The following is a 144179-nucleotide window of genomic DNA, read 5'->3' as shown; positions in this document are numbered from 1 at the left end:
AGCACAAGTTGGTTAACACATATTTTGTATTTTATGTGTATTATATGCTGTATTATTACAATAAAGTAAGCTATAAAAAAGAAAATATTATTAAGAACATTATAAGGAAGAGAAAACACAGCTGATAGATAGGTAAATACTGTAGTGTATTTATTGGGAAAATCTGTGTATAAGTGGACCCACACAGTTCAAGTCTGTCTTGCTCAAGAGTCAACTGTATATGAAACAAGGCCATTTAATATAGTTTGAAAATGTTTTAATAAGAGGATTTTAAGATGCTAAATTAAGATCGTGTGGAAAGGGCCTCCAAATCAGATGTGAGAGGTGATGCAAGGTTTAAGCTGAAGCCCACAGCTTTGCGTTGGAGTTCACCTGGTAGAGTACAGGTTGGGGGAAGTGAAGGTGCATGGAAAAGGCAATGGAAATGTGAACGGTCTTCACAAATACTGGAAGGCAAGAATGCCATGGGGTCAGAGAACCTGTAAGAAACGAAAGAAATCAATGCCTGGTTGGATTTGGAGGTAAGGGTGAGACTGAGGGAAGCCTGTTTAGTGATAGTGCTGAGCTTCTGGTTTGGGTAAGTTGGTGACAGTTTGATGATAAGGATGACAGATTTGATTTTATGGAAATTGATTTTGGAATACATGTTTGACATCCAAGTAGAGACGTTCAATAAATTCTTGGCTATATAGTTCTTAATTTGGGGGAAAAGATGAAGGCTAAGTCGAATCCATAGATATGGGAGTGATAACTGCCAACATGATAGTTGGAGGCCGTGCTTGGATGGCACTGTGTAGAGCAAGAAGGGGAAAAGACAGGTGAGAACTCAGGCTGATAGCAGCATGAAAAGAAAAGGGAGAGGACATAAAGGAGGTAGAAGGATTGCTGTTCCCCAGAACTTCAGGTTTCTGAGCAAAGACAACTTCTGATATAGTGAGGGTGATTCAAAATTATCTGCAGTTGCATGAAGTGTTTTCCTTTCATTGCCATCGTCGGTCCTGCATCTGTCTCCTCTCTCGTCTCTGTTTTCCCTTGACCTCCTTTCTGCTCTCCCTTCTTTTCTCTTTCCATAATCTCTTCATATATATTTAGTATTTGTCTCTTAAATTAGATTTGAAGTGTGGATGGAGCTTGGTAAAGAGAACAGCTGTGAAGTGTGTCATGTTATATGAATATGTTTATTCTAAAAACAAGATCTTATAATTGGCTTTCTTACCATCTCTGATTTTATAAATTCATGGATATTAGTATATGCTCTCTGAAAAGAAAATCTATCATGGAGAGATGGATCAATTAATTTGATTATATATAAATAATTATTTCAGTTCTTCTCTAAAGCAAATCTGATGATAAGGTCTTATTGCCAGTTATGTCTGTATTCTGGATGTTTTCTATTTGTCCCTCATTCACTCTGCATTTTCTTGTTAATACTCTTTGTTTTGGGAGGCCCACTTTTATGAACTGTATCAACCAAACTCCCTTGCCCTTTGCTTCCAGTTGGGTTTGGACAATTGGAGGTGCAGACAAGAGATGGAAGGGTAGGATGAAGTGAAATAGATAATTCATCATGTCTCTTCTTGCTGGCCACAAGTTTTCAGTGGCTGTATTTCTCAACCTAAGATTATAACTGCTGCCACTTTTCTGTAGCCATACGTCTCTCACGTACAGTGCATACAGAGCCCATGTTCCTCTGTCTTAGCAAATGGTAATGGATTTTTTATCTTAGCTATGAGGTGTTATCATACCCTTTTGCTTTCCATTAATTCTTTTTAAGTAGTGTCTTCATTAAACTCTTCTGTTATCCCTTTTAAATGCTCCATCTGTTTGCTTCTGGTATCCTGATGGAAAGAATCTATGCTGGGCTGCAGGCTATTTAAGGATAAGATCTCTACTTGATATATTTTACCTTTATTTACTTAATGACGTAAAAAGGACTAGTGCCTTAAAAGAGTCCATAGGAAGTATTTAAAAAACATTTATTGGAAGAATGAACATATGAACGAATGCTACTTCTAGAATGAGTTGAGCAGAAATAGCACAAAGTAAGAGGCAAAACAACTTATAAAATACACCTTGAAAATATCTGGTCTTATCCCAATGTATGTGGCATTTAGATTAAAAAAAAAAAGTGATGGCTATTTCTCCTTTTAAAGAAAATTCAAATAAATAATCTAGATTACAATAGCACCAACTTGAAAACGAGGCTGTACAAATTGAAGTACACACAGAAAAGTTAGATGAAAAAGCATGGAAATTCAGGAGGCCATGTTTGAAAGGAATGTAAGCCACAGGGCTCCTTCCTTGAGAAGTTAACTCCCCGATTTGAGATTAGCTCCTGTGGTTTGGCTGGCTACATGGTAGATGTTTAGCAAGCAATAACAGACATTTCCCTTTTTTCCCCAGGCAATACAGTGCCCAAACCAAAAAAGCATTGTTCTATCTATAAAACAAAATAAAACACAACAAAATGGCACAAGCCCACAATGGAGCATGTTGAAGCAGTATTTTCCAGTGAGAGTGTTAAGGATTAAGCAGCAGTATGGCCAGATTAGTGTTTCCTTTTCGTGACCTTCTTGCTGTACACAGAGTGAAATGTCAACACAGAATGAGCTGGTTGGCTGAGGAGGTTTCTGTGCAATATGGGGGTGGGGGTGGGGGGTGGACGGGAGAGCTGGATTGAGATGCCAGCCAGACTGACCTTTTCCATTTGTGTTGTGAGAAAAGCTGCAGAGAGTGGCCGGGTTACTGTCTAAAAGCCAAGGGCAATGCTGAATGGGCAAAGGCCTTCAGGAAATAGAGGGTATGTATGTAAGTATTTTTGTGGTGGTCTGCCGCCTTTTTATAATACCTTCACTGTTCCCAGCCTGGCTACTGCTGCTATTGCCACTGTTCGTGGCACTGCCGGTGTCACTGCCGCCGTCAACGATGCTTTCATGACCACCACCACAATCAAAACCAACAGTAATGACAAATACCCTGGCGATGTTCCGCTGTGCTCCTTCACTAGGAAGTACACAGTGTAACGGTGGATTCCTCCTTCAGACTACAATGCATGCTGCAAGCCACACTCTCGCACTGTGTGACCAGAGTTCAGGAGGTTCTGCGTTCACCAACAGTCACAAATGTCAACTTGTCCCCCTCAGTTCTCCACTAGTACATTGTATGATTTTGAGCTACTTATGAAGGAACAAATTACTAAGAAAGTAATTTGTAAGTCAGCTATTTATCAGGATAAGCAAAAGTTCAGAGATTTTGAAGTGGATTAAAACAGTATTTGGTATTAATTGATAATAAAGTATTACTTTACATTAATGAAATAAAGTATTACAAAGAAGAAATGAAAGCCATGAAAACATATCTATATACATACACACACACACACATGCACACATACATGTGTAATATGTACCAGAGACCTTCAGATATAATTATAATTCAGTCTACTTTCTTCTTTGTCACCTTATTGAGTATAATTTTTATAACATAAAATCCATCCACTTTAAGTATATAATTCTATGTTTTAATGGATACATCCAGTTATGAAACCAGCACCAAAACCAAGTTTTTGAACACTTCTGTCCATTCCCAGCAATTCCCTCCTTTGCCTTTCAGCGTTTGATTGTGATATGTTGTTGGTTTCCTTTATGTTTTCCTGGTTAGTTTTGTCAAGCTTGGATGTGAAGGATCATACTTTTCACCAAATTTGGGAAGATTTTCTCAGTCATTATTTCTTTCAGTATCTTTTCTTCCCCCTTATGCCACCTTCAGTTGCATATGTATATTGAAATAACTGACATTGTTTCATACATTTGTAAGGTCTGTACAGATTGCTTTGAGTTTTTGTCTCTGTTCTACAAATTTGATAATTTCTGTTGACCTGTTTTCCAAGTTAACAGATTCTTTCTTTCTCATCTCCTATATGCTGTTTAGCCTGTCTAGTTACTTTTAAAATTTCAGCTATTGCATTTTTAAGCTCTAGAATTGCCATTTGATCATTTTTTTTTAAAAAATTGAGTAGAATTGACACACGAAGTTATACTAATTTCAGGTGTACAACAGGTGACTTGAAAATCACTGCAAGTGTAGCTAGCTACCCTCTGTCACCGTACAATGCTATCACAGTATCATAACTGTATTCCTCGTACTAGGGCTTTTATTCCTGTGACTTAACTCCTTCCATAATTGAAAGCCTGTACCTCCCAGTCCCCTTCACCCGTTTTGCACATCACCCCCACCCCCGTCCTTTGTGGCAAGGATTGGTTTGTTCTCTATTTATAGGTCTGATTCTGCTCTTTGTTTATTCAGTTGGTTTTTTGAATTCCACATTTGAGTAAAATCATATGGTATTTGTCTTTCTCAGTCTGACTTACTTCACTTAACATAACAACTTCTAGGTCTGTCCATGTTGTTGCAAGTGGCGTGACCTCATCTTTTTTTACGTCTGTATAATATTCTTTCTCCATATATGTGTATAAATATATGTATATTCTATATATTATANGCACACATCTACACACATTACATATATATTACATATATATGTAATACCTATATTGCATATATATGTAATACCTATATTGCATATATATGTAATACCTATATTACACATATATGTAATACATATATATTACATATATTACATATATAGGTATTACATATATACATACACACATCTATACACATTACATATATATATAAATATATATAAATATATATAAATAAAATAACATCTTCTTTATCCATTCATCTGTCAATGGACACTTAGGTTACTTCCATTCCTTGGCTATTGTAAATGCTGCAGTAAACATAGGGGTGCATATATTTTTTCAAATTAATACTTGTGGGATTTCTTGGGTACATACCTAGGAGTAGAATTACTGGATCATATTATATTGATATTTTTAATTTTTTGAGGAAACGCCATACTGTTTTCCACAGTGGCTGCACCAATTTACATTCCCACCAAGTGCACAAGGGTTCCTTTTTCTCCACATCCTTGCCAACACTTGTTATTTCTTGTCTTTCTGATTTTGGGCATTCTTACATGTATAAAATGATGATATCTCATTGTGGTTTTGATTTGCATTCCCCTGATGATTAGTGATATACAGCATCTTTTCAAGTGTCAGTTGGCCATCTGTATGTCTTTAGAAAAATGTCTATTTAGTTCCTCTGCTCATTTTTTAATCAGATTTTTTTTTTTGGTGTTGAGTTGTGTAAATTCCTTATATAGTTTGGAAATTAACCTGCTATTGGATATATCACTTGCAAATATCTTCTCCCATTCAGTTGGCTGCTTTTTTGTTTTGTTAGTGGTTTCCTTCACTGTGGAAAAGCTTTTTATTTTGATATAGTCCCAATAGTTTATTTTTGATTCTGTTTCCCTTGCCTTAGGATACATATCTAGAAAACCGTTGCTATGGCCAATGTCAGAGAAATTATTGCCTGTGTTTTCTTCCGAGATTTTTATGGATCCTTTTCTTTAAAAGCTCACTTCTCTATTAGGAGTTCCTACTGTTCACCTTTTCTTAGTATATTTTTGGTTTAATTATGTGAACATATTTATAATAGCTGCTTTGAACTTTTCACTAAATCCAGCATCTGGGCCATTAGGCCTAAGTTTCAATTATCTTTTTTTTTTTTTTTTTTTTTTTTTTTTGAAATTTTTTTTTTTTTTTTTTTTTTTTTTTTTTTGTGAGAACTTTTAAGTTCTACTCTTTTAGCATATTTCAAATATACAATACAGTTTTATCAACTACAGTCATGCTGTGTTTTCCATGATATCCTCAGGCCTTCCTCATTAAAAAAATATTTTTTAACCTTATTTGTTTATTTTGAGAGACAGAGAGAGGCAGAGAGAAGGAGAGAAACAGAATCCCAAGCTGGTTCTGCACTGGCAACGCAGAGCCCAATGTGGAGCTCGAACTCTCGAACCGTGAGATCATAACCTGAGCCAAAACCAAGAGTCTGTCGCTTAACCAACTGAGCCACCCAGACGTCCCAGGCCTTCTTCATCTTATAGATAAATTTTATACCCTTTTATGAAAAACTCTTCTGATTTTTCCACCTCTCAGCCCTGGCAACCACTTTACCACTCTCTGTTTCTGTGAGTTTGACTTTTTATGTAGATTCTACATACACATGATACCATGCAATATTTGTCTTTCTCTGTCTGGCTTCTTTCATGTAGCATAATGCCTTCAAGTTCCATCCGTGTTTTTGCAAATGGCAAGGCTTTCCTCTTTGTCATGGCTAAATAATATTCCCTTATATATATTGTGTATGTATATACATATGTTATATACATACCCGTGTACATATACATGTATACACACACACACATATACATACACACCCTATCTTCTTTATTCACTCAGTTGTTGCCAGATACTTAGGTTGTTTCCATGTCTCGGCCATTGTGAATAATGCAGTGAACATGGGGGTGCATATATCTCTTTGATACCTTATTTTAATTTCCTTTGAATATAAACCCAGAAGTGAAATTATTAGATCATACAGTAGTTCTGTTTTAATTTTTTAAGCAGCTTCCATACAGTTTTCCATAGGGGCTGTACCAATTTACATAACCACTAACAGTACACAGACATTTTTTTCCCCTCCATTCCTCACCAAAGGTGTGGGTCTAGTAATTTTTGCTTTAAAAGTAGGCATTTTAGATGATGCATTATAGTGATTCTGGGTTCTATTTTTTTCTTATAAACATTAGTTTTTATGTTTTAATAGGCTGTTAATATACATGGATACAAGGTAGATAATCTGTCTTTCTTGTGGTGTACAACTGCTGAAGTCTATGCAGTTTGGTTTTTGTTTTTATGCTTAATTCTCTAAGAGTCTCCACTACATCTGTTCACTCGAGTGGTCAGCCAATAGTTTGTGCAGAGACTATACTGAAACTCCTGAAGTGCCAAGATTTCCACCTCTGCCACCCAAGCTGTGTGTGGGGGTTGAGGAACACATTCAAAGGCATAACAAGTTTACAAGTCTCCCTAGGCTTTTGATTTTTGCCAGATTCTCTAGTGTCTTCCACATGCATATGCAGTGTAGCAGTCAGCCAGAGAGTGAATTATATCAGCCTTTCCTTGGTTCTCTTGCTTCCAAAATCTCCTCATTAAATTTCTACTTGCTTTACCACCTACCCAAAACCAAGTTCATCACCTCTGGCCAGTAGAATTTTACTGCTGGAACTTGGGAGCAGAGAAATCCTCTAGGCAAGAAGCCCAAAAGCTCATTGTTTTTTCTCACAATGCAGTAGTAGTTTTTCATGAACAAGTACTCCTCAAGTTCTTGCTTGCCTTTGGAGGTTTTCCAGTGCTCTGAAAGGTTGATTTTTAATATTTTAACCTAATCTCATTATTAGTATTATTATTATTATTGGTTTTTCTGCATGGGGAAATTAAATAACCCCATGCATCTATTAATAAATGGAGAATGACCTATTTTGCTTAAATTTTCTATGAACACACTCCATTATCTGAATTCATTGATATTTTTATGACTCACATATGCCAGTATTGAAAACACTCACACACTCAAGCAAGTCCAGTGAGCCTTTGGAACTTTCATGGTGCAATGGACTGAATGGTGTCCCTGTCAAATTCATATGTTGAAGCTCTAACCCCTAATGTGAGTATAATTGAAGATAGGGCTTTTGGGAGATTATTAAAGTTAAATGATAATTAAGGGCAGAGTGATAAAACAATAGGATGGTTGGCCTTATGAAAAGAAGAGATTTCCCCAACCATACCTACCAAGGAAAGGCCAAGTGAGTGCCCAGAAAGAAGGTGGCCATCTGTAAAACAGGAAGAGAGCTCTCACCAGAACCAGCCATAAAGGCACCTTGGGCTCAGGCTTACAGCCTCTAGAACTATGAGAAAATAAATTTCTGTTCAAACTACTCAGGCTCTGGCATTTTGTAATGCAGCCTGAGCTGACTAATATACATGGAGTTCTCATTCAGGTAACTACCGCAATTCTATGAGGTTTCAGAAGTTTTCCTATACCCCTACTTTTTTTTTAATTAATAAAAATATTGAGATTTAGGGAAATGATGTATTCATCTAAATACAAATAATTTATCAATAAATTAAGCCAGTGGCCTAACGCCTGACTTTATCACTAACGAAAAAGCTATGAGCATATTTTATAGCTGTCAAACCTTCGATCAGATATTACACATCGAGTGGTTCATCGTTCCTTCCAGAATCAGGTCCATCACACTGATCCTGCAGTCCTGCACGGTAGCAGCGACTGAGGGATGCTAGCCTGTCAACAGGGCATGGCTTCACCTGTGGCCCATAGTCTGCAGCATTCTTGTCCCTGACCATCTTCACTCATTGAAATAATGTTTTGCTTCATTAGATACTTGAGACTGTAGTACCTGGATTGTATCCCTTCTCATAGTAAGCCAGCATTTGTTTTTTGTCCTCATTCTGGACATCAGGCTATCCTCAGCTGGAAAGAATGAATTTCCACAGAAGTCCTCAGTCATTTCTTTGCTTCTATTGACAGTTGAGGTAGCTGTATTAAGGAGTGAAAACGTAAGTTTATTGAACTTACTCAAAATTTTTAGAGTGCTGAAGATTTCTGCTCTTAGTACTATCCATTTTCAGCCAAACCCCAAATCTAAAAAGTCTAAGGAGAAGATAAATGGAGGCACCCAGGAGAAATCAAGACACTTTCCAATTTATAATGCTTTTTTGCTGTCAGTTGTACTGCACTAATTTCTCTTTGTGCCTGCTCACCTTAGACTTTCATTTGCCTGTATCAATTCAGTTAATCTCTTTAATGTACTAAACTTTTCTCTATTCCTGGAATGATTCTCAAGTCCAAAGCTTTCCTATAGCACAGGTACTATTATGTAACATCAGGGAAATTGAGTCATGGATGTGTTTTCAAGATAAATTGACAGTCTCCACTTCTAAATCAGGCCTGTTTCACTTCCTGGAGCATTTAATCTTAAAAAGCTGTGGAGTGGGATTTTTCCCTGTGATCTAGATGATGCTATCATATTATATTCTAAAAATATACTGAGTACATTTTATATATATATAAAATATATATATATGTTCTCTGATTCTGCCCTGGAAGAGCATTTAAACCAAAAGATTAGCATAACAAGATTATCATCTTCTGGGTCATTTTCTCAACTAGTATTCCTCACTTTCCCACAGGACAGGTCTGTCAGTGTTCTTACCCCCAAGTTCCTCAGCATGAGTCAATCCTGTGGTAAAATGTTCCCATTGTTACTGTAACTTCAGGCATTGGAGGGAAAGCCCATCTTCAAGGGTTATTTCCAGGATAACAGATTATTACAAACTCCCAATTACATTGATGAATGTACATTGCCTGACACATAGCAGTCAATGTTCAAATATTTGTTAAATAAGTAAATAGATGTCTTATCCACAATGCTCTTTACAACAGTAAAAAATACAAAGCAACTTGAATTTCTAACATGAGGATCTTTTAAATTAAGTGAATTACAGTGGATTCATTCAGTGAAATGATACTCGAAAGTTAAACATGATGATTCATCTAGATGTTAATTTATAATATATTGCTCCCTGATTCTCCCTCTGTCTTTCACAGCTCTCTCTTTTTTTTTTTTTTTTTTTTTGTCTCTTACACTGTTCCCTTCCTATCCTCAAACTATAATTAACTTCCAAAATTCTGCCACTGGCTCTTTTTTTTCCTCAAAAATTTCCCTGTGATTTTCCCCTGTATACACATACTTTTAGCTCTTAACTTTAGACCACACAAAGGAGTACATCAAGAGTAGTTGATAAGGAAGTGAAGACCTTGAGTTACAGACAGAATTTGGACAAGTAAAAATAGAGAGAAAACCATCCTAAGCAGAAGAGAAAGTATAAGAAGAGTTGCAAGAAGGAGCAGGGCTATTTGAAGGACAGTGGTCATCGTCAAGTATCAGGGGTGAGGCATGAAACTAGGTTGGGACTTTATTCTGCAGAGACTTTAAAACTTAGTTTTCTAGATAACAGGCTCACAGATGGGTTTTATCAAGGGAACACAGGCAAGTTACACTTAAAGAAGATTCCTATGGCAACACAAGGAAGCTTTGGCTAGGGAGAGGCAGGAAACAAAAGTATGTAAAAGAGCAGAGTAACATAGGTGAGGATATAACAACAGGTATGGGACAAGATGAACACATGCTTTTGCTCAGTACTTGGCAAAGTATGGTTCCTTGGACCAAGTGTGCCTATTGCCTGATTTTATAAATAAAGTTTTGTTGGAACATAGTCCCACTTGTTCATTTACATATTGTCTGTGGCTACTTTTGTGCTACAGTAGCAGAGTTGAGTGTTGTGACAGAGATTGTATGCCCCACAAAAATTAAATTATTTACTATCTGGTACTTTACCAAAAAATGTTTGCCAATACTTGTTCTAACTCAGAGATGCTAGCATTAACATACCTCCAAATTTGACAAAACGTAGAGGATGGGACAGAGGAAGAGTCCAAAACAAGTGGGAAGCTTCATTTCTGTATGAAGTTCTGTATGACTGGACGGACAGTGTTTTCAGATGATGTCAGAGGACATCATGAAGTCAGGAAGAGAAAGACTTTAAACAATAAGTAGATGTATGCATGTTTGGCTATACGTTCCCAGAAAATAATGGAGAATTAAAAATCTTACTATCGCATCTCTAAGTATAAGCACTTCTTTTCAATATTTTAAGCATCAAAGAGAATTCTAGTGTTAAGTAGGGGCCTTTTCGGGATGGTCCAAACATCTCCAAGACTGTCCTGATTATCTTCCATGCTTCACTGACAACTTTTTCCTAAAGTTTGGTTCTCCATTTAGGATAACTTAATTTTTTGGCCATGCCTGGAAATGTCATCACTGTGAATCACCTCAGCAATTGGATAGTCAATCCTTGATGCTTGGAGTAATTTTAAACAAGAAGATTTTAGACCAGGGGTGCTTGGGTGGCTTACTGGGTTAAGCTTCTGACCTCAGCTCAGGTCATGATCTCATGGTTCTTGGGTTGGAGCCCTGTGTTGGGCTCTCTGCTGTCAGTGCAGAGCCTACTTAGGATCCTCTGTCCCCATCTCCCTCTGCCCTTCCCCCATGCTCTCTCTCTCTCTCAAAAATAACATCAAAAAATATTTTAGACCATATTGTTAGTCAAAACAGATTACTGCAGATTGTTCTCTTAATTCATAAAGGTTTTCAGAACCACTGTCAATCTATTAGCCTTGTGCTCTGCAGTTTTCATCATAGAGCAACATTGTCAGCTCAACAATTTTTATTATTACTTCCAAATTCATATTGGAGATGATGTCCAAACTACAGAGGAAAATTTAATTTTTCTTGACTATCTTAGCTTTAAAAATGCTTTTATTAAGCATTTTTAATTTAGCTTCACTGTTTAAAATACATTATCCTATTGAATGATGAGTTATTAATTATATTTTAAATATATATAAACCTAAGTAATATGACCATTTTTTTATAGCCTGCTTTGGATGAAGATGGAAGTGACATAAACTTAACATAAAGACTAAGTGGGCATATGTGCAGTGTAGTCAGTCCACAGCATCTTCCATTTTCCTCATTTGAATATTCAAGAATATTTGTTTCTGTATAAAATAATTCATATTGGCACATCTTGTTCTGTACAATTCTACCCAGAAGTTGCTTTAATCTCAAAAACATGCATAGAATTCTTTAAAACATTAGACAGTAAAAGGAGAAGAAGAGGAAACAGAGAAAAGAGGGGAGGAAGAGGAAGAAGAAGAGGAGGAGGAGGAGGAGGTGGAGGTGGAGGAGGAGGAGGAAGAGAGACATAGGCTGCACATGGGATGAGGGCCCTTCTCTGTCCCCGCCTTTGGGGGTAGCTTTCAGCCCCTGGAAAGGGACAGAGCCAGAGGCTACAATCGCTGGTAGGGCTGGCCATCGCCCACCTTCAGCTTCTGGAAGTTCAGCTGGAGGTGGATAAGCCTCACTACTGTGTCCTTCTGCTTCCTTGAGTGCTCAGCCAGCTCCAGAATCACGTGCTGGCACTTCTTGATCACCTGCTGTGGCTGCTGGATGTCAGAGGCCAGTAACAGACCCTTCCCAGAGCTTCCTCTTGGATGAAAGCTGGGAAATGATATTTGCCTGTCATGAAGGAAAGGAAGTGGCCTTCAGCTTAAGCACCAAACCCAGAGATACCCCAGGCACCCACCCACCTGTATGTAGCCCTACCACCTCACCAGGACCCCAGGCCAGGATTCAACAAAGCCCCTAGACTCAGGACTCAGGTCCCACTGAGGGAAGAAGACAGGCTCAGGTCTGAGCTGGGGAGCTGAGGCTGATCTCACCCCAGGGGCCCTCAGGAGCCGTCCTCTTCCTCCAGGAGACCAGGCAAAGTGAGGTGACACCCATACTCTTGGAGCTCAGTGTGTGGCCCATAAAAGGAATTAAAAAAAAAAAAAAAATGTTAGTGAAGATACAAAACACAAATGAAATATGTCTGTACCAGCCAAGCTTAAAGACCATATGCAAAATAAAGAGTTTGGGAAAAATCTTCTATTTAAGTGACATTTGAATGTTACTATGTTTCTCTCAAATAAAAGTTAAAAATACTATGCCTAAAAAAAAAAAAAAAAACAAAAACAAGGAAGAGGGGGGCTAGGGCAGCTCAGTAGGTTGAATCTGACTCTTGATTTTGGCTCAGGTCATGATCCCAGGATCCTGTGATCAAGCCCCACAGTGGGTTCTGTACTGAGGATGAGCCTGCTTGATTCTCTCTCTCTCTCTCTCTCAAAAAAATTTTTTTAAAAGGAGGAGGAGGAATATTGATTGATTGATGAGTGTGTGTGTGTGTGTGTGTGTGTGTGTGTGTGTGTGTGTGGCTTTCAATAGAAAGGGAAGAAAAAAACAGAGAAAAAATAATGTGGATACTTAGTGTCCTTCATGGCCATGGCGGGTTCCCTTTCTAGGGCTCTTTCTGAGCTACTAGGTATGAATTATTTCCTAACTCTTGTGGAAGAAGAGATGCAGAAAACTTACAAATGTAGATCCAGAACACTGCATGGAGTTGGGAAAATTTGGTGATTTCTGAACTTGCATTTATACCCCTCTCTTACTACAGACAGATTCTTGTGTATTGGAGCATTATTTAAACTACCAAAAAATATTAGCTCTACCCAGCAGGTAGACACCTCTGCCAGAATAATGTTAAATTAAATAAACAGCGTCTAATGAGATCTGTTATTACCTGCTCTTTTGTCGTGCTTGGGCACGCAGTCTGAAGGCTTGTGTTTCTAAGTGCGATCATAAATCTTTCAGTCTGTTTTGCTCCTTACAATTCTAACTAACATCTCTCCTCTAATGTTGAAGTCTATAGCCTCATTTAAATCTTTAAATATCATTTAAATCTCCAGTGTTGATATCTTATGTCTTTATTAAATGTTATCTCTGAAAAGATAACAAAGACTGCATTGCAACAGATCATTTTTAAAAGAGAAAATCCACTTGCTTGGAAATGAGAGAGTATTAAGAATCGAATTCTGCCAGAGGAATACAAACTTGTATATGATGAATCCTTCTGTTTTCCCTGATTTTTATTAACATCATTCTCATCAGTATGACCCTCGGGGGTCCTGTCCAGAGCTTCATGCACTCAGCTCTGTGCTGGGTAAAGGAAAGAGAAGACAGAATTCCAACACATGGCTAAGAGTCTAAATTAATCTGCCTTGATTACACATTGTAAAGATGTAACCTCACAGGTAGCTATTTCTGTAATATGAAAGAAAGTCTCTTACAGGAAAAAAATATATATAAATCAATAGATAATACCTTGCCTCCATGAATATATTGAATAAACTCTTGCCTCCACACAGATCTCATACTTGTTTTATAATAACTTACTACACAGTTTTATTTCCTAGTTACCTCTTAGGAAGATACAAGATGTATAAGAAGGGCATAGACTAGAGTCCAGTAGCACTAAGATTGAATTCAGTTTTTGATTTATTAGATGTGCAATATCTGAGCTTAGGTGCCCATAAGAAACTTACTGTATTCAAATCTGAACACAGATCTGTTTTTCCTTAGGATCTATTCCTTCTCTCATATATCTTATCTCCAGCAGTCCCTGACTCAAGTAAGAAGCCTGCAAATCATGATAGGCTTTCCCTTTCTTAGTCCACCATGATTTTTCTGCACGTGTAACCTGCCAAGTTTCCTAGCGGCTGTGCTTTTCCACCTCTCTGTCTTAGTTTAGACCCTGTTCAGTGCTCCGTAGACTGCCTTCTCACTGGCCGGTTGCTGTGACTCCAGCCTAACCATTGATCTATCTTTGTGTAATGTTGCACTTGGGACCTCCCTAAAATACCAATCTGACCATGCTGTGCTCCTAAGTCAACTACTCAGTGCCTCCTCGCTGCAAACAGGACAGAGGCCAGCTTCTCAGCATGGCCCTCACGTCTCTCCGGTATGGCTCTGGTGCCTTTGGCCCCGTGCAGTACGTTCCAGCCTCCAGCCACTTGTGTTTTGTGAATGGGCTGAGATCTTTTGTGCCTGAACCTTTCTCACACTTCTTCTTCCACTGTGAATAACTCTCCTCTGCAGTTTCTTTTTAGAAATAAACAAGAAGCCCACAAACAAAAATGAAGCAAACAACAACACGACTTTGAATATTTAGATTTAGTATTGAGTTTTTAGGAAGATTTTCTTACCTTCTTTGCAATAACCCTCTCTGTACTGTGTGTGTGTGTGGGGGGGAGGTGGTAAGAATTAATTACCATTGAAAGCAGTGGTCTCCCACATTTTCCTAAAATCCTTATTCTTTGGTTTAAATGACATTTATTTTTATTTATCAGGAGGCTTCTTGGTGCCTACACTTACTTGCTACATATTGTTCAGTCCTGGATTTCCCTTATACCTTGATCATATCTCACAGACTCTGTAATACAGCTACCATGATTTTAGTTCTGAAAGTAATCACTCTAATAAATGCCACTCTAAAAAGAAAAAGTCAGCTCCTTTATTAAGTATAGGCCACATTTGCTCCTTATTTACATGTAGTTGATTAAGGTATAACAATATTTAAATTCTTGAATGTCATTGTTTCTGTATTTTAACAGCACACCCTACCACTCCTAATTATCTTTTACTGGGGAAAATAAGCACTGTAGACTTGTTTTATATAAGAATTTTGCAAAACAAACTCCTTTATGAATTGTGGTAATTATGTGACAAGGTTTAGCACCACAGTGGAATTTCTGTATCCTATCTCACTACAGATATGGACATTAGACTTGTGATCATGTGTTACCTCTGTGAGAACGATGCTGCTGATTCACAAAGTGTTTTGAGTAGGTTATGCATTGGGAGGAGATAAGTCGCACCAACTATACGTGCTTGCTTGCTCATAATTTAATGGCAGTCAAGTGTATGCCAGCTGAGTGGGACTAGGGTTGTGGAATGTGATCATTGAACATGAATCATGCTGCTTTGAAGGGGAGGCAGTCAGGACTCTTACCGAAATTAAAACCCATTCCTAGTCTACTCTTTCCCAAGTGACACATTACTAAGAAACCCTTGGTGTACTGGGGTGTAATATTGATTCTCTTATCCCTATTCATTTTTGACCTTGGACAAAAGGGGGAAAGATGGTGGCCATTGTGGTGCAGAACAGGATGCTGTCTGTGGTATAAAAGAGGACCAAGAAGTGTTTGGATCACTTCTTGTTAGATAAGAGTAGGATACATCTCTGGGGATACTACTCATCTCTTCCATCCTGTGTTATCCTGGTGGGTTTCATAAACTGTCATAGACTAGAAATTATTTGACAGTGCAACTTAAAGCAATGATTCTAGCAGGTTTTTAAAAACATGAGCATACAGGAGCACCTGGGTGGCTCCACTGGTTAAGTGTCTGACTTTGGTTCAGGGCATGATCTTGCAGTTCTGTAAGTTTGAGCCCCACATCGGACTCTCTGCTGTCAGCGTGGAGCCCACTTCAGATCCTCTGTCTCTGTCTCTCTGCCCTATGCATATGCTCTTTCTCTCTTGCAACAATAAATAAAAATTTAAAAAAATTAAGCATGCTATTATATAATGCTGTTTTATGGAATCAATATTGCCAGACGGAAATGGGATCAATATTGCCAGACAGAAGAGGCAGGCCATTACTGCTTACAGACTTCCAAGAGCTTCTGAATGATCTACATAGAATTGACATGCAACAGAAAAGCACACATTGGAATAAAAATTGTCTTGTCAGTTTTAAGTCAACAAATCTCTCTGGCCCTGTTACACTTTTCATACACCTGAAGCTGTGTTGTGCTGGCTCAATAATCAATGAGCCTTCACTGCCCCTAGGTATATTGGCTAATTTTTCTTCTTGAGAATCAGGAATAACAGATTATCCCTAGGACAAGAACTTGGGTATACTGTTATCATTGTCACCATCAGGATTAGAAATAGCAGTGACAAGAATGCTCACAGGCAGTAAGTGTTATGCACTGAGCTAAAAATGCAGCTAATCACTGGGTCTCAAATATAATTGTAATATGTCACCAGATCTCCTACGGTGACATATGTGACAACGCTTTTCCTTTTGGCTTGTCAGAGTGGAGTTTGTGGTGAAGTCTTCCATCATCTTTCCCAAAAAAGAAGGAGGTATACCATCACGAAGATGACTGCTGTGTTTGAGAGCAATTCCATTGACTCTAAAGTATGTTTTCCTAGTTCTTGATATCACCCTGTGTTCCACTGAGTGTCACTGGCTTGTGCTTATAAAAGAGTCTGGCGTTCTGAGCTTTGTTAGGAAGTGAAACCCCATGTCTTGTCTTAAGCAGAGAGCTCTCTCTACATGACTCCTGCCCTCTGCCCAGCCTGTGAAGCATTCCATCTGCCTATGTCTGTGAGGAGGCACACAGCCTCTGGGGCTGAACCGGTGGGGTCAAATAATGTTCTCACCATTTAGTGTAATTAACTCCAACCACCCGTCTGTTGCAAGCCCCGGTGCAGCCAACACAAGCAAGAGTAGGCCAAGAAGAAATTTCTCCTCATTATTAAACCTAAATCTAAGCACTTGTCTGTCTGTAAAAACAGAGCAAAGGGAGGAAAACTGAAACCAGCGCACAGGGTCTGAGGTTTCAATAAATGTCAGGGAGCGTCAAGTCTGTTTAGATTGCAAATTATTGCTGGCTGACGGTCTTACCATTTTACAGCTAGAGATTGCTGTCATGGGGGTGACGTGGTGGAGGGGAGCCTCTCACATCACAGCCAGAGGGGAACAGAAGTTACCAAATACTATAACAATCATAAAACATTACAAGAGGGACTTTAGCGTTCGCTAAATTTAGTCTTTCCTTAATGCACATCTCAGGAAACAACAGCCCACAACACTTCACCCTTCCCATTGGGTTTGATGAAGTGTTGGATTTGCCAAAGATTGTGACCTCATTTCTCTGGTTTAACCATCCTAAACTTCACTTCATCCCTCTCCTCTGCTCAGACACTTTGAACATCTGAGAATGATAAAGGCACCTAAATGTTTCAAGGTGAATTAATACCTTACTCCATATCCTGGAGAAACACACCAATAATTTGAGTGGTGGTTAAGACTGTTTTTCAAATGGATTAAATGAGTGGGCAATTACTGATTAAAATAAACCCAAGGCCTGAGCCTTCTAGCCCTATATACGGATGAACACTGGTCAGCTGCTTCCCATTGGTGGAAAGGCTTTTCTCCTGCCCTAAAATATACATGCTTCTTGATGTGTCTGCTGAAGTTTACTAATATTTGTTATTCGATTTTTTTCTGACTGACACTTAATGAAGATCTGCTGTGTGCCAAGTACTGTGTTAGATACACTGTGGATCAAAAAGAAGTGATGGTCTCCCTTCTCCCTGAGCTCGGAGTCAAGTGTGCTTGTTTTAACCAAAGTTCTTTTGGTTTCAAATAACTGGAAAATCCCTCAAGTTAACTTAAGGCCAAAGAGAGAACATTGTTGTAAGATGCAGTGGGATCTGTAGCTCCAGGAGAAAAAAAAATATTGTAGGACCACATCAAAGCTTAGAAGTAGGCACTAAGAAGCTGTTAGAAAAAAGATTACTTTCTCTAAACCTCTAGTTGCATCATCTCCACTTTCTCTTGCAGGTAGGCTTTATTCTTCTCATTCTCAGTCTCCTAGGATTTATCTTTCTTTTCTTAACTATGCATATAATTAAAAAAGGTTTTCCCAGGCGAGCTTCCCATTTCATGAACTAGGTTTTGTAAGTCCCAACTCAGAATGTATAGGGGAGAGAATTGGGTTTGTCCAGCTTGGGTCTAGTGTTCGTCCTTGGCAGTTAATGTTGATTATAAGATTCAAGGTCTGAAGTGTGTGGCTCAGTTCCGAGCATATGAGAGGAAGGCAGAGCCTGTCGATACAGTTGATTGATCTGCTTTCTATACTGATACATTTAACGTGCCATAAGGATGAGGTTACAGGTGAGGGATGTCATACAATTCTTTTGTGAGATTTTGAGGAAGGTAGAATCTATGAACTAGTTAATGTCTGAAAAAGAATCTAAGAAAGGAAAAATAATTATGGTTTCTGTCTTATAGAATTTAGGTAATACGCCAGGAGCAGCCAGAAAGCGACTGGCACGAAATTGCAGCCCAGTTCACAGGTGGGCTTGAAGAGGAGGGAGGAGAGGAGGGAATTCCTGCCAGTGAAATCAGGAGCCTTCTATCTGCTCTCTTCTTGTCCACATTTTCTGGGAGGGTTGTTCATCTGAAGCAAAAATCTACTCTGTGTCCTGGGGAAAAGCCAACAGTATGACCAAATGATAAGTGCCAGGCTGCTTGAGTTTGGGCTCCCCAGAAGCTGAACTTATGTCAAAGATTTGAGTGAAAGCATTTTATGTGGGGGATGGCAGAAAATGCCCATAGGAAATTGAAGAAGATAGGCAAAGAAGGGAATGCAACCCATGAAGACTGTGTTACTGAGCCAGTTACAGCCATGGATAAATGGGGATTAACTCACGGAGGGAATTTAGGAATCAGTGTAGAGCATATGAGTTAGAGAGTTATTCTATAAAAAGAGTGAGGTCACTGGGCAAAGGTAGACAGATTCCAGTCAATCGGACTGATAGAGGGCTATTCCCAGGGTTTTGTTTTAAATACTTTGACAATTCCAGTTTGCCATGTTGGCAGCAAAGCAACCTCCAGGAGCAACAGGGAGCCTTTGGGTGGAGGAGGCAGGTACTGACAGTGGCACTAAAGTAGAAAGTGTGAGATGGGGGGGGGGGCACCAAAATAGCCTACTAGAGTCTGACCCATGCACCACTCCTGTCCCTGGTGCACTGTGTCAGTTTCATTCTGTCCTATGTTGATGCTTCAAAGTGGTGGCCAGGTGCAACTTATTAATTAAATAAAATACTTAAAGCAGGAAGGGTCATGGGATAAGCCACAGTTGGCTTCAGTTGGTCTCAAGGCTGCACTTGATATTCCTTGTCTTCCTTTTCTTCTACACATTTCATGTATTCCTCGTTCTTGCCTGACATTTCTGCTGATTTCTCACCCAGTAGAGCCTCAGAACTTCTTCCTTAGCTATCAGAACCCTTGGTTACCATGCCCTTGCCAGGCTTCAAGCTCTGAAACTTTTTTTTTTTTTTTAAATTTCTGAGAGAGAGAGAGACAACGTGAACAGGGGAGGGTCAGAGAGAGAGGGAGACACAGAATCCGAAACAGGCTCCAGGCTCTGAGCTGGCTGTCAGCACAGAGCCTGACGCGGGGCTCGAACCCACGAACCACGAGATCATGACCTGGCCAAAGTCGGACGCTCAACCGACTGAGCCACCCAGGCGCGCCTCCGAAACTCTTGCAGTCACACATTTAGTCTCATCCCCAGGCATAGAAGCACCAAGAAACATTCAGTGAATTCCCTGAGTTCAACACATATATTTGGCCCCATTCTGTAATGAGTTCTTTATGATAATTAAGGTCAAATCTGCCATCCAGTTGGGGGACGAAGCATACTCCAGCTGCAAGAGAAAGCCCTTAAGGAAGGAAAAGAAAGCAGGATTCGGTAATTGGAAGTTGATGGTGTGCACTGAGATAATACGGACACCAGGATGTGAGCCCGGCATGGCCAGGATCTGCTATGTAGGGGCAGAGAGAAACACTCTGTGATATTTGGCTCAATGAACAAATATATAGACTTTAGAGATTCATGACAAGGAGTTTTGGGAAAAAATGTAGACGACTTCTCAGTAATTACCCAATATTTAAAATTATATTGAATATGGATACTCACCAGAAGATCCCAAGAAAGGGACCCTTATTTAAACACAATAATTACTCATGCTGCTATGGATAAAGAACTCAGGAAGGGACAACATTGTAAGCCAAAATGATTTAGTGGCTGTCAAGGGATAATGTGGTTGGCACTTGAGAGCCTAGGGTGAGTCCTTGTACCACTAAGGGAGGCCACAGAACATTGGGATTAGGAACACTGGCTCAGGCACAAGGCTTTTGATGCCCAAGTCCCACTCTTGTGCGAGTCAGGACAAGCTAGACTATGCTGAAGTTTCAACCCCACAATGCCAGCCTTTAAAACAATATATTTCTCAATATGTCACAGTCCATGCAGATCTTTAGATTTTTAATTATGATATTAGAATTTTTTTGGAACAGCTGTCTCTTTCCTTCACTTTAGTTGCACTTCCATCCATCAAAATTCTACTTAACATCCAAATTCCTAATTAAATTTCACTCTTAATAGAACATTCTGCTCCCCGTAATTCCATTACAAAAAAAATAATCACTACCTTGTCTTAACTCTGTGAAATTTATTTTGTATGTATTACCTCTTATGTCTTTTGCAGTTGATTTCTTCTCTGACATCTTATCATAGAGAAAGAACACATAATAGATACTAAGTATTTGTTGTCTAATGAGTAGTTTTAGTGACAATCTTATATAACTTTTGCCTAAGGAATCTACTTTTTTATTAAAAAATTTTAATGTGTATTTATTTATTTGTTTGTTTATTTATTTGAAAGAGAGAGAGGGGGAGATAGAGAGCAAGCAGGGGAGGGACAGAGATAGAGGGAGACAGAATCCCAAGCAGGCTCCGGGCTGTCAGCACAGAACCTGATGTGGGGCTTGAACACACGAATGGTGAGATTATGACCTGAGCCGAAAGCAAGAGTCAGACACTTAATCTACTGAGACACCCAGGCGCCCCAAGAATCCTTACTTTTAATGTGTAGAGTAGATAATTTTTATTCTACAATAGCTTGTATAAATCTTAGACTAAATATAGTGGTAAGGGGTAAGGAACACGTGTGTGTATGTGTGTGCGCATGTGTATAGAACACACTGGCACCTTTTTCAGAGTAATGTTGGCACGTGTCTATCAAAATAAATGAATATTTTAATTTCAGTTGCTTCATTTGTCAACAACCCTACATGTCAGAGCATGTGTTAATCCATATGACTTGTCCCTTAGCCTGTACATCTGTTTTTTATGCCTATCAGAATTAAATATGGCAAACCTCAATTTTCTTTACTTGTTTTTCATGGTACTGGTTTTTTGTTCTGGGATGCTATGCATGTGTATGTTTCAGTAATGGCTACTTTTCTTTTTCCAGACAAGCAGAGAATATGGTAGAGACAATTTATAGTTTATCAAGATACCACAGTACCACAGACTAATTTTTTCAACAAAAATACTAGACAGTTAAATAATAAGGACATTTCGGATTTATGTATTTATCCATTCATTTAAAAATCATTACTTTTAGACTTCATGGAAACAAAGGTGCCCAAATGCCATCATGGAACTTATGTTTGGTGACAGAAACCCTCAAATGATCACCCAAAGGCAATATTAATGATGGCAGCGATAGCAGTGTGTTACATACATGCTGTACTTTGGTGTGAAGCAGGGAGCTGGATCATGGTCAGGGGAGTTTGGAAGGCTTTCCTGAGAGAATTAGTGGATGGGCATGGAAGGCTCAGTGATATCACAACATGGTTGCTGCCTTCACGTGGCTCATAGTTTGATTAAATAGAGTAGCATAAATTGGTGAGTGCCATAAAGAGTCGGACAGGGTCTGTGAATAAGCCTGTATGGGTGTTAATTCTCCCCGAGGTCTGGAGTTGGTGTCATGAAGATGTTGACGTGCTGACTCTTGCAGTGTGAGTGTTTGGCGACGATAGCCCACGATTAAAGACAGCACCAGCATGGAGTCAGCATGGCAAACATTTCTGTAGGACCCAAGGGAAGGTTGAGATTTGGGATGTTCTCATTTTCTGGTTATGTTTTGTTTTGTGGTGTTTTGCAAGGGATTAAACTATTTCATTGTTGTCCCCATGGCCTTCAGGTTCACAGCTGGTTTTTTTGCTCTACAGTCATGCCAGCTTCATTAAGCAGCTACAGAGATACAGCGATCAATATCTGTGTATATTTATTTATCCCCAAGTTTTTTTCAAGAATTCATACAAAATATTTCCGGTAAATGAGTTTTTTAACATTAATTAATTTATTTTGAGAGAGAGAGAGAAAGTGAGAGAGAGAGAGAGAGACAGAGAAAGTGAGAGAGAGAGAGATAATAAATGGGCGGTGTTGGGGAAGAGATAGAGGGAGAGAGAGAACCCCAGTTGAGCTCCGTGCTGTCTGCCCAAAGCCCAATGCAGAGCTTGGAACTCACGAAACTGTGAGATCATGACCTGAGCAGAAACCAAGAGTCAGACACTTAACCAACTGAGCCACCAAGGTGCCCTATTAGTAAATGAGTTTTAATCCTTATCTTCCTTCTCTTCCTTGTCCTAATTAATCTGGAAGTAATGCAACTTGTGACCTTCTTTACTGTTAGCAACGACGCGCAACCAATCATGTTGATTTTTCTTCACGTATTTTTTGGTGAGAAACTTCAAATGCCTTTTGGAGAAAGGCACTTCAGAAGTTACAGTAATCTTGCTTTTGCTTCTTTCAGTGGTTATAATCCCTCTGTGGAGATTACCAGCTTTGTCGTCTACTCGGATTCTCTCTTGCAGAAACTGCTCAAAATTGGCAGCATCCATGATTCCATCTTCTACAGCGTGCGTGCAGTCAAGTGTAAACTTCAGAAATTGATTCTTTCATTTTGCTCCCATCTTTGGCACAAGTATCCCTCCCCAGGTGCCATGATGGCAACGGAGGCAGAAAAGGTAGTCATCCCATTATAATTTGTTGGATGAGTCCCATTTCTCTAGCACAAAAGGGGTACAGGAGCACAAGAAAATCAACACAGCATTCACATGCGCGGGGTCATTGGGATGCTGTCGCCTATGAGTGGGCTTACAGGATATGTATGTATTTAAACACAGCATTTTCTTTGCAAGTGTATTCAGTTCTCTTATTCCATCCTGTAGTGTGTTAAGTTTTTTGGAAGCAAAACCGCTAATGTTCTCCTACGTTTGCAGCATGCTCTTTGCTTATAAACAAAAAAGACAAGGGGGAAGTTATATGTTGGAGTGGAAATACATCTGTATGTCCTAACAGGCACATAAAGTGGTAAATTTTAAAGCTATAACTAAGGATTTCACACCAATAATCTTCCAAGAAGGCCCCTCTGTTTTCCCCTATGGCAAAGAAAAGCAGCCAAGTTTCTCTTGTTCAATATCTTGAAATGGGCTCAATTTTGATCCAGTGGTATGTAACTGTACTGTTGTGGAATATTGCTTAACTTGCCAAGCAATCAAGCGTAGCAAGTTGCTTGTACCGCACGGGGCAGACCTTTCTGGTCTTATGTCAGGAGGGTGACTATTCAGCCTCTTCACAGGCTCCCTGTCTTTTTTCTTGTTAAATTCTTGTACCTGGATGTCTGAATGTCCACCAGGTAATAAATTCCTTCTTTTTCCTCACCAGAAACATTACCGTACAGATTTTTTTAATCAGAGAATTTAAAGGTTTCAGCAGAATTAAATCTCTCTGATCCGATTTTATTTGAGGCAGTGCCATAAGGAGACAGGCAACAAAAGAGAGAAATGAAACCAGAAAGAAAAGGAGGAGAAACTAGCATTTATTGAGCAAATACTGTGTCACACATTGTGATAAGCCATTTACACAAGTCCTATCTTTACATTTATAACATCTCCGTGAAGTTTCTGTTACATTTGTAGGTGAGCAGGTCAAGCAAATTAGTCAAACAGTGAATTGGAATTCAACAGTTATTTAATCGCCTCTCACCCTCTGCCAGCGCACTCTGCGAGCATTATGATCTGTTTCAAACAGTGTCATTTTATCCGCACAAACATGTTCAGGTGACATACAAAAGAACTAGGCGAAATGATTGGCATAATGAAGAAAAGTAGCTTGTGGATTGGCTTCCTTACTCCTCAACCAGTGGCTCTTGCATTACGTGTACACATTCAGGGCTTGGCTGGATGTTCCAGGGGTATCTCCCCACCGCTGACATGTAGGCTTCTCTCCTCTAGTGTCTCTCCAGTGGCAGTTCCAGTGCCAAAGCCAATCCATCAACTTTTCAAGGGATGCCAAGACTTTTCCTCCGTTCAACAGTCTTTCAACAAGTGTTTATTGAGTTCTTTATCAGGCAGAGGCCTGGCAAGAAAGAGAGCTCATCACAGATGGTACAAATGAAAAGATTTTAATGAAGGGTCCACTTAATGATATGTGGGCACAGTTACAAGTAAAAATTGAGAAAGGATATAGTACCCAGAGATTAGGAGCAGCAGGAAGCCATTACACCCTCACAGTGGAAGGAATTAGGAGAGATTGCTTTCACAGGAGGAACGGAGCACTGGCAGGCACTCTGTAGTTGCGGGGGGACGCAGCTCCTGCTGGGGATGAAGGACTGAAGCAGTGATAGGGCAGGGAGGAGTGCCACAGTCCCTCTCTCCTCCCTCCCCACACGTCTTCCTAGGGCCTCCCATTGGCTGAAGCACCCAGAAGCCATCCATCTAATGATGGATGCGGCTCACAGGGGTTTACCTCCAAGGTACACAGGGCAGAGCAGGGCACAGAGGGCTGAAAATTGATCTGGGGCAAGTAGGGGATGAAGAATTACTTGTCCAAGTGCCCCCAAGTGTCTGGCTCTAGCCTAAGCTAGGGATGGAGCAGTGAACACATCAGACAAGATTCTGCACTCAGGCGGCTAATGTTCTAGTGCAAGATGGAGAGAAAATAGAAAAAAAAACGATGGATGCAAAGGAAAGCCGTAATATGTCCCACAGTGATAAGCACCAAGGGGAAAATAATGAAGCCAGGAAAGGGTTTTTGAAATGTGTGGAGGGTAGAATATTAGGTATGGGTGTCCAGAAATGCCCCCTTTCACCCCAAAAAGATGGCATGGTCAGAGGACCTAATAAAAAGGGGGGCATGAGCCGTACTGGGAAAGAAGCACCACAGGCAGTGGGAACAGCAAGTGCAGAGTCCCCGAGGAAGGCAGATGCCTGGCCTGGTAACATGCAGTTGCAGACAGGTGAGGGAGGAAAGGCATGTGAGATGAAGTCAGAGCTTGACTCAGAGGGTCTCTTTGACTCATGGCTTCTCTGTCCATCTCATGGCTTCACCTTTGCGTTTCGTCTCTGGCCAGACGCTGTACAGAGGAGGCAAAATGCTGATAGCAGAGAAAAAGAAGCTGAGAGATGCAAGGTGATTCATCTCTCACCATCTCGTATGGGCCAGTTCTCTTGTGCTCGGCCAATTAATAGCACGTCTTCCATTCACGGGTTGGTTTTACTGGGTGTGATGCATATTCCTGTGACAATCAGCTGTGGCCAGTGTATTAGAACACATGATAGACCATAGCGACCAATGCATAAGACACAGTTTAGAAGAGACTGTGGCATTATTTAAGCTCTCCAGGAGAAGCCATGAAATCAGAGAGTACTTAACTTTACTTAACCTGTACCTTGGGCCTTTTAGGTTTTCTCTACCCTCTAAAAGAGAGTTTTAACTGCAGATTATAAATACATTAAATGTATGAGCTTCTCATGACTAGTCACCATCACCTCTCACTTAAATAGTATATTCATGCATGTATGTATGGTATATATGTGCATATCTGCATCTCTTTCTATTTATAGTTCTATATATCGATGCATTGTCTATTGTACACATATAGATAGATATCTCCTTAGCTTTTTATATATAAACATTCTTCCCAACCTTGTTTTTCCTGAAAGATTCCTTTCAACCATCAAGATTTGACAGTTCAGGTGTCACCTCCTTCTCTGAAACTTTCTGAGATAAATCCAAGACATCTTGACCAAGACATCTTCATGATGTCATGGCATTTAGTTCAGACATATGTTAGAGACCTACTGATGGTTTATGGTTTATATCTTCACAGATCAATTATCCCATCTAGACTGTGATCTTCCGATGGCCAAAGATCCCTTATACTCTTTTTGTGTTCCTGTCTTTAAAAAAGTTTTTTTTAAATGTTTATTTATTTCTGAGAGAGAGAGAGACAGAGACAGAGCATGAACAGGGGAGGGGCAGAGAGACCGGGAGACACAGAATCTGAAGCTGGCTCTAGGCTCTAAGCTGTCAGCACAGAGCCTGACAGGGGGCTCGAACCCACAACCACAAGATCATGACCTGAGTCAGTCACCTGATGCTCAGTCACCTGAGATACCCAGGCTCTCCTTTTGTGATCATGCCTTAACAAGGCATATGGTTCCTTGAAGTTGCTTAGAGCAGACTGTTTTATTATGATTAATTTTTTGGTTTTTTAAATTTATTTATATGTACGTTAACATAGAGTGTAATATTGGTTTCAGAAATAGAATTCAGTGATTCATCACTTACAACACCCAGTGCTCATCACCAGTGATCTTACTACCCATCACCTATCTTGCCCACCCCCACCCACTTCCCTCCATCGCAGAGCAGACTGTTTTTAAAGACAGGTGATAGATAGATAGATAGATAGATAGATAGATAGATAGATAGATAGATGATAATTAGGTAAAATGAGTAAGCCATATATACATATATATGTATCATTACATGTATATATTAAATACATAGGGCTTATCTTAAATGTGAGTTTGCAGGGACTGATATCTTCATAGTTCAGTATTAAGAAGATATGCCAATTAGATCATGGATAGTGCTGTGAAACTGACTGTAGGTTTTAATTTACTAAAAATTCCAAAAACAGATACTTTGAACACAGATAATCTGTTGTTGGCCATGAAGCAACCACAGAATACCCCAGCTTCCCTCATATCCAGTGGCCTTGCTGAACCTGTCATCTGGGAGGTCTCTGTGATTTTATCTTATCTCTATTTGAGAGTCATAAAGATGAGTAACTAAAATGTGGTTAATAAACCCCAGCTGGGCATTTTCTAGGTGAATAAACACACCATTTTTTCTACTGTTTTTTCATGTGGAAATGATGAATAGGACTCACAACTCTTGTTTTCATTATAAGTAGAAAAGTAGAAATAATATCAAGTTATGATACTTGAGGTTGTTATAAAGTGCTTTAGAGACACCCTGAAAGTTTCAAATAATTATAGCTCCAGTAAAATTTTTATGGCTGCCTGTGGATTTCCATGATCAAAGAAAAAGTAAACAGAGAACACTTTTAGCCTGAAAGATATTCAGGCCCTTATGACTTTTTTTTTGGTTGGCCCTCCCTCTATTCCTAAAAGAGTGATTAATAGTTTCACAGTGTAAAAGCACCCATATTTGAGATTAAGTAATTGGATGAAATTGATTCTTGAATCTAATCTTCATGCACCCCAAGCATGCTGCATAATAAATATATTATTTTGGTGATTAAAAATTCAATGAGCTGGATATGAAGAAAGTTTTTAAAAAACTTCTAGTTGGCAGTTCCATTCCAGTCCACTCTATAGATTTCAGCTCCGTGTTTTTTCTTTTGCTAAAAAAGTACATTATTATTATAAGTAGTGGAACTTGAAAACAGTTATAGATTAGATTATATACCATTAATATTAATATCCTGATTTTAATAATTGTGCTGTAGTAGATACAATACAATGTCTTTGGTTTTAGGAAACAACAAACTGTTTATATGAGTCAGGAGGCAGCACGTCTTTTCAAATGGTCCAGAAAAAAAGATTATGTGTATATGTACATATGCATACATATACATGTGCATATGATGTGTGTATGTGCATGTACATGTATATACGTGTGCTGAATTACACACACATCCATATACATATATGTGAATAGATGCACACACATCTTCATCCATGCATACATATATGGGTTTATGGAACACATACATATTGAATATACATACACGAAAAAATATACATCCCATGCATATATAGACAGTATACATGTGTGTACATGAATGTACATGCATAAGCATATTTTACCTATCCGTTTTATCACTAAAACATTTTTTACATTTTTTATGTTTTACATAAACATGTTTACATAACTAATGTACAAGAATCCTTTGCCCTGTTTTGAAACCTTGATATACCTGAAATCACTTTAAAATTAAAAAAATCAAAGCATTTTCAACCATGCTGGAAGTGCGTCATTCTACCGTGTGTTCTGGAAGCAGGTGGAAGATTGAATCCACATAGGAGGATTTATCTTTGTGTTGAGGAAAATTGTGTTTTTGAGACTCCAATTTCATTTCTAGTTCCAGTCAGCAATTCTATGAAAAGTATGTAAAGAACAAGAGTGAAAGAAGCTTTTATAACTCAAAGTGAGGAAAATATATATATCATACATACATAATTCTGCTCTAGTGTGGGTCCACTCATATTTTTTTAATGGAAATAAATTCACATAACCATTTTAAAGTATAGAATGCAATGGTGTATAGTACATTCACCAAGTTGTGTGAACATAGCGCATACCAAGCTCAAAAACATTTTCATTCCCTCCCAATACCCCCACCAAAACAAACAAACAAACAAACAAACAAACAGACAAAAAAACCCAACAACCTAGTTTCTGTTAAACAGTAACTTCTCTTCTCTTTGCTACCACCAATCTGCTTTCTGTCTCTATGCATTAACCTATTCTGGATATTTCACATAAATGGACTCATATTCTGTTGCTTTTGCATCTGGCTTCTTTCACTTAGTATAATGTTTTTGAGATTCATCCGTGTTGCAGCATATGTGAATATTCCATTCCTTTGTTTGACTGGGCAATATTCTGTTGCATGTGATAACCACATTTGGCTTATTAATTTATCCATTGGTGGATATCTGGTTTGTTTATACTTTGATTATTGTGAATTGTGCTGCTATGAACTTTTGTGTTCAAGTATGTGTTTGAGAACAAGTTTTCCATTCTTTGCTGTGTATACCTAGGAATGGAGTTGCTAGGTCATATGGAAATTCTATGTTTAACTTTTTGAGGAACTGACAAACTGTTTTCCCTCTAATATTTGATGTTAGGGGAAGACACGTGAACTCATGTTCCAGAGATAATCTCTACGTTTAAGCAATTGTTTTGTACATCTAGTAGTTGTTTAAGGGCATGTCCCATACAAACACCACGAGCAGTACCTGGACTTTTCACTTAAACCTGTAGTAAGCCCCCAAGGAATTCTCATTTTAGAATCAGAATTTAGAACAAGGAAAATGAGTGATCAGGTGTAGAGTATGAGGGTTTTGTATGTAATCTGCCATGTTTCCCAGATTTGCAAACCTGCTTGCTTTCTGGGTCATTTTCAGAACCCTATAGGGAAATCAATGGAGACATCTTTTTAAAAGAATATATTTATAGAAGTATCATTAACACACAGTGTTATAAATTGTGTCATACATATAATTTCAGGTGTACAATATAATGATTCAGTAACTCTGTATATTACTCTGGGCTCATCATGATAAGTATACTCTTATTCCTCTCTATTTCATCCATCCCTTCACTTCCCTTCTGGCAACCACCAATTTGTTTTCTGTATTTAAGAGTCTATTTTGTTGTTGCTGTTGTTTATCTCTTTGTTCCTTTTTTTTTTTTCTCACATAGGAGTTAAATCACATGGTATTTGTCATCGTCTTATTTATTTCATGTAGCATTATACCCCTAGGTTCATCTATGTTGTTGCAAATGGCAAAATCTCATCCTTTTAATGGCTGAGTAATACCCAATTGTATACACATACCACATATTCTTTATTCAGTCTTCTATTGCTAGATGCTGGGGGTTGCTTCCATATCTTGTCTACCGTAAATAATTCTGCCAAAAACATAGGGGTGCATATATCTTTTTGAATTAGTGTTTTTCATTTATTTGGGTAAATATTCAGTAGCAAAATTCCTGGATCATATGGTAATTCTTTTGTTTTTTTTTTCTAAAGAAGAAAATGGCCAACAGACAGATGAAAAGTAGCTCAACATCACTAATCAGGGAAACGCAAATCAAAACTGCACTGAGATATTATCTCACACCTGTCAGAATGGCTAGAATCAAAAAGACAAAAAGTAACATGTCTTGGTGAGGATGTGGAGAAAAAAGAACACTTGTGCACTGTTGGTGGGAATGCAAATTGGTGTAGCCACTGTGGAAAGCAGTATGGAGGTTCCTCAGTACACACATTTAAAAAAAATTTATTTAAATTCAAGTTAATGAATATATAGTGTAATAATGGTCTCAGGAGTAGAATTTAGTGATTCATCACTTACATAGAATTTAGTGATTCATCACTTACTTGAATACCCAGTGCTCAACAGGTGCCCTCCCTTTTTTTTAGTTTATTGTCAAGTTGGTTTCCGTATAACACCCAGCGCTCATCCCCACAAGTGCCCTCCTCCATGCCCATCACCCTCCTTCCCCTCTCCCCACTCCCATAAGCCCTCAGTTTGTTCTGTTTTTAAACTCTCATGGTTTGCCTCCCTCCCTCTCCCCAACTATTTTCCTCCTTCCGCTCCCCCATGGTCCTCCGTTAAGTTCCTCCTAATCCACCTATACGTGCAAACATATGGTATCTGTCCTTCTCTGCCTGACTTATTTCACTCAGCATAACACCCTCAAGGTCCATCCATGTTGCTACACCTGGCCAGATTTCATTCTTTCTCACTGCCATGCAGTATTCCACAAGTTACAAACAGAGAGGGAGGGAGGCAAACCATGAGAGTTTAAAAACAGAACAAACTGAGGGGGATGGAGGGTGGGGGAGAAGGGAAAAATGGGTGATGGGCATTGAGGAGGGCATTTGTTAGGATGAGCACTGGGTGTTGTATGTAAGCCAATTTGACAATAAATTATATTAGAAAAAAAGAATCTCTTATGGTTTGCCTCCCTCTCTGTTTTTATCTTGTTTTTGCTTCCCTCCCCCATGTTCATCTGTTTTTTTCTCTTAAATTTCACATATGAGTGAAATCATATGATATTTGCCTTTCTCGTACTGACTTATTTTGGTTAGCATATTGCATTCTAGTTCCATCCATGTTGCATATGACAAGATTTCATTGTCATATGATCACCATTGTTTTTGATCACCAAGTGATACTCTATTGTGTATGTATATGCCACATCTTCTTTATCCATTCATTAGTAGATAGACATTTGGGCTCTTTCCATTATTTGGTTATTGCTGATAGTGCTGCTATAAACACCGGGGTGCATGTGCTCCTTTGAATGAGCATTTTTGTATCCTTTGGATCAATACGTCATAGTGCAATTACTGGGTTGTAGGGTCCTTAACTTTTTGAGGAACCTCCATACTATTCTCCAGAGTGGCTGCACCTGTTTGCATTCCCATCAACAGTGCAGAAATGTTTCCCTTTCTCTGCTTCCTTGCCCATATCTGTTGTTTCCTGAGTTGTTAATTTTAGCCATTCAATAGGTGTGAGGTGGTAGCTCATTGTGGTTTTGATTTGTGTTATCCTGATGATGAGTGATGTTGAGTATCTTTTCATGTGTCTGTTAGACATCTGGATGTCTTCTATGGATAAAGTGTCTATTCATGTCTTTTGCCCATTTCTTAACTGGATTATTTGTTTTTTGGGTGTTGAGCTTGGTAAGTTCTTTATGGATTTTGGATACTAACCCTTTATCTGATATGTCATTTGCAAATATCTTCTCTCATTGCATCAGTTGCATTTAGTTTTGTTGTTTCCTTTGCTGTGCAGAAGATTTTGTCTTGATGAGGTACCAATACATCATTTTTGGTTTTGTTTCCTAGGAGACATGTCTAGTAAGAAGTTACTGTGGATGAGGTCAAAGAGGTTGTTGCCTGTTTTCTCTTCTAGAATTTTGGTAGTTTCCTGTCATATATTTAGATCTTTCATCGATTTTGAGTTTATTTTTGTATATGGTGTAAGAAAGTGGTCCAGGTTCATTCTTCTGCATGTAACGGTCCAGTTTTCCCAACACCACTTGCTGAAGAGACTATCTTTTTATGGTTGGATATTCTTTCCTGTTTTGTCAAAGATTAGTTGGCCATACATTTATGGGTCCATTTCTGGGTTCCCTGTTCTGTTCCATTGATCTATTGTGCCAGTACCACACAGTCTTGAGGATAATAGCTTTGTAATACAGCTTGAAGTCTGGAATTATGATGCCTTCAGCTTTGGTTTTCTTTTCAACATTACTTTGACTTTTCTGGTTCTGTGCAAATTTTAGAATTGTTCATTCTGGCCCTGTGAAAAAAGCTGGTGTTATTTTGATAGGGATGCATTGATGGTGTTGATTGCTTTGGGTAGTATAGACATTTTAACTATATTTGTTCTTCCAACTCATGAGCATGGGATATTTTTCCATTTCTTTGTGTCTTCTTCAATTTCTTTCATAAGCTTTCTATGGTTTTCAGTGTACAGATCTTTTACCTCTTTGGTTAGGTTTATTCCTAGGATTTTTATGGGTTTTGGGGCAATTGTAAATGGGACTGATTCCTTGAATTCTCTTCCTGCTACTTCATTGTTGGTATATGGAAATGCAACCAATTTCTGTACATTGATTTTATATCCTGTGACTTTGCTGAATTCACATATCAATGATAGCAGCTTTTTGGTGGAATCTTTTGGCTTTTCCATGTAGAGTATCATGTCATCTATGAAGAGTGAAAGTTTGATGTCTTCCTTGCTGATTTGGATGTCATTTATGTCTTTGTGTTGTCTAGTTGCTGAGGCCAGGACTTCCAATACTATGTTGAAAAACAGTTGTGATAGTGGATATCCCTGTTGTGTTCTTGACCTTAGGGTGAAAGCTCTGAGGTTTTCCTCATTGAGGCTGATATTAGCTGTGGGTCTTTCATATATGGCCTTTATAATCTTGAGGTATGTTCCTTCTATCCCTTCTTTCCTGAGGGTTTTTATCAAGAAAGAGTGCTGTATTTTGTCAAATGCTTTTTCTGCACTCTGGACTTAATCATACTTTACATGTTTTTCAGGTTGGTCTGTTTCTCTTGCTTTAGAGTTGGGCCCAAATGGTATTTGGCTATTCTGTCAAAGTTGCCCCCCACCTCAGTCCATCTCACCTTCTCCAGACCTCTAAACGAATAGAAGATAAATCTTTTCTCCCCAAGAAGATACAAATTATGTCCTACATGTTTGAGCAGTAGCCTTCTCAATCTTCGTTTTAGTCTCTTACCGGTCACACTGGTCTCCCCAACTTCTAACGACAGGGCCTTGGCTGAGCCTTGTCTCTATCCACTCACACTTCCTAGGAGTCATTAAGAGTCATGGCTTTAAATGCATCCCATACACAGACAACTCTCAAGTCTTTATCTCCAGCCAGGTGTTCTCCTCTAAACTCCAGAGTTATTTGCCTGCACGTAAGACTGTTCTACTTGGGTGTCCAACTGACACCTCAGACTTAACGTGTTTAACACTATGAACACCTGATTTACTTTCCATAACCTGCTTCTGCCTCTGTCTTTACTACCTCAGTTAGTGGACACTCACCTGTTAGAGTCTAAGTCAAGTATTATGTCTTCTTCTTTTACCAGCATTTAATCTGTTAGCAAATCCTGTTGGCTCTTTCCTCCAAATATGTTCAGATTCCAGCACTTCTCACCCTCTACTGTCCCTGCCTTTGTCCAAGATGTCATCGTTTCTCACCCAGATTAGTGCAATACTCTTCTAACAGGTTTCCCTGCTTTTTTTTTTTTTTTAAGGTTTCTGATTCCTCCTTTGATCTTATCTGTGGGGGTCTTTGCAAACAATTCTATTTAAAGTAATATCCCAGTAATCCATAAATTCATTCCCCACTTATTCTTCTATAAACTTTACCATTAGATAGGTATTACAGAATGCTTCTTTGTATGTTTCATCTCTCCCTTCCTAGAACATGAGCTTTAAAAGAGCAAAGATTTTTGTCTGTTTCTCTCTCTCTCTCTTTTTTTTTTTTTTTTTTTACTGCTTTATCTAGAGCTGAGAGTGTGCCCAGCACATGATAAAGGCTTATTTATTTTTAGATGTGTGCATGAATGGCGATATGTCTAGAATACTTGCAAAGTGTTCTTTGTGGCAAACAATATACATTCTAAATTAAATTAATTAAATTAGTGTGGTTAAGAAATCAGTCATATTTTGTGTATTTAAAAATATTTTCAGAGTTTGAAGAGCCTTAAAAAATAGGGGACCCCTGTATATGACACATTTTCAGAGCCAAAAGACACCTCTCTAGGAGGTTTGATTAAAGGGCGCCTGTTCAAGTTGACCCGTGGCCTTCAGCAGTATGATTATACATGCACTTCTAAACCTCTAGTGAAATATCCCCAGACTTGGTGTCTGTAGTTGAGCAATGCCATTTTGCTTTTGTGACACAAAAGCTGGTCTGACAGCTGGGCAAGTTGCTTAGTCCATTTTGAGCTTAAGCTGTAAATTGATGATGGCAGTACTAATAAGGAGTTCATGAGGTATTGGTGAGTGTCAGCTAAGATTTTGGACATGTTTTATAAAATCTTCAAATATAAGAAACCTGAGAAAATGTTACAAATATAAGGCCGAGGACCCTCAGGCTAAGAAAAGACATATGAAAATTAATAAGTTCAGTTCCATAATTCCCTTACCACAGAATTTTTCTTTACGATCAGATGTATTTAAACTTGATTGAAGGAATTGTTCTTCCTGTTTGAGAGAATCCTTTAAGCAGCCTGAAAATAATCTGAGGATGTTCAAATCCCAAACCATATTCCAAGTTCTCTAAATGAGTGTGGTTTTCCAGCAACCAGTCAGATCAAGGCTACTGCTCCTCCTCTTTTGACCAGGTTTATTCTTCCACTATTTTAAGAAATAAATCTTCCACATGTAATTCCATGTGTAATCTTCCACACCAACAGGTAGCTAAAGCAAAACACATATAAGATGGAATGAAAGTTTTCAGGATATTGATACTGATCTAGGCCTCAAATCTGCTTTGGGACTTGAGTGTGAATGTCTGTACTGACCAAGTGGGTGGTATTTCCTTCTCTGTTGTCATTGTCACTCACCTACCCATCACTGATTATCATCTTAGTGCTAAGAATTCTAGCCAGCAATTGATGTATGCTATTCTTTTTATACTTTATCAAATCTGTGTGTGGTAAGTATTATTATCCTCATTTTATATAGGAAGAGGTTTGAACTCAGGGGGTAGCATTAATTTTCTAAACAAGGAGATGACAGAATCAGACTGTATTCAGACACAGAATCAGACTAGATTCAAATCTAGTTTCAAAGCTCATGGTTTTTCTTATCATACAAGTCTCTTTTCTGATAGTGAAACTCCAACTTCATTTTGTAAGTCCATGTTGGTAATAGAGTTCCCCTGAAGGTGGAGAGTCTCAAAAAAGGGTGGAGGGTGGGCAAAGGAAAATAAAACAAACAAACAAACAATAGAAATGAACCTAATACAAAGATTAAGACTTGGAAGAAGAGGGAGTTCTTCTAGTCTTATCACAAAATTTTATTTGGACATAGGCTTACTCTTAACCTGGTCTTGCCTAATTTTGTTAAGACTTTCACAGATGAGTGTGATCATTGCCCTGGCCTCCTGTGGGTTAGAGTTTAGTTGGAATATCACTTATAAGTTCTTGTTACTGTTGACTCTTAAAGTATCTAACAAATGTATTATCTAATAATAAAAATATTCTCAGATCCCTATATACTCAATAAAAAATTTGATGGATATATCCTTCTTTGTGTTTCTTTCAGACTCTTGGTAAAACCCTACTGGGCTATTTGCTTCTTTTACACATACAGTTCAGCACCGAATTAAAAGAATGTGAAGCCTATATATATCATGGCCCAGCTTCTAGCTCGCCTCTGGCCTTGCTGGTTCTTATTAATGATTCATTTCTTTTGACAGGAGCGGCAACATTTCAGGACTTCTTGGGTGGAAGAAAGTTGGCAGAGAGAAAGTCCACAGTGAGTAGTTAAACATTATATGAATTAATAACCCCCATCAATAATTTAATGGATGAAATGCATTGATTGCTTTGAGAATTATGCTGAGGTCTACAGTAATAAGCAGAAATGTCTGATTTGACATCTTTTTTTTTTTTTTATATGTCTGCAACGTAATCTACTACCAATTACACAACAACCCCACCGAAGGAGTGCTGAGTGGTCCCACTACAGTAGTAACATGTTATAAAAGCTCGGGTTTCAGGACAATTAGCTTCTGGCTGCAGTTTATTACCCCATTTGAGATTTAAAACATTTTTTTTCCATTGCATTCCAACAATGCTTATGTGTCTGGGGCTAACACTTTAAAACAATAATGGAATGGCAAATATCTGTCTGGCTGGAGTTTGTTCAAGAAGAAGGGTGTATTAGCATTAAAAAAAAAAATCAAGCAAGGCAGAGTGGACGAAACAAAAGCAACTTCCTTAATTTGTCAAAGTGACCAGGATTATAATGTTTACAAAGAAAAAAAATGCCTTTCATTGGCATTTTGTAGCAAATTTAAGAAATACTTTGGAAAATATGATCATTCCTGTTTATTTAAAGGCAATTTCCACATAATAAAAAAGTGGTCCATTGATAATTCTCATATTCATCTGTATGTTTGGTGGTCATCACCAGATTCCCGGCCCAAGATATATGAATCTCTTTGAATTGGCTAGTACTACAAAAAACTGGCCATTAGGAATGGTGGTGATGATGATGATGATGATTGATGACGATGACAACAGTGGACTTTATTGAGAGTTTGTTCTGTGGCCAGGTACTGTGCTAAAACTTTATTAGGATGATCTCATTAAGCATCCTAAATATCTCTTGAGTTAGGTACTATTGTCTCCCCCATTTTATAGACGAGGAAATTGAGGCTTCCAGAGTCTAATAATTGGATGGTTTCAGGGCTAATAGTAAGTCTGAAAACTGGTGGTTTTGAAACAGTATGCAGTACTGCCTGGTGATGGTGGCAGTGGAGGTGGCTGTGATGAAGATGATGAAGGCAGTAATAGGAGACCTGGGGAACCTTCTGTTAAATAATCCTTTTCTCCAGGATTCTGAGCCATTTTCCTGCCTGTTTCCCTTGTCCCAGTGTCTATTTTGAATTATTTTATGCTAATCTTCTGTTTTTGCCTCCTGTTTTCACATTGTGTGATCTGGTACTTCTTGTGGTTATTAAGGAGCTGAGCTGAGTGGATGAAATGGGGAGGTGAGCCCTATCTCAGTAATTTCTCATTAAGACAGCTCACTTACAGGCCCCAAATTTTAGTGAAAGGTGAGGGTGTCATGGAGTTTGGATTCCAAGAGCTCACTTACCTATAGTCAATATACAATATTCCTTCTTTGATGCCTTTCTCACCTCAGATTTTTAAACTTCTAACTTTGGAAGAAATCTAGTCTAGAGAGTAACCCACTTGAGTGTGATGTTTCTCCATCTAAGGCTGTGTGGTAAAATCTGAATTTTGATATGAGGTATGTATGTATATCATTAAAATCAAATCTTTTTTTAAATGTTTTATTTATTTCTGAGAGAGAGAGAGAGAGATAGACAGACAGACAGTGTGAGCAGGGGAGGGTCAGAGAGAGAGGGAGACACAGAATCTGAAGCAGGCTCCAGGCTCTGAGCTAGCTGTCAGCACGGAGCCCAACGCGGGGCTTGAATCCATGAACTGTGAGATCATGACCTGAGCCGAAGTTGGACTCTCAACCGACTGAGCCACCCAGGTGCCCCAAAATCAAACCTTTTTTATCCCTTGGAATAAACAATGTTTTCTGTGAGTTGAAATATTAATATTTAGAAAATTACGAAGAGAACCTATGCAAAAATGTATCAAGTGCAGTAAATAAAGTAAGTGAATTAGCAAGTAATCGATAATATTGTGTTGACCGAGAGCATATAGTACATTACTGACTTTCTCCTGATATCGGCTCAGGTCAGGATATTTCTCACCAAGATGTGTTGGCATGTAACGTTCGTTTTTAGGCACAGGAAGGGCGCATCTCCTTTGAACAGATGGCTTTTCTTTGTTCTTATTCTCCTAAGGCTCTTCATAGCACCTGCATGTTGATTTCCCACTCTGGAATGGCTAGAGGAGGAACTAAATGTTTTTCTCCATTTATGTGGTACTATTGCTCTCTGCTGAGGTCAGCTTTGGTTCTGTCCTTGGAGTATTTTTTCATATGGATCCAATCTCCATGATGTCACATGACCGGGCATTTGTGTCTTCTGCCTAGAATGCCATTCCTCATTTTGTCTGTTTGGAAAATGCCTACTTATTCTTTGAGAGGCTGCTTCAACTTCATCTATTCCTTGTAGCTTCCCCTCCTCTCCTCTCTTTTCCTTTCCCTAGGTAGAATTGTTTTCTCATGTGTGTTTCCCTTGCGGTATATCACCTTGCAGTGTAAATATTTGTTTTGTCTTCCTCTACCATGAGACTGTAGGGTCTTTTAGGGGGGACTCTGGCTTATTCACTCCTTTGTTGTATCTGCAGCACATAGCAAAATATAAGGTCCAGATTAGGTTTGTGATAAATGTCTCTTGTCCTGCATTGAGGTTCTGTGCCTCTGATTGTGTGCTCCACCATCCAAAATTATTGTATGTTATAATATTTATAATTCACATACAACATAGTAGACACTGATCCAGGAGCCATAATGTTGGATTATCTGTCATTGTTTTGTAACTACTTGGCTATCAATTGTATCCTCTGTAAACTCAGAGGAATTGATCAAATTCATTTGCTTTTTATTCATTCATCAGTTCATTCATTAATTCATTCAAGATAAATCGATTACATACTTACTTTGATGGAGATATTTTACAAGGTAAGTTCTTCAACATAAAACGCCACATTTTTTTGTTTAAAATACTATATATATTTTAGTTAGAACACAAAAAGGTTTGGATCTGTGTAGACAATAGAGTTAATTTAACAACGCTGCTTCTATAAGCTGTTAGATAGACAGTTTTGAATATAATTCAAACCAAGATAACAGCATTTAGTTTCTGAATCTCATTAATGCTTCAAACCATATTATTTGTATCAACTAATCTTAAAATATCAGTTCTCCCAGTGATCACAGAGTAGGATTTCTAGGTTCCATGGTAGTGTTTGTTTTACCTTCTTAAATAAGCCAGAATATTGACTCAATGTGTATTTTATAAATTTAAGCAGATGTGGAAAGTCTTCAGACTTAAGAAAACCTGTACATTTGTTCAACAGATACTTACCAAGTGCCTAATATGTGCCCAGTGTTATTTACTGAGTGCCTAATATGTGCCTAGTGTTAAAATATATGCCCAGGATAAAGAAGGTCAACAAAATGGATCTCTGTCTTTGAAAAGTTTATAGATTTGTGGGAAGAAACATGGATGTAAACATAGCATGCTGGAAGAATATACAGATTTTAGCAGAGAGGAAGAAATGTGCTCAGGTTTGGCTGAGGGTAGGTGGGAGCAACAGAGTTGTCAGCAAAAAGTCTTCGTAAACTTTCCTGGCTTCTAGTCTTGGTTCTTCATATCAGTAGATGGTACTTGAGGTGAATGTCAAGAAATGTGTATGCCTCCACGCTGACATCACTGGGAGGAAGGAGAACATTCCAGGAAAAGGAAGAAGGATGAACAGTAGCAGATGAATGTGAAATAACACATCATATTTAGGCAACTAGATAATATGTTATCATGGTTAGAGAGAAAGGGACACGCTTTGTTTCAGGGATATCTAAGGCTATATAAAGGAAACATGGGCAGGACTTTGTAGTCTCTTGGCTAAGATGCAAGAATACCAACCGTACCTGGTACATAGAGGCACATCCAGGACAGTCTTATGCAGTAGAGTAAGGGGATCATTTTTCCAAAGCTACTAGAGACATAAATGTGATAGAAAAATACTTGCTAAATCTTAAAATCTGAATTTGGAAACTTAGACATACTTGTGTTTTCTTCTGTAAACATTTTTGCTAAGTTATTTTTTTCAATGAATAGGAATTATAATACTCAAATGAGATAACACTATGGAGATGAAATTGGGAATGGGGTCTTTCATTTTATCAAAATCTCCTTTCCATACCTAGCATTAGACCTTTATTAAATTACTAAATTCTTTTTTTTTTTTTTAATCTCTGAAGAAATAGCAATCCAGTATTCAGAAATCACATCTTAATGGAGGTTAAAATGAAGGCTTGGAGTTTGCGCCTCAGACTTCAGTTTATGGATCTGAGGAAGAAAAAAAAGGCAGAGAAATGAACCACATAGATTTAGACATTTTTAGTGAGGGAAATCGATACTGATTGGCTATATTAGCTTCGAGTGAAAAGATATCAATTGCTGGTTTTTTAAATGCCAAACCACAGCAGTTGATCTAGTACCAATTAGTTTTTGCCTAATAATTATTCAAGGGTTATTGATAAATCAGTAATAAATAGGAAACGCCAAAATTGAGGCCTTCTGAACTAATAATGTCAACTCCGTTAACCATCTTTTGAGAGATTGTATCACAAAAATGCTTGGAAAATTTTTTAATCTTTCTTCAAGAGAAAAAATAAAAATAAAATTTCATCATATTGTTTTTCATTGGAAGAATGTAGTGACTTCCTAATGGTTTGTGACCTCAAATCTTTCTCCATTCTAATCTATCTGTGCTGTGTTAGCTACAGAGTTCATCAACAGGAAATCACACAAATCTCGTTTTTAACTTTGGTTCTGTAAGTTTCTCACTCTATGAGTCCTTGTTTTGCTATCTATAAGACTGAAATAACAATACTTATTTGAAAAGAATGGGAGGCATTGTAAGGATTAAATGGAAACTCTTAGGTATAGGGTCTTGTGCTCTGTAGGTCTGGAACACATATTTATTGAGTAAAACAATGGCGCACTTTGGGTAATGTTTAACTTTTCAACTTAGTTTATTATTTGTAGTTCTAAGCTAATTGCACACAATAAGGTAGATCCAGGCATAAAAATGATTTCATTTCTAATAGCTGGATTCTGAAAATCCTCAAACTGTTGTATATGGAACACTATGAATGGAAATATTTTCAGGACATCCTGAAGCTCTTAAAGCTTAATATTTACACATGATTACTTGTGGACAATTTGCTTCCAAAGAGGAAAGCCAAGACCTATTCAGAAATAGAAGAAAGCACTCCAAACAAATGATCACCTCAGTAACTGTCAAGGTAAACTGGCCTTGTTTTTGATGGATTGCAATGAATATCTGCCTTTTAGAAAACAATATGCAATTGTTATTAAGAAACCAAATGAGTAAAGAAGAAGGGATTATAGACCGTAGGGAATTGGGGAAATCAATTAAAACAAGATCTGGAGGGGTGCTCCGGGCTGGCCTTCCACTTAACTCCCTGTGTGAACATAGGCAACTCTCCAGAGAGAAGAGCTCTTTAACTCTAAGTGAGAAGAAGTGCAACTCCTCATAGAAAGCAGAGGACAAGCATGAGATAGCAGGCCATGGGGCAGACTCCAGTCCAACTGGCTTAGGAGAAATACTCCAAGTATCACCACAGAGATGTTTTCCATGTTCTCAGGAGGTAGCTGTTCACATGCTTACAAAACAGTGCTTGCCAATGGCTGCCTTCAGAGGGAAGTCCAAGGACTACAAAATAAATTAACTCCCACTGCTAGCTAGTTAGCCAAATCAGAACTGTAGAAAATTCAGACTGGTAGGGTGAATTAGCATATACTTGTTCTATGAACACATGGAAAACTGAAGTTTCCAGGGAGGTGCTTTTGGCACCTTAAATGAAAGCCACATTAACTCAGGGAAAAGCTGATAGTGACTAACAATTCCTACAAAAGACTATTTTTAGAAGCAAACCTGGTGAAATCATAATGGTCAGTCAAGAGAAGGACTGGCCCAATGACCTAATTACCACTCAGTGGGAAAACTAAAACCAGCCCTGGAAAATTGCGTCAATATTATGGCCTTTAATGGGCACCATTTTTAAAAATACCCATGGCTATCCTAAAAATTTTCCCTTTCTTTATGAGTAACCACATACTGAGAGCCAGTTTTATTTTGAAAAAGAAAAAAAAAATAATGAAGCTCTTCAAATTTCATGACAATCCTACCAAAAGCTCTGGTCCTAAAAGGTTAATTAGGTAATTAATCAAATGAGCAATTGTGCTCCTCTTTGTGACACATCACTTGGGCCTAGATGCCTGTGAACATCCCATTAATTAACTAATGCCAAATAGGTGAGCACCTTCATATTTTAACATCAGAACTTTCTTAGAAATACACTTTTGTACATGCCGTATCTAAATGTACCAGTAATTGCCTCTGCCCTTGATAGATGCCTTTAATTTTGTTTTTCTTTTGCAACAAACATGCTACTGAAAAAGAGTAAGAAATTACCAAATGGACTTGCCTCAATTTTAGTGTGCATCTGTGGCCGTAGTTCCGGAGCTCAAATCGAAAGTCATCTAATTAAAGGAGATGTAAATCTGAAAAGCACATGAATTGGCAATGAAAACTAATTAATCCATTTATTCATTCAATCAACAGGTCTACAGTAAATGCCTACTACATTGTACATATTGCAAGGATATGCAGTGCATAGCCAGAGAAGGCTTCAGCTCTCCAAGAGTTTGGGACTAGAGTCATTCAAGAAATTCTTGTTAATTTGATTTGACTAATTCAGTATATCCCAGGTGTGAAGTATTTGGCTGAAAAATACAGGTAACAGAGCAAATGTTTTAAGAAAGTTTTAATTACAAGAACAGTAGTCTAAATTCAGTCCTTTAGCCAACATCTGTGTTGTTGGATCTGAAATGGCAGTGGTAAATAAATCATTCAACTGAAATTTGAACTTTGAATCTTCAAACAAGTTTTCCTGGCTTCTCTTCATCTTGTGTCCAAAGCCCCTCACTGAGGCACAGCTTTCATCAAGACTTGAGCCTTTATTCACACTGAGAAAGTGCAATGTTTTTGCCTCCCTCTCTCCCTGATTAGAAAACATGGGAGCTTCTCAGACACCCTTACACTCCCTACCAGCTGTTTGTTTTAAACTGGGTCCATTTCAATTCTACACCATCATTCTGATAATACTTCTCTTTTCACCGACTATCTTACTCTCCCACAAGCCCCAGAATCCCTTTTGTTCGAAGATACATTTGTCTGGGCATAAGGGCTATGTGCGCGATTTCAGAGCATATAGTTTGAAGTATAAAGATTCTTTGAGTTTTTATCAAAGTCCTTATTGTTGTGGTCTGTTTGCACAAGCCATCATGGCCTTCTAATTCCTTAGCTATCTGCCTGCAATTGCAACAAACTTGTCTGTGGGCCTTTTTGAATCGTGGAGGCCCAGCTGAAGGTTCTGTTTATAGTCGTATCTTTTCACTAGCAGCACTTTTGGAAGGTTAGAGATAAGGCAGATAATTTCTATGAATTAAGTACCTCTAGATCCAGCCTTTTCATATTTAATATCTAAGCTTCAAAACTGTTATAATTTTACCACAGCTGTTTTATTCCCTTTCATCTCTTAAATAGGTCACACTCCAGATTTTGCCTCGCTATCCTTTGTGATGAAAATGAAGAGAAGTTACTTGTTAAATCCTATTTTCCCCTCCTGATATAGGTTACACAAATCCTTATGATGGTGGGTCAGAGCTGATTGGAGCTTGGGCCCCAACTGCCCACTTTGTTTGTAGAAAATTGAAAACTTTTCATTGTTTACCAAACTCGTGGGTAATGTTAATGTTGCCTTTGGGTGAGGCTCACCAGGGACTGAGAAAATCCTGAAAACATTTCTGTTAGTCAAGACTAGAATTGTTTGATCTGAAACACTTTACTCCTCATATAATATTTGTTCCTTGTTACTCCAGATAAGAGTTTAATACAATAATAAAGATAAGAGATCCTCACCCCTCTCCACACTAGATACCATTAGACTTTAGTCATAATTTTCTGAAAGATATTATTTTTAATTCCTTTTAAGGGTCAAAACAGATGCACCAAGAACAATTCTGAATGACCAATGAGGTCAATCAAATCCTGACTCCCTAGAGAACACGCTCTAGTAGAGTTCAGCAATAAGTCAAATAGTTATTAAGGTAATTTCAGATGGTGATTACTTTTAGGAGAATAGTAAAAAAAAAAAACAGGTAATAGAGTTGAGAGTGAACAATAGAGAATATGGATATGGGTAGGTGAAAATTTGAGCTAGAAGGGCAAGATGAGAAAGCTGCTTTGAGGGGGGTAACATTTGAGCTGAAAGGGCAACAAATGCTAAGTGGGTGCCAGATATGAAAAATTGGAGGGAGGAGCACTCTAGGGAGAAAGACGGCAAAGTGTTGAAGCTAGAAGAGAAGTGTGGCTGAAAGCAGTGAAAGAAGTGGAAAGCTTTGGGGGCAAGAGGTGGGGGAGGGCATGTAAGTTTTCTAGACGGTGGTAAAGATGTGGGTGTTTTAGCAGTTGCAGTGGGCAACCATTGATTCTTGAAGCGCACATGAAATTTCTCTCTGGGCAGTCTCAGTGTGTGGCTTGTAAATTACCTTCTCTTGGTAACTGAATCTCAGAAGTAGCTCCAGGTCCACATTGTATCTGCTGGTTATGAGTCATGCTGTTTCTCCTCAGTTCTCAGTGTCTAGCTTGGGTTCCTGGCAGCTACTGGGCTAGTCTAGTAATGCCAGCATACAACCCATATGTTCCATTTTTAATATTACATAAACCAACATGAAATGACTGAAACTCTTAGCAAACTTAGAAGCTAGCTTATAACATAACAGGTCCTATGAATTTGCCTTTTTGTTTTCTCATTTTCATAGCACACAGAAATGTTTAGTGAATATTTTTCACTTAAGAAATTTGAGGGTAGGGGCGCCTGGGTGGCTTAGTCGGTTAAGCGTCCGACTTTCGCTTAGGTCATGATCTCACGGTTCGTGGGTTCGAGCCCTGCGTCGGGCTCTGTGCTGACTGCCAGCTCAGAGCCTGGAGCCTGTTTCAGTCTGTGACTCCCTCTCTCTCTGACCTTCCCTGCTCACGCTGTCTGTCTCTCTCTCCTGGAAATAAATAAAACATTTAAAAAAAAAAAAAAAGAAATTTGAGGGTAAACTTTCATAATATCCCATTGCTGCAGATTCGGGGGTATATTCTCCCTGAAGAAAAGTATGAGAAGGAGAGCCCCTTATATCTTTTGGTAATGAAGAGATTGTATTGAATATCAGTGATACATAGCTTTGGCAAAAAGCTACTTTCTTGACTGTAATGGATATTATACTTGCTGTCTAGGACTCTTGAGATGAGAAATCATGAGATTCCTAGCTGGGTTCTCCTGTTTACCATAATCATCAAACATTATTGAGCACCGGGTTCTATGTAGAACACTGCTGGGCATATTTGGACCAGAAAGATGATCACATTCATTTGCAATAGCATTTAATTCCAAAAATGTAATTGAGATGTCAAGAATACAAGGAGAGGCACCTGAGTGGCGTCCGACTTTGGCTCAGGTCATGATTTCACAGTTCCTGAGTTTGAGTCCCTTACTGAGCTCTGTGCGGACAGCTCAGAGTCTGGAACCTGCTTCAGATCTGTGTTTCCCTCCCCTCCCGACTTGCGTTTTCCTTCTCTCTCTCTCTTTGTCTCTGTCTCTCTCAGCTCAGAGCCTGGAGCCTGCTTCAGATCTGTGTTTCCCTTCACTCCCGACTTGCGTTTTCATTCTCTCTCTCTCTCTCTCTCTCTCCCTCTCCCTCTCTCTCCCTCTCTCTCTTTCTCTCTCTCTCACACACACACACACACACACACACACACACACACACATACACACACATAAATGAATTTAAAAAATATTTAAAATTCAATTTAAAAAAAGAACACAAGGAGAGAATGAGTTACTCTCCTCCAGCCTTCGATTTACTTACCTCTTGGTAAGCAGGTACAAAATAGCAAAGCCTCTTCTCCACTCTCTTCTACAATGCTTTGCTAAGTTCCATGATGCTATAAGCCATCTCTCAGAATCTATGAATAATCACAGTAGGATTTTTGTTTATCTGTTTTGTTTTGTTTTATTTTGCTCTTATCTGAATTCTGCTTCTTTACTCTTAAAACTTGTTTGGATAAAAAGGGAGCACCCCTTGGGGACCATGAGGTCTGCTGTCAAAACCAGCATTTTGATTTTGATTTTTGCAATTCACATTTCTTGCTAAATATGAAGAGACCTTTAAGGAGGTTGTCCTACCATGTATCTGTCCTCAGCCAGTGTTTTCTCCCTCTATTTGGTACTAATGTCCCCAAGTGAAAAACACAATACCCAGTGCCATCTATGCCTTCCTCTATAACCTTGGGAAGATGGCTCTCATAAACTTTCTTAGATGCAATCGTAATCTCCAAATTTAAAGACTTTGAGAACAAAAAAAAAACCCAAGTCACTTCTGTTTTGCATTATATTAAATCAGTGGTTCTCAACTGCAAAGCGATTTTGCTCCCTAGAGGATAGTTTACAACTAGAGACATTTTTGGTTGTCACGGCTTGGAGTGGAAAAAGGGGAGGCACTACTTGCACCTAGTGGGTAGAGACTAGAGTGGCTGCTCATGTTTTACAACATGCATGACAGTCCTCTACAACAGAATTATCCAGCTCACAATGTTAGTGCCGCTCAGGTTGAGAAACCTTAAATGGGACTCATTCTTGGGAAACTCTCAACCAATTTGCCTTTTGTTTATCAGTGGTCACAAGGCTTTTATGTAGAATATGTATTTGTCATTTGCCGAAATACTGAAATTTTGCTAATGGATTTGTCAAATATTTGTTAAGATTTTAAGTATAATATTTTTAAAGACTGAAGTCATGTTCCATAATATTGCTGGTTGCATTTCCAGTGATATAATTTTGTTATGCAATAAAAATCATAGTGTTTATTCCAAGACTGCTAAAAATCCTTTGCCAAGTTAATGAAGAAGGCTAGCCTGTATATGTTTGGAAGGTTTAAAGATGCGTTCTAACTACAACTAAGTTGTGTGTAAACATACACTCGTATTCACACACACATATATGCAGTGGTCATGTGTCCATTGATCATCTTGCATAAAAAGGGTTTTGCAACCTGTATGTTTGATGGCAGAGGAAGCAGATCAATTAATGAGGTCTGCAGGATGAACCACAAAACTATGTAATACTTAAGTTCAATATTGTCCTAACTTTATTTTCGTTTTAAAGCCCATAAACTAATAAAAAATTTCTCATAACTTACAGCTTTATCCCAAGCTCATTTGTAATGATCATCATGAGAGAAAGAGGAGGAATCATCCACTTGAAACCTATTTTCCCAGGCTTTGCTAATTTCATTCTTTTTTCATTGTTCGTTTTCAGTAAATAAATCAATTTTCAACATAAACTATCAAGAAGGATTTACATATCAGAATGTTTATTATATGAATGAGTTTGGGGAGGCTGGCTTTTCAGAAGGGTTGGTTTACTTTAAATGCTATAGTTTCACTTTACATGTAGCTCTACAATAACCAAAGAGACCAAAAGAACTCTGACGGGGTGCAAACTTCTTGAGAAATTAACCAGAATTCCACCGATGATGTTGATGATTTCTACCTTAGCACAGCACCACTTACATCCTATGAACAAACTCTGTAGCCAGTAATGTTTCAGGACTATGGTTAGGCCACTAGAAATAGAGCATAATGGTACCGATACGGTGACATTCAGACTTGGTATTTATAATAAGCCATTTTCCCGGAGGCAGCTTCCAACCCCCCTATGTGGATTTATTTTCCCAGTGATTATCTTTCCTTCCCTCAATGTATTCTTTGTGCTTGCTGGACTGGTTTGAAGTGTGAAGGTTAATGCACTGGGTGTGTATGTGGGAAGAAGTCCACACCACTACCTAGAGGCAGTTAATCATTCCCATTGTTATTTTAACATTGAGAATATACTTTATCTCTGGGACCAGAATCTGCACACAGGAGCCAGGTAACTGGACTACACAGCATTATATTCTATCTAATCAGTTAGCCTTTCTCATGTCTTAAGAGGCTACACGATCAGCTTTTTGAATTCTGTGGAATTTCTATATGTGACATAGATTTGTATAACAAGTCTTTAACAAATTGGTTACCTGAATTGATTAAATTAACCCCTTGTGTTAAGATGCACGTTTACTACCAGCAGAAACCTGCCTTGATCTTTTGACCTCAATAATGCTGAAGGGAATAACAAATAATTCTGGTATTTAGGCTGTTAGGTTTTTTCTTTTTATTTCCATATCTCTCATCCAAAGAGGTATATATGTGTTTTTGGTGGAGTATCTGAAATATGTTTTATTCCTTTGATACTAAAAGTTATTTCAGTGTAAACAACACAAGTTATGTCACTGTTTTCCTGACTCCCCATGAGGTAGAGGGCTGGACTTGGTTGCCAGGTCTCAGTGCATGGTTACATGTGCTTTGTACATATGATATGTGCGTATTCTTTTCAGAATAAATTTACTTTTATTTTCAGTCTGTTTCTAGGAGAAGAGATACCTTCTTGTTTCTTAGGTCCAAATACCTTAACTACTGTTTTCTTTGATCCTATTCAATACTAAATACTGCTTCCTTAAGTAAGGGAGAGCTTGCTTACTAATACATGGTGGCTTCTTGGCTAAGTTATTTTTGCTAGAATTATTAGATACTTTACTTTAGAAAGATGGAATTTTATTACTAAAGAAACCATTGAAAAGGTATAGATAAAGATAAAATCTGGACAAATTATAATCTTCATATCATAAAAATTATAAACAGAAAATACCTGCTGTGATACCATGAGCCCAGAAAATAGGTCTTTATCCCATTTCTCAATGCTGTTGGCTAGACTCATTCAGGGACAAGACCATTACTCTGATATACCAAGCCCGCTGACCAACACCTGCATTAGTGTTAGACAAAGTTAAAATATTTGTAAACGAAAATTGAAAATTTACAGTGGAGTGCTAAAACAATGTTTTTAGGTGTTCATGAACGTTTACCACTCCTGGTAAGGAAAAGTTATTATGTATGACAAAAAGGAAAATACTGGAGAAAATTCACTGTTTATCACTGTGTGTGTGTGTGTGTGTGTGTGTGTGTGTGCATGTCTTTAGGTTGCTTCTTACACATCCTCCTAAGACATATATATCTTGACTTTAACCACAGTTGGGCTTATTAACAAAATAATTTAGTGGAGCTTTAGCATGTTTTTCTTCTTCTTACTATTACTCAAGGAAGGACACTTTCTGAATCCTGAAGATAAAGGATATTTGACAGAATGTACTAAGTGCTACTGAATTGGGTCCAGAGTCTTTCAACAGGGATAGAGTTTATGGAGGTGTCATTGTAACTGTGGCTAGGGCCTTCAAGGAGGCATTTTGTGGTCTATGGAAAAAGTAACTGATGAGCCGTTTAGGGTTGTTTGTAGACATAACTTATAAAGGGAAGCATGCCATTCTAATGGTACCACTGAGCAGTGGCAGGAGACAGAAGGATGAACCAGCTGCTCTTTATAGGGAGAACATGGTGTCATAGGCCTTTTGGAAGAGTGATCAAAGCTAAGGAAATTTTCTGCCTCCTGGTGGGAACCTGGATATGGTCTGAAAGTTTGACCTTCCGTACTCCCCTTTCAAATACTAGCTATAAAAGTGCAGCAAGTAACTTGTTATCTACTTTAGAATGACACACAAATCACTGGAAGGAATGGACAGATAGATTGGAAGCATTGATGGGCCCATGCATAAAAGACATGGCAAGCCCCTTTTGTTTGGTAGCTTTCAAACATCCAAACACAAATGTGAGCACCAAATTCCTAGTGGCTGTATTTTCCAAGTCCTTTATAGGACAGAGGCCACAAGACCACATTTTACCATCTACTTAAGAACAATATTAGCTTCAGTTTGGCAAATCAACCTCAGCTGTAGTATTGAAGAATGAGTTTTCCTGGACCATAAAATTACACTTGTTTTGCTAACAAGAGGAGAAAATAAATGTCTATTCAAGCTAATTTCTGTCCAACTTGTGATTTTTGTTGTTGTTGTTTAGTATGTAATAAACCCAACTTTGGAATTGGAATGGGATGTAAAATAGCCCCTCTATAATATTATAAATCCTGCAAAGAATTAGGCATCTGCACTTTTGTTCCCCTGGCAATGTGCACTTTAACTCAAAATGTGTGTAGTCAGTGATGAAAATTAAATACATTGGGAAAATGAAAGTCCTCCAGTTCAACACACATTTAACTTTGGGATTTTAGTAATATTTAGAGTATAGATTTCCAGTTGACAATGAAAATTACGGACCTTGGGAGATGAAATAACATATTCCCTGGACTAGAAACCCACTATTGAAAGGGCTGAAACAGTAGGGTTAACTGGAAAGTGATGAGAGGGTGGCACCAGTCCATTAGAGCAACTTTTTGCTGAATTCCTCCTAGTGCTCACTTCGATCAGATCAGTCTGTCATGGCCTTGGAGGGTGAAGAGCTCATCCCAGGGTGCCTAGGACTTTCCCAGTTTTAATACTGAAGGTCCTGTGACTCAACAACCCCCTCAATCCTGGATAATCCAGAACATTGTTCACATCAGCCCTGGGGAGAACAGCCAGCTTCTCAGGAAGCAAAATGCTTTAGAGGAACACTTGCCTTTCTTCATCAGAGACTGAAGCCAGGTGTGCAGGATACCCTCCTCACTTTCAGGACACCAGAATCTCCTTGGCACCTGGACTTTGTTATTTTGGTGCAGCATACTCCTGAAAGAGTTTCTTTGCCTCTCAAAGATTCTTCCCTTGGTCCCGAAGACTATCTACTCATCTCAGGTCAAGTTAAGGTTTTGACCTACATATTTAAAGTATCCTACATAAGTTACTTTGTGTGTTAGGCTTAAGTGGGGCAAGATTCTGTGTTACCTAGTCATCCCACTGACAAAGGGCACCTTTGTATTCAGTAGATGACATGGATACCCTCACACCTTTCAGAGCCTCTCTCTGCTTTGATACAGCGATGCCCAGGAGGGGTAGGGAACTGACAAGAGATGATCTGCAGGATAATAGTTTTTGTTACAGGTATAGCACATAACTTTTATTATGTAAGTGTATTACATGTGCTGAAACACAGTCTCCTGTCAAGCACCTGGACAGCCCTCAACCCCTGAGCATCTTACCTAGAAGGGAGACTCAGGGAGGTTACTGGAGGCAAAGTGCAACGTGCTGTTCCTAAGTCACCTCACTGTTGAGGTATCCATGCGATCTGGGTTTACAGCATGATCCACTGCGTACCAATTATGCCATTCATATGCTTCATTTACTATACACACACATCAGAACTAGAGTTTATCTCAGGGGCAAAACCCAAATCAGGCCACCAAAGCCACAAATCACGTAAGCCTGCATGCACTAAATACCCACAGAGATCAGTGCAGCAGACACTATATGCCTATGGATATATATTTGTACATCAAAAGCTAAAACGAACAGCACAGATTGAAGGTAAGGGAAGACCCCAAACTGTCAGCATCCATGGCACAACCTTTGACAGACACAATTAGAAACTAGAAATGCAGCTCACCCATTCACCTAGGAGTTTTTTTTGGCAACACTTGAAAGAAACTGGTATTATGACCTCATGATGTCAGCTTTGAGTTCTGGATCTTTTTAATGAACAATTTCACTCTGGTCCTTCTATCAGAGCACCAGTGATTTCAACTGGCTTGCCCTATTAGGCTTTTACTGGTAAGTCACCAGTTTCTTCATTGTGTTAAGTTTAAAATGACTAAAGACAGCATAAGGTTAGATTCCTCACACATACCAACACCTGCAAGAAAAGGAAAGAGTTTGGTAAAGTGGGGTTTCAAACATCAGTTAGATGAGGCAAGATTTATTAGGTCCTGGAGATCTCCAGCACTGAAAATCAAATCCCTGAGTCAGTGCTTTATCCATACATTGTCACATTCTGAGAAAGGCACTCCATGTGAGGAAGCTGTTGAAATGCTTCTAAGAGTGTCCCTTTTAAATTGAATCTGATATACTTTTATTTTCTAACCGAGTGAAGGAGATGTACATAAAGTATTGATTACAATTATTTTTATATGATGCCAACAATGTCTCAGAGACAAATTTGATTCTGTGAACGAAAGGTGGAATTGAGGCAGGACACAGGGAAATATCAATGTTAGCCATAATGATTTGATCTTTCTTTTATAAGTGAGCACTCTGGATTCAATAACAAAATTGCCTAGATTATATATGTGTATATATATATTTATTTATTTTTGAACTATATATATGTATATATACATATGTATGTATATATATAGTTACTATATATATACATATATATAGTTCAAAAATTTAACAAGTTGTACATAAATGGTTGGCACTGGTATCACTAAGATGTAGTAAATTCTTGGGGTGCCTGGGTGGTTCAGTCGGTTAAGCATCCGACTTCAGCTCAGGTCATGATCTCGCAGTTTGTGAGTTCGAGCCCTGTGTCAGGCTCTATGCTAACAGCTCAGAGCCTGGAGCCTGCTTCAGATTCTGTGTCTCTCCCTCTTTCTGTCCCTCCCCTGCTCATGCTCTCTCTCTCTCTGTCTCTGAATAATAAATAAACATTAAAAAAATTTAAGATGTAATAAATTCTATACAATTTCCTAATTCCAAGTAATTGATTGACATAACTCAGATTGGCTAGGGGAAATTTGTGTGTGTATGTACATGGTGTGTGCGTGTGTTTTCCTAATGGCAACCTCTCTTATTTCTCTGATCAATTCTTATGTGTATATTAGACCTCCATAATATGTATGTAGTCAATAAGTGACACCCAAAAGATGAGAATAATGAGAACCAGATATCTCTTTGTAATAAAGCTCTGCCTTGTCATAGTTTTTTTCTTTTAATTTTATTTATTTTTGACAGAGAGATAGGAGAGAGAGAGAGAGAGAAAGCAGGGGAGGGGCAGAGAGAGAGAGAGAGAGAGAGACAATCCCAAGCAGGCTCCACACTGTCAGCTCAGAGACCAATGTGGGACTCGAACTCACTAATTGTGAGATGATGACCTGAATTGAGATCAAGAGTTGGATGCTTAACTGAGCCACCCAGGCACTGGAATTCATTGAGTGCTTACTATATGATAGGCATTGTGATAAGTGCTTCACATAAATGGTCTTATTTTATTCTTAAAAAAAGCTGTATTAAATATGTGCCAGTATCCTTTTTTTATATAAATAATAAAACTGAGACTTAGAAAGGACATTTTCTCAAGTTCTTATTATATTAGTTTTAGTAATTATAAATATTTAATGACTAAAGTAATGTCTATATTTCTAATGAATGCCTGACTTTAAAAAAAAGGAAAAAAAAAACAGATGAGGTTTTTAATCTGTATTTGAGGCAGTCATATTAAAACTGAATTCTGCCCAGAAAATTAGGACACTCTGCATTAAAACTAAAATTAAAAAATGTAGTAGTAACCAAATAGGGACACAGTTTTTAACATTATTTTATGGGTGAGACAAAGCACACTTGTTTAAAGTAAAATAACAGGTTTTTAAATTACTCTTCCAGTTGACCTAAGAGTATAGAGGTCAGCTTGTGACCATTGAAGAATGACGGTCTATTTAATGTCCATCATGTCTAATTGCAAAATTGTGCCAATAGAAAGATGCATACACATAGTAGGCATTTTATAAGTATTAGGCAATGAGGCTAATCAGTTGGTAAATGTGTCTAAATTGTTTACAACTAAATTTTAAACGACTTGAGTTTGGGCAGTTGCATAGAACAGATCAACTCTCCAACTTTACCTATGCCTCTGGCGGATAGCTGAGAACCAAGAGGAAGAGAGTTATAGCGCCCTCTAGGGGTACCTTGTAGAAACACCTCCCAAACTACAAGTCTACTGTTCATTCCTAGCCTAGCGTGAAGGGATACCAGGGAATGCCTAAGCTTGAAAGATGCAGTGGAGTTCACCTGTATCTAGTGTGTTCTTCCACTGGCTCACTCTTGGGACTGTTCCATCAGACCTTACAGGCATTCTCATTATTTTATCATTTAAAGGGGAAGTTTACAACATGGTGTCAATTTCAATTGCAGTTATTTCTTTAGCCTTCACATTCCAAAATAACTGTTAGTGGATAAATTTCTGCCTTGGAGAGGAGGATCTATACAGCCTCCCATTTTCTGCTTTTGAATACTGTGTGATGCCTGCAGTGGCCCTTCAAAAAAAGTTACATGTTTCTTTGTAAAGAGCTTGACTCCTTGAGAATCGTGCTATCTTTTGAAGATAAATAAGTCTTTAGGGAGAGATAGAGTGTAGGAAAAACTCATGATTCCAGCAACATCAGTCTAAAAACAGTTACTAATTGCTGAAAATAAAGCAAAGAGCCAGGTACTGAGAATAAATGGATGCATGAGAGAGTTAACACTTACTGCACAGCATACCCATCAAGCAAATTTATATAGTGACTTGTTTAGTTACCCTCTATGCCCCTAAGAAATGGTTGTTATTATCCTTAATTTTAAAAATTTTTATAAAATGTTTTATTTATTTCTGAGAGAGAGAGTGTGTGAGCAGGGAAGGGTCAGAGAGAGAGGGAGACACAGAATCCGAAGCAGCCTCCAGGCTCCAAGCTATCAGCACAGAGCCCAACACAGGGCTCGAACTCACGAACCGTGAGATCATGACTTGAGCCGAAGTCGGACGCTTGAGTGACTGAGCCACCCAGGCACCCCTATTATCCTTATTTTTTAAGGAATATGAAAGCAATTTTGAAAAGACAACATGTTCAGGGTCTCACAGTCAGAAATTGGTAGAGAAGAATTAGACCTTTGGTCTTCCACTTCTTATGCTCTCTCCAACTATCAGAACTACTGTCTTCTAAGAATGTACACTTTAATTTGTTGTATCTGGGGAGAACAGAATGATGTTAAAGAAAAGAGAGCTCATCATAAAGTGGATAGTGCCATGTAATTAAAGCCATGAAGGAGTGAAATGTAGAAGGGAGTGAAAGCTCTCTGCACCCTGGGGCTCAGAGGGGGGTTCAGAGAGGGCTTCAGGGAGAAGAGAGAAGTACAATTGCCATCAAAGATCTCTAGAGAAACCAGGAAGGGATAGCAGAAGTTGACAATTTCAGGGCAAAGAAGAAATGAAACAGCATGAGCTAATGGACGTGTTAGCACTTTTCATGTGATATTGTGAATGAGACTGCGGTTCCACCTCTATGCTGTAAGGTAATTTGAAATATGATTAGAGGGGAAAGGTCAGAAGAGCAAAACCAGTAGCAAGAAAGACTTTTGAACTTCAGTGATTTTAAAAGAAAGCAGCTTAGACAAGGCACTGCAGTTATGAAGTCTAATAACTAAATAAAGTCACAAGGAATCTGGGAAATGGGAGAAATTCGGTGTCAAAAGAAAGAGTAGCTGAAGCACAAAAATTATTGAGGGAGCTTGTGTCAAATTTGGCTCATCCCCCACTTTTACTTAAGAATATGTTTTCTTGAATGTGTAATTTCACATTTATCCTTATGATAATTTTTCAACTCCCAGGAATGATGAGACAAGTATAAATTAGGGAAGAACATCTTACAAGGTTTTGGGTTGGTGGCATAGTGTGTCATGATGACAAATTAAAGGACAGGAGGCAGACCTCTAAGCCATGCATGTTAATAGATGGTATACATTGGGCTTGTTTAGTTATGTCCTGTCCAAGCCACACACATGTATGGTTTAAAGGGATCTATGGAATATAGATCTATAGTTTGAAATTATCCACCTCCAACTAGAAAATATTAAAAAGCTCACTTGTACATTCTTGCCAAATTTTAGCTGTCCTTCATGCATGCATGTAAAACCAATATTGTCAGTTGCATATGATAAACTTGAGGGGAAAAAAGTAAATATGGAGCATAATATACAGCAATAATTAATCTGTCAAATAGTTTCATCCCTAGAAATGGTGGGAAAACAGTCTTGGGTTAATATCTGTGTAAGTAGATGGGCAAAACCTCCAACTCCAGATAAGCAAATTTCTACTAGTCCCATAGGAAGAAGAAAAGTGTCCTTTCTAAGCTAAGTACATGACATGAAAGGAACATAAAGACTGGGTTGATTTTTTTGGAGGATAGTGACACAACTCCTTTGACCTTGGAATTTACATGTTTAGATGTCTGAAAGCTTACATGATTAAATTCCTCTCTCCATTCTTCAAAACTTAGTTTTCTTTAATTATCAGTTTTGGAGTGATTCCTTCAAATGATGGTCTGAATTCTCCTCTTTGTATTGTCCATAACGACATTGCCTAACAGAAAAATCAAGTTTCAGGCTTGGTACACATTTAAGAATTCACTTTCAACATCTTGATGTGAGCCAGAGGTCTGCCTAACAGCAATAAAGATGAATGCAGAAGGAAATTTAGGCTGACAAATACCAGTCCCACCTGTGTTGGTTAATAAGCAAGACTCCAGCCCAGCCAGTAATCCTCTGGTAACTGTCATTTCCATGTATCCAATCAGTTGCCTGGGAATTATCCCAATAAAAAGAATACAGTGTGTCATTTATCAGGCAGCCAATTAAAGGGCCTCTACAGCTCTCGGAGAGCTGGAAGCCAGTTCTCACAAAGGAAGCAGGATGGGGCCAAGTCAGTATGGCCTTGAGGGAATTCAAGAAAGTACGTTGTGGCTGATTCATAGAAGGACCAGATTTACAAAATATTAGAAGAAGTTGATAGTATTTCACTATGTCTCTTTTATAAGAATTTATGGAGGACACCAGGGTGTGGAATGACAACATATGAACTTGGCTGATCATACTAAAATGGGACTCCTAGTTTTTGTGACTATGAGATAATTTTCAGAACATTTCCCTTGATCTCTGAGGCCCATGTAGCATTAAAAGTCTTGAATATGTGAAATAAAAACAAATAAATGAATTTGAGTTAAGTAAGGAAAAAAAATTCCACGAGTTTATTGGGCATCTTTGACTTTCTCGTTAACTGATGTCAACAGAATAAACAAGAGTTGTTGGGGACTTTCTATTCTCATTTTTGGAAAATGCAAACAATTCTATTACTTCAAAACCCTTCTAAAACACAGGTTTTCACCCCCATGGTCACTTGGCTAATGAAAGTTCTCTATAACAGTGTTTTTAATACAAAGATATTAAACAGTTTCTAGTCCTAGTTCAGCCAGTTAGCTAACCTACGACATTGATTCAGTACGTAGACATGTCAGGAAGAAATAGATAAACACATTCTACAGATTCTAGGATGTACTTATTTTTTTCTTTTCTTTTCTTTTCTTTTCTTTTCTTTCCTTTTCCTTTTCTTTTCTCTTCTCTTTTTTTCTTTTCTTTTTTTTTTTACATTTTAACATCTCTGAATTTGGAGCAAGTCTGTATAGAGTTGTGCATTAAATTAACTGATTACAAAACATTGTGGAATAAATAAATTTTGGCATTTAATATTTTCAGTCCAAAATAAATTAATGGTATATCTTGCAATCAATGGCATATGAAATTGGATGGAATATAGGAATAGATTTTAAACAGATTGAGTGAGGGGCATCTGAGTGGCTCAGTCAGTTGGGCTCTGACTTCAGCTCAGGTCATGGTCTTGCAGTTTGTGCCCCGCGTTGGGCTCTGTGCTGACAGCTCAGGGCCTGGAGCCTGCTTTGGATTCTGTGTCTCCCTCTCTCTCTGCCCCTCCCCCATTCATACTCTGTTTCTCTCTGTCTCAATAATGGATAAACATAAAAAAATGAATATAGATAGATAGATAGATTGAGTGAAGGGATCCCATGCATTTCTGTTTGAAATCTATCCCCAGTAGGGGAATATATATAATGAATACATTAAGTTTGGAGTATTACAGTGAAGAAGCTAGAGATTCTGGTAAGGGAATCAGCATAAAGTTCTTGGATTCCTGGAAGAGGTTTTTGAATCATTAAAAAAATATGCATCTGGAGATCTGTGTCTTGGTTTTCATAAGATAGACCTCAAAAGCCAACGTATATAGGAATGAACTTAAAGTTTGTTATTCATTCAGGCTAGTCATTCATTTTCTGATGATCTTATTTAAGCCAGCATTTGTATTGAGATAGCTTCATCTACTTTGTCGCATGGTATCAATTGCCTGTGAATTATTTCAATTAAAAAAAAAAAAACACCTAGCTAAATGCTTTGGGAGGCACTTGATGGTTTAAATATTCAAAACAGCTTGTGGAAAAGATCATATTTATAATAGAGAATAGTCAAACAAATCAACATTTTTAGTAGGTACTCTAAGAATTTCACCCTCAAAATATGTCCTGATAGTGTTCAGGTTGAAATCACCAGGTATTAACTGAATAATTAACACATGCACTGGAATTTATTAGATCCAGGCTGAGATTCTGAGTTCAGTGGTTGCCAGTGTGTGATCTTGTACCCTTGCTTCACTTCTCAGAGATCCAGTTCCTGTTTCTTTAAAATGGAGATAAGAACACTTAACTGCATCAGGTTTAGTTTCAAACAAATAAGATTCTATTGTGAAGTGTTTAGAAAAGGGGCCAGTCCACAATTTACATTCAATAAATGGCAGCTATAATAATACTTTTTATTACAGTTAGTACTCTACTATGGGACAGCACTAACAAGTCTAATTCAGTTAAAGAAGTGGTTTCTCATTTCTTCTGCCCAGAACAAATTAAAGCCTGAGCATTCTAACTCTGTCCTGAGACAGTGTCTAACGTGACTTGGCAAACCACAGATGGGTTCCAATTTTATTAGCTGTACAGGAAATTTCTGATTGATTTAACCTCCAAAAGACAATACCGTGTAATTAACATGTAACAAATGTCAACTCTTGTTATTGCTGGAACCGGCAAACCCTCCAGATCTCTGTCCTCCTGGCTTTCCTATGCATCAATGCGGTTTTTTTCCTCTTTCTTTCTTTCGTTTTACTTTCCCATAGCGCCTTGTTGCACCCAGCTCGCTTTGAGTGATATTAGGAACAAATTCAGTTGCAGTTCTTCCTGAAAGTCAGTTCTTTTGAAACATAAAGAGACATAAAGAGATAAACACCACCTACCTGCTCTGTTTTGGGTGGCACAGGGCCAGAAATGATGCAACTGGTGTGAAGCTTTATCAATAGGGTTTTTTTTTTTTTTGAGGATTCTTTGTATTTGCATATCTGAGTAATTAAGGGATTGCTTTTTTCCCCAAAGCAATTCATCCAAATCCTTAAAAGACAGCATGACAGAGGGGGGATAAATAACCACTCCTCTTTAAAATTATAATATGATGGGGATTAAGACAGTACAGTACCAAGATATACTGTGCTTATTGTTGAAGTCCCTGATTGTTAGTTCTTGAATCTACCAGTGAGACACTGGACCGATGTCCTTACCTCTCAAAGCTTCAAATTCATCTTCTTCAAAAAGATTTCCTGAGGTCCGTTTTAGGTTTTGTATTCTATGACTCCACATCCTGATGAGAAATACACATCACTGAATGGCAATGCAAATTTTCAGCAAGGTTATCAATGAGGAGAAGTCAGACCAACTAAGGCATGTGTTACTCTTTCCCTGTAAGGTGCTTTTTTTGGTCTCTGGCATATATGATATGTGTTTCAAGCTTTTGCATTTCAAGCTTTTGCATTAATAGAGATACTGGCTAGTAACCACCTAGAGAGTAATTGGCTGAGTTATGGCTGGAAAAAATTTCCTCTCTCATAAGCAAATTTGATTGTTTTTATCAGCACCAAACAGAGAGCTTGGCCATATTAACACTGGATTCCAGTTGATTGACCCAAACATTGAGTGATGATGACAAATATAGCAAAAAGGAAACAAAACTATTTCTTTTTAATTACGATTGGTTAGTGATTTTAGTCTCTGTTTCTCACTCTGCTGTTTCCCATATTCACTGCTCTAGCCCTCCACTAACCACACACACATGCACACCCCTTACTTACCCTTTTGTGTTTAGAGTTAGCTTTCATTCATTTTTTTCATGCTACTGATATTTATGGAGGACTTTGCAAATCTTTAAGCAAAGAATTGGAAGAGCTACTAATGGCTAAGACCAAGAGAAGAGAGCCATTCTCAAAGACTTAAGAATGAAAAATAGGCAGCATATATAAATAGCTAGACTATAAAGTAAAGAGATAACAAAGTGATATGAAAATGTGTATATTCATGTAAAGGCAGGATGTCAAAGAAGGGGAATTTACATAAGTGGTTTCAGAAGAGACTTCATGGAGAAGGCCGAATTTACAAAGGCTCCTGAAGGATGGGAGATTTAGGACATGAGAAAGATTTGAGGTGGAGGAAAAGAGTCCATCATGTTAGAGCTATATGCGGAAATCGTAAGGTCATGAGCAAAGACCCTTGTTGCAGCTGGAGCCAACGATTTTTACAGGAGCATAATGGGAGGCTATGGCTGGAGGGATGTGTGATAGTCAGACCATGGAGGGCATGCAGGGCCAATAGAGAGCTGGGGATGGACCTGGTAGGTTCTGGAGAATTAGAAATATGTTCAAGCAGACTGGGCAGGTATCTGCTTGGCTGGCCGCATCTTGCATTCACATCTTGGGTCAAATGCTGGTTTCCTCACTGAGATCTTTAGCTACTTCGATTAAAGTGGCCATTTACACTTCTCGGTTACGTTTATTAGGTATTATATTGCTCTGTGTTGTTTGGTTAATAAAACAAGTTACGATCTAGGACTACCTTGCTTATGTGCCAGTGTATCTATTGTCTGCCAACACCTTCTAAAATATGGACCTCCAAGAGCAGAGGTCCCTCAGCATTCTCGGTCTCTGCTCTTACCCCAGACTTGGCTCTTAAGTAATTGTCCAATGGGTGACTGAATGAACTTGAACACGTCTGGTAAATTCTCACTTTACAGATATCCTCAGCCTATAGATAATGTAGTTTTTCTTTTCTTTTCAGTATCTGGTAAAGGGAGTAAAAATGTTTTTAATAATAAAACTCCGCTTCTGCCAGCCCGAATTAGCGGCATCCCCAACTACTGTTAAGGGTCTCTATATTTACAGCGACGCCTCTTGCAGATGTTATTGGTGCATATTTTTTCTTTCCAAGTACAACTCAAACTTCGCATGTGTTCCAAAACCACATGGAAGTGGAACGTTAAATCTGGGGGTGGGCATGTCTGTGTAATTTCCTTCATTTCTATAAGGTTTTGGTGGCTTTTTTTTTTTCTCCCCTAGGCCACAGATTAGCTTAACAATTGCAAATCAGCTTCAGAGGTTTTCCCTTAAAGAAAAAGGAAAAAAAAAAAAGATAGCATGTTTGAACAGGCGAGGCTTGGTGAAAGTCTCTTTGTTTCACATCCTAAACTGTTCACTCAGCTTCTGGCTACCCTCTTTTCTTTGGGTCAGTAAAAATCAAGATATCTAATATGTTATATGTCTGTTCATGCACATATAGTTGCTCATCTCTTCTTTCAAACTGTCACAGGAACTAGAGAACATGATACTCCCTTCCTTTATACTCCTGACCAATATTGGCCTGTGTGTGTGTGTGTGTGTGTGTGTGTGTGTGTGTGTGTGTGTGTGTGTATGCTTTAATACAAATTCCCAAAGGACGGAGAAAAAGAAGTGTAGTATAAATAAGCAAACAACCAATTGACTTAACAAATCCTTATTTAGCTGGCCTCTGGTTTTATTTTTGAGAACCACTTTCCTTGTTTTGATTTGAAATGATGCCACCAAAACATATTACAGAAACACTGCGCTTTGCAAAACAGAACAAGTCAAATGAGCCTCCCCAAGTGTAAACAGAAATCTTGTTTGGATGAACTGTTTTTAAGAATCCAAATTAAACCAAACGGCGTCCTTTTAAAGTGCATGTGTTTCCCTTAAGTGCTAAAACTATATTATGTTCCTGCAATTCTTTTTTACCCCGAATGTTCCAGTTAAGCTGTGGTTTTTAAGATGTCCTGACTATAAGTGGTTTTCATACATTCGGCAAACATGATTCTAGAGTCACCTCAGATCACAGCCAGCATCTGTGTGTTATCAGCATCCCCAGGGAGCCAAGTTTGGTAACACACAGCTTGGCAGAAACCAGTTGGGTGCCGCTGTGTGAGGGAAGATGGGCAAGTTTCTAGCATCTGTTTGCCTGTAATTAAATCAGGTCTCTGTTTTCCCACCCTGAATACACTTGACCTAAGTGCCTGCATCACGCCTTCTGTCACACGTTGTGACTTCTGACTTCTTTGTAAACTATTACTAGTGATGGCAACACATTTCAAGGTAAGGTTCACTGGGCTGAGCATTACTCTCCCATTAACCCTGGAGAAGGTATGTTAGGAGTAACAAGTCTAGACATGAACATTTTGGGGGGGAAAAAAGCCCAATTTGCCTTTCTGGATCAAACCAAAAGGAGATAGAGTGTTCTTTTTAGCATTGTTATCAGATCAGTTTGTGTCTTGAGAGTCAGAGGAATAAGAAATTAATCTTTCATAAAAATCCATTATATCAGTGTCCTCTGCTTGTTTACTTCCTACTTGGAAAATACATTCATTTGCTCTTAGACATGAAATTGACCCTCAAAATGAAGTGATTAGTAGGAAACTGTCACTTTCCTTTTATTCCTACCCTTCCTGCTCCTCCATCCCCAGCTCCCACCCACAGCAAGCACAGAATCCTTAGCAGAGTTTTCGTAAGCAGAGCTTGATATGTGGGGACCTACAGAGGTGGCGAATGGAGTTTAGATGGCTTCTCACTGAGATGAGTTTGCTTTCAGCTAATCTTGTCTCCCACCATCTGAAGCTAGCTGAATGTTGAACAGATAGGTCAGAACAGTGAGAAACATAATCTCTGGCTCCCTTGTAGATGCTGGCCGCTGGGTGTGCCTAATTATTTTGTCCCCTTCCTTGTCTTCTGGAGGTGATATGGTCCAAAGAGAGAGATGAGACCAGACTAGCAGGTAAATAAATCTAGTCATTTTAACAAACATAACAGTTTACACAACCCACAGGTGTCTTCACCTTCAACTCTGTTCTTTTGAAAGTTTATATAATTATTCATAAGCATTTTGGACTTTATTTTTTTTTTCAGAATTGCTTTTAGAGCCTGAAGCACATTCCTTAAATGTTTAAATATTTGAGGGCAGATTTGACTTTGGCTATGGTCAGTTATCCTTCATAGTCTCAGCCAGGGAATCCCATTTGGATCCCAGAACTACAGTTGTCTCGTATAAAATAATAGGACCAATATTTCTATGTATACAATAAAACCTTTTTAAAATGCAAGAGGATTATGAATGTAGACATGTGAATGTCTGTTTTTTTGTCTTTTTTTTTTTTCAAACTGGCATCACTCACATAAATACAGAGCTCCTCTACATGATGAATTGGGGAGCTGAATATGCATCAGCTAGGTACATATCCACTCAAGGCAGCTACACCAAGATCAGTTGTATTTTGGAGTGGAAATCACTTATTTTGGTATAGTGTCTTGGTATTTCTAAAAAAAAAAAAAACCTATGGAGATAATGATAGATATGAAGAAAGGAAAATAAAACACAAAGAATGAAATAAGAGAAAATGGAGGGAGTGAAAGAAGACAGAGGGTTTTGATAGTATGGTGGTGGAAGGAATGGATGAAGGGTCAGCGACACTCCTCAGCAGTCCTTGCATGATTTGGGGAATGGTTTGTGCGATGATTAATTTTATGTGTCAACCTGACTGAGCTGGGATTGGGGGGGGGGTGCGGGGGCACATACTTGGTAAAACATTATTCTGGGTGTTTCTGTGAGTGTGGTTTTGGGTGAGTTTAACATTTAAATTGATAGACCAAGGAAAGTCCATTGCCCTCCCTAATCTGGGAAGGGGGAGTCCTCATCCAATTAGTTGAAGGCCCGAATAGAACAAAAAGGGTGATCTTCCCCTGACTGAGAGGGAACTCCTTTTACCTGACTGTCTTTAGACGGGAACGTTGGGTTTTTCCTGCCTTCAGACTCAAACTGAAACATCTGTTCCTCCCGGGTTTTGAGGCTACCGGCCTTCAGACTTGAACATACGCCATTCTGGTTCCCAGGCATTCCTCCTGGGACTGGATCTAAACCATCAGCTCTCCTGGGCCTTCAGCTTGCAGACTGCAGATCTTGGGACACGTCAGCTTCCATAATCGTGTGAGCCAGTACCTTATAGTAAAATTCCCTTTCTCTCTCTCCGTCTGTCTCTCCACCTGTCTCTCGCCACAGATCTAGAGACAGAGACAGAGACAGAGGAAGATCCTGCTGGTTCTGTTTCTCTGATGAACTCTGACTAATGCAGTTTGGCTACTCATAATGACCTTGTAGTCTGGAGTTCTGCTGACCTTGCCCTTCATAAATCTGTATCACCATATTAATGAACCTTGACAGATGAGAAACTCTAATCTCAATCAAAAGGAGCTGGAGGGGTGGTGGTGAGTATGGGCAAAGACTGGTACTGGCAACAGCTTTTTGTGGCTGCACGTCTGTGCCCACGGCTCCCGGGATTAGCACAATCAGCAGGTGGCTGGGGAAGGACATCTGAACCGGAAGAATCCTCTCCTTCCTCACTCTCACCCCCTGCACCTCTATTCTGTTAGGGAGCATTACAGATTTTTTAACTCTAACTGTGGAAGCGAATGCAGCTGCTCTTTGTAATTGTTTGTGAAACTGAGTTAAAGGGAGGTTGTTGTGGTGCTGCAGGTGCAATCATTAGACGCATCTATGCTGTGTAATTAACCTCATTTCCATGTGAATGTCCGTGGTTTATGTGCTGCTTAGAGAACTCACGCCATGATCATTACACTTACAGTCAATCCAATTAGACAAAGGTTCCCACACTTAGAGAAGGATCAGGACAAACCACAAGGGTAGGCCTCTCTCAAGAAGGTCTCTAGTTAAATGTCTCAAAATAAACAACTGTGGCCTAATTAATTGTATGGCAGGCCAGAGGAACACACCAAGGAACTACTTATGTGTCTGGATCCCAATCCTAGGGAGCCGCTTAATAGAATCTCCCTTTGTCCACACTTGCAATGGCTTAGAGATGTGTACAAATGGGGGACGGAGGGCTGGTGGCTGCCCTCGCACCCTCTGTCTTATCACAAACCCCGGTTGCCCAGTAAGATATCCAATGGCTTTATTTTGATTTATTTTATCCCTTTATGCTCTCAGAACAATTAGAAGAAAAAAAAATCCATGGGTACTTCTCAAAGAAAGTTGGACAGGCTGGCAAGGTTTTCCACAAATATTTTAACAGAGCCACAGCTAGAGGGTGCCACCGAAGGATATTTTCCCTGGTTGTCCCAGATTTATTGACTTCCTTTTCTTCTAAAGCTCTCTAATGCTGCAGGATCCAACCCCTTATTTTAAACATTTGTCATAACATATGTGTTATGTGTGTCCATCCTTTCTCAGTAAGTTCATAGTTGGATCCTTGAACATATCTTAGAATTCTGTTATCTCCCCAGAGATGCCTAGTACCATGCTAGTAACCTCAGGGGAGTCCAGTAGATCCTTGGGGGTGGGAGGGGGACACAGAGCTGTGTTAACTGATTAAATAGAAAGAATTCTGGCATGTCCAATAATCGCAGGAACCTACGTAGGCTTTTTATATCATAGAACACTTTTGAGACCTGCTTGACCCACAAAAAGGCAGACTAAAAATAAAGGAAATTAGGAAAGAGGAAAAAAAAATACCCTAAGGAACTATATAGCCCCTGGAAGAATGAGAGTTCGTGATATTTTTGTGTTAAACTTTAGACAGACTCTGGCTCCTCACAGTTTAGGTGTGGGCCAACAGCAGTGACAGCACCTGGGATCTGTTAGAAGTTCTGAATCTCAGCCCCCACCCCCAATCTACTGAGCGAAAATGGACATTTTACAACGTCAGTGCTTCTGGTGCACAGGAAGTCTGAGAAGCACTCAGCCTTAGGGCTCCAGTGCCACCAGTTCAAGGCTGAGTGAAGCCCAGAACAGATGCAGGGCTGCCCACGGTCCCTCAGAGCCTGTGTTGTCACTTTCTTCTGCCCTCAGAAGATGTCCCCATCTTCTGCCCTCCCTCTACAACTTTGTTTCTGATCTCTCTCTCTCTTTTTTTTTTTTTTTTAAAATCTGAGAGCATATTTTAGAGGAAAAGATTTGGCATCTCCTTCTCTCCATCACTTTCCTGTGTCTGTACCCTCCTAACTATACTTCTGAATCAATCTTAGGAGCCACTTTGAGGAAGCATCTCCCTAGACTTCCATGCTGGTTTGGTGCAAATTTTCTTTCTTTTGCACTTATTGTACTTACTGGATATTCCTTTTTTTGTTTTATATTTACCAGATACTGTATTTATTTACTTATTTAAATGTCTGTCTTCCTTCCTCATTAGACTTAGAAACACAGCAATTAGCATGGTATCTGGTATATAAATAATTATTTGAGGCATGATGGAAGGAAGAAAGCCCTTTGATTCCCAGTCTGGGATGCCATACATGCCACGCATGCAACACAAGATATTAGTGTTCTTGAATATTTTGATTGGCTGTGACATTTTCTTTCAGTCTTTCATGTATTCAAATGCTAATGGCAGGAAAATACATATACATTTTATATATTTATACATATATAAATAATCTCTGCCCTCGAGAAATTAAAATCTGATAGATTTGGGCTCCAAAATAATGGTTTTTTTTTTTTTTTTTGGAGTTTTGGAAATGTCTCTTGAAACTATATCGTGAAATTACTTGTAGAGCTTTTTAAAAATCCTGATTCCCCGGGCCTTCCCTGGAACATTTACCATGGAATCTGTATAGGTAAGGCCCAAATGCAGGCATCTTTTTTTTTTTTTTACTTTTTTTTTAAGTTTATTTAATTTTGAGAGAGAGGGTATGCAGGGGAGGGGAAGAGAGAGGGGGAGAGAGAGAATCCCAAGTAAGCTCCACACTGTCAGCGCAGAGCCTGGTATGGGGCTCAGACTCACAAACCATGAGATCATGATGTGAGCCAAAATTGAGAATCACATGCTTAACCAACTGAGCCTCCCAGGTGCCGCCAAACACAGGCATTTTTAAAAGCTCTCCAGGTGGTTCCAAAGTGCAGTAGTGGTGGAAAATCACTAATTGAAAAGATTAGTGGGAGTTAAACTATTATAATTAAAATAAGCTGGGGCAGTGTTTCTCCTACACTCATCTCAGAGTTTTTGTGGTTCTGTGGCCGTGTCTTAGCATCTGTGGGTTTCGTGGGGTGGCCTCGGGAGGACACTGAGATGGCTCTGGACACCTTACCCTCAGCCTTAATTTGAGCAGCCTGTCTTTAACTGGCTATATAAATCCAACTTCTGTGAAAAATTGCCTCAAAGAAAGACTCTTGCTGCTGTTGAAAACAGACAAAAAAGCCTCTAAAGCACTCATTTAGGGACTAGCTAAAGATGACGGAACATAAATAATTTATCATTTCCTTTTCTATTTGTTTTCTTTGTCACTCTTTTCATTCAGGGATGTGTTTTTGAAGAACAACTGCTATCTCATCACTCAGCTCAACTCCCCTCTTTTAAGAGTTTATGGAAAGTTTAAATGACCCTTTCTCAATCAGTGGTTTCAGGCAAAAGAATGCGAAGAATTAATTGAGTTGATGCCAAACCCACAAAATGGTTCAACATAAAAACGGATAATTAAAAATTAAGTAGAAATAACACATGGTCGTTCATAAGCAATTTCATTTTTATTTTTTTGTCAATGCTAATTATTAAGCATCCATTATGCATAAAATACTAAACTAGCTTTGAGCAGTTTGCAGTCTTGTATACAGTCCTATGTAACTGCAATTATATATATCTCTATATATGCAGTGTATATGTATTTCATATATGTGCACAGTCTAAGCACAACTGGCCAGAAATGAGACTCTATCCTGCTGAGAGGAGCTTATTTTCAAGAATCAGTCTGGCTGTCTACATTTGTTAAAGATGCTGTTTTAAAGAATATTTTTGAGGTAACTGAAGCAAATATGGCAGAAAGGTTAACACTTTAAACATCTTGGTAGTCAGTAAAATGTTACTGTGGCATGATTTTCTAGATGGTTAAAATATTAAGAAAGGCAAAAATAAACAAAATGCAAGAAAACAAAGAACAGTTAGGGAAGATTTATATGGGCACGGTATCGTTAAAAAAAATTAAAATCTCACCAGCCATGTTTCTCCATCTAATATGACGACTGTCAGTTTCTGGCTGACTGAAAGTCTGTAACCTGCCGTTGAACCTCTCCAGTTGTTCTACTGTGGGAAGATTTTTCTGTAGGACAGGCCAAGGCAAGTCTAGAATGATTCCTGTAGAAGAGTTTAGGAGTGACTGTAATTTAGGAAAGTCCAAACTCCCAACCAGGCACTGTAGAATATGCCCTTGGGAAGGAGAGGCATGATGTGTGTTGAGTATTCTCTGGATCCCCATCCCCATTAACTTGCCATCCAGCTCCTTCCTACTGCTTCCCAGAAAGCAGCTCTTATAGTGAACTTCAGCAGCTGGAACCCCTTTGTCCTCTGGAAAAATACATTAAGTCAGAAACTCAAGTATCCTATTAAATTTGATAATTCTTGTCGGGGGAATGTTTCCCCATCAGGCCTCAAAGATACTCTGCAGCAATACCTATCACATGGGACTTAAGCCATGGAGAGTGTGAGGTCCAATTAATGAAAGTACTAATTACCTTCATAACATAGTTGGTATGGAGAAAAAATGTAAAGATAGATATAATTTAGTTTCTTTCCATTGGCCCACATTAAGCCCCAACCTGGGAAAATCTCACCTAGGCATCAGGTCTCTCAGCTGGTCCTAAAATTTCTTTCCTGATCCATAATTGCTAATTCACTTAAGTAAAAACAATATTTGATCTCAGAGGTGCCAACCCAAGTAAGCCATTGCTTTGCTTGGAGTGGCTGAAAAAATACAATTACATTACATTCATGAACATACCTCCTTCTTGAAAGAATGCAATTAACATTTGAAAAATGATTTGCTTCTGGATAATCTGTTTCTTAGTCCTAGAAAAAATATGAATAATAAGCCATATATTTTTAATGTACTGTATCACATAAAGACCTGGTCTTGATGCAAAGAAATAAAAATAATAAGCAATAATTATAACTTTTGCCTTACAGAACTGAAAAAATCCTAACACCTCCCATTAGAATAAGCTGTGCATACATTGTTTTTACTTGACAAATGCATCCAAAGAAACATCCAGTCTTTGAGGGAAATGTTTCCACAAACAACTGCTGTTCCCAACAATGTTCTTGTGGTAGGTAGAAAGTTTTGCACCCCCTTCAGCAAATGTCACTAAAAGTCTGAATTTTATAAGTTTTACCAATTCATATGATAATTTGATCTGAAGTAAGATTAAGAAATAACATTAGTAATAGTTCCTGGGTAATAAAGCCATTTTGGAATTGGCATTTATGGAGAGGAAGTCAATATGTTAAAATAAGAACATTTAAATGAGTTTATTGGCTCTATTTTTAGATTATGTCTGCATTAAAACTCTGAATATCTCATTATGAAATAAATCAGATATAAATTAGGCATACTGAAAATCATTAAATGCAGTTAATTAAGGGAAAACAGACACTTCATTTGAAGAATGGCCATGTGAACACTTTTTTCCCTAACCACAGCTATGCTATCTCATTGCTGACTAATCTCTGTCCAAGTTTGTCTCGTCCATGCCTATATTTTTGTGAATATGTAAAAATATATGTACTTTTTAAAAACAAGCAAAACTAAAATCAACTTCATGAGTTATAGTAGGAGATTTGATGGATTTCTAATTCCTTGTAATTACTTTATTATGTTCAGCCAGACAATGAGAGCTGGCTCTCCATAGCAAATTCAAGTTCTGAATCAAGTCAGAATAATTTATTATACTAAATCACTCTATATGAATGAAGCACATTTCATCTTTGGCAAACCTGACTCAAATGTTCAAAGCACATGGGCTGATTTTTTAGCAAAGCATACTTAGAACATTATTTAAAAAAGGCTTTGTGAAGATGAGGACAAGAACACAAGAACAGAAAAGTTCATCATCTTCATTATGCATTACAGACCAGGCACATGTGTTCTGCACATGATCATGGATGTGTATGAGTATTCACACAAGACTGTTGGACTGAGAGCAGGTTTAGATGAGCACGGACTCATTAACCCATAATCAAACAATATCCCATGAGCACATTTATCCTGATTTTAACTGCCATGAAGGTAGGGCCAGGAGCCTTATATTTATGTTCTCAAAATCTCTAAGAACGACTTGGGCAGAAATTTTATGAACTTGAATAAAAAACATGTTTCAATAGTTTTTAAACATATTTTTGATGAAGGATTTTGGAGCCAATTTCAGCCATCATATCATTTTACTTATAAATGCTTCAGTGTTCATAATACACCCTTTTCAAGGCATTTTGTACCATGGCAAGATGCTGATGATAAAATTCTAATGGACTATTTTAAAAGGATATGGATACTAATATTTATGAAACACTGACATCTGGAAGTTGGGAGAATTTCCTTTTTGAACATTACCAGAAGGATCAGGTTCATTTGGGGGAAAAGTCTCATCTTTGCAAGGTAGAAAAGGAAACATGCTTGCATGGAATCATAGGTGATACTTCCTATTAAGCAGACATCTCCAGGAGAGAAACACAAGTCTAATATTTTCATATTTGTGGACTTTTATTGTTAAATTAGACTATGCATCTCTAATTCCTAAGCATTATCATCAAGAATCACACAGTATTGTTGACAAGAACCATCAATGTAGCCAATTACCTTATTTTTGAGTGGTGTTCATCAATATATTATGAACTCATTCATTTAACATTTTTGAGCATTTTGATGCAGAAAACTATATTAGGACCTAAAGATGCAAAATGAACAAAACATTGTTCCTCATATAAGGACTTCATAACATAGGGTTATCAGAAGCATATAAGGAAATTACTACACTATAGGCTTAGTTCAGTTATATTAATTATTATAGAAGAAAGGAGGAAACATACAAGACAGAATTACAGACTCTTCCCAGAAAAGGGAACCCATGGAAGTCTTCCCAGAGAGATGTCAGAGTTGATTTCAAATACACGGAGTAGCACCTTGCATATAGTCCAGGGGCACTAAGTATTTGTTGAATTGCCTTTTTTTTCTAGATTAATATAAAATGTATAAATTATATGTTATAACCAATTCCATATGGAAAATTTGCCTGGTTCAGTATTTTAAAAATATATTTTAGATTCAATAACTTTGCAAATAATTCACTGGGGTCTTCTCAAGGCATGGTTTTAAATAAAGATATTGTCAGATTTTTATTGTTAAAAATGTATTGGCTTTGGGGTAATAAAACTGGCAGACTGAAGATAGAAACTTAAGAATGTTATAAATCCAAACAAAGGACATGAGATTATTTTGTCAATGGAGAGTTCTGTGTTCAATAATCCTAAATCCCAGACCTGGGACATTATGTGTTCTCATTTCTGTATCCTGGGGTCATCCTGATAAGCTTATTTTTCTGCACATGAGGTTTGCAGAAGGGCTATTATATCTCCACAAGAAAGAGCAACAGCTGAACCTCATCATAACCCTGTGTTTTGTGTGTCGATTTTTGCTTTAGGGACCATCCCATCTATTTGCTTGGTGAGCTTTTACCTGCAAGGTTAACAAGGTCAGTGCGTGTCAAAAGCAATTATTTTCATTTGAGATTTATTTCCCTATGGGTAGCCTTAAGATATTCAAGTTACTAATGAGGGCATTGAAGTTAGGGTTTAAGTATATTATTAAGAGAAACATGACTGCCTGGAGAATAGCCATGATACATACTTTAACTACATCAAATCCCCTTTAGGAGACATAAGCATATGAATGTGTGTGTGTGTGTGTGTGTGTGTGTGTGCATGTGCGCGTGTGTGAGGGGGATGGGTGGAGAGCATACACATGTATATGTATTTGTGAACATGCCAAAGATCTATACTTCACTTTTTGATCTGTTGACCTTTCTCCAAGACAGACAGTTCTGTCTGACACTAACTTTAATCTGTCTAAAATCATAAAATAATCTTATTTTATTCTGTCTTCTGGGTTTGATCGAAATAGGTGTTTCTACCTCACTATACTATACAATTCTCAGACCCAAAAATGTCACTTTGTAGTAATTATGTCCTTTATTCTATGCTTTTGTGTTCTCTCTCTGTCCTTTAGAGTCTTGACTTGCATATTTTAAACACTCAAATTTTAAATCTTGTAAGAAGAACTTCTCAAACTATGTGTATTATATGTATTCCCTGAAAATCTTGGTAAATATGCAGATTTACTCAGTAGGTCTGGGGTGGGTTGTGTTTCTAACAAGATCACAAGTCACGTTGATGTTGCTCATCTGTAGATCATGTTTTGAGTAGCAAAGGTCTACAGTGTACTTCACTCTGGTTCCCTGGTGAGCTCAGACCCATTTCTATCCACTATGAAAATGAAGTCATTCATGAAAGGGAGTGTACTGGGGATCACATTTGGTTTTAAGTTTGGGTGTTAATATTATACCAGGTTTCACATATGAATATTAGTGTTGTTTCCTTCAGAATGATTGCCAGCTACTTTTCCAGTGTGCAAACTCTGCTTTTGGAATTGTCTGTAGAAATTCAAAGATGAGGATTCATTTTTTGAATCCTCAATAATAAATTCATTTATTCATAATAATATGAATTCATTTATTCATCCATATTATGATTTGACAAATGTTCACTAAGTGCCTACAAAATCCTAAGTACTGTAACTGGATTCATAGGGACACATGGATGAGTAAGGGAAAGTTGTTGCTCTTAAGTACTTAAGGAGGTCAAAGAGGAGACAAGTAGTAAACAAACAATAATGTTTCAATTTAATAAATAAAATGTGTGTATTGAGCATATTTGTTTCCTTAAACCAAATAAAAGCCATTTGGACTTAAAATTGGTATCAAATCTGATAATGCAAGTTCCTTGAAAATAAGTTGTGGCTATAAAGTAGTGAAACTTTTTCTTGACTGTCTTATAACTTGATTCAGCATGCACTTATAATCGGGTTAGGAGGAGGAGCATCCAACTTCAGCTCAGGTCATGATCTCACGGTTCATGGGTTTAAGCCCCACGTCAGGCTCTGTGCTGACAGCTAAGAGCCTGGAGCCTGCTTCAGATTCTGTGTCTTCCTCTCTCTGCCCCTCCGCTGCTCGTGTTCTCTCTCCCTCTCTCTCCCTCTCAAACATAAATAAAAATTAAAAAAAATTAGAATTGGGTTAGGAATGGCATTTCTGGAATACTATATAGCACCCCAAAATAACTTCTTTGAAGACAACTATCCGTAAGTAGCAGCATGATTGTGGCAGAAAGAACTCCATTACTTCTTATTTAAATATATTTATCTCGGGGCGCCTGGGTGGCTTAGTTGGTTAAACGTCCGACTTTCGCTTAGGTCATGATCTCGCGGTTCGTGGGGTCGAGCCCCGCGTCGGGCTCTGTGCTGACTGCCAGCTCAGAGCCTGGAGCCTGTTTCAGAGTCTGTGACTCCCTCTCTCTCTGACCCTCCCCTGCTCATGCTGTCTCTCTCTCTCTCGCTCTCTCCTGGAAGTAAATAAAAACATTAAAAAAATTAAAAAAAATATATTTATCTCATAAGCTATGGAATTGGATGTGTGTGTATCTGTACACACACGTAATGTGCTATGCCAAATTTAATAATATTTAATACTTCAGTACTAAAGTACCAGTGTGTTACTGGTTTGTACAAATAAAAGACTGTACTTTATGAATTCTTAATCCACACCTCATATATAGCTTAAAGGTGGGCGACCATATAATTTAGTATTTAAAATGAGACCCTTTAGAGTAAAAGGTTGCACTATTAATATTTACACCAGGATAGTGTGCACGTTGAGGGGCATTCTGGGGCAGTCAGGACCTAAGATCATCAAACATAAAGACCGAAAATTACTAAATAAAAACATCTCTGATCTGGTCTTCTCAGTCTTTTGGAATCAACTTATTAAAACATTATAATTTTTCTGAATAAATTATATTTGATAAATTTCTACATTTCAAAGAGTGACACTGGTACGGGAGTTTAGACTCTTCTTGTTTTCTCCTGGCGACAGTCCTCCAGAATGGATTTTTCCCCCCAAATAGGGAGCACTAGGGCTTTCCAGGGACAAAGCTGCTTTTTTGGAAACAATAAAAAGGATTTGTGGGGGGAAAAATCTCCTGCATTTAATAATTTGTTCTTTGAATTAGCAATTATTTTTCAGAATATGAGTACTGGGTACTGTATGGGGACTTAACAGAGATTTTTAGGGAAAAATCTATATAATTTTTAAAAGCTGGAGGATGCTTCCTAAGGAGACACCTATGTAAGTTGATGGTTTAAGCAACCTATCTGGAAGGCTCATTTGATCAGTGGTTATTTTTTATATTTATGTGTGAACTGTTTTATGAATGCAGGGCATTATTTTATAATTTACAGCTGCATTTGGCCAGACGTTCTTGAAAAGGGGTAGGGTATGGATTGTACAGCTCTTTCATTAAATCTTGAAAAAAATTATATTGAAATACATTGAAAGAAAGAAAAAAAAGGAATAACTCACTGGGGCTTAATAGCTTATTTCTGCGGGTATAAAAAGAAAAGAAAATGTTGTGGCCAGTTTTCTATAAATTCTGAATACACAATAGAATGAGACCCATTTTTTCAATTAAAATTGAAATTCAAATTTTAATTGGAAAGTTGTTTTGCTTTTGTCTCAAACTGGCCTACCTTTCACAACCTCCTAATTGATACTAATTTTTCATAAAGTTAAATTTCCCCACCGATTTGAATTTTCTGTTTGTCTCTCTGCTGTAATGGAACTCTGACACTGTAACAGGTTATGTTTCACTGTTATTTTGAAAAAGTGCCACCCTGATGTAGCGCCTCTGTTTAAAATAAAATAGAGTGAATAAATGGTTAAGTAAAAATGCCAACACATAATTGACATCAAAAAGACCCGGTTGATGTAATTTTTTTATTTCTATGTGAAAACTTCCAATTCATCTATTCTAATATTATCATAGTGCTTGTAGTACTTTGTTCTTTTCAAATGTGAATGCTTAGTTCGATTTTTGGGTCTGTGTTATCCTATTATCCTTTTATCTTTTTCTATCCTCTTATCCATCAGATCCTCATCTGTTCTGTGGGAATATAATTTCCTTTCACAGATGCAGATGATCAATTTCTTTGCCTCATTGTTTATCTAAACCTATATTCTTCTTTCAACTTTTCTCATCTTCACATTTTTTTTTCAGTTCTTAAACAATAGATTTGAGTACAGTATATAATACATTTGTATTTGGCACACATACAAAAATCATCCAAACTCTCTGTATAGTGGGTGATTTTAAGTATAGAAAGTTCAGAACCTGTATCTCATAGCCTCTGATTTTAACATTAGTTGAATGTAAGAAAAATGGAAATGTGTGACTTAAGCCATAATTTTTTAAATAGAAAGAACAGAAAGAATAGTATTATGGGTGGTCTATATCTATGATCCTAAGATTTATGGGATTTGGATGGAATGATGTTTGTTCATCATAGACTACATTATTTTGTTCATCAGTAGACTGCAAGCATATATAGATTCTCTGAATTAATAACTTTGCCTTTTCTGACCCTTTGGCCTCATTTTCAGTTTCAGATTTTTATTTAAATTTTAGTGAGATGATGCAATGGATTGTCATAATTTATCCACTTAAAAAATTTTTTTAATGTTTTTATTTATTTCTGAGAGAGAGAGAGAGAGAGACAGCATGAGCAGGGGAGGGTCAGAGAGAGTGGGAGATACAGAATCTGAAACAGGCTCCAGACTGTGAACTAGCTGTCAGCACAGAGCCCAATGCGGGGCTCGAACCCATGAACCATGAGATCATGACCTGAGCCGAAGTCGGACGCTAAACCGATTGAGCCACCCAGGAGCCTTGTAATTTTTCCACTTTTTGCCCTATTTGTAGAGAAACCTAAATATCATAGCAGAAGACAGTGAAATACATTTATTTAAGAGGCTCATAAGTATTGGACCTAGAAAGGTGTGTGTGTGTGTGTGTGTGTGTGTGTGTGTGTGTGTTAACTACTATTTCCAATACATGGACAAGGAAACAGCTCTTAGGTTCTTACTTTTGTCAAGATTTACCCAGAAACCCCTGGGAGAAAAGACACTATGTCAGACTGTAAAAGTGAAACTTATTTATATTTGTTCATTATGTCATCTCAATCATCTCAAAGTCAACGCTAGATGATTCCTCATCGTCTATTCTTGAAAGTTGACTAGTTTTATGTGGTTTGACCGTTTACCTTGGAATATGATTCTTTGGTTAACAAGGATTCTATTTTTAAAAAGATAGTCTACCTCTTGAAGCCTCCACATGCAGCCAGTTTAATAGACATCATGTTTTTCTGGGCAATGCAGTGATCAACAGCAGCAGCAAAACCTCCTCTTGGCCATTGTGGGACCAACCCTAAAGAAGGCAACATTTGTTTCACCATCCCTCACATCCTGACGTTGATCCTCCAAAATCACACCCCTGTTTTACAGCCATACCCTTGGGAAAAATATTATTCACAATTTCCCAATCACGGAAACTACTCTTACCTCTTTTTTTCTGCTTTCAGATTTCCATTATCCCAGTGTCCTTTCCCCAGAGGAACATTCCTGAGGATGGCAGTTTGCTAAATGTTTTTCAATTCTTTTCATGTCACTGGTCAGAATCGCTTATAAGATACCCTGGATTGTGATTTTATTTTGACCATAAATATTGCCTATTTGTCTCATGTTAGACCTCCCTCAGTGTTGTGGTGATGTTCAGAAGACCACCTTAGAGACATGCTGTCTCTAGAAGCCAACTCATAATCCCCTTTCTTCATCATTAATGGAAACTCAATCAATGGAATCTAAATTAAGGAATCCATTTAATTAGATAACAGAGATACCGAATGGCATACCCAGTTTATGTTGTCAGAAAATACTTGACTAATTTTTCAACCCAGAATACTCATGTCAATAAATGTATATTTTTACACTTCTGCCAAAGGTTGCTTTTTATCCCAGGAGATTTATTAACACAGATTACTTTTTCTGTGTTAAAGGGAATGAAGTTGCCTTCTGTGACACTCTGAAGGCAACTTCATTCCCTTTAGAGGAGTGCATGGGATATGCCCTTTCAATAAATTAATTTCTGAATATTAAATAAAATGCGAGAAATCCATGTGTCAAGTTATAGAGTCACCATTTAATTAAGCACTTTATATTATGCACTATGATATATGCTTTCATGCATAATCTTGTAAATCAACTCAAATATGTGTGTGTATTCATCACCATTGTACAAAGAAGGAAACCAAGAAAGATAAGTTAATCGATATACAGTTAATAAATAGAAGTGGGTTTCAAATCATGATCTGTTTGAATCCGTATATCATGGTTATTCAATCTGTATCATTGTTAAGGTATTTTTTTCATACATCACTTTCCCTAACTGGCAGATATCTTGTGCCTACAATGTTGGACAAAATAAGACTGCTTCATATTGTATTCTTTTACTTTTACTTCTCCCCTTTACTCATGACTTACTCTTTTATTCTTCATACCCCCGTATTTCCTCTTTGCCTATGGCTTACAGTTGCTGAAGGCATGCAGTGCCAGTCAAAAGTACCATTGCTATTGGTACTTATGGCTAAGTATGTTGATAAAAATTTACACTAAATTAACAATATCTCATCACTGCTTTTTCTCCCAGCACTTAAAAAAGGGTGGGGGGCAAATATGTTATATCGGTGAAGCCTGATTCTAGTCACATGTTCCCCTAGACTTTGTAGTGACTGCGATGTAAACACATACACACCCTTGTGGTCAGGAAACTTTTGTCTGAGTTCCGTGAAATTTGAACTTCCTTTGGGGCTTCCCCATTTACATGGGTAAATGGGAATGAAAGGAGAGGTGTCTCGGAGGCTGAAATGTCCCACTGACTGAAAGGTAAATATGGTGCCAGGAATTCTTCCTCCCTAAAACAGGACCCTGGAGGCTCAAAGTAGTTCTCGATTTTTAATGTGCATGAGTATCACCTTGGAATCTTAGTAAAATGCATATTTTGATAGACTAGGTCTGGCATAGCACCCGAGACTCTGCATTTCTGACAAGCTCTCAGGAAGTACATATGCTACTGGGCGGTTGAGCAAACCCTCTCTGCCCACAAATTTATTTAGATTCTACCACCCTCAGCACATGCATCTTTAGCTTGCACTGTAGCCAGTAGCAATGGGCTAGTACCTGTGGATTTGAGGATGATAACACATGGTCTTTGCCATCAGGCACTCAAATCAGGATGAAACTTTGCTCATATGCCCAAATAACTCCAGCTGATTTTTATCATTTGATCTGGAAAGGAGACACTGGTTGGTGTTCTTGCATGGCTCCTCAAACTCAACACTGCATCTTAGAATGAAGACTCAGCATTTTCTTGTTCAAAAATGAGAGTTTCTTTTCTTTCTTTTTTTTTAACCATTTAAAAATTTTCTTTCTGTGTTGTGTTGTTCTCCTTCCTGGACCAATTAAATACCAATATTCTCTCTAGACAAGGTTGTATTTAAGATTAACCTAACAAGAACCTTAAAAGAAAAAAATCTTGTTTTCATGGTGATCATAGGGATCAACAGCGCTTTGTTGTGTAGAAGACTTCTGCAAGGAAATGGACTTGCCTTGGCGGTTGTGGATAGGTATAAGGCACCAGTACCTACATCATATAGATGACAAAGTGCCTTTCATGGTTAAGCATATGTGTCAATTTGGCTAGGCTATGATACTCAGTTCTTCAGTCAAACAGTAGTTTAGATATTGCCAGGAAGGTATTTTGCAATGTGATTAACATTTACAATCAGTTACTTTAAAGTAAAAGAAATTACCCTTGATAATGTTGGTGGGACTCATGCAATCATTTGAAGTTCCCAAGAGCAAACCACTGAGGTTTTCCTGAGAAGAAAGAATTCAGCTTCAAGACTATAACATAGAAATCCTACATGAGGGGCACCTGCCTGGCTCAGTGGGTGGAGTGTGCAGCTCTTGATCTCGGAGCTGTAAATTTGAGTCCTGTGTTGTGTGTAGAGATTACTTTAAAGCGATAAAATCTTTAAAAAAGAAAAGAAAAGACAAAAAAATCTGCATGAGTTCCCATTGTGCTGGGATGCCCTGAAGATTTAAATTTTTTTTTTCAATGTTTATTTTTGAGAGACAGCACGGGCAGGGGAGGAGCAGAGAGAGAGAGGGAGACACAGAATCTGAAGCAGGCTCCAAGCTCTGAGCTGTCAGCACAGAGCCTGATGTGGGTGTTCAAACCCACAAACTGCAAGATCATGACCTGAGCCCAAGTCAGGTGCTTAACCCACTGACCCACCCAGGTGCCCCACCCTGCAGATTTCAGACTCAAGATTATAGCATCAAGTCTTGTCTGAGTTTCTAGCATGACAGCCTGCCCTACGGATTTGAGACTTGCCAGCCTCTGCAATTGTGTGAACTCCTTAAAAATCAATCTCTCTCTCTCTTTCTGTAGATAGATAGATAGATAGATACATAGATAGATACATAGATAGATACATAGATACTCTCTCCCTCTCCCTCTCTTTCTATAGATAGATAGATCGATCGATGGATAGTCTTCTATTGATTCTATTTCTGTATGGAACACTGACAGATCCAGTGCCCACCTTGCTTTTAACATATCAGTTTTCTTGTCCATTCTAATGTGTCACGTGTTTCCTTAAAATAAGTTGATTGAAACAATAATATTTAGTTTCATTGAGGCATGTATGTTGCATCATTCTACAAGTATGGTACCTATTACTCTGGGTGGATGATTCCTCATCCCAAAATACCCCAGAGGGATATAAGTCCTTAGGGTATATTTAGTAATTTTGGAAATGAGGTACATGTATGAGAAAAGATAATACAAGGGAGTTAATAATCAGGTGTTAAAGTGTATAACCAGGTGTGTAGTATCAATTATGAAGGCTGTAACTGTTTAATTGGGGAAGGAGAATTTAGTGGCACAATAGGTAGGAGATTGACTTGAGCAATAAAATTGAAGTGGTTGACCTTTTTTAGCAACATAGGAGGTTGTGGGGATTGAGATATTTAGTAGACAGGTAATAGTATGAGTTAACATACAAGTAGAGGTAAAAATGAGATGTTACTAATATAAAGGAAGTCCAGACTTACCAGATAATCATGCCCTTATTTTCCCAGGCAATATGCACCTAGATCATGAGCATCTGTTACCTGTATAGAGATACTCTTCTTTGAGTCTGCAGAGACAATATTTCATGGAAGTTGTGCCTTCCAAAGAGAATGTGATTTTAACATTTCATATGAAGGTCAAGATTCAGCAGTCTTTTCATAGTAACCCAGCACAGAGTGATGTGATGGAAATTAACACCTTAAAGTGTGTGTGTGTGTGTGTGTGTGTATAAAACACAGCCCCAGTTGGACTTTTTAAAACCTCTGCTTCCTGCATCTTATGACTAAGTGTAGTTAATTAAGCCTAGATCACTTTTTCCACTCCACCCATACTTCATAAAAAACGTGTTGTAATTTTTTCTTGATTTATTTGCTCTTTTGTATTTTTCTTTTGCAATTTGCTAAAACAATAATCATTTCAAATGAAAAGACTTTCATATCAATAGGTGACCCAATGATTTACTGATCCTTTTAACACTGTGAAAAGAGAAATCCATTACCTTCTGAGGTGGTGGGGTGGGGGATGGAAAAGAAGGCCTCCTAACAGTGGTGTTCTATATTTATAGCTTTGGGCTTTTGGCTCCATAAGAGGTTTGGGGGTGGGAGGGGTAAATGATACTCATTTGTAAGTATCAGCCATATTCACCAAGAAAAATGAAAATTTGATTTGTGGAATCCATTAAGATAGAAGCATGAATAATAACCTGAGAGTTAGCAGGGTGGGACTTTAAAAGGTACCTGCGTTTTAAAATGCATTATATTTGCAATTTCAAAAGTATGTGTTCCAAATGGTGAAATGCATGCCCAAATCTGGCCCATGAAATAAAACATTCAAACCAGAAACTTTATTTGCTTTGGCTTCATCTTGGCCTCTCTTTTTTTTATCCATCAGTGAATCAATCAATTAGCATTTTTAGGGAGTCCACTCTGGGCCCAAGAGGGTGATGAGGAATATGGAGAAAGCGAGGAATATATATACATGTTAAAACTAACGAAAAGCTTTGGGATTTGGTCCAACTCTTTTGGGGTCAACTCTTCTCTTTCCAATTGCTTCCCAAAATATCTCCTGACTCAATAACTACTTCTTACCTAGTGTTGCCAGATTTAACGAATATAAATATGGGAGGCCTTTATCTGACAACTTAACCATCCATGTAGTCCTCATCTTCAACACTCCCCATAGCTTTCTGCCCTAGAATAGATTACTATAAAATATTAACAAACACTCTGATAACTCTTAAAGATAAATATAATGCCTGCTTATTGTTACAAACATTTGGAGCTATACCGGCAGCTTATTCAATAATCTTAATGGTAAAATTCAGCAAAGTGAGGAACACTTACTCTTTTTACTCTCCCTTCCCCCCACCCCTTTGACCCTCTTTCTTTATTTTTTTTTAATGTTTTTTATTTATTTCTGAGAGAGAGACAGCATGAGCAGGGGAGGGTCAGAGAGAGAGGGAAACACAGAATCTGAAACAGGCTCCAGGCTCTGAGCTAGCTGTCAGCATAGAGCCCGATGCGGGGCTCAAGCCCACAAACCGTGAGATCATGACCTGAGCCAAAGTTGCACACTTAACCGACTGAGACATCCAGGCAACCCGACCCTGTTTCTTTAACATAGATCTTTGCTCTGATGTTAATGTCAATAAAGAGGAGATTGTAGGCATTGTCTTTTGGGAGCCATTCAAGCATCTCCAAACCAAATTTATTTCTTACCACATACCACCATGCTGCCTACACAGAAGTCAGTGCTTAAAGAGATTATTATCCAATAGGAAAGAAAGTGCCAGAGTCTATTCCCATTTTTCATGGCAAATAACCTTCTGCCTAGCTCCTTGGCATTCTGGTCCATGTATGGTTACAATCCCAGACTGTGGCAAAAGCACTAATGTTTTTATAGCAAATCTCAGCGCTCTTGGAATATTGGTTGTTTGGGGCTCTGACCTAGTCTTAACCAAAATTTTCAGAAACTTGTATGTCTGGGAAGTAGAGGAAAAAACTCTACATTTAGGAATCAGAACTTTTTTTTTTTAATCTCACAACTTCCACCTCTCTTTTTCTCTCTCTCCTATATCTTTGTCATCTCCACTCCTGCTTCTGAAAGTGCTGGCCAGCTGGGACCTGCTTAGAAAATGAAAATATTCATTCACCCGGGTATTACTGCCACAGCTGCAGGGAACCTCTGCTGCCAGCCCAGTACCAAGGCCAGGGAAGTCTAGAGTTTCGCTGAAGTTTGCAAAGCTTTCAGTACATGTAGGCCAAGCCATGATTTCAGATGGAAATCGTGTGATATGTGGTCATTTGTGCCCCCAAACCATGCAAAGCCTGGAAACGTGGTTGATGTTTAAACTTGCATTGGACTTGGAGGGAGGACAGACTATGAGTCGTAGGCACAGTGGTGATGGTGAAGTTCAGGTGCATTGGAGACCCAGCCGTGACTTACCAAACCTTTCTACTCAAAATGGCATTGGCCATCTGCTTCCAAATAGTATGGCTGTATGTGTTGTAGGTTTTTTATTTTTATTTTTTTTTCTCCCTAGAAGCAACCCTCATCTCCTGGAGTCAGTGTCTTATTCACTCTTCAATAGCACAGAATTGGCTTTGGAGAACAGCAGTTTCCAAGAGAATGTCATGCTGACTTAGCAATACCAAAGTTTTTTGCATGGTGTTTTTGGCTACATGGTACATGTGGAGACTAAGATACTGGCCAAAGCTATGTTAGAGAAAAAAAAAAAAAAGAAGAAGAAGAAGAAAGAAGGGAAGGAAGGGAGGGAGGGAGGAAACAAAACCCAGTGTCCCTCTAGGTTGCTGAGAATTTAATGGACCACCTCTGTCATCACTCAGTAATCAGAGTTGATTTAATATCCTTAGATGGTGATATTAAGTCAATTGTTTTACATATTAATGGGCATTTGAATCAGAAGTCCCCATTCCAGAAATGGGTTTAGGCAGTTTTCTCAGTTCCTTAATGGGCTGCTCAATTCTAGGCAACATCCAATAAGTGATGTCGGGGTTCCAAAGTAAAAACTCACTTTCAAGCTCAGTGATGGCTTTAGAGTTTCTGACTCAAGATGTTCAGAGGTGTAGTTGAAAGTGTGAGCACCAAACAGGAATACTCCTTTCCTTATGATTTCTGAATATGAACAGTGAGTGAAAATGTATATGCCATTTACTCCTCTGAGGGAAGCACCTCATTTTGAAGATGGGACTAGTAGCACTTTATACTCTATTCCAAGGGAATGTGAAATTCCCTAAATATGTAGGACAATTTTTGTTTGTTTCCTTCTTGAAACACAACATATAAATACTTGCAAAATTACTTTGGATATTATAGAGGTGGGCTGTCCTGATATCCAAATGTCCCAAATCATATGGTTGGAAACCTTTATTATAGGCTATTTTGGTTAATTTGAGGCATTGTTCCTGATGATTTCCTATGTCACATGTTTAAGAAGTACAAAGATTAAGGGGATAGAGACTGTTATTTTAAGAGGTGGTGGTTTGTGATGGAATCCCAGTCTTGGGTGTGGTTTTTCAAGTACTACCTTTAGACAGTAGCGAGGTGCCAGGCTAAAACTAGCATTAAGACTGGCACAGTCATATGAACAAAGCAGAATACGTCAGCATTTTTGTTTTCAATTACTCGGCTACTTTCCTTCCCCTTCTTCTGCCTTTCCTTCTTAATTCACCAGATTCATGACTTCCCCATCAGAAAGACCTTTTAATTCTTCCCAATAGAGACAGGGACCTTGTTGGTGGACACAGACATGGTAACAACAATGGCATGTAACTGGAAAAAGAAAGCAAATGTCTCTTGCATGACTGCCACATTACAGATGCTTAGGTACTTCATGTACATATATTCATGCACGTTTCCTAAAAAAGTGAGAGGCAGGCATTCTAACTGGAACTCAGAGCAGCAAGTTGACTATCCCAAGTTCCATAGTGGAAAAAAGCAAGATTGGGTTCCAAATCCAGATCCATGTGCCAAGACTATCTACTCCCACAAAATTATATGAGTGTAACGAAAATGGGATTTTACAAATTCTAACTTAAAGAGCTATGTGGACATTTTTCATAACCTCCAGTTTATTGCTTCATTTTCTCATTTCTTTCTAAAAGAAATAATTAATTTTGCAGTTGCTAGAGAGACAAGAAACAAAGGACTTGAATGCAGTCTTTAAGAAGTCCTGAAAATAAATTCTCATTATGGGGTGGGGAAGGGATGGAAGAAAGTTCATATGAATGGTAAGCCATTTCTGTTTCCTACCGCTAAGGGTGATAATGATAATGATCAGAAAGACCAATATTGGAGTGATCACCATGCGTCAGGCATTGTGATATATTCTCTACACGCACTATCTCCTTTAACCTGCACAAGAGCATTATGGGATATCTACCATCAGTTAATTAAGAGAGGTCAATTAATTTATCCATAGGCACATGGGTTTATCGGAATCCATGTTTGCAGTCTTCAACACTGCATGCTGGGTTATGCTCATTTCATTTGAGTGATACCAGTAAAATGCTGTTTAATTTATCAGAGGCATATGATTTCAGAGAGATCTCCATGAATACGTGGAAATTTCTGTATATTGTAGCACTACCATCAAAGTCCGCAGAGGCAATTGTATGCCTTGACCTTAAGGGATGCCAAGTCTTCCCTAAGAAAATATGTGTTAAAGGAAAATCAGCTATTGGACTTAGAATGAACAGACTCAACCTATTCTTTTGCTGCTCTTTTATGTAAATGTACACACACACACACACCCATATATATGCACATATGGGGAGGCTTAGTATGTGGGCTTTTGTTGTTTATTGTCTTTGAATTTTTGTATGCTGGTGTCTTCATTTAACAGTCATACAGAGGTGAGACTGTTGAGGGGTAATAGGGATATATATTTGGGGAAGCAGAGTTGAGAAAATACTATGGTTGGTAAAGTGTTGGTAGAAGGATTTTTGCCCTTGTCTCCAAGAATGAATGAAGAGAACATAAAGTTTCAAATGTTTCAAAGTACAAAATTTGGAATTTTGAAGTGGAAGGCAGAAAAAAATGGGATTTCTTAAGGCTAGCAAGCCTGTCTATTTTAAATACAGGCTTTGCCCCCTTGTCAGTTTTTTACCAGGTTGATAGTGTTTTACTCATTTTTTCATCACAAGTGTTGAGGGTCAAGTAACTTGCCTAATGTCACATTGCTAAGTGAGTGAGATATCTCAGATTCAAAAGCATGATCTTACAGCGATAAAAGCCATGATCTGTTTCCTACTTCATATTGCCAGTCACATTCCAGCAAACATTTTAAACTGCATCCCAGATGTAAGAGGTTGTGTATCAAGTGCTGCTTTTTGGAAGAAATTACCTATCATCAGAAAAAAAAATTTAAATAAGATTGTTGATCTGTTTGGGAGATTTGAGTGCTCATTTGTTGAGGGAAGGGGGCTGTTAATAAATGGGCTTGAGAGAGAACTTTTAGATCTCTAGCGCTGTGACTCTGATCATGAATCTGGTGCTGAGGCTGGAAAGAACAGTGTGGCTTAGACAACAGAAGTTTCTTTCCTCTCAAAAGAAAGCAGTCTGGAGTGGGGTGGTCTAGAGATCAGATTGTATTATCCAGTCCTTAGATACCCAAGTTACTTTCCTTTTGTCTCTCTGCGCCTTAAAGCAACAGGTTTCCATAATTAAGTTCATCTCACTTCTTCAAGATGCCACTGGAGTTCTAGCCTTCGGGGCTTCCATCTAGGTGGGAAATAAAAGGAAGTTTGAGAAGGGTGAAAGGGCAAATGCCAGCCCTCTGCCCCCCTTTTAGGGGCCTCCTCAAACATCTCACACACAAACTTCAAATTACGCCTTATTGATCACCCTTAGTAACAAGGGATTTTGCAAATAAAGTCTTTTGGCTGGGCACATTGCCACGCAGATTACATTTGGGGTTCTGTTACTAAGAAAGAATGGGATACTGGATATTGGATAAGCTACTTGAAGTATTAACCACAATTATCTAATCAGGTGCTCCCTCCCAGTGGCATGACTTCCAATATAAATTCATTAAAATAACATCCTCATTGCCATGTGTGGTCTGGGATCATTAACAAATAATTGGATCAGCTGCCCACTCAAGGGAGAAGCCATGGAACAGGAGGATTTGGAGAGTATGTGTTTGAAACCATGCAGTTTGAGGACTGTCACTGTGGATCAGGAAAAGAAGGAATGACTCACAGAAGTTAATAGAGCTTAGTCATTGCCCTTCTAGATCTGTGTAAACCACGTAGGAATCTACCAGGAGGAAGGCAGCGTCTGAAGCTGCATTCCCCATTGGCTCCAAACCAGATAGAGTCCCCACCCAGGTATCCTTATAGCTCATTTTCAAGTATTACCATCTAAAAATATTTATTTTATCAGGAACAGATAATCATGTGATGAGAAGAATAGAAGGAACCCAGGGTAATTTTCTAGGAGAAGTGAGAATACATCTATAGTTTCCCCAGATAGCTTTTGAAAGTAGGTGTTCAGTCAATCACCTTCCAAACTCCAAGAGTTTGGACTTATTAAACGATTTAAGAGTTTTATCCATCTACCCCTGAGTTAGTTTTAACAACCCCAGAGATTTTCTGTCTTTCTCGTTCCCGACTCCTACTTCCTTCCAAGGTTTGTGACAGTCTAGCTAGAGGCAGAGGCGTGGCTTGAATTTCCATCATGCAGCCTTCCCTCCAATCAGCCATGTCATGGTGGAATTTTTATTGGTCATAAATTTTTTTACTGGCTAGATTAATGTGATTGAAAGCATCGCACCCAGTAAATACCGTCTGCTATTTGCTTTAGCAATACCTGTGGAAAAGGGCAACTTGGGACCCAGGCACCGTGGAGCTGGTGAAACCATTGGCTGTGCAGAACTCGTTGGGGGCCCCTTTGACTGATGACCAGAAGTTGCTCTTAGAGGGAGGTCCACCCAGCAAGAGGCTTCATTGGTGCGTGCCACTGCCATGTGTAGCCATGATTCACTTCACTGACTATCAAAGCTTTCTACAACTTTGCTTGCTGACTTTTGACCAGAGGTTCCCTTTCAACACGAGGAAAATCTGCCTAGAGAGAGAAAGAGAGAAAGCACATTACGGGGAAATAAATGGCAGCGTGTTTCTGGCGGTCTTGGTTTTACTGCCAGAGGAGCTTCGGCGTGAGCCCGCCCTGCCGTGTTGCTCAGTGGATGTGTATTGTGGCATTTTATGGAGCATGGTTTATATCAGCGTGGATTATTATAACAACAAGGGGGATATTCAATAAAACCTTGTTTGATGGCAAATGCTCCCACACAAAACACCTCTCACAGGCCAAAGAAACGAGTGGAGTGTTTATAAAAGCACTACCCTCGGAAATCTGCTTTCACAGAAAACCACTTTTCTGAAACAGGTTTTGAAAGAAGGTGTGTGATCTGGGAGCCTATGGTCCCCATCTGTTTTCTCCCCTCTGACCCTTGCTTGTTTGACTACGTGGTCATGACCCTGTGCTGAGTGGGGTAGATGGTCTGTAAAGATGTTCGTGCAGCTTTGCCTTCATGCCTCCCAGCAGTGCCTGAAGCCCGCCTGCTCCCTCCTTCCTGGAAGAAATGCCAAAATTTCACTTCAAAAAAAAAAGGTTAGAAAAGAGAAACACAAACAGCAAATGTGCCAGATTGCTAAGGGGATCAAGGATTGAAATATAGCCTCAAAAGTTGCATGTACCTAGAGAAACCCCAAAACTTTCCCTAAACCCAACCTGGAACGTTTATCTGCCTAACTCTCTTTAGTCTCAGGCCAGTTTTTAACCGTTAGATGACATAAAATTATAATGCTGGCAATGGCCGGGGTAGATGGTAGCTGGGGGGAATTCTCTTTTTAAATTCAGTTCCTTGTGTGGGCGGGGTTGGCACAGCTGCTCTAGCCGTTTGGTGCCAACTCCAAGAACCAGAATGCCTTTTCTGGGCTGGAGTCCTGTGCATATCAGGGTTTGGATATGCAAGTTGGGAAGAGAAAGAGAACCCCAAAAGGGGGATGATGTGGAAAGTCTGAAAAAAGTGATGAGGGAAGGTTTAAGGGAGAAAAAAAAAAGCCAGAAGTCATGAAAGATAGAAGAAAAAGAAAGAGGAAGAGATTTACCAAACACAAGGAATGAAGGGAGGAAGGAAATGATAAGGAGAAAAATAAGGACCAGGTCACTGGAAAATAGAGCTACACGTCAAAAACATCTTTTCACTTGAAACCATTAAGTTGATTTCATAAGAGTTCCTTATGGTTTTGAAATATCTGGCTCGTATTTTCCCCTCAGACCCTCTTCTTCCAGGATCATGGACCAAGCCCTGGGCAGCACCAGACACTAGGTGAGCGCCCAGCCTATGTTTGTGAGCGGGACGTGCCATACAACAGTCGTGTGAATTTCTCGTGTATTGATAGAGAGAGAGAAGGCCTTGATGAATAGCAGAAACAGCCTTTTACATGAAACGCCATCCAGTTCACTACCAGCCAGTGGCTCTAATCTCAGCCGAATGTGCAGTGTTTATTTTTCCAAGAATGGGGCCTTCTATGACTCACGGTACTCAGATGCTACTTACTAATGGACCCTTGTACAAGTCAAGAATGTGACACACGGCGAGACACGCAGCTTAACAATCACAAACAACAGCACAGTTAATGGGGGGTGAAGCTTCGGTGACATGTGTCACACCAAAGAGCCGACTCCTCATGTTCCCTGAGGCCACGAATGAAGGGTCTCTGGATTGTGTAATAATGATAAAATATTGCCATCTGTTGGCATCCTGTGTAAGCAGGCTCTGACATACATAACATTGATGTTTTTCCAGACTGCCTCTCACATCTCTCCAGGGACAGGATATGTGAAAGCACTGAGAAAAGAGTAGAACATGGCAGCCTGACCTTATAGGAAGAAAAAAAAATAACATTCTGAAAGTTCAAACCTGGAGGAGAACAGACTGCTGGACATTGGTCTAATCTCACTTCAAGCTATGGTGGCCGCAAAACCCACTGGAGGTTGCTGGCAGCCAGCTAGATGGATCATAGGATTTGGCTTCAGATATGTTGTCAGAAGATTTGGAGGCACACTCGTCCCTCTCCCAGTGGGTTCAAGGCCTTTTAAATGCAGGGGGACCCTTATTTATTGACAGAGAGTTAAAGAGAAGGATGTTTGAACTGTAAAAACCATATATGTTACAGGCCAAAGGGTAAATTAATCTAAAATATCCCCTTTATAATTATCTATAAATTCTAGATAAATATGGCATAATCGCTTTTATTTTTATTTTTTTTGGTGGAATTTGCAAAATATACAAGAAAATTATCGAGTTGACAAAAAAAAGTCAAAACCGGAAGCCAGTGAATAATCGCGTGATGCTTTAGAAGCCTACAGAAGTGTTTATCAAACCCAGTAATCTACAAGTTGGGTTATGATGTCCAGTAAGAGACAATAAAATGCTTAGAGTTAGCACTGAGAACTCTACATACAGCTGGGGTCCTTGAAGGACAGCAGCTTCAGAAGGGGACGGAAAAATAAATAAATGAAACTTGCAATATGGGGACACTTATCTATACTTGCCAGGCTCTGGGTGAAACAAACAGATGAACAAACAGAAGCCTGACAAAACCATACCACAAATCCTAAGACTTTCACAAGTTTGAAGTTTAAGTTTACACTATTTTCATATTTCAGGGATCCCCTACGCAAAAAAATTACAGAAAAACTGTTATCAGGGTCAGTGGCCACTGATTAAGTATCACTGTGGTGTGTCCCAGCAGTGAGCCCGAAATTTCTCTAAAATGATTTTCCCACAAATCAGACCACAAGGAAGTCTCACAAAGGAATGAGTGAGAGAGAAATCAAAGTCCCACCAAAGAACTCCCAATATTATATTATTGAAGCACATAGGGAAAAAAACAAAAGACAAAAAGCCTCCTCCATGAGCAATGCTAAAAGAATAATGGTACAGAATTCTCTAGAATTGCTGGATATATGCTCCTCAGATGTAAAATCATCATTTTACCCAACAATTAAAAGCCCCCCAGCACATGAGCAGACTTCAAAAGTGAAGACTTAGGGGTGCCTCAGTGGCTCAGTGGGGTAAGAATCCGACTTCGGCTCAAGTCATAATCTCACTGTTTGTGAGTTTGAGCCCACATCCAGCTCTGTGCTGACAGCTCAGAGCATGCAGCCTGCTTTAGATTCTGTGTCTCCCTGTCCGTCTGCCCCTCCGCTGCTCGTACTCTTTCTCTCTCAAAAATAAATAAACATTAAAAAAAATTTTTTTTAAGTAAAGAGTCATTTAATCTCTCCAAATATAAGCTGCTTCTTATAGAGGCAATATATTAAACACATTAGGTTGTTTTCCAGTTGTTTATGAGAAATGTAAAATCTTACTAGATGTTAAAATACATGGCATATGCAGAATAATGTATATAAAACCATAATACTTCATTACCTAAATTCCACTCATTTTGTTTCATTCCTACCAAGTCCCTAAATTAAAATATTTCTCACCATTTCAAATCTCATGCACTACAAGATAAATATGAATATGTGAATCTTCACCTGTATAACACTGAAACAGTTTGTAACAAAAGGAGGCACCAACAAAATATAAATAAGGATTCATGGACATGCAGCATGTTTTTTTAATAAGACACATACATTGAAATAATTTTTCTTTCTTTGCTTTTATAGAGATCCTGTTTTCTTTAGGATCTTATTAACCCAGTAATCTTATTCACTTCCTAGCAGACAGAACCCTTCTACCTCAAGCTATGTTTCCTTTCTGTTTCTTGCTGATCTAGGGAGGATTTGGAGATTACAAGGATGAAGGTGCCTTTATCACCAACAGCCAAGAGAAGTACTTTGTAAAAATGCCTTTCTAGAATTGGAACATGCTGATGCCATTGCACTACGCCTGAACCTACGTTACATCATACTATTTTCTTTTCTGCAATATGTGGTTCATTATCCTGTAGGCAAGTTTTGTCCTTTAAGATTTACATCCATCCATCTTCAGCCTGTAGACTGAAGATCTAACCATTCCTATTCCTGCTAAAAACATGGAAGGGCTTTAAGTATATTGTTTTCAGACTTGTATTTACCCTCACATAAAACTGTGCCAGAAAGCTCGGCTTCCCTCACATGATGAATACTACTGCAGCTCATTCTCACTTCTTAACACCCACCACTTCCCTATAGCCCAGGTTAAAGGCAGATATCACTGTAAATGCATTCAGTTTTGGTGAAGAGGCAGTCTCAGAAATATTACAGTACTACTAACAGAGTCATCCAGCTAGAGCCAGGATTTAACTGGATTTTCCCCCAAGTTGGCCTTTTCCATCAAAGAGTTATCCCAGTCTTCCTTTCTTTCTTCGAAAATAATAAAATAAAATAATAATACAGTAAAATAATTATAATGTTAATATTGAATAATAACATTTAGTAATCAATAAAAAGTGGATTTTACAGGGCACCTGTGTGGCTCAGTTGGTTAAGCATCCAGTGTCCAACTATTGATTTGAGTTCAGGCCATGATCTCACGGATCACGAGTTTGAGCCCCGCATCGGGGTTCTGTGCTGACAGCATGGAGCCTACTTGGGATTCTCTCTCTTCCTCTCTCTCTGCCCCTCCCCTCCTTGCACATAGACTCTTTCTCACACACACACACAGTCTCTCTCTCTCAAAATAAATAAATAAACATTAATTTTAAAAAAGTTGTGAGAATATCAAAGAAAATGGGCAGTTGGACTACATATCTGGATTTCAGAGGTGTCTTGACATAGTTGACATTTCCCAATTTTCTAACCCGGACAGCTGAACATTATGCAAGCCCATCTCATTATTTTATGGCTACAGTTCTAAATCTTCACTTTTCAAAAACCAAAGTTTAGATTACATCACTACGCCGCATGAGAAGTAAAATTTTTCACATGTGTGCTTTGATACGCAGTGACTGCTTTGTAATGTCTGAACACAAATCTTTCAGCAAAATTGGGAGAATATTGGAAATTATAAGCTGTAAACATCATTTGGCCATTTTGGCCTGTGTTACAGCTCTGAATTGTAAGGCGATCTGGTTTCACTTCTGAAATGTGCTTAGAGTTTAGTTGAATGAATTACTGTGTTTTCAGAACAGCATCTCCACAACCCATTGTGCCTCCGATGTATATCAATTCATCACTGGCACAACGAAGATCTTTAACATTTAGCAGATTAAAAAAAAAAAAAGCAAGTTCTACAGGTGCCAACAATGTTATAATCAGGGCTTGGTATCACCTTCCTAAATGGAGGCTGCACTCAGAATGTTTGTTCTGCTACAATTAATCACATGCTTTTCAAATGTCAACATAATTTTCATGGTCTGCTAAAAAGTAGTATTCATAATAGAGAAAAATAATAGAGTTACCATTAAAAATTGATCTGTCACTGTTCATTTTGAAATTGTTGGTTCTGCCTGAACAAACCGTATGGAATTTTAAAAGTTTCCATCCCATGTATCCCCTCATGCCTGCTCAGAAAGTTTACCTGGCTTTCTGCATTCTGCCCAGGTTCTTCCATTGTGCAGCGCTATACTTAAATGAAAATATGATGAAGAAAATGGAGTAGCTTGATTCTTTCTGAAAGTCTTATCTGCCGTATGCATAGTAGGTGATCTAACAGTATCTGCCATTTGTTGGTATTTGAAGTATGAGTGACTCTTGATGAAAAAAAAAACAGAATTTGATGAATATGATGGTGTTCCTAAACTTTCCAGACATAAAGATTTCTGACAGAGGGACAATTGCTTCTTATATTGCAGAATGCTTTCTAAAAGAGGACCCATGAACTAAACATGTGTTCATGTGTCTTCATTATAAGCTTTGAGCCAGGTCCCTTTTTATGCAAATAAATGCAGCCATACTTAGACAATTCCTCAAAGAAACCCCTTTCTTCTTTGGGCTAAAATGTAAACAACTCAAAGACTAAGCTGTCATTTGTCACAGCCACTTCACATTATAGATACGCTATAGTCTGTGAGGTTCCTTTAACAAGAAGCCAGTAATTTATGATCATTATGATCCAAGTTCTCCCATAAGGATTTTGGATTTCCACATTCCTAATTAATATCTGCATGTACATAAGGCCCAAACTAGGGTCTATACAATCCATTTTACTTTTAAAAAGAAAGTGAAAAGAATGAAGACATAGAAGAGAATCAACCTAAATAAGCAACTGACTGATATTTTTTATATTTCAGTTATTATATGCTTTATACATATATATAGTATCATATATATATATCATCATATATATGATATCGCACACACACACATAGTTTGACATATAATAGATTTAGCAGTGCAGTTTGGGCATTAATACCCTTTACTACTTGAATACACATATTTTGTAAAATGAAAGAATTTGGAAAAACGTGGGAAAGTCCCATATGGAGATTTAGACAGTCATTTTTATGCACAGCCAAATCAAGTCGCCATCAGGAGAGCACTGGTTTTGTCTGTTGCAACCCAGGACAAGGGCTGGACGTGTTAGTTCCACCCACCCACTTCCTCTTCTCGGACTTGATCCCTCTCCTTGCTGAAATGGTCTGAATCTGGGCTAAAGTTGTAGCAGATTTTCGGAGGAAACCTGTCTGGCCCATGCAGAAATGAAGCCTATGTTCATTTAGACACAGCAGGCCCTTCCTTTCCAATGTATTAGCCCAACCCCGGCCAATAACAATAAAACTCTCAAGACAAATTTCCCGCAAAAATTTGTCACAGATTGTCGTTTAGACACATTACTTATGACTTAAAAAATAACTAGCTACCAAATCCCAGACTTTTAGGGGGTGGTAATGAGATCAGCAAAACTACTCTTTCAAGATTTATTTTAAATGTTGGCTTCTCTTAGATTAGCCCTAATTCCCTTGTTATAACATGACAGTCTGCTGCCACCTTGCCTTTAGCAGAGCAAATAAGAATAGATCCTCTCAGAGGCATCCGTGGCTGGGTGAGGAGTGATCAAACATTAAAATTTTCTGCATTTCACATTTTTGAAAGAAGCAAAGTCCATAAAATTGAAAATCCGAAATTGTAGATATCATATTTGATAGAGATATGTTGACTAAGATTTAAAAAACATTTCATTCATCAGATGAGAATGGGCCAATGGCTTCCAAATATGCATCTGAATAGTTTCATCGTGAGTTCTTGGGACCTAAAGTTGTTCAAATACCTTGTTACACCGTTTGATAAGGGGAAAATATTTATTGGTTCCAGAATATTAAAATTATAAAATCAGAATTGTTAATAATGTCAAAAGCTACATCATATAAATTCTTCAGTTACAATAATGTAGTAGAATGTTGGTCATTTTATTTTGTTTTACATTATGTTGGTTGTAATCTCAAAAGTCTGAGTGCCTGAGGCCTAAGAGGATCTTAAAACTACCCTGATCAAAAGCACCTGGAAAAGCTTTAAATCCAGATTCCTGAGCTGCACTCCAGCCCCTGAGACACACCTTACAGAGTATGAACCAGGAATCTGTATTTTAAAAGCTCCCCAAAATAATTCTGATGATTAGCTCTGTGTAAATGACATAATCTGGATCAAATTTTATTTTTTGCTAGATCCTGTGCTAAGAACAAAGTATTATGCTTGTATCCCAAATACTTAGCAACTATCTTCAAAATGTACTGAAGGACAGTTTTTTAAAGTTTGTTTGTTTGTTTATTTTGAGAGAGAGGGAAAGAGAATCCCAAGCAGACTCCACGCTCAGCACAGAGCCTGACAAAGGACTCGATCTCATGACTGAGAGATCGCATTCTGAGCCAAAATCAGGAGTCCAAAGCTCAACCAACTGAGCCACCTATGTGCCCCCTGATTGGCAATATTTATTCTAAATTACAAATTCATGTGCTTCTTTGACTCCCAAGTACCACTTATGAGAACTTATTTTATACTTTTGCCCAGATAAAAGCACATTTTTGTCATAAATAACTAGGAAACATCCAAGGAGATATCTGCTAGGAACTAGCTGAATACACAATTGCGTCTAACATACTCTAGGGATGTAAGAAGGAATGAACAAATACTCTGTGTCCCAATTTGGAAAAATACCCAAGATGTATTGTTAGTGGAAAACAGAAAGATGAAGTACACAGTATATTATCCATTACCATTTGTGTAAGAAAGAGGAAAGAAAAACTTACATCTTTTTCTCTGTTTTGTGTGTGTGTGTGTGTGTGTTTTAAAATTGAAGTAAATTTGACATACAATGTTATATTAATTTCAGGTATATAGCATAGTAATTCAACATTATATACACTATGAAATTATCGCCATAGTAAGCCTAGTGACCATTTGTCAGAGTTTAACCATTTTAGATATCTCATGTAAGTAGAATCATGTAGTCCTTCTATGGCTAGCTCATTTCACTTAGCATAATGTCCTCAAGGTTTATCCATGCTGTTGTATATTGCAGGATTCCCTTCTCATTTAAGGCTGAATAATATTCCATTGCATGTATATATCACATTTTCTTTATTCATGTACATTTAAGTTGTTTCCAAACTTTGTTATTGTGAATAGTGCTCTAATGGACATGAAAGTGCTAATACTTCCTCAAGATTCTGATTTCAGTTCTTTTGGCTCCATACCCGGAAGTAGGATTGCTGGATTATATAGTAGTTATATTTTTAATTTTTTGATTAATCCAAAAATTTTTCCATGCTGTCTTTATCAATTTACATTCCCACCAGCAGTTCACAAGGGTTCGAAATTCCCCACATGCTCCCTGGCACTTGTTGTCATTTTTTTTTTTTTTTTTTTATAACTAGCCATTCTAACAGGTGTGAAGTGATACGGTCAGGAGGCAGGAGAAAATGAGAAGTTGCTAATCAGTGAGAATAAAGTTTCATTTATGCAAGATGAGTATGTTCTGTAGATCTGTTGTGCAATATCATATTATACACTTAAAAGCTGTTAAGGGAATAGATTTCTATTAAATGTTCTTAGGACAATCAAATAAAAATTAAAATTAAAATTAACAAAAACATGTCATTATATTTACTTCTACTTCTCTAAAATGAGGTAGAAATATACAACAAAAGAACTAAAATATGCTTACCGATGAGATGAGAAAGTTAATGACTAGAGAGCTGGTAAATGTAGAGAGGGCAAAAGTAAGATATTCTATGTAAATTTATTATTATTACTATTAAGCTGTATAAAACAAATCCACAGCACTTTTTTTAAGTTTATTCATTTTGAGAGAGAGAGAGTGAGAATGGAGGAGGGGCAAAGAGAGAGGTAGAGAGAGAACCCCAAGCAGGCTCTGTGCTAATAGTACGGGGCTCAATCTATGAAATAATGACCTGAGCTGAAATTGGAAGTCCTAGGTTTAACCAACTGGGCCACCCAGGTACCCCTCTACAACATATTTTTAAATAATTAAAAATATTTTATCATTACTAAATAATGAAAATTTGTAATTGTAGTGAAATTTCTTTATGATATAGCCATATAACAACAACAAAAAATAATACTGGAGATCTTTCCGAAAAGACATCAAGTAAGCCTAAATATTTAGGAGCACATGTCAAGCCAGTGGATATAACAGTCTACCGTAAGTCTTGGTTTGACAGTTAAGTGCTTTCCAAATTCCCAGGGAATGACTTATTTTCTTCACCAGATCATAGTTTTGGATATTTTCTTGGATTTCTCAAATCCAACAGTCCTGAGGCAGAACATGGCAGCCTCTGACCCACCATAGTATGTGTTTAAGTGCAATAATGAAGAGAAAGATAAATCCATTTGAAATTCAAGTTTCTGGGGAATTTCTGGAGGTGGGTGGATAACAGTTAACTAGCTTTGACAGAGAGCTAGAACTCCTCAGAGGACATGCCTGAATTTTTTTCCCTTAGTACCCTTGTGTTTGAGGCATATCAGAAGTGTGTGTGTGTGTGTGTGTGTGTGTGTGTGTGTGTATAATACTAGAGAAAAATGGATAATACCTGGAGTTAGAGCTATTCTATCATGAAGTTTTGATATAAGAAATAATACGATTCTCATAGCAAGATACTTTTTAAATATGACTTCATTCTTACCTAACATGACAAAAAATATTTCTGAGTGTTAGGCACAGGGGGATTTCCAATTACCCACTGGACCTTCTCACAGCACCATGCTGAAGCTTGTAGAGGGGAAGGCAAGTATCCTAAGGCTTCCACCTACGCTCATGTTCCCAAATACCACCTGCACCACCAGTGAGTATGGCTCTCTTGCTGCAGGCTTTGGATGGTTTTCCCAAAATAAAAGACACCCAGCCCTTCATGGAATTTTTAGTCATTTCATTCCCAAGGCAATGATTCATCAGTATAGAATTAGGTAAACATATATGGGGGAAAAAAACTGTTGCAAATAGTTAGATGTTTCTATGTGTCATTTTGGTAACAGAACTGGTACTGGTACTTGTACTTTTGAATAGCAACTGTTACATTCCCCTTCTCATTGCCGATTGAACTTGTAGCAGCCACTTAACTTCATAAGTTTATTTTCTGGATTACTGGAACAATAGCTTGAACCTGCAAGCAGGTTATGGGTGGATATGTGCTTACCCTTGGCACTGGAACTGGATTTCAATCCAAGTAGCAAAAGTCAGTGCTTTTGCACAGTGGCTGTGTCAATTGAAAATGTAAGGCAATGATTTGTCCTTACGGGCCTCTGAAAGGTATGACACACAACCTCTCTGAGGTTCTGTTTCTTCATCTTTCAGTCCCGACTTACTTAAGTCCATGAGCTGTAGGTGTTCATATCATGGCCCTACAGGCAATAGCAACTTGCATCTAATCATTTGACCCGTGTGTAATATACATCGTATGCCATAACTTGTTATTAATAATAGCCATCATCATCATCATCATCATTCATGTCAAATAATTTTCAACCTTGAAAGACTTTCAATGTATTTAGTTCAAGTTTGTTTTTTGATAGAAGAGGAAACTGACATCCAAGAGATGTGGGCATTGCTTGGGTCAGTCATCTAATGAATGGCAAAATAGTAGTATGAAGATCCCAGGCTTACTAATTCCAGTCCAGAGTCCTTCGTGCCACATCATGTGACCTCACCATCATCATGGAGAAATTCTAATTTCAGGTTTTTAAAAAAATGTGTGTATACACACACACACACACACACACACACACAGAGTGTGTATGTGTGTATGTTTATGTGTTTATATATAATATATATATTTGCACAGAAAATGAAAAAAATTCTATTCACTCTCTTGATGATGTCTTCTTTTTTTTAATTTTATGTTTTATGAGTTTTCTTACCATAAGCACGTATTTTACAAGCACGTGCCAACAAAAATAACTAAACTTATGTTGGTATTACATCATCCTGTAGCTGTTTGGTAATTTCTTGAAAACAGAAAACAAATTAAGAAAGAAGATGTAAAAGCACAATTATTCTGGAATCCTAGGCCAAGGAGATGAAGGGCTTTTCTGATTTGTTTTGTTTTGTTTGTTTTTGCTTTATTCTATCCCTTCTAGTCATACATACTCCTAAGTAATGTTCCTGGAGAGAAATAAGAGCTAGAGAAAAGTTTTGCCCTATTGCTTGTTCAGTCCAGCTCACTTCTAGTTAGATTTTAACTGGGCATATGGTAGGCATTAAAAAACTTGTTGAAATGTACTCCTTTTGTTAGTGTGCTCTAAATCAGAAGAAGTCCAACCACTAACCTTTCAGATGTGTTCATCTTCATGAGATTATACAAGAAGACAGATCTGACAATTATTTTAGCCGTCTCTTATTTTAGAGTAGAGATATTAAGCAATACAAATAGGACATCTATTTGCTTTTATTTTTATTTTTGAGGAAGAAATAGATCAAAAAACAAATTTATTTAAGTGCCAGACATATCAAGGCAGGTTTTAAGGAGCTGGATTCCCTAGGTGAAGCAGGATGTGTAAAGATAGAGGAGCCTTCCCATAATCTGGTTAGGTGGTTGGAGATTTTCATCTTTTGATCAAAGACCTATTTCTAGGTGAAGATCAAATAATTCACCCTCTACATTTGATCAGTGCTCTGCAACTTTCTGTGCTACCAGGCTATTGAAGAATTTATTTTTTCTTTTAAGTCTGTGTCTCTCCATGACTGTAAAGGGACAGAAAGAGAGGGACACACAGTCCTGGACTCAGCATGTCAGGTGCTCCCTAGCCTCCACTCTGTTGTTAGTTAATTGGATGATTTGTCTGAGCAGTTTAACTTCCAACATATATTTATTGAATGAACAGCAATTTCTTGGGATTTCATTTTCTTTATCTGTAGAAGAAGGGAATGAATAAGTGAGGTTCATCTCTGTATAGGAGATGTGGATGGCTCGGAGGTACCTAGGACTGGGGTAAGTAAAAAAAAAAACATTTTGTGTGTGAGTTCATGGAAGGGACACCATACTGACTTCTGATATTAGAGCAACTCTGCCTAGGACAGGTGTAAATATTGGACTTCTAAATAAGATTCTCTTTGATTAAAGATTTGGCTGATGAAATAAAGAATCTGGAGACCACTATACTCCATGAATTTTAGGTGTTTTCCCAGTTCTAGGATTCTGTGGTTCTGGTTATTACGATGACAATCAAAGCTAACAATTGTTACCTACTGGAATGTTCTTGTTTAAATATATAATTCAAAATGTGTTCTGGAGGCCACTGTGATGGTGTTTAACTTCTTCAAAGAGGAATTATACTCATCTTTTCATTTTTTTTTTTAACATCTCCAGTCTCTAGATGAGTCTGCCAAAACAAAGAGAATGTAAAGTGGTTGCCCTAGATCACAGAGTAAGTTAGATTAGTGGCAGCATTAGGATCTAACTTTTCCAATCTCTGGTCAAGCTTTGATTGTGCTAACTTAGCTAGAAATTTAAAAATGAGATGAGTCCACTCTGTCATTGCCTTAAGGGTGGAGGATGTTTTATAACACTTCTAGAATCCTGAGATGGGAAAAACTGTTAGGTCTTCTAGTCCAGCTCTGCTACCCATGCAGGAAGCCCTGGTAGACATCATAGCTGCTTCCATGCACGCCACTTTCAGGTCAACCAACAGTGTAAAAATAGCCAAATGATTCGAGAGAAGACTTCATTTATAAATATTCAATTTAGAAGGATGAAGATGCAATAAAGCCTGGCTACCTGGAACCAAAGTAAGATCTCCATTTTGTCAAACCTTTCAAGGATTTATCAGTGAAGTTACTTGACACATTTGTAGTTGGTGATTGGTCACACTCTACTTTTCAACAAGTCTTTCATAGACAAGTTAAGAGGCATGCTCATACAGTCCTATATTTCATCTATTTCCAAAGACCACAACACAGGATGTAAAGGGATGTAAAGGTAGGGTATGTTGAATAGTGTCAAAGAAGTCCTTACCTATATCTCTTCCTAAGTGTTCCCTCTAATGGTTTTAAGGACATTCTCAGAGGTATCTCAGGTGTGTTAGTCATAAATTTCCCTCACTACTTGTCATAGTGATATTTTATTATGCTTAATTTCGTCTCTGGTTCCTTCAGTGATGTTACTTCCCACCCTAATGTCCAGTGACTCTGGTCCCCAGTGCTAGCCAACTTTTACATCCTTCTTTGCTTCTTTAGTTCAAACATTGTTAGTACAGCTCTCTACTTTGGCTACCATGAATATTCTGTAGTCTAAAACGGGGTCCATTCATTTAGCCATTAGTTAATCTCTATTCTGTGTAAAAGCTACATCCCAGTGATATTCCAGCCTCTCAATATCTTCCAGAGAATCTAAAATATTAGTATTTTATTTATTTTTTAGTACCACTGTATTAAAAATTACTCCTACCAGACATGAATCCATGGAGTCAAGACCATTTGTGAAATTACCTCTTTTCTTTGACTCTGAAATTTACCTTGAACCAGTCTTAATGGCCTCCTTTTCCTTTTCTTTCTTTCTTCTTTCTTTTCTTTCTTTCTTTCTTTTTTTTTTAAGGCTCTTCAGTCTCTCTGGAGATTAAGGCTATTCAAGTTGCCCTACAGAAGTGGCCTAAGTGCAAGGCAAATATCCCATTTAGCTTCTCAAGCTGAGACTCCTCGCTACATATAGAGTGTCTGTGTAGTCTCACAGGATTTTCACTGTAAATTTCCACATAACCCCACAAAATACTTTGTTCCCATCTGTAATAACTCCAGGTTGTTTATAGAGGCAGAATAGTCTGCAGAGTTACTCATATTTAGAAGTACTGAAAGAATAGTTGTAGAAGTAGGTACATGGCTGATGTTCCCCAAGGAAAGAACTTAAGATACAACTTTTGCCCAGTTTAATCTTGGTGCCAACATACCCAGAGACCGTGTCTTTGAAATATCCCTGCCCAAGTAGTTAAAATAAATTAAGAGGTCTGCCTATTCCAGGAATGGTCCCTGAAATGACAATTTTTTCTTCATGTCCAGTGATTATGTTTTCAAAAAGGTGCTTTTAAAAACCACCTTTTTGCTAACGAAATGCATAATCTGTCCAAAAACAAGGCTGTGGCTTTAGCAGGTTGTTCTACTCGACTTTCCAGCTGAAGGTAAACAGGATGCTTTGCTCCACTTTCCCTATTTTTCTTCATTTACAGTCATGCCATAGTGTCTCCTCCCTCATGGCCCAAGGCAAATTCAGATGGAGCACATCAGTGTGGTAACACCAAGAAAAAAACCATTTCTCCTCCTTGACTTTAACACACAGAATCCAAAAGGAGAAAGAGTTAAAAAAAAAAAAAAAAAAGAAGAAGAAGAAGCAGCAGAAGCAGAAGCATACTTTCATGTGCTGGACCTTTACTTGTGCAATAATATCGAGGCGATGCTGAGAGCCAGTCCTAAGGAAGTTAAACATAGAACTTAGGTTACAGAAAAATTCCAGTGTGGAAAATCCAGAACAAAGGATAGATGAAGTCTGAGTGCCATTGAGCTGTTGGTAGGTAATACTCATAAGAAAGAACAATTAGCACAATCAGGAGACTTCTGTTATAAAATTTAGTAATTTCTGACTTGATGATGAGCACTGTGTCATAATACCTTCACTGTGCCTGATTCTTGGGTATTGTATGCTTGTGGAAATGTATATTGATGGGATGCCAATGCTTTACTAAGGCAAAACCTATGATTATTATCTTGTCATTAACATCTTAAAAATAAGTGCATCAGCAAAAGTATAATTTAATCATTCCTTAATTAATTATTTCCCTTAGTCAAATAATATTTTATTTTGTTTTTAAGCATTTTCACGTACATATACACTGGTAGGAGAATGGGCCATTGCTTTATTGATGTTTTCATACCCTAAAAATACTTTTAAAGTATCATTTGTCATTTACTCTAATATTTAATATAAATTATAAGACTTAACAAGGTAATAGGTCAATGCATGCACCATCTCTAGTTCTCATATTGTAATGGCTTTGTTATTTTATTATACTCTTCAGCTTTAACTCATATTATACAACTTCAGCTTTCCATAGGCAGGACTTAAGCCACCCATGTAGATGCCTTCTTGGAGTTGTTCATTCATGGGGCTGACCACTGTTGAGATATGACCAGAATAATGGCCATCAATCTTAAACTTGCCTGCTTATTTCACCTCTAAGTAATGTCTACAAATTTGTCCGTAATGTCTTAAGAGAAAAAATGATTTTTGAATGAAGCTACTCACAAAAATTCAAGAGGATTTAAAAGTTTTAAATCACTGTTTTAAACTAAGTCTCTTCTTTGTTTCCTTGGGGAAAATATTCAATAAAACATCATAGAGAAGTTGCATAGATACTGGAGCTGTGGACAAATACAACCATATTCAAAAGCATTCGTGGAGACACAGAACTTAAACAATGGCCACATTTCAGATGTCATCACGAACATTTGTCATCAGAAGTAATCATTTCGCTTGGAAAGTTTATTGCCTTAGGGGTTGCTCAGTGCATTAAGCTCTGGGTGAAAATTGAGTAAGCAAGTGATTTGAACCCATTCAAATGAAACAAGAAAAAAGGAAAAAAAAAGTAAAGCAGGTTGATTATTTCAATGATGGATCAAACTATAGGCTTTAAGACCAAGTCCTTATCTTAACCCTTCTACACAATGCTCCTATGTGGTTGACTAAATCCAAAAAAAAAGTGTACAATTTCTCACAGTGCTTTAGGCATCCAGGTCTGGGTAGATTAACTTTCCATTCATGAAATGTTTCATTCAGGTGTTCAGGAATAGTGCAGGAAAAATAAATGAAAACTTAATATGCATTTGCATCGAGTCCTTTTACCATCAATAACCTGGCCTTACTGGAAAATTAGAAAGACAAACTATAAAATTGTTTATATTCTGTACAAAGGTATGCTCTCCTTAATATTTAGCAGCCCGGTTCGTGTAGTGAAATGAATGAATACCTTCTGTCCCCTCTACCATAACCAGACTGAAACCTACCTATCATGTTCAGGTACATAACAGTAGGTTTAACTTAAATATTATCTCCATTTTAGTTGTATCTTTTTAGTTGTAAGTAAAACATAAAAAAAAAAATTTAAAAAAAAAAAAGGTCCTTCAATTATCACCTGCAGGGGCCCACTTTCTCTTGTGGTATCTCACAGTCAGGTGACCTTCATGTGACATATGTTTTCTGGTACACTGTCATTCACTTTTAATATTATAATCCATCTCCAAATTCATGTTGCCTGAATAAGTAAATATTTTAAATATTTTTGTTCTTATATTGTTATTTTTTTACACCAGAGGAAAACCAAAACTCTCAGTGTTGAGAAAAAAGGATGACTTCATTACTTGCATTATTATTTACATTGCTAGTTATTATAATTAGTATTATTTTTCATATTAGGACCAACAAGTACCTATTGAAACCTCACCGTGTGTAAGATTTGAGGGGGAACTTCTACATCCATATGAAAAAAATAGAAAATACAAGGATACCCTTGGAGAAAGGTGAAGTTGAAACTTTTTGAAATCTGATGGTATTTGAATAGATGTCATATAAAATGGCTCTATCCACATGCATGTGGGCTGAGCTAGCCATCACCCCTCATTACATCATTCCTATCACATCAATTTAATTGATCCCACCAGTGCTCGCTTAGGTTTTGCAAAACTTTGCTTCAGAGTGCTAATGTATTATTTCATTGCATATCCGTCCATGACAGTGTCTGGGAAAAACAAGTTTGCTGTCAGGACATCTTGGTGCTGCAGAGGAGGGCCATCCCAAGAGTGCTGATCACCGACTCTTGAGGCAGTGGTTACTGCCTAGGTTTCAGTCCTAACCTCAATCATAGTATCACACTGCCTAGATTTCATATCACTGATACATCCCCAGCCTCTAGAATAGAGCTCAGTATATATACAGTCAAAATAGTTACAGGCTCTTTTTTTTTTTTTTTAAGATGAAAATGAGAACTCTTACTAATTGGGAACTATTAGCTCAGAAGAAACAAAAATTGACCATTTATTTTAATGTTTATTTATTTTTGAGAGAGAAAGAGGCAGACACAGAATCCAAAGCAGACTCCAGGCTCTGAGCTGTCAGCACAGAGCCGGATGCGGGGCTTGAACTCAGGAACTGTGAGATCATGACCTGAGCCAAAGTCAGACGCTTAACCGACCTAGCCACTCAGGCACCCCTGGACCATTTATTTACAAGAAAAGAGCTTATTTTACATTGAAGATATTCATATCCACCCGAGAGAACGTGGGAGCGGAAGCACTAAACAGTTCTCACCCCTCTGCATTATAAGGATGGCTGTAATTCGTTCTTTCACATTCTCTTACTTCGGTTAGAAAACAACCTTTGGCTAAATTAACATTCATTTCTCCATAATCCCCTACTTCATTTTCTTCTCTAAAAACCTTGAGCATTATACTCAAAAATAGATTTTTTAAAGTATTCAGTTAAAAGTATTCAGACCAAATATGGGATATAAGCATGGTCATAATCTCTCACTTTGAATTAAGTTCCACTGAAATATTGACAGTCACTTTATCTGAGAGTCAGATATGGGATTATCCCATAAGTAACTCATCAGTTGCTTACAGCCCTCTGGCCTCCAGCTTTTCCTGTCTTGGCCTGAATGTAAGGCGCACATTGTTGCTGCGTTGGATCCACGAGATGAATGTGGATACGGCAGCTGACCTCCCCAACTCCATCACAAAGCACTGGCAAACAACCTTGTGTTTCTAGAGCACTGGTGGCATACTCCGGTGCCCTTTATCTCTGTTAAGAGCAGTGTAAGCTTTTAGGCTTAGGTTTTGAATTGCCTGTGAAAAGGGCACTGAAAATGTAAACAGAAGCAGCTGCTGCAGGAGCCTCGTTTGTCCAGGAAGCATTTAATTTGCTTACACTGGACTATTGGCGGTCCAACCTGCGGAAAGTGGATATTCTCCTTTGAATGCCACAGTGCAGACTGGCTGACAGTTTTTTGTCAGTCAATCCAGTTATCTAAATCACTTCTTTGTACCTGAACCTGGGAAAAAATAGCAGTCAGGGAACTACCAAGGATGTGGTTATCATGAGCTAATCAACCCCCTGGGGAGATCAGACACACCTGTGCTATTCTGTCTTGGGCCCAGGAGAGTGATTAAGGCAGAAAAACTGCTCCCTGTTTCCTTCACCCCATCACACTTTGATACAGCATGAAGTACCAGCCTATAAATACATCCCCTGATAAAATCGGCTCACCTTGCACCCATGCCTGTCATCCACAAGGAGAAGCGGCAAAATAGCACAGGAAGCTATAGTCTGTTATTATTTTATTTCCCTGGCAGAGACTCACAGATAAAAATCGATTGCAAGAGCAGTGTCTGGTGAGAATGAAGGCAATGCCCGGGTCCACTGGGATTTACCCTATAAGCCATACCTGCTCCACCTGGGGCAGGCCACCTTGGGGAGAGCTGCTAGAGACCAAATCCTCTCAATCAGTGGGTTAGTGCATGTGAAATCACTCTGTATAACAGGAAAGACAAGAGCGCTCTTTATTTCCTTTGGGTCCAAACCTGTTTTGCCTATGAGCCTTCGGTCACGAACAACTTTTCTGCCAGGTGAAATGGAGTGTTTACAGACATGGAAAAAAAATTTAAAAAGAAGACGAAATTTTTTATTTCCCTTCTCCACACTAAATGCGTTTCATTACAGCAGACTTCTCAGGCTATATGCCAGAAATCTCCCATATGAAGGAAAACTAGTTAAAATAAAACAAAACCAATCCCACCCATTTTGATTTCAATGTGGAAAAACTCTTTCCATGTGGGTCAGTTATAAAATAAAAGTTCAGAGCCTCACCAACTGAACATGATGTGTACAGAGGATTTGGGGGATCCACGCTCGTTTCCTTCTTCCTATGCAGAAGGTGGCATTCTACACTGCTGTTCTGTCGCCAGCCAAAGTGAATTTGCCACCAAGGTGGTCGGTACATTACATCCAATGACTGATCTAAGGAGTGATGCTTAAATCCTAACTATGTTTCCACGAATTCAAAAACCAATCATTGAAATGAAAGAGTACAGGGAAATGTGTATCCTTTTGTGAATTTTGTGATTCCTTGATATTTTTTAAATAATTTTGATGCCCAGTCTGGCTGGAGATGGGGATCTGAAATGCAAATAAGTTGCAGGTGGAATTTTTAGAATGCAGATATCAACTGGGATCCGTGAGAGGGTCTTAGAAAGTGGTTCCTGAGTTAGATCTGGGGACAGGTGTTAAATCAAAGGACATTAGGAAGACAGAGGGTTTTGAGTGGGATAAAACAAAGTGGTCTTTTGGTGAACGTGTGATTTCCCGTCACAGTGGTATGTGAATACTCTCGTTTCTTCACATCACCTCCAGCAATTGGTATTATCACTGTTTTCTTTATTTCTTTATTTCTGCCAATCTGATAAGTGTGAAAGGATTTCCTGCTATTTTGCATTTTGCTAATTATTGGCGTGTGTAACCCTTTTCTCATGCATGTTGGTCATTCAGATATCTTCTTTTGTGACTTACTTATTACAATAATTTGCTCATTTTTTATTGAGCTTCTTTACTTAAATGTTTTCAATATGCATCTGTAAATTGTTCTAATAACCTTCATCAGTGACTGCCTCACCTTCTTCCTCACTAGTTTATAATCATTAGTTTGCAATATAAGTTTTGTTATGTACATAGATCATTCCTGGGCTCCCCAAACAGGGGATTGATTTGATTCGTTTGTCCATTTCTGTGCAAATTCTTTTATTTGTAAAGCCCTCACATAGCATGCAGTTTTCTGTTGTTGTTATAGCATAGCCTGTGAGAGCCTGTGAGTGTCTAATGGTGAAAAACCAGCATGTTTTTACCTGTTTTCTACTGTAGCATTAAGGACTTCTAAAGTTCCAGGTTTTGCTTGTTTACCTGATTACTTGTTTATTGATGGAGAAGTCTTCCCATCCATTTAGGGAGGGTGTAATTGAATATCACACACGTAAGATTGTAGGTTGGGGGGCACAAATTAATTTTTCCCCTGTCAAGCCTCCCTTGCTGCTTCTCAGGGTCACATAGAAGTTTGAACTTTAGTGTTTCATTGATAGGTGGCTTTCTAAGGAGGAGGATTCTAGTTTCATCCATTGCGAGCAGATCAGGATCACTTTTCTTGCCTTTTCTGGGCCTTGGAATTCCAGCTCCTAGTATCTCGGCTACCTCATCAGTGTAGTCATAATATTCTGCCTTCCTATCTTGTTTTTTAAAATTTATATTCTTTGTTGTGCCGAAGGATTACCACTCCACACACATCTTATTCTGTAAAGTGCAGCTATATAGTATATGTTATTATTAAATGCTTCATCTGTAGTTCTGTGTGTTCACCTCAAAAAGAACTCCTCTTGAGTTTTGTGATTTTTGACAACCGGTTCCAATTTTATTTGTAATTTTTGATATTTTTATGAGTTCCACTTTTTCTTAAGTAAATTTTGATAATTCCTACTTTCTTCTTTAATAGTGTCCACTTAATCTAAAATTTAAATATTCTCAGAAAATGGCATTGGTATGCTTTCAAATGTGTTTTTTTAAATTTTCAATTTGTAGTCTTATTCGTATTTTCATAGCTGATTTTGTGTATTTTTGCTTTCTCTCCATTTCTCCCTGAACAATCTAGTTTCTAATGATTTATTTTGTCTTGTTCAAAAAATAAATTTTCTTGTTTCCTTTAATGAAGGACTTTAAATTCAAACTGAATTAATACATTGAAGCCACATTAAAAAATTCCCTGCAGAGATTAAGTATAAAATCATTGCAAGCTATTTTTATTGTTATAATCATTTATCTTTTCTATTTCTAAATTTGTTAATGACTGCTTTCATTTTTGGAATTTCTTTTTTAATTTCATTCATATTTCTTTTGTTATCTATTTCTTCTTGAGTTAAATGCTAGTCTTCATTTTATCAGTTTTAGTATTTATGTATGTAAATTTTCCCCTTAATATTTCATTGGATCTCACAAAAGCTAACCTATGGTATTCATTTCATTACTACGTAGATTTTCTACAGTCTCGGGTTTTATTTTCAATTTTCATTATCAAGTTTTTTATAGATTTCCATTTCCTTACTTGTTTTTTTCTCTTTTGTTACCCTATCCTTTATTTTGACGTGGAAATGATTTCTGTCCCACTGTCCTGGTTCTGCCTCCTTGGAATTTACAAAGATTTTCTGGCGGCCTCATATATTGTCAATTGTGAATATTATGTGGGCCCTTGTAAAGGCTTCTCTCTTTTGTGAATTTAGCATTAAACACACACACACACACACACACTCTCTCTCTCTCTCTCATCACCGTATTTATATTTTTCTAGGGTTTTAAATTTTCATATTAATTTTTTATCCATGTACTTGTCCTGAGTAAGAGACAGAAGTTGAAATCTACTACTATCAGGATTCTGTATACTTTTAGTATTTCCTGTAGCTTTTGTCTTAAGAAATTTGTCAGTATGTCGTTGAGGGCACTGTGACACATACCTGTTAGATATTCATTGTGGATTGAGAGTTTTCATGTTCACCATGTAGTCATTTTAATGCCTTTCTTCTGCATCCATCCGTTTGTATGAAGATTAGAATCTTTATTTCCTTTGATCACTCATTTGCTTATTATTCCTTGCTCCACATTTGTATTTTTAGTCCCCTCCCTCCAGCCCTCCCCATCCTCCTTTAGCCAGATCCTTCTGTTTTGGTGTCACATTTAGGTGATTAGACTTCCAGTCTGCACTGAGCTCTACAGTACAGAGTTGTAATCTCATCTGGGAGGGCATTTTATTTTCTTTTCGGCCTTTACATTTTTATAGAATTTACATCTGCCGATAAAGTCTAAGAGTATAAGCTGTGATCTCAGTTATGCTTTCCATATGTATCACTGCTGTTGCTTTTTGTCCCACTTTCAAAATATGACTTGGCTTTTCCTAACTCAGCTGTATGTTGTGTGGCTCCTTCTCATTATTCCAAAGTCTCACTCACTGCTTTTCAGTCTAGTGGACTCTGCCATCAGAACTTACACAATCCTTCCAACTCCCTCTTCTAGACGATATTGATGGAGCACCCGAAACTCTGTGTTTGCTCTTCTTTCACTTTACCTACTTGTTCATCCTCTGAGTTGTTATCAGAATTTAGCCAATTAAATTATTATTTGGGGAAGGGGAGAAAGAGTGAGAGAGAGAGCAGGCTGTGGAGCCTGACATGGGGCTGGATCCCATGACCATGAGATCGTGATGTGAGCTGAAATCAAATTGGAGGCTTAACCAACAGAGCCCCCCGGGTGTCTCTTGATTAAATTATTTTGTGGTTCCTTTAGTGATTGCATTCATAATTGTAAATATAAATTTACATTATTATTTGTTTTATATACTTTAAATTATCTTTTAAACTCTACGTATAAAATCAGCATATGAAAATATCTCATAAAGTCTCTGTTCCTCGTCCAAATTTTTATTTTATTTGACATGTTATTTGTCTTGATCATACACACACACACAGACACACACACACACACACATACATACATACACCCAATTTTATATGTATATTATTATAACACATATGTCATACTGTGTATATATACTATACAGGCAAACTTTGTTTTATTGCACTTTGTTTTATTGTACTTCACAGATACTGCCTTTTTCACAAATTGAAGGTTTGTGGCAACCCTGTGTCAAGCAGCTTTTGCTCACTTTGTGTCTCTGTATCACATTTCTGTAATTCTTGCAATATTTCAAACTTCATTATTATTATATTTGTTATGGTGATCTGTGATCAGTGATTAGGACTTGCTGAAAGCTCAGATCATGATTAGCATTTTTAAGCAGTAAGGTATTTTTGATTTAAGGCATATACATGGTTTTATTAGACAATGCCATTGTAGACTTAATAGACTACAGCATAAACATAACTTTGATCTGCACTGGGAAACCAAAAATTTCATTTGACTCACTTAATTGAGATATTTGCTTTATTGCAGTAGTCTGGAACCCAACCTGCAATATCTCCAAGGTATGTCTATATATATATATAGACAATACATTTTAAATATATATATATCATATAGTATGCCGTGTATATATATAGATTGATTGATAAGTAGATATGTATAACATTTATGTAACTTATACTACATTCTGTTCTTTAACTCTACACCCATTCTATATTTTAAAAGTGTTTATTTATTTATTTTGAGAAAGAGAGAGACAGAGTGCTTGTGCATGTGTGAGCAGGGAGGGGCAGAGAGAGAAACAGAAGAGAATACCAGGCAGGCTCCACACTGTCAGTGCAGAGCTAACTCACGAACCATAAGATCATGATCTGAGCTGAAATCAAGTTGCTTAACCAACTGAGCCACCAAGTCGCCCCATCTACACCCATTTTAAACCCATTGTTGTGGCCTTAGATCTATAGTTACATGGCTAATACTTTTTCAGAATTTTTGCTGGTTGTTGAGTCTTCCTCCAGCCATTTCTTCAAAGAAGGATTCTAAGAAAACACTTCCCCTGAGTTCTTTCACATACAGCAGCATTTGCCCATTTCTTTTACATCAAACGGCAGTTTTCACATAGATACATAACTATCTTTGCACAGAGAGACAATTCTGGTTGCTCTTTTATTATATTGTTTTTGTATGTTGTGAATTGTCCATGGATCATTTACTGCCAGAAGCATATTGGAGGTGGTGGGAAAGAGAGAGGGCTGTGTTACCTTCTAGATGCAAATCCTCATTGATAGACAATAAAGTTCCTAATGACAGTGTGCACACATGTGTGTGCATGCATGTGTGCATGTGTGTGTGTGTGTGAGAGAGAGAGAGAGAGAGGAGAGGAGAGGGAGAATGCCACTTCCAGGGCTGCTCACAAGTTAAAGTCTCTCTCCCATATCCTGCCTTGTTTACTGATTGCTTCCTGCACATTTGGGTATAGATCTGGATGTTTCCCTTCCCTATTCATTCTAATCTCCTCCCCCCACCCCGTTATTCTGTTTTGTCATGCGATCCAAGAAGTTTCCATTGCCAATCCAACTACTCAGTTTTAATTGTTCCAAACAACAGATAAGGGTTATTCCTTCTGGTGTGCCCACCTACTTTGGAGAACCATCTCCTCCTGCCTTTGTCAGAGATAACATAGGTGCAGGTGTGCTCTGAGTCTTCCCACCTCCCATTTTGATGATCAGAGCACTTGGCAGCTCTTGAACTTTTATTGTGGCTCCGGGTTACAGATGCCTCTTTGTTTCCTTGAGGAGGATGTCTGCCTTCATTTCTTTCTCTCTTGATTTGAGGTGATTTCCAAGAAGTGAAAAAAGCATACTTGTCTCCACCCTGATATCTTAAAACTGGAATTTCATTCCACTGGTTTTGATTTGTAGTGTTTTAATTATTCAGGTTCAAGTATTTTGCAATTTGTGTTGTATTTTTCTTTCATGTGTTCATGATTTATATAAAACTTTAATTTTTAGGTTCTAAACAAGTAGGTTCGGAGGCTACTTTTAAAATAATTTCTACTTTTACTTCACCATGGTTAAAGAAGATGGTTTGAAGTAATGTTTTAAATTTGTTGATATTCTTTTTGGCCCAGAGACATTTTTCTTTTTATTTTTTTTTTCTGTAAATGTGGACTTGAAAGTGACAAATCTTTAAAATTTGAGTTCAGAGAATCAGATCAGTCAGGCTTGTTAAGTATACTTTTTTAACTCTTATGATTATTACTAATTTTTGACAATCAGAACCCCTTTTTAGAAAAGTGCTTTAAAATGTTCTGAATGTAATTATAGATTCATATTTTCTTTTTGTTAGTCTGTCCATTATTGCTTTATATATTTCAAGGCTTAGTTTTAGGTTTATACTAATTCCTATTATTGTAGCTTTTTGTAATAGTTATTATTATAGTAATTAATGACTAAAAAACAATTTTCTTATATCCTAGGCATGCTGCTCATATTAAAATCTATTATTCTAAATCTTAATTCTAAATCTATACAAGCTTTCCATTGCCTACTATATATTATCCAACTATTGTTTTATTTTTTAATATTTATTTTGAGAGAGAGAGAGACAGAATTTGCACAGGTGAGTCAGGGAGGGACAGAGACAGAGAGGGACAGAGAAAATCTTAAGCAGGCTCCACGCTGTCAGCACAGAGCCTGGCAGGAGGCTCCACCTCATGAATTGTGAGATCATGACCTGAGCCAAAATCCAGAGTCGGATGCTTAACCAGCTGTACCACCCATGCACCCCTACTTTCCATCTATTGTTTAAAACACTGTTATATCATTATGTGAATTTTTTTCCCTAAGTAACATATTTAGAAGATTTATAAAAGTCCAATCTGAAATTCTTATATATATTTTTTTAAATTTTTAATGTTTATTTTTGAGAGAGAGAAAGAGACACACACACAAACTGTGAGCAAGGGAGGGACAGAGAGAGCGGGAGACACAGAATCTGAAGCAAGCTCCAGTCTCCAAGCTGTCAGCATAGAGCCTGACGTGGGGCTTGAACCCACGAACTGTGAGATCATGACCTGAGCTGAAGTTGGCTGCTTAACGACTGAGCCACCTAGGCGCCCCAAGAAATTCTTATATTTTTAATCGGCAAATTTAATCTATTCAAATTTATTGTGATTGCTGATATTGTAGATTGTTTTCTACTATCTTGTTTTATATTTCTATTTATTCTNATTTATTTAGTCTACAAAACCAGGAAAGATTTTGTAGACTAAATGTTTACAAACTATTTTTGATCCACTACTGTTTTAAAAGTTATGTGTTATATTTTCTTCATTCTTTGAGGAGTGCTTTGAATTTTAGCATCCATATATAACTTTGTTTATTTTTGGGAGAGAGAGAGGGTTGGGGGGGAGGGGCAGAGAGAGAAGGGGACAGAGGATCTGAAACTGGCTCTGTGCTGACAGCAGAGATCCCTGTGTGGGGCTTGAGCCCATAAACCATGATATAATGACCTGAGTACCATTAATGTTTATCTGTATCTTTGCCATTCTGTATTGTAACTACTTGCCACCTGAAACAATTGTGCATTTGAATATGGCTGGTCTAAGCTGTGTGTTATAAGTGGAAACTGCACACTGGCTTTCAAAGGCTTAGTTCCCAAGGAAGAATGTAAAATATCCCATTAAATAAATTAAAATATCCCACATGCTAATTGCATGTTGAAATGATAAAATGTTGGAAAGTTTGAGTTAAATTAAATATATGAATAAAATATTTCCCTATTTATTTTTTCTTTAATATGGCGATAAGTACATTATATATGTGGCTTGCATCACATTTCTACTGACCTAAAGGGACTGGCCTAAGCCTTTGCAGTAGCTTCCTAAATAGTTGGTATCCACTTTTGCCCCCTCCCACCACCGTACTTATTATCTAGTCTCTAGACTATATGTGATCTTATAAAACTGTGAATCAGATTGCTTCTCTACATGACCCAATATCTTCCCATTTCATTTGAAATAAAATTGAATCTCCCCATCATGGCCAACCAGTTTGTGTAAGATCTAACCTCAGCCTGGGCTTCCAAACGTGGCTAGCCTTGTGACAAGTTGTTCCTTCTAGTCTTTTTTCAGTTCTTATCAGTATCATTCCTACCTTAAGCCTTTGCATTTACAGATCTCTCTACGAAATAGTCTTCCCTCAGAGCTTTGAATGACTCACTCTTCCTTATCACCCAACTCAAATGCTTCCTTTTCACTTTTTACAATAAAGATCTTCCATAACCACCAAATATAGAATGGTCTATATTTAGTGATATGGAGTTATATGACTTTAACTTGGCTTGCCATCTTCAAGGGAGGTTTAATTAGGTAAAATTATTTTTATACATTATTTTCTAATAGAAATTAAGTCCCGTAAGAATAAGGATCTGGTACCTCACCTCTCATACATAAATGCCCTCAACAAAGATTCTTTGAATGGATGATAGAATGGAAGTAGGCGGTCTTGGGTTCAAATGCGAACTCTACCACTTATTCAATAAAATTGAGAAATACTCTTCTACTTGAGCCTTTTTCTATTTCTCATTAATATGAGATGAATGTCAAGCATGGTGTTTGGCCCATAGTTTGTGCTTATGATGTTGTAGGTTTAACTAGAATTATTATTATTTCTATTACTATTATTGATGTTATGATAATTAAAGGGTGGAAGAACTTTCACAAAGACAAATGCATGCAACTTCTGTATTGTTCTTGCAGGAAAAGTTACTTAGGACCTACTTCAGGAGAAGCAATTTGTGTTTACCTTTTTTTCGTGGAAATTTCATTTGCTGAGTTTACTGAAATTATTATGTCACTGTTACTTTGGAAATAGAAATACAGTCAAAGACCCTTAAAATATTCTTGATCTAAAAATTTCATTAGACTTTTACTAAAAATATGAATACCTAAGGCATCATACAAAACACAGACACATAGACACACACACACACACACACACACACACAAGCTTCAATTAGGAAAACTATAAACAAGATTGACCTAATGTGGCTATTGAAAAGCACAAAGCATGTTATCTATTCTGAAAAATTCAGCAGTAAAGGAAGTTCTTAAACAATATTTAATCCAAAGTCACTTAAACATTATTTGAACTGTAGATTCTCTTATGTGCTTTTTACCAATATTCTTGAGTCTAAGTTGTAAGGGATGTCCTTTGGGAAGTAAAGACTTGAAGTAGTTCCCAAGATTCTGTGAATTCACAAATGAAAAGAAAATGAAAAAAAAAAAAGTAGGCTGAACTTCGTGCAGTCCAACTTGGACTTGGCTGATCGTAACCCATACACCTAAGACTAAAATAAAACCAAAACAAACAGCAGTTAAAATCCCTGACTTTGTGGAATGCACCACTGCTTTACCTTAATCAAAGGAGAGAGCCTATCAAGTGTTTGAGGATAGGATTTTTGGTGAAGAGCAAATCCCAAGTGATGACCTGAATCTAAAACATAGGAAGTGTTAGGTTGAATATAAGATCAGAGCCAGAGCATCAGATCCAAGGCCACGTAGCACTAGAGATGAAAGCACAAGGCAGCAGCCCAAGACCTTTGCTTCCAGTAGTGCTGGTAGATCAGACTTCCGTTTGCTGGTAGCAGAGTAAATCAGCCTGAGCTTAAAGTATAGGCTCAAGGCAAACTCATCATTTCAGACACATTATTTCTCCCTAATATCCAAATGAAATTGATCTTGACTCATTTGAAACCTGTTCTTATTCATCACACCTTTACAGATTACAAAATATACATTTTAAATGATCTGTTATGATGCCTGTATAATGCCATCTCTTAGCTTTTGCTTCTCTCAACTTAAATAAAGACAACCATTTTAAATTTTACTCTGAAGAAGTCATACACTTGGATGGTTTAAAATACCATCCAAGAAACATGTTCTTGTATATTTGAGATTTTCCAAGCATGAAAATTTGGTATCTCCCAGCTGCTCCATCTCTAATTTGTGACTGTTAATAATCTAACTTGCTTGGGAATTTTAAAATATTAACTTTTTATTCATGAAAGAACCAAATGCATCTCATCCTTTCCAAATTTTCTATGTCCTATGCTGCTTGCCTGGATTGAAAAAAAAAAAAAAACAAATACTACAAGAAAAAAATTTATTTTGGAATCATTAAATTTCTGACCCAATTTCTACAGAAATTATGGGATCAATAATTTGAGTAAGTGCAACACTAAGGGAATCTCCCAGATTCAATGGGCTGTGTATCTAGCTCATCAATTTACAATTGAATAGAAATTTGCCTAGAACTTCTCTGCTGAAAAGATGATCCCAACCCAGTTTTCAAGGTGGACTCTGATGTTAGATTTTTTTAACTGATTGTTTTTACTGTGATATCCCATCCACTGTTGCATTCTTTCTTTTTTAAAAAAGTTTATTTCATTTATTTTGAGAGAGAGTGAGCATGAGTGGAGTAAAGAGAAAGAGAGTATCTTAAGCAGGCAGATCCTGACTTAGGGCTCGATCTCACAAACCATGAGATAATTACCTGAGCCAAAATTGAGAGCTGGCAGACACCTAACCAACTGAGCCACCCAGGTACTCCCCCGGCCCCCAATCCTTAAATTTTTTAAACCTGAAGGTTTCCCAGTATTCCTGGAGGACTGATTGGCTTGGATGAAGGAGAAGAAAAGTTGATACCTGAAAATTTCAAGAGAGTGTTCAAGAATATGTTACTGTCTCATAGAATGAGAAATGACACCTATGCCCTGTAACTAAATATCCCTTAGACCTACACACTTGTCTCTTTGTAAAATGTCTGTTGGAGTCTGAAAACACACAGGAAAAGGAAGAGAATATACAATGATTTGAGATGTTGGCTTTTTAAAATGAACCCCTAGAATGTCTCCTCCAAGACAGAACAAAATAAACCCAAATTGTCATTTTGATGACATACCCCAAATGACCATTCAAAAGAGCTTTTAGTGCTTCTGTTCAACTACATTCCAAAAGACAGATGCAGACAGCTACTCTTGCCGACAGCCTCAAATCCAAAAGAAATTGAAAGTACCAAATAAAGTCTGCATCATCTATTTTACTATTGTAGACCTGTGACATAAGAATCATCTTAGATTAAATTTGCTAACTGAACACTCTAAGCTAACCTTGTACATATAATACATGTACAGTTCACTTTTGTGAAACAGATGATATATAAAGAGAAGTATATATATATACATATATATATAGTATATATATATGTATATATATATAGAGAGAGAGAGAGAGGACAGAGAGAGAGAGACAGAGACAGAGAGACAGAGACAGAGACACCTGGGTGGCTCAGTCGGTTGAGCATCCAACTTTAGCTTGGGTCATGATCTTGCAGTTCTTAAGTTTAAGCCCTACATCAGGTTTGCTGCTGTCAGCACAGAGCCTGCTTCAGATCCTCTGGCCCCTTCTTTCTCTGCCCCTCACCTACTTATATATTTTCTTTCCTCTCAAAAAATAAATAAAACATTTAAAAAAGGGAAGCATATAAAACATCTATATGGTTTATAGATAAAAACAAAATGAGCACTTAATACCCATCATGTCATTTAATAAAGAAAACATTACCTTAAAAGCCCCCGAAGCCCCATGTGTGACCTTCCCAGATTGGATCCTCTTCTATGGCAGGCAGAATAATGACCCCATAAAGACATCCATGTCCTTAACTTCTGCAGCCTATGGATATGTTACCTTACATGGCAAAATAGACTTTGCAGATGTGATTAAGTTAAGGACCTGGAGATGGGGGGATTTTGGATTCTCCAACTGGGCTCAGTGTCATCACAGGGTCCTTATCAGAGGTAGATAAGAAGACTAGGCATCAGGGTCAGAAAATGGATGTGATAAGGCACCAAAGGTTTTGAGTGATCTAAGAGATGCAGGTGGCCTCTAAAAGTTAGAAGAGGAAGAGGCAGAGCACGTAGATGGCACATTCATCTAAGTGTCCGACAGTTCAGGTCACGATCTCGTGGATTGTGAGTTTCAACCCCCTGTTGAGCTCTGCACTGACAGTGTGGAGCCTGCTTGGGATTCTCTGTCTCTTCCACTCTCTCTATGCCCCTCCCCCACATGTGTGTATGTGTGCACACTCTCTCTCTCTCTCTCTGTCAAATAAATAATCTTAGAAAAGAAGAGGAAAAACCTTCTCCCCTGAAGTTTCCAGAAAGAACACAGGTCTGCCAAAATCTTGATTTTATTCTCTGACTTCTAGAACTATGGGAGAACAAAGTTTTCTTGTTTTAAGTCCCTGTGTTGTTTACTGTAATTTGTTATAGCAGCTATCAAAAACTAATACATCTTCCCTCCCCTGGAAGTAACCACTGTCCTGACTTTTATGATAATCACTCATTTGCTTACCTATTTGTTTGATTTTAAAGCTGTAACACCTCTGCATGCGTCTTTAAGCAATATGCCCATAAACTTGTAAACCTGAGCAGCAAGCACAATCTTAGCTGTGTAAGGACAGGGCATGATTGCTCTAAGCTATATGAGAAGTTCACAGAGAAAATAAACTGAGCAGTAGCTCTGGTTTCATTTCCCAGAGAGTTTACAAAGTCTCCTTCTGGGAAAATCAGCAGGCAAGTTCATGAGTAAGGCTTGAGTAACCTAAGACTGACCAAGCTGGTACACCTGGCATGGCTATAGTACTAAATATCTAAATATGAAGATAAGAATGTCAGTCCCTCTCTGAAAGTTTGTTTTTTTCCTGTAAAATGTCTCACCTATCTTTCTTTGTTTATACTTTGGGTCTTCTGTCCTGTATTAGAGGAGTTTTTTCAGGTGTCTGTTGATTCTTGGCTGTCTGCTTTGTGAAGAGTAGTGGAGACTAAAACCTCAGGAGAATCACACTGATAAGATGACTGGTAGTGTTGCTGAAGAATGATCTAGGTGGGCACTGGTTTAGGATCCCTTAATGTCTGTATCCTAAGAGAACACTGGCCAGATCCCCAAGAGAACATTCTTCCCATTTCCTATCTGAGGGTTAAAGGTCAGGCTGCCAGTATGTTTGGAGCTGAATAGAAGTCTGGCCAGGTGCCTCCTTTCGAAACTCAGCATGTAGGCTATTTTAATTCCCCTGTTTGCATTCATTATGGCGTCCACATTCTTATCCTTGCCACACATTCCCCAATCCACAGACCCTCTTGTTCATAGCAACTACAGGATAAATCTACAAATTCTTGAAAGCCTAGGGGAAAAACAGATGCTCACAATGTTAGAATGAGCATTAAGGATCTAAGTGTTTCTCAGTCAGCTTCTCAATCCTTCTGATGTTAGCCATCCTTCCTTCTTCCTCGATTTGCAGGGGCACCAAGTAGCACTTGAAGAGCTTTTCAAAAATTCTGATAAAATATATCTTTCCTTATTCCAAATTTTGGATTTAACTTTCATGGGTCGGTTAAGTCACTCACCACTGGCGCATCCCCTCACCAGCTTTCAACATTGTGTTAAAACATTGTCCCTCTTCAATTTTCTATGTCTTTGAGGTGTACATCTTATTTTTTAATTGCTTTATTGTAATTTTTAGCGAGAGTTTTGAGAGAAAGGAAAATCAATGGGTCCGTTGAGTCTACCATATATGTATGCATGTATGCAGGGGTGTGTGTGTGTGTGTATGTGTGTGTGTGTGTGATGGAATTTATTGTCGATATTTAAAAATAAGGATATAATTAAAATACTGATAAAAGCCAGATATATGACTTCTCTTGACAAATAGAAAAAACTGCTGAAAAATAGGCTCATGACAATAGTTAGTTGTATCTGGTTGGCAACTACCTTTTTAAAAAGGAGCATATGCTCCTTAGTTAAATACTGTCTCCACCACTTCTTATTGTCTGACACTTCATTTCATTCATTTCTAGTACTTGATTGGCCTCTGTAGCCCCGATAGAGAAAATAAAATATAGCAGCTGATGGCAGAGACAATAACTGTCTTGGTCTTGGTGATAAAAGTGGTCTTGGTGACTCTGAATAAAGCAAATTGTTATATGTCTGGATCAAATATTTGAGGGGCCAGTGGAGATGATTCATTAAAACTTTATGAAATAAAAGCAATCATACTCTCTCTTTCCTCTCACCAGGAGTATCAGGCCTTCTACATAAATCCTACAGATTAAAAGTAAAGTGTAAACAATAATCATAAATGAATTACACAAACCAAGCAATGTTCCCTGACTTTTGTGTCATGCGGCTATCTGAGTGTAATTAATTTTTTAAAAATTTCTCACTTTGCAGTCTTCTAATTTTTACCCCTCATGATACAACTTGCTGCCTTGTATTAAAACACATACGTGTCAGGGTGCCTAGGTGGCTCAGTTGATGGAGCATCTGACTCTTGATTTTGGCTCAGGTCGTGATCCCAAGGTTGTGGGATTGAGCCCCATTTTGGGTTCTGCACTAGGTGAGGAACCTGCTTGGGATTCTCTCTCTCTCTCTCTCTCTCTCTCTGCCCCTTTCCCCACTCATGTGTGCTCTCTCACTCTCTAAAATAAAATTTAAAAAAACAGAGAAACCACATATGTGTCACCTTTCCCCTGGTAAGGCATCAGTTCAGCATGGAAGAGTTTCTGTTTTGTTAGTTGACATGCCCCCAGGACATAGAGCATAGGAAGTGCCAAAATGTTTGTTGAATCAATGAATGCATATGTAATTCCTTTTTTTGTTTTTTTTTAATGAATGTGATTAATACTCTAGACTAGAGTTTCCTAAAATATTTCTTTGGAAGATTAATTCTCTGTAATGTCAATATCTGTATACAAAGAGAATGGTTCTGAAGATCATTACAAATTTGGAAAATGTTTGGTGGGACAAAGCTAAATGGATTTCTTTACTTTTCAAGCCTTCATCAATTTATTCATTTATCAACAATATTTTTATATGTCTACCATTTGCTTTTCACTATGCTATGTGCTTTAATGGTAGACAGTATTTACACTGATACTGCTATTGCAGACCCTAAAATCTAGCAATATGCAAACAGGAGGGAGAATCAATGGACTGTTTCCCTTCTAATTTATTTGAATAATAATTCCCTTTCTGAGGAGCATCTCATGGTACTAGTATTTCAAGGAACACCCTTTGGGAAACCCAGCTCTTGTCATAAAATAACTATTTTAATTCAGAAACTAGTTGGGAATTTTTATGTGCAAATTTTTTCAGGCCTGGTAGTAAATGGGGACTAATAGATTATAAGTAATTCCAGATAGGGTACTCCAAACCCAATCAAACTTTCCCAACTCCATTTAAGAACAAGTGGTGGATAAACAATCTCCCACCTGAGATAGAAATCAAATCCAAGGGGAACTAATGACTTCACTCACCATTCAGCTTTTGAAGCCAGTCTCAGAAGGTGAAAAGCATTGTAATCAATACAGAATATTGCACAATCAGCACCTAGACACTTCATGGTGTCAGACAGGAAGTGGACATTTTTGAAAGTCATAATGATGCTGTTGAAGGTGCTGCTGTGCCTTCCCAGTGAGTGGTGTTTTATGGCAAGACCCATCATGACAGATGTTTTTCACATACCAACCAATTTGAATTGCCCAATCTCAAATACCTCAAACTCACAGAGTATATTTTGGAGAAAAGCCAAATTCTATTAATTAACTTTTATCTCTCTCTTGCTCATTTTCTCTCTCACACACACACTTGCCCTTAAAAAAAAAAAAAGGCAATAAAGTTTCAGTAAACCTCAGGAATCTAATGTTTATTTTAATTAGCAATAAGCTTTTGAACAGGAAAACACACGTAGTATACTGTATTACCATACTGGACTCCATCCCTACAAGATAAATGCTAAAATTGTCATCTCTGATTTTTATTATTCTTATAATTTATTTATAGCTTTTGCAAATCACAGTCTCCATTAGAGGTTAAACTATAGATATAAGGACACTTTAGGGGTTATGGGCTCTATCTGTAGTGGGACATAAAGAGTCCTAATTAAACTGAGTTATATTACTACATTTGTTTTTGATTATGACTCCAAAATATATCAATAAAGCTTCAGAGAGTTCTACTAAGACTTTAATAATTCCTAACAGTGAAGGAGTGAGAGAATGCACAAAGTAAGAAACAACTAGCCCTTGCCCTGGAAGGATTTACATTTTAATGTAAATAAGACAGAACAAACACACTGATGAATAATTAACCATAGTAAGTCACATTTGTAATTTAGCATGGGGGCCTGGGAAGGGAAATACAGAACTGGTTGCTTTGTTTTAATTGCTTATATTTGTATATTCAGTTTTAGAAGTAGAGATGAATCCTTATTTTAAATGGCAACCTTAGAGTTAAGAATTAAAACAACCCAATAGTTATTGCAAGAGTTATGAAGAATAATAGTAATGGCATTAAGAAATAATGAGCATTTACTCAGTGCCTACTGCGTGTCAAAGAGTTATATTCACCTTCCGCTAATGGTCGAAAAGGTAGCAGTTTTTTTGCCACTTTCTTAGTGGGCAAAATAAGACTCTATGGTATTTAGAGAAGTTGCTCAGCATATAATTCAGTATAGAACATGGATTGAAGCTCAGTCTAACCTCAGAGTCTTGGCTCTTTCTACCATGCCTACTCCCTCTTAGGAAGAGGCTGTATTCAAATCTTTGCCTGTCCAGTTTAATGGCACTTTATTGAAACCCCAAGCCCCAGCTACAGGGTTTTGTTTTCTTTTGTTTTATTTTTTTTTTTCTGAGAGAGAGAGAGAATGAGCAGAGGAGGGTCAGAGAGAGAGGGAGACACAGAATCTGAAACAGCCCAGCTACAGAGTTTTATGCTGGGAGAGCAAGGACCATGGCCTGGTTGCTATCTCTAAGTTAGAAACGATATCTGAAAACCATTAACAAGGTGCTAACCCTGGCATGGAGACAAAACCTTCTCTGACATGAAGAGGAATCTTTAGGAAAAAAAAAAAAAAAACTAAACATTTGATTATAGTTAGAAATAACGCCCCATCTGTAAGGAGACTGCTGCCAACCTCTACCCCAGAGCCAGGGTCCAGGTGCCAAGAAGCCAGCGCCTGATCATGACAATGTTATTTTCCTGCATAGCTGTGCAGGCCAGCAGGATCATCCTGTCACGTGAGCAGTCACCAGTGCTGACTTGTCTGAGAATCAGTTGCTGAGGCTGCTAACCAGCCTGGACAGGTTGAGCCAGGGAGGCGTATGCAGAAGCAATGAAAACACACACACACTCACGTGCATGTGCTCCATTGCACACACAAGCACACACAACACACACCACTACCACCAACCCACTCAACCACCTGTAACTTCATTTGCAATTAATAAATTAATTAAAACGTTCTCATGGGAAAATGCCTTAGTGAAACCATGGGTTTACTGTAATGAAACTGAGCATCAAGAGCTATACTATAATAATACTGATCATAGCAGGAAGTGAGGTTATTGGTTGGTCTTTTACTTACAGAGAGGGGAATGATACGTTTAACTGCTCTATTTTCCCCCTCCCTCTTTGCGCTTTTTGGTTGACTAATGTCTGCTAAGGATATGGCCTAAACTTAATTAAAGGAAAGGGAAAGAGAGAGAGTCCAATAGCAAAAGCTGTATTAATTACAGCAGACCCTGTGCTGTGGCTGTTTTCCCCTTACAATTAAAGCTGAAGCCAATGTGCATGGTAAAAGGCATAGGACTGAAGGATTTTTTTAAAAAAGAAAAAGTAATAAGTATTGGAAATGTTAAACAATATACATAATTGTGTCTTTTTTTAACTTAAAAATTATCTGCACAAACCACCACGATGGGGTCGGAGAGTGGAAAGTGGGTATGCATTTCTCTTTGCCTTTCACTGGATTAACTGATAGGTTGTTACATGCATATATGATTGTGTTGATTGTGATATACACAATTATCAGCCAAGAACACAATTTAAGTCCACTTTTTCCTGTCTTCCTGTTGCTATCAGATATAGTTAGTTTATAACTACACCATTTAGTTTATGTATTATTATTTTATTCATTCATAAGTATTCAGGTTCCTCCCTTTTGTCCATAGTGTTTCTCCTCAAGGTGTTACAACTTTAGGCACTGTTTCTCTGCACTGTTGACAGCTTAAGCTGGATCAGTTTTTGTTTGGGGGGGCTGCCCTGCGCTTTGCAGAATGTGTCATAGCCTCCCTGGTTCTCCCCACTAAATGTCAGTAGCTCCTCCCCACCAGTGACATATTCGACAATGCCTCTAGAGGTCAAATGTCCCATGAGGAGGCAGAGTCACCCCTAGTTACAGCTACTTGTCTTAGGGGCTTGGTATCTCTTTATAAATCCCTGAAGGTTCATATCTGTGTTCCTAGCCTACTATTCTAGACAGAAAACCTTGCCTCTATCCATAGGAAAGGAAATGAGCCCTCTAAGCCTGTGCTCCTTCATTTCATGTGTTATTAGTCCCTTACTGAGATGATTGACCACTGTTCCTTACAGTGACTGGGGCACACATTTCAAACCTGTGATACCAGGCTCTGTGTTTAGGAAATCTTAAGCCTCCCATGTCAAGATGACAGTTTGGAGATAGATAATGAAAGAAGTTAAGAGTCCAAAGGCAGGATGGAATAGTAGAAAGACCATAAGACTTAAGCTTCCATTGTAACCTGTCCACTTAGCTAGTGGTAGAGGTAAGCCCCGTAAGTTTTCGTTTTCTGTGGTACAGAATGAGGCAAATATGGCCAATGATGTAGGACTGTTGTGAGTGAGGATTACCAAACACAATGACATGATAGAAAAAAGAGTGCTCAGCCAACACTTTGCCCTCTCCATCTCAATTAATATGAGATTAAACGAAGACCCCGAGTTTTGATGGTTTGAAAATTATGTGGATGCTTTTGAGTTTTGTCACTTAGACATTTTTACCATTTGTAAAATGTGGGATGCACCTTCCTCATGTAGGTTTTCACTGGAGATTCAAGTCCTCTCTCTGGAAAAGGTGAATGCTGGTATCTTGTTGATCAGGGGCAGTGAATCAGAGCTGACCTGACCAGCATTTCTCAATCGGGCAGGTGCCTGGTGGAGCCACGGCGTCAGGAAGCAGTTCTCAAGGCTGTCTGTGGCCTCAGGTCTCCTGACGGTCCCATCTCACTAGAATGAAACCTTCTCGGGATTCAGAGTCTAAGTATTCAGTGCTTTTACTCTGCTGCAAATAGATTGAGCCACAACTGTTTTGTGACCTAACACTTCTCTTCCTCTTACGGAGTCCAAAATGCCTCAAATCAGACTTTGAGACATTATCAACCAAAATATCCTCCATGTATCTCTGAAATATAGTCTCTGAAATCATAAATGACTTTTGTGAAAGTGTTGAAATTATATGAGTGAATAACTGAAAAGTCAGAATCTCACAGCATGAAAAGATACTTATAATGAAGAATAAGAGAACTGTCATCTGGTCTCAAACTAGAATTCTGCCCTCTTACAGAAGCAAAATGAATTCTTTGTTGGAAAATAGGGGATTTGCCCCCTATGATAAGAACCTCTAAATTTAATAGATGCCCCCTGAACATAGTTAACATTTTGTGTTATAGTATTTTTAGATTTAGAAATAGACTCCATGCACTTAATTTCTCCCACACATTTCCCAGTGGTTTCATTCACAGCTTTTACACTTTCTTCCTTACCTTAATGCAACTTATTTTTACTGTAGTCTCTGCACCACAAAATGAAGACGAGCATATAGGAGCTGGAAGTGTAAGAATAAAAAAGTAAACAGTATTTCTCACTAGTTCCTGGGAACAAGGATTTAAATGCTTTGGAGACATTATCTCATTTACACTTGATCCTTGAACAATACAGGTTTAAACTGCACAGGTCCACTTTATACGCAGACTTTTTTTTTTCTCTAAATACAGTACAGCACTGCAAGTATATGTGCTCTTACTTATGATTTTCTTAATAATATTTTTTCTCTAGCTATCTCTGTTGTAAGAACACAGCATATAATACATATGACACAAAACGTGTTAGTTGACTGTTTATGTCATTGCTAAGGCTTCTTGGTCAACAGTAGGCTGTTAGTAGTTAAGTTTTTGGGGAGTCAAAATTGATATGGGGATTTTCCGCAATGCCAAGGATCAGTGCCCCTAGCCTCCTGCATTGTTCAAGGATCAGCTGCAAAAATTTTAATAATAAACTGGGAAGGGAAATATTATTATCCCTATTTTTTAAGGGGAAACTAAGGTTCAAGGAAATAAACTTACATTAAGGAACAGACACTTGAGTGATAGAGCTGGCATTCAAAGTTAAAAGCTATAACCTATACGCTTTCTATTCTACCATATTACCTACTAGATGTGTCTTCAATGCATCCTGTCTCCTTTTCAAGTAGGTCCCCATCAAACTAGAAATTGAGCCACCCATGTGGGGTTTCCAGCTCACCTCCTGGCCTCCTCTCAGTGAACCCTCTCATATTTCTGAGACCAGGCATTCAGAGTCAAGGCTGCTTTCCACGCTCACTTCAAGTTTTATTCTCAATGCAGACAGGACTTAGGAATGCTTTGACCTTTCCCTTTATTTCTCCAGAGAGCTGGGCCACATCTACACTAGAAGCAGCAGCTTACAAGAGTTTACAAAGTTCAGGGCTTTCTGAAGAGCAGGACTGTGTGGACTGTCTTTTCCAAACTCACAGGAAGCCTGGAAGATCCAGGGATCCTCATTATGCAAACGAGGAAGCTGAAGACTAGACAGGAGACCAGAAGATTTAAGTCACTTGCCCAAGGTCCTACAGCAGCGCTGAGAGTCAAATCCAAACTGATCCCCGACGGTTTGTGTGTACCAGGTGGCTATAAACTACCCAGAGAATTGACTCAAGAGGTGCTGACTGGGCTGGGCTGCAGGTGTATTATTTCCTTCACTCCAGTCAGCTCTGGATTTGATTTGCAGTAAGATGGAGTGTTGGGGCCAAGAAAACACCTGAGATCAGCACTCTTGTTGTTTACTCAAGTACATAAGTGCTCAGGGCAGTCTTTTGCTGGAGGCAGGTCTCTTCTGCCCAAATAAGAGAATGGTTACAGGAAAAAAAAAAAAAAAAAGACCTGCCAGTTCTCAAGGAGAGCCCAAACTTTGGCTGTTGCGTCCCTTGATGTTTATGTGAGTTTTGAGCACCAGGTTTTAATTTGACACTATCTTTGGGAAATCTAATTAGCAAGTCATAGGGTTTCCGTCTGCTGATCCTCCCCGATAGCCAAGTGTGTATACCATAAACACAACAAGAAGACAGCAGCAAAGGAGCCTCAGGAGGGTACAGGCAAGTCCTGGGGCAAGTGTGCTGACTCAATCCAGATGAGTCAGAGATGCTAGTAGAGGACGCACAGGCCAGAGTGCCCTTCCGCTCGCGGGTCTGGAGGCCCCAGGCCCAGGAGAACCCATGCAAGAGAGAAAACAATCCATGTTTGGAGATAATTAGTATAACTGAGCTGGATTGTCCTGTTTATTAAAGATCTTGAGGACCTGAGATAGAAGTAAGAGAGTCTTCCATCTGTAGTGATTGTAGACTTAAATTTTCATACTCAGCAGTTAGCTTGTGATTGTTTTGAATATGGCATCAGCATAAAATATATTTCTTTAAATGCATCACTTTAGAATAATATAGCAGGCTTGGAGTCAGATAAGCCTAGGTGTGGAACGTGGTTCCACCACCTTCTAGATATGTAAATAGTTTAACGTCGATGGATCGAAAAGTTTCCTCATCTGAAGAAGTGGGGTTGAAAAGGGTTTCCACACCGAAGGAATCCAAGTGTAAGCACATCGTTTAGCACATAGGGCTCACTGACTGTCGCTGTCATCGTTTACTTAATGGACAATTGAGCCACTGCTAGTCGTAAAACTGGCAGCCGCTGTTTGTTGCATGTCAATTCTATAGCAGACACTGGATACACATTAGTTTTATTTCTCACAAAAATCCTATAAGATGTGGTTGAAGAAGTGGTCAAATTTGTGTCTTCTTTTTACTTTACAGCAGGATCTCTCAGAATATATTAAATTCTAAGGTCCTAAGGGGAAATGCAGGATCTCAAAGGGAATCTCATAAATATACCTGAACAGTTTTATTGAAAAAACTGTAAGTCAAACAAAACAAAACAAAACAAAAACAAAACAAAACAAAAAACAAAACAAAACAATGGACTTACGTTAAATTTCAATCTTAATTTTTTTTAAAGTTTATTTATTTTTGAGAGACAGAGGGAGGCAGAAAGTGAGCAGGAGAAAGGCAGAGAGAGAGGGAGACACAGAATCCGAAGCAGCTCCAGGCTCTGAGCTGTCAGCACAGAGCCCGATGCGGGGCCTGAACCCATCAGCGATGAGATCATGACCTGGGCCGAAGTCGGACGCTTAATCGACTGAGCCAGCCAGGCGCTCCACCTTAAGTTTCAGTCTTTACAAAGCCTCTCCTTTTATGGAATACTCTATTAGTTATTTATGTTAAAATGCAGTTAGTAGTTTGGAAAGACATATTAACTTGGAAGTAAATCAGTCAGTATTTGTTTTAATGCATACAGGATTACTTGAGAGAATAAGGGAGGAAAAGTTAAAAAATATATCCTTGTAAATTAGGTCTTTATGGATCACATTAAAAACTGAGTATGGTATGATGATCACAAACATATACCTACAGTCCAAACTGAACCAAAATATACATATATGATCCAACCGGGGACATGTGGCTTGTGCTTAACTTCCTGTAACAATATTATTCACGACTGCACAAAGGATAGAGTCACAAATACTTAGAAAGAGGTAAAAATCTTTACTTTGCAAAAAAAAGTGATATCTCAAAAAGTTTTTTTAAAGAAAAATCCTGTTATTGAAGATTTTGAAAGAAAATGATTTTATGAAATGAGTGAAAAATGAATTATTTCTGAATTAATCTCATTTAATATAACATGGTGTTATAAATGTTACTACTTAATAACTTAAAAGAAATTATCTTTCGTCATACCTGGGTGGCTCAGTCAGTTAAGCTTCCCGCTTCAGTTCAGGTCATGATCTCGCAATCCGTGAGGAGAGCCTCCTTTGGATTCTTTGTCTCCTTCTTTCTCTGCCCCTCCCCTATTCACTCTCTGTCTCTCTCTCAAAAATAATTAAACATTTAAAAAGGTTTTTTTTTAAAAAAAGAAGTTATCTTTCTCCTTAAAAGTCAAGTTTTTTTCAGTAGACCAAAAAAAAAAAAAAAACCAAACCAAAAAAAACACAACCCTTTCTTTTTAAGACTATTTATTCACCTATTTTGGAAGTTGCATGGTATCAAATAGTATTTGCTGAGAAAGCAAGCTACTGTGCTAACTGTACTTATGAATATAAACCATCAGATACCAGTGCTAACTTCAAGAAACTTACAGAATGGTAGGAAAGATATGGCATATTTTAAAAATAGCTATTATATCTGATAGGAAGTGACAAAGCCAAAGGAGAAGTTATAAGTGAACTATTTTAGGAATTCCCTGAGATTTCAAAAGAAACCACAAGCGTATGAGGTCTAATAGGTTTCTTTCTGTGTGTTTATTTTTTGTCTTTTGTCTGTTTCTTTGGTTGGTTGAGGTTTGAGGTTTAGTGAAGAGAGTAAGTAAGGGTGACTTGAAACGTATCCATGTCATATTGACTATGTCAAATGTCCATTGAAGTGGATTCGGGTTTAAAACGCACAAGTGTAGCCATCCCAAATCCCCAAATCAAGTTATGATGGCCGATTTTATATATGGTATCATTTCAAGGATGTCAAATTCTTCTGACATACCTTCACTGTTCTCAAATAATGTTTAAAAAACTATTATGTAAAAGAAATGTGAATTTCAATATTTAATCTAGGGGATAGAGGTGATTCTGAAAGGATACAATATTGAAGTCAATAAGAAAGTTATTCTACATCTTGGTGCATTCACAAGCATACTCATGTCGTCTCCATGCATCTATTTCATATTTTATCATCAGAAGGAGTAGTGGGCACGTAATGGATTATAGTCCCGGCCTCAGAAGGAGCATCTACTCCTCCACAGCTTTGTAAAGGCCACTGATCCATCTCAACATCCTCAGAAATTTCCACTTAATAATGCTTCTACTTCCTCTTTTGGCCCCTTATGATGATCAACTTTTGTTTCCCTGAGACTGAGTTAGGTGTTATTGTTGTTTGTTTGTTTGTTTAATAAATCTTGTGTGTTCATGTAAAACCTTCGGAAGCATTACAGAATATGCATATGCACAGCCATGTTTAAAGCATATAATCCAAAGAACCACTAGAAAGGGAAGGGGGCAACTGAGTTAGAATTAGGCGCCTAAAGGGGCGCCTAGGGGGCTCAGTTCATTAAGCATCTGACTTCAGCTCAGGTCATGATCTCACAGTTTGTGAGTTCTAGCCCTACATCAGGCTTTGTGCTAACAGCTGGGAGCCTGGAGCCTGCTTCAGATTCTGTGTCTCCCTCTTTCTTTGCCCCTCCCCTGCTTGCACTATGTCTGCCTGTCTGTCTGTCTCTCTCTTAAAAAATTTAAAAAAAAGAATTAAGCTTCTTAAACTTTATAAAAGATCATAAAAACTATCATCTGTGGCTCTAGGTAAGGGAATTGATAATGAAACAATTAAATCTTACTTGGAAAACAACATAGAGGCAATTAGCACCAGTAGGTAAGTGTTTTATACTTTTTACTGTAGTAATGAGGACTCTGCAGAAGGAAAAGAAAATCCAAGGAATACATGAGCTGGTACATAGTTCTAAGTTCCAGTCTATGCAATGCATGAAAAAGTCAGTTTACTACTTAGTATCCAGATCCAAATAACTGGTTTGAATTTTTTCACTACCAGCCTACTAGTTGTCATAACAGAGGCACTGTCTGGACTTCTAAGGGCTATATTCACCTTCTTTGCTCTTCACCTATAACTAACCTCAGATGGAATTTCATTCTTCTCTTGGCTGTGAACGCTCATGATGAATCAGGCTATAATGTATCTGTGATTGTCCTTTTTTTTTTTTTTAAGCATTATAATTTTCATTGGATGCAAAGAGATGTATTTTCTTTCCTCCCAAGCAAATGTATGACATCTGGCCATTTTCCCCCTGTTGAAAAGGCATTCTGCCGTGGCTGGGCCATGACTGCACAGTTGTTAAACAGCAGGGATTATCAGGCAGGACAGTATTAAGTGGTATTTAACAGCAAGACCAAAGTTCTCTGTCAAATGCCTGACTTAGGACGCCTTGACTGTTAGCATCGAAGCTCTGAGACCTTTTGCACGGAACCATTTTTCATTCTGACAACAAACTACTGCGGCTATCCAGGGTTGCTTTGCTGGAGCTGACAGCCAACTATTTCTGTGGCAGAAATATTGCCACAGAGTAGGAGATCGGGGGTAGAGGGGAGACATTTTTATCTCTTTTCACTCCAAGTGCAATGGCATTCCAAGCAGTAGGTGTCCCAAGTCAATGACTAGTTAATCTATTCACTATGATCCCTTGTCTAGTCATAACAATAGGGGGGTGGAGGGCAGGGGAGTGTGGAATATTGGCCTCACAATGTGATTGTCTAAAGTGCACATTACCTTCTCCATCTTTTCCAGGCACATTCTCATTGACGTAGGCTGGGGAGGGTGACCACTGAGACCGTCAATTTAAGTGCCATTCTCTAAAAGGTTTTTTATTGGGGGGGAAGGGGGAGAGGGAGAGGTGTTGGACAGGTCCCTAAAGTTCAAGACCAGCCTTTTTATGACCACAGTAAGACATCAGTTATGGAACTTACGATATGATGGGTGCAAAGGCAGGAAATAAAAGAAAGAACTTAATGAAAGTTTAATCTTCTGGGGAATTTGTGCCCCTCAGAGGCATAAATCGAGTGACCTAAAACTAAATTTCCCTGTCAAAGGCTGGCATCGAGTTCATGCACATTTTACAGCTATTCTAGAAAGGAATATATATTTTTTAAAAGAACTATTTCTATTCTTAAATGAGTACCTGCCATTGCCGTTGGAGGCTGGGAAGTGTTCACAGTAGATTTATTAGAGAGGTTATTGCTTCTCTGTACAGGGTGCATTATAGAAGAGTTATATAAGTGTGGTTCCCTGAACAGTTGTCTGATGCCGATTTTAGCTGCATATGGCCGGAATTTGATTGGCTGAAAAGTTGAAAAAAAATTCTTTGGTAACTGTCACATTGGGCTGCCCGTCTCTGGGGTCTGGGATGCTAAGTCCATATCAAAACTGTGTGTAACACTGGTACGTAGATGACATGTGGCTCACAATCCCTGTTACATATGATGCATAATACAGGCTGGAGGTCATGTGGCCAACCCTAGACCAACTTTCGGGTCTCCAGGAATGAAAAGGGAGGGTTTTGGTCAGAGGACTAAGCAGAGAAAATGCCATGTTGGGCCCAGAGATGTCCCCTAAAAGAGGCTGTGGTTACCATCTCATTTTCCTGGCAGTAGCTGCACTTGATGGGCAAAACTTATGCACCTATAAGTCAGGAAGTCCAGATAGGTTCAGTCTGTATAGCATCATCAAACAAACACATCGGGCTTGATAAGAAAGGGCATTAGGAAACCATGCACTTTGTGGATAGACCTCCTCCAATTGATTAGTCCCCTTGAGTAACGAGTTATGAGAAAACTTTCTTCATGCTCATGCTGTGTCTTGGTTGGCACAGGAAGCATTCTGTCTGTCTTGAATATACAACCTATTTGTAGGAAGGATATTGATAGTCTATGGTAGAGTTGAACACAACTTTTGACATACACAGTAAAAATAAAAATAACATCAACTTATGATTATTGGAAGAGTGGCAGTAATCGTTGCTTTCAGACTGAGTAGAAATGACGAAATCTCCAAAGGAGAGGGCATTCTCTATTCAGGTCTTTTTTCTTCTGTGAGGGGTTAGTTACATTGTGATGAAAGAGAAGGTAAAGGAAACATCTAACAATTTGGAACCCAGTATAAAAGTAATAAAACACACACCACACCAAAAAAAAAAAAAAAAATAGTGTTGCGTCTGTGTAATTACTTATGATTACAAAATAATCTGATTGAGGCTTTTAAGTCTACAAATCAGTTTATCACTAGAAGGAAGAGTGTAGACTCTGGAGTCAGGTCTTTGTTTCACTGTTTATAAGCAACTTTATTAAATTATTAATTATTAGATGAGATCATGCCTTTCAGGGGTATTGGCATCTAGTAACAATTAAATAAATGTCAGTTCTTACCATCATTAGTAGTGATAGCAGAGATACCAACAGTTATTTGCCCGTGAAAATGGAAGGAGTTGCAAACAATAGAAAACAAAATGACAGTAATGAATGTCTACAATTAATTTTGTTTCTACAGCACACTAAATGTTTTCTTAAATTGCAAAACTTCTAGCCTATTGTGAAATTGAGCAAGTGTCTTCAGTTATTTTCATTTGCTAATTTAATTAAACATGATTTCATCTTCCAAGTATTTGAAGGCCTGTGATTTATAGCTTCCAAACTGGATTTTCAGCCTTCCTAACACTTCAGTGCGTATGGAGATATGCACTAAATGCTCATTTTGGCCAGATGTCACATGGTCTAGTACCATAACCAACATTTGATTAAAATCAGTATAGAAGCTAATGATCACTGCCAAAAAATGACTTCTGAGATATGAAGGTACATATGACATTTTATTAAAAAATTCCCATTAATTTCCTATTTTATTATTTAAAATATAATTGTCAAAAATATGTGTGTTATACTTAGGGACAATAATATCTTGGGATTGTCAGTTCCTAGGTCTTTTAAAAATATTTTTACACACATTTCAAATTACAAATACATTCTCATTTTCAAATGATACAATTAAAATGTTGGTAACTTTTTTTGATAACTCAGAATATAATACAAGTCTTTAGTATCATGTTTTCTTGAAAGAACTTTGTTCTTGGGATTTATGACATATAAATATCAAAAATTCTTTCTCTTCAATTACTAAAAGTAGTTGGTAGTCTGTAAATTATTTTCAACATTTTTTTGTTTGCTTACCAATTTAACCACTAAGGATGCAAAACTATACAGAATTGTCTCCTTAAATTATTCTTGTAAACTCTATGATTTTAAAGTTTGAGTAAGTAGTTAAAGCAAAATGTGCCTTGGATACCTTTTTTCTCCAACATTTTCATCCTTTTTCACATTCTTTGTATTCTTAACTGTATCTGGATGAAAAATATTCATCATCAATATTGAATGTGCCTTTTTGTAATTTGTTTTGCTTTCTTCTCTGTTTTTATTGATTTTAGTTTCTCCTTGCATTAAATTTAAGGGGAAAAGTTGACTTTTTCAAGCTTTTTTCTCACAAGATTTCAAGAAATTCCAACTTATAACTTTTCTACAAAGAAGTTTATGGACTAAACTTAGTTAATTCACTATAAGTTAATTGCATATTAAAGGATATTTTGTTAGGAATGCTAACATAAGATAGAATTCCTTTGCCTTGTATTATTATTTAATTTTAATAACATTTGATAACACCATGAGAAAATGTTACTTTGTTACATTTTCTAGTTAATGCTTCTACTTAATATTTGTATTAAATAACAATTTATCATTTGTATTTTTATAGATTATTTTCTCAACAAGTAGAAAGTGTTGATTGCTTTTGGGCATCATATTAATAACTATCACAATCATTAGTTAATATATCACTTTATCATAATAATAATACTTAATATCATCATACTAATACTATAACATACACACACACACACACACACACATATATATATATACTACTAATATCATTATACTTAAGGTGACTAATTGATTTTCCACCTGTAAAATACTTAGACATTTTACTTCAACTTAAATCCAGAATATATTCTCCAGTTTAGTGATTCTCAAATTGGGGCAATTTCCCATCCCTCGCCCCAAAATCCGGCAATGTTTGGGGACATTTATGGTTGTCATTACTGGTGGGGCCTAGGGACTGAATTCTCCAGTTAACCTTACTTATAATAGGACGCTTCATCAGCTAGCCTAGTACTTCTCTATTTTTTTTTAAATTTTTTTAATCTTTATTTACTTTTTTTTAAAATATTTATTTCTAGGAGAGAGAGAGACAGCGTGAGCAGGGGAGGGTCAGAGAGAGAGGGAGTCACAGACTGAAATAGGCTCCAGGCTCTGAGCTGGCAGTCAGCACAGAGCCCGACGCGGGGCTCGAACCCACGAACCGCGAGATCATGACCTAAGCGAAAGTCAGACGCTTAACCGACTAAGCCACCCAGGCGCCCCATAGTACTTCTCAACTGGTGGTGGTAGCTCCTCCCACCCCTATCCCCAGAAATGTTTTCAAATGTGTAAATGACTTTGGTTGTTGAGATAACCAGAGAAGGGGAATATGGTGTAAGGTGGAAAGGGAGCAAGGATATCATGTGTCTTGTAACTTATGACAGAGTCACACATAATGAAATGTGGTCCTCCCCAGAAGAGCAATAATGTGTTAATAGAGAAACTGGTCTAATCAGCAGTCAAGAGGTCTGAGACTGCGAGTTACACATTGCTGGTCCAGTCAGCTGTCAGTCTGTACAGGATGATGCTAGTCTTTTGTTCACATTTGTGGTTAGGGTTCCCTTGTGCTCAGGGACAATGGTTAGAGCAATTCTCCACAGAAGGATCTGTGGATATGTAAGACATCTTAGCACAGTGACAGAGATAGTATTTAAGCCCAGATTTCATGAAGAAAGTTTTCACAAAATTTTTAAGCTCTCACAAAATTTTAGGCACTTGCCATATTAGACATCATATCAAGGTTTTTATATGTTTTCATGTTTGTAATTTACTATACAGAACTATAGTGTCAACAACGCGTTATTTAAACCAGTACTTCAAGGATGCCTAGCTAATAAGTGAATCACTTTATTTTGCAACACAGACTTTAGGAGCTGTTGGTGTGTGAAAGGCACTAATTATGACTGTTCTTTCCCCAGATAGCTTTTAAAAAGCATCAACTGTTTAACCTGTATCAACATTAGGGTAGCTTATGTTACAAATAACTATTCATGGGTGAAATGAATCCTCATTTCTAAGGGTGTAGATCAGTACTGCCTTCGCAGTACTTTGAAGAGGGAATAAGAATCTGCTGAATCTAGTGGGTCCTGTGACCCATCACTTAACTGAGAATTGTCCAACCAGACTAAAGATTAGATGAACCCTGGTACTAAAATATTGTTTCATCTCTCCTGAGAGAATCTTCATGCAAAATAGTTCACATGTGAGGATCTAAATGAAAGAGCTGCCATACCACAGAACTTAGAGCAAATTGGATGGCAATGCAGAAGTCAGCTTGCTAACATTCAAAGGTTTGGATGTCTGGAAGAATTTAGTCTGGTTATTTGCAGTGTAACACACCACTCGATCATGGGGCTGTGGAGGAAGTGGTATGCAAGCCCCACAAGCTCTCATGGAAATCAATAGATTCCTGGACACCTGGGTGGCTCAGTCAGTTGAGTGTCGGACTTAGGCTCAGGTCATGATCTTGCAGTTCTTGAACTCGAGCCCCACATTGAGTTTGTTGCTGTCAGCACAAAGCCCACTTTGGGGCATCTGGGTGGCTCAGTCAGTTGAGCGTCTGACTTTGGCTCAGGTCATGATCTCATGGTTCATGGGTTCGAGCCCCATGTTGGGCTCTTTGCTGACAGCTAGCTCAGAGCCTGGAGCCTGCTTCAGATTCTGTATCTCCCTCTCTCTCTGACCCTCCCCTGCTCATGCCGTCTCTCTCTCTCTCTCTCTCTCTCAGAAATAAATAAAAACATTTAAAAAATTAAAAACAAAAAAACAAAGCCTACTTTGGATCCCCTGTCCCTCTCTCTCTGCCCCTGACCCACTTGTGCTGTCTCTCTCTCACTCTCTCTCTCAAAAATAAACATTAGCAAAAAATCAACTGATTCCTTCCACAAAGACCCTGTCTAAATCGGTTTATATTGATATGAGTTTCTATTGCTTGGTAGAGGCAAACTTTTGGATGGCAGTCTTAATTTCCTATATATTTCATTCATTTGTTAACATTCTTCACAGTGTCTACAAATGTGCCGGGCATTGTGCTTAGTCTTCTCTATCTACTATCTAATCCAATCCTACAAACAATAGACAGAGCTGGACTGCATTTACACTTTGTACAAATGAGGGAACACATTGAAAAAGATGCTGAAAGAGGTAGCTTTAAGTGTAGATTTCATGAATTAAAAAAAAAAATCCCATCATTTATTTCTCAAAAAAATGCTTAAAAACTAATAGAACTCAAAGTCCAACACAATGCCTTATATGTGATTTGCATGTATTAGTTGGTTGATACATGCTTTAATACAACTTACCTTCTAAACTTCTGTACAGAAAGACTTGAGCACCTAGCTGGCTGTCATGAATCAGAACGATTTTGCTGCGTAGGTAATTTTGTGGTTGGAAATCTGCATCATGGGGATAATTCTCAGAATTAGTGGTTTATAAGCTGAAACTTGAGGCACCAGTATCCTAAGAGCACCTAGAGAAGGGTAAAGAGAAGCCATCTGGGTAAGATGTTGTGACCACTGGCCACCTCATTATAGCTTCCACTTGAGTATTTTTCTTCAGCTTCTGAAAAATACCAATGTATAAAAGTACTCTATTTTGGAAAGGAAATTCCCAGCTTTGAAACAAGTTGGAAGGCATTCAGTTAGATGGTTGATAATTTTACTTCTGGTGTAAACAGTTTGGTGCTGAGTAAAAATTAACCGTCATAGGGGCACCCGGGTGGCTCAGATGGGTAAGCATCCTCCCTTTAAAAAAAATTTTTTTAATGTTTTTTATTTATTTCTGAGAGAGAGAGAGAGAGACAGCATGAGCAGGGGAGGGTCAGAGAGAGAGGGAGACACGGAATCTGAAGCAGGCTCCAGGCTCTGAGCTAGCTGTCAGCACAGAGCCCGATGCGGGACTCGAACCCATGAACCGTGAGATCATGACCTGATCCGAACGCTTAACTGACTGAGCCACCCAGGCACCCCTAAGCATACCCCTCTTAATCTCTGCTTCGGTTACGATATCATTCGAGGCCCACGTGGGGCTCTGTGCTGGCCGTACAGAGCCTGCTTGGAATTCCCTCTCCCTCTCTGTCTTCCCCTAACCCACTCATGCTCTTTCTCTCTCAAGATAAATAAATAAACTTAAATTTTTTTTTAAAATTTACTGTCACAAGGAAATTCATCTATTTTGACTGAGTTCAAGATAGAACTATCATAGAACAATAACCGTAATTTATTTCACAGATAAAATTTATTACACACATACACACTTCACATCTTCACTCAAGATGTCTTCAGATCACCTGTTGGAACAAAAATGTATACAAGCTTGACAGGCCTCTGAAGGACAGAGAAAAAAATCATGAAATAAAACTCTCAGGAGCCAAAGGAGAGACTTAAAAGTAGTGCTAGAGATTGGCCAGAATGTCAACTTATTCAGGAAGTGATTAGCACAGATATTATCATTTTCTTGGGGAAAGCTATACATCTGGCCAGCCCAAACTCTATAAATCAACAGTGTAACCGGAGTTGGGAATTCCATTAGAGCTTGATTTCAAGGAGGTTAGCATTTTAAAAAACGTAGCTAAAATACTTATGAAAAACAATCCTCTCTGAAGTGTGTGTGTGCGCACATGGAGTCAAGCATTAAGAAAATGAACACTGCTGCAATCCCTTGACAGCACATGTGGGAGAAAGATCACCCGAGTTGGCTGCTTTTGTTGCTAATGGCGGAGCACTTGGTTTTACCTGCTACAAGACTCTTTGACAGTTCTTTTGAACTAACTTCAACTGTTCCTCCCTCTGTCAGAAAATGTCAGACTTGAAACCTTGCATACCATGCAGGGTGGAGGGAATCCCTAAATTAGAGAAACATGGGTGTTTTTTCCACCTCCCTTCCCCCAGGCAAGGTGCTTTATCCAGGACACAAAAAGACTGACATTTCCTGTCTGCTCCACCCTTGTTGATATGTGTGCCCAAAATCTGCCGAGGTTTTCAGACTTTTAATTTGTTTAACAGGCTGATGCTAAAATTAAAAAAAAAAAAAAAGTATTTGGATATATTCTAAATGGCTAAAATGGAATCTCTCTCTTATTTCCTCTTTCAGAAGAAGCTTAATATATTACAGGAGGCAATTTATAATATAGGCTATTTTTAGTAATTTGTCAGCTATTGAAATGAGTTCCGTTTGGCTTGGTTTGACTCTATAAAAATAAGTTGTAATAGTGTCTGTAGAATCAAAATGAGGCCCTGTTCTCAAAATGCCCTTGGCACATACAGGTTTTTTTCGGGTCCCCAAGTTCTGGATGAAGCCAACAGAAAGTGAAGGATAGCAGGAAGCAGCAAAGAAAGGAGTTTGAACAGGGGGTGGAGAAAGGGAGAGGCATTAAAAATCAATAAGGAATGCGTATAATCGTAGGATTTTCTAAAATATTAAAAATTGTTATTCTGTTGTGAAAATTCTTTGCATTAATGTTTGCTAATTGTCCCTTTGAAAAGATTAATTCTCTAAGCATTTTGCTAAGTCCAGTGTTCATTTTATAAGTGCTATGTGTTGAAATTCAGAGAACTAGAATTATTGCAAATTGAGAAAGCAAGAGGCTGAAATGTGGATTTGGATGGAAGTTATTTTGAATTTCCAGAAAAAATGTTATTTTGGGTTATAGCTGGTTTGTTTCTGTTAATTCATAAATAGCTCCTAAGATTAAGAGTGGTGTTCCATTTTATTGTGATTTCAAAGCTTCAGAACTCCCAGTTGAAAATGAGAGAATTGTAACTCTACAATTTACACTAAATAATTCCAATTCTGTAGCTACTTACGAGGTTGCATTTGACACTTTGATTTCATGTATAGTAGTAATTTGTCAGCTATTGAAATTCATATGTATACTGATATAAAAATGTCAAACAGAATCTTGGGGTATTTATATACACAGATATGAACTGCAGATGAGAAGGATTTCCAGGGGTGTGGGTCGCCTGTAGCACTGGTTTTAATGAGGTGCAGATAGAAGTCTTGAGATTATATTTCATTCTTTTGCATTACTGTTAAGGAAATTTGCTATTATTACCATTTTTATAGTCTCCAAACACCAAATTTTTGAATAAAAATGCAGTGATCACTGCTCATTATTGTATTTAGTTTACCTGAGTACCTCATTTTGCACACTCATATTAAGGGCCCTGTGTAGAATTATAAGGCATGTAAATATGATTTGTCTACAGTTATTAATACCTATCACAGCAACTGAAAACTCTATTGAGCATATAGTTTTTTCTTTCTAAGAAGGAAAAACGCTACACAGGATCTCAGTTAACTTAAATTCACTACTGGTTTGCTTTGACCTCTGGTTTATTGAGAACTATAACTCTATACCCTCCTGTATGCAGCCGAAATATTAGAGTGGCCCAATTTGGTTNGGCTGAAGTCTGGGATGGTGATGCCTCCCATTTTGGTTTTTTTTTTTTTTTTTTTTTTTTTTTTTGCAATGTAACCTAGTAGTTAAGAGTACATGTGCCAAAGCTCAAAAACATTAACTTCAAACTTGGTTCTACATGTTAGAGCTGTGGACTTGCCAAGATCTTTGAGTGAATGGACGTTATTAGAGATTACTATTTTTCATATTATAAGTTATATTGTATAACGTGTATAAGTTAAAAGTTCTATTTTAGTCATGTTTTTATTTTTAAAAGACCCTAAAATAATTAGATACCAAAATCTTAATTTTAGGATGTGTCTATGTGGAAAAAGTGAATAAATGAATATTCACCTAGTTAATTAGATTAATATCCATCATTTTTCCTTAGCTTATGGAACTTGGGAGGAGGTGAGTTATCAGTCAATGAAAACATTTATTCAGCATCCATTACAATCACCACATTCTTTTACATACTATGAGAGTTAAGTATGATAATGAAAGCATAGTAATTGCTTCATTCTGTCAAAAGGAATCACTTAGTGAATATAAGGGAAGCAAACAAGAGTGGCCACAACTTACTCCCAAGATCATTCCTCAAACTGGGTGAAAAGAGGTGCTTTTTAGATTGGAAGCCTTGTGCACCACCACCAGACCTACATTCTTGGTGTCCTAGATTGGTTCAATCCAGAAGTAGAGGCCACTTTCTTAGTTCCAGAATGGATTTTCCAAGCTCTCAGCAGAAGGGAAATCAAGAATAAACTGTGACTAACTAGTTGGACCCGTATGAACACAGCTGCATCATGATCCCCATGATTGTCTGTTTGGGAGAAAGCAGTCGGCATCAGGGCTTTTCCCCAATCATGGTACATCAAAACCCATTCTTAAAACTGTCACTGAGACAGCAGATGCTCTGTAAGGGGCCCGATGATCCGGATATTGGGTATCTGAAGACATGTAAGACCGCTTGTTTCCTGAGCCATGAATATACTCACATTGTGTACACATTAATCTATAAATGGTCAAAATTAGACATGGATTCATCCATACCTCTAGGCAGGTAATACATACCTAGAAAATATATTACTTTCCAACTCCCTTAAGAACTGTTCATCATTGATACTTAGTGAGCACCTTCCTTAAGGAAAACCTCAATGTGTCATGGGGACATTTATAGCTTGGCCAGTGTTTGATTGAAAAAATCTGCTTTTTGTCTGTTTCTTGAGTGATCCAGAATCATTTTCAGATAAGACTATCCATATCCCAGCTATAAACCATCTGCAGCACAGCTAGCTTTTAAAAGTGACATGCAGTCATACTCCACAGCTATTACCAGAGCGTCCTAAACATTTTCTCAACATCTCAGACTTTTTTTTTCCTCTGCTAGGCAGCTGCATGCTTGGAAAGTTCCCAGCATCAGTTGTGCCAGAGTTAAAAATCACCTAACACCCACATAAAGATTTTTTTTTCCTTCTTTATGAATTTGGCTTTAAATCTTTACCTTGATTTAGTGAGAAAATAAAATTGGAGCAATAGTCAATGTCTCATTTGTATATATTTGTATGAATTCTGTAACCTGGAGGATATCTCCAATCCAAGGAAATGTAACCATTAACCCACAGCTAAACAGTTTCCAAAGAAGTCTTTTCAAGGGATAGCTTTTAAATGCCCAAGGAGCTCAATCTAACGGCAGAGATATTTGAAATATACACAAACATACAAGGCTTTTAGATAAACACATTTTCAGGGAGCTTTTGATGAAAGTGATAAGTTACATTCTCTACAACTACACACACTGTATTTTATTACCCTTCAGTAGACACTTTATCAGCTATAAATGTTGGGTGGTTTAGGCTAGGAATCAACCCTGAGGGAACCAGTGGGAGGACTCTGGGACTCACAGTTCTATAGATCAACACAAACCTGAGACTCAATTTTATTTTCATTTATTAAAAAGGTCTGCGGTCCGCTTCTGCAATTTCAAATCCATTAGCTTCCTGCCCCCTTTAAGAAAAAAAAGAAGGTAACTGCAGATTTTATGGACTGATTGCTGATGGCTATGCTACTGCTCTATTGGTTTTGAGTGGAGAGTCCATTATAGATACATTATCCATAAACCATGTTTCCAGTGGAACCTGTAGCTTCCAATGTGACTGGGGAATGAGTGGAGTTGGCTTGGTCAAAGAGAGGCTGGGGAAAGGGTCAGGTCTCTTGGAGGCTAACACAGGGTAGGCACCGGTATAAATTACAGGCGTTCTTCCTACTTCCACATAATTATGTCTCAAATGTGCAGCAGTTGGATTTCGTTAACCAGCCACCAGATGAACTTGGAAATCATATCGACAGTAGATTAGAGTGGGAGTTTTCAACCTTTTTCCCTGCCATGTATGTTCAAACAATATATTTGTCTGTCTTTGAAACTCCCTGCTTCTTGCTGCTCATATTCAGCAGCTGACTATGCCCACATGGTTTTCCCTAGCCTCAGGTGTACTATGGTTAAGCCTTTTTCAACAAAGATGCAACAACATTTTTTTTAATATTTTATTTATTTCTAGGAGAGAGAGAGAGAGAGACAGCGTGAGCAAGGGAGGGTCAGAGAGAGAGGGAGTCACAGACTCTGAAACAGGCTCCAGGCTCTGAACTGGCAGCCAGCACAGAGCCCAACGCAGGGCTCGAACCCACGAACCGCGAGATCATGACCTAAGTGAAAGTTGGACGCTTAACCAACTAAGCCACCCAGGCGCCCCCTCCAACAACATTTTTAATGGCAATAAAACAAATGACGATATGGTTTTCTGTTTCCCTCCGTAAACTTAAATCTTTGATTTCCAAAAAGAAAACAAAAGTTAAGTGCGTCTTCTATGTGATTGTTTCATTTTCCTTACTGCAATAACTTTTCTATCTGTGAAAGGGACAGAAGAATAATTAGAATACAATTGGCATTCATAAAAGACAAGACTTCTTTGACAACAAGTCTTATTGTACTTTGAATTCTAGTACCCTACATACTTGGCACACAGTAAATGACCAGTGAATTTGTCAAACTGAGGTAGTTTTTTTTAAGTGCAATTAATTGCATGACATTAATATAGTCATTCTTAAAATGGAAAGATATTTCTTTCCCATGATTAATGTACAGGCAATGTCACTTAGCCAAAGCCAGTGAAGAATTTAATTCCTTTTTACTCATGACTTTAATTTATGTGGTCTTT

Source organism: Crocuta crocuta, unplaced genomic scaffold (genome assembly GCF_008692635.1).
Source record: "Crocuta crocuta isolate KB4526 unplaced genomic scaffold, BGI_CrCroc_1.0 scaffold1, whole genome shotgun sequence".
Taxonomy (NCBI): Eukaryota; Metazoa; Chordata; class Mammalia; order Carnivora; family Hyaenidae; genus Crocuta; species Crocuta crocuta.
This window is presented reverse-complemented; position numbering follows the sequence as displayed.